Raw genomic sequence first — 144179 nt, 5'->3', positions numbered from 1 at the left:
TGTTTGTTTTACACTGGGCCCTTCTGGGGGCTCGCTGGATGGGGGAAACCCTCCTGTAGCAGTTCTGTGCCAGGAAAAAGGAGATACATGAGACTTTTTCAGTCTTTATCTTCTTGTTTACTGTTATCTTATCTAAAGTTTTGCACACTGTCCACACCAGGCTCAGCGTGCTGGAAAAGCACTGCAAAATGGCCCCAAAATGTACAGTTTCAAGGTATTTTAAAGTTGTTTCATCCAATTAACTCTTAAAATGTACATTATTTCTACTTATCTACCCATAACTCATCCCTTGACTGTACACATAACCTCTGCACTGTGCTTTCCTTGACCGATCACCCTGCGCCACCAACACTGCAGAAAATGGAACAGATGAAGAAGAAGAAGAAGAAGAAGACAGGGACTACACCCAAATTCCTCCATCTTGCTTATCTGCACCATACTAAAAATCCAAAACCTAAATTTCTCACCCAAGTGACATACTACACTACTCTCTATTACCTATTTCACACGTTGGTAGACTCCAGTCAATCTCAAAGCCTTAGAAGCCCTCTCCATGGGCAAAGGTTAAAGGCAGTGTTTCTCTGGGAGTCAGAACACCCCAGAGCAGACAGAGAAATATTCCTTGGGCCCCAGATTCCTACAAAAGTCTGCTTTTTTTCTTGTTGCTTTTTTATTATTATTTGAAGCTTGATTTTTTTCTTTGTTTTTCTTTGTTGTGTTTTTTTTTATTAAAGGCATATTCTATCATATTACTTTTTTACAGGAAAGAAGTTAGTACTTCTCTGTATTTGAGACTGGAGAAAATGTTAAATTATTTTCTTGTTATTATGAACAAAACATGCATGAAGAAAATTATTTAAAAATTAATAACCTAAAATATCTTGTAGTACAAATATTCAACAACTATAAGAAGGCTGTATGGCTCTCATGTATTATACATAATCACTAACATCTCTATGTTGTGCTATACAGTGTCCATTGTAACAGCCTATTATGTAGTCAGAAAAGTTTATAATACCTTTCCATGATTAATACATTTTTTATATTGTCTTGGTCACCCGAGGACATATATATCTTATTTAAATGCAGTAACCATTACAGAAATGTTGTACATATGTTATTAATATTGAGATAATAATTAGAAAGATTATTTCTATTATAGATATAAAATTAATATGTCCATAATAATTAAAATATTTTAATATTAAGAAAAGTGAACAAAGATGCCATTGTTATATACAGTCCTAGCATCTAGTCCTTATATACATATAGTATAATTACTACAATGTACAAATAAAAACAAAATGTTCCATAAATGCAGTAGACACATTTTTATGTAAAGTGAAGAACATTTTGAAATAATTCCTACCATCCAACAAAATTTAAAATCTCTGTGTATAAAGATCCATGCTATATTTAGGTACATATTCTTCACATCTAGATTTCATCAGTGAGAACATATCCTAATTAATAGATTTGTTTAGGTTGGAAAAGACCTTTAAGATCATCATATTAAACAGTTAAGCCAGCACTGATATGTCCACCACTAAACCATATCCCTGGGTGTCACATCTGTATGTCTTTTAAATGCCTTAGCTTCTTTAGTCCCTGCCTTGAGGTCCATCGGCTCATTAGATGTGGGAAGAGAGGCTGCCAATGAAGACTGAGGCAAAAATGTTGTTAAGAACCTCACCCTTCTCCTTGTCAATTTTCTTTGACCTTCATTTTCTGGCTGACATATCTGTAGAATCCTTTGTCATTGTTGTTATTATTATTATTATTATTATTATTATTATTATTATTATTATTATTATTATTATTATTGGTGTCCTTTCCTGAGCTCTAGCTGTGCCTCGGACTTCCTGGCTTTACTCAGCCATGCCAGTGTCTTACCTTTCTTTTCTGATTTTCTGCACCAGAGCATCGAGTGCTCTTGCACACTATGAAAAGGATCTTTAAATATCTGTCTTCTCCTGCTCTTGTCCCTAATCTCTCAGGGCAGTTTCCCTGGGAGTCCTATTGACAAACTCTATGACCTCTTTGAACAGCTGGAAGTTTGCTTTCCTAAAATTCAGGGTCCTGACTTTACCCTTTGCCCACCCTCTAACCCACAGGTCTGTGAACTCCACCAGTGCATGATCACTCCAGTTAAAGTTCCCTCAAATCTTGATGTGATTTATCAACTCACTTGCATTGGTAGCCATCAGGTCCAGTATTGCATCCACTCTTGTAGGGTTTTCTACTACCTGGCATAAGAAGTTATCTTCAGTTCACTTCAGGAATCTCTTGCATTGCCTACAGCTTATTGTGCTATTTCCCAAGCAGATGTCAGAATGGTTGAAGATCCTCACCAGGACAAGAGGCTGCGAATGTGGTGCCTCCCACAGCTGGAGCAAAAAGGCCTTGTTAATAGGCTTTTCTTGACCAGGCAGACTTTAGTAGACACAAACAACATTCCATTTCTTGCCTCAGTCTCTAGTTATTTCTCATAATCTTTCAACTTGCTCATGGCTGTTCTTCAGAGACAGCTTTATGTATTTCTGTTCATTTTTTGATGTAGAGGACAACCCCTCCACCTTTCCTCCCTCTCCTGTCCCTGCTGAACAGCCTGAAGCCACTGATAGCCAGACTGTCAGCTTTGTATTCATATCATCAAGTCACAATTATGGTAACTAGGTTGCATCTTTTCAGCAGCACGGTGGCTTCCAACTCCCATTTGCTCACAATGCTCCATGCGTAACTCGGGAAGCACTTCAGCTATCACCTTCTTAGAGGAATGCACCTTAATTCCTTTGAGGTATTTCAGCAGTATTTCCCTGTTGGTTCTTATTACTCCATGAGCCCCTTGCCCATCTATGTAAGATGCCAAGTATGCTCCAGCATGACTCAGAGCAGTAGAGGCTAAGAGCCCTCTCAAGCAGCATGTCCCTCTACCCTTTGAGGAAAGTGATTCTCAAAACTGGACATCCAATACCCAAAAATATTTCACAGACATAAAGGAACTTGTAATATCTAGACTTTAGATAGTGTAAAGACCTACTTTTAGAATCTTTCTAGATTTTAACAATAAAAGAAAACATGAAAGGAACTATGGAATGCGAAAACCGGAATACTGGAATAGAATGGATTATCCCAATGGGAAGGAACCTAAAATATCAAAGTGCCTGACCATTTCAGAGTTGACCATAAACTAAAGCATGTTATTAAGGACAGTGTCCACATTCCTCTTAGACATTGACAGGCTTGGTGCATCAACCACATCTCTAAAAAGTATTTAAGTGTTTGACCACCCTCATGGTTAATAAATGCTTTATGATATCCAGTCTAAATATCCCCTAGTGTATTTTTTTTCCTCTACACCCTATCACTGGATCAGGGAGAAGAAATCAGTTCCTTCCTTCCTGTCCACTTCCCTTTCTCAGGAAAATGTAGAGCTTTGACGTCAGCCATCAGCCTCCTTTTCTCCAAGCTAGGCAAGTCCAAAATATCCAGCAGAAAGAAGCACTTTAACTAGCCAAATTTTGTTGATTGGTGGCAATTTTTATGGATAACATGCCATATTTTACCAGTTTGGGTAGCCCTCCAGTGATCCTTATCCAGAAGCCAAAGTAATGGATAACCTTCCTGAAGCAGCACCTTTGGCCATGGATAATCTTTCCCTTAGAAGATGGCTGCTAAGAAGACTTTGGCACCTGTCCAGGTGTCATGAAATTAGCATAACTTTAGTAGCTGTTACACATCCAACACCTTTTTTACAGGCAATTTTGCACATGGACTGTCAATTCAAAGATTTCCTTGATGTAAAGTTTTTGAAGGTGCACTGAAGAGGTGATAAGTGGAAACGTATATCCCACACAGTGGAAGAATAAGTAATATTTTGTCTTGACTTCACATTTCATACTTCTACAGGTTGACAGAATATAAAGATGTATTGAAAAGCGCCTGCAGGTAATTGAGAAATACTGGAAAGTACTGAGGAGATTAGGTCAGTGAATATTTGATTTTTAATCTAAAATATGAATTTTTGTAATAATACTAAGGAAACTGTAATCTTTCCACTCATATATACTAATATTCTGATGCTGGCAAACTGTGTGAAATATATTTTTGTCAGACAAGGTATAGTGGAGATCTTATGAATGGATAGTTGCAGAAACTTCCTTAGAAGATAATAAATGAATCTAATTTTAAAGAGATGCTGAGATGATCCTAAGTAAGGTACAAGCTTAGCCTACTTTTTCTCTCACATTTTACTTAGAATCTTTTGTGCTAGCTAATCAACTGATATTAATCATTCAGGTACCATGAAATACGTACAAGCCCTAGGGGCAGTACTGTTACATTTATCTTATTGTGACAGAACTGGTGCAGAACTGCCTTAAGATATCTGTATTCCTACAGTGTGTGTAATGTCACCTGGAGCTACCCCATGAACATGTGGCAGAGTAATCAATTCTGTGAGCTTGCTCCTTCTCTCCTCACTGGTTCAGGGAGTGTAGGATGGAGGCAGAAAGAGAGGAAAAATTATGACTTTAAAGTAAATGTCTCTGGAAGGGTGAAAAAACCTGAAAAACTCTCATTTGTGCAGGAACTGTCATATTTCTATCCTATGCCATAAATGAAAAGCTAGAGGCCTTTCTTTATCTTTCTTTCTTTCTTTCTTTCTTTCTTTCTTTCTTTCTTTCTTTCTTTCTTTCTTTCTTTCTTTCTTTCTTTCTCTTCTATTGATCATCAAGCATTCCTAAAAGAATTGCTCTTTTTTGTTTTCCACTTGATGTTTTTTTTGTGAAGAACAGGCACATGAGAGGGGTTATATTTAGTGAGTAAGGCTGACAACAAAAGCTTTTCACTACCTGGATAATCCATTTAGTATTTTAATGCATTTTTTTTACAATCTCTTCCTCCATATATATCAAATGGGCCAAAGTACATGGAAACAAATCCTTAATTGTGGTGTGTCAAAATGAAAAACATAGCTTGAAATAAGGCACATGAAAATGCAAATGTTAGGGGTGTTTTGATATTTGGCTTCTTGACTGTTTGCTCCATTTAATTATTATTCACGAAAAAAAATGTAAGTATGTGGTATTTCCCAGGCTTTTGCCTGATGAAAAGGTGTGGACTTGTTCATATCAATTCTAGGTCAATATTATTCTGCTTACAGCCTGGCAAAATATTATTTGATGTGATTTGATCTTCATGGGTTAGAACAGTGTTCTGACCCCTTGTGAAGGCTGTATATTAATTTTGTTCTTCTAGTACAATTTCTTGTTTCTACATGTGTTTGTTCATAGACACACAACTTAATAAATTTGGCAACTTTTTAAATTCTCAACAATATTGGAAAACTGAAGATGGATTAATGTAGTGTCTTGGGGCCTCTCGCTGGTCTGAGTGACCCCAAGAAATGTTAGAAAGTCTCTTTTCTCAGCCCAGTGGTCGAAGAAGGAGTCAGAGCTCTTCAGTTCTCGGTCTCAAGGTTGTTTATTGTTCTTTATCTATAAAATTCTTTCTCCTGTCTAGCTGAGGTCCACTCAGCAAGACAGTCAGAGGCATTCTGCCTGCCCCCGGGGGCAGTGTTATGTCTTTATACTAAAAACTACATATACAATGTTTACAATTACTTTCTAATACTTATTATGTTAGACAGTGAGCTTCTACTCTAAACCAATCTAAAAGTGCCAACATCACAGCAGAAGATGGAGGCCAAGAAGAAGAAGGAGAAAGGCTGGACACACCCAGATCCCTCCATCTTGCCCCCTGAACCCCCATTCTAAAAACCCCCAAATCTACTTTTTCATCCCATGATAAATTCACTATCATTCTACTTAATCTGTCATGGCCTGCAGATCTTCATCTAAGGTTGGTAACTTGCTCCACGGGTCATAATCAAAACCACAGGCATTTTGGGCTCTGTGCCAGGGTCTCTGAGCCCCCTGGCAGGGGTCTTGGCCATCCTGGACAGCCAGAGGGATGTCCTGGGTTCCGACAATCTAGGGTCTGATTTTAACATTCCTTAAATGGGACTTGAAAATAAAATGACAAGTTCTGCAACCCTCCTTCTCTTATTTATTTGTTTGGCCATAATAATATGCACTTATTGCAGAAAATTATAAGTCAAGAGAAATCTTCAGATTTGTAGCTCTAGAATTTGCTTTGTACAATGATAGAAAAATCTTGGTGAAGAAAAATTTCAGGACTTAGTTCACAAGAATGAAGCATAGAAAAAACTAAAAAAAACCCAAGAAACTGATTTTTCTTGCAACAGGCTTATACTACTCTTTTGATCCTTTTTTAAGATTTAGCAGAATTAATCCTGATATGTAGTAATTAAAGGGTAATAAAAAATCACATCCTAAGATATAATTTCAAAGTATAGCCTGAAATAGGTATACTCTGGCAGTCTTAGCTTCAAGCAAGTAAAGATTGGAAACAAAAGTATAACATTCCTCAAAAAATTACATCTATTTCATAGGGAAACTAGAATTCCTTCTTATTCAAATAATGTGTATCAATCACATGAAAATTCAAACTCTTTTTACTGTTCTAATTACATATACCATTCCTATTCAGATTAATGCTTCAAGGAAATATTTAGATGCTTCTAATTTTAAACTACAGGATTTAAGTGAAAAATTGAAGGTTCTTTGCCATATAACAATCTCATTGCTATTCCTGGATCTATACTGCATAGGAAGGAGTGGTATGGTTTAGTAAAGACCTGCAGTCAGTGGAGTGGAAAAGAAAGTGCATTAGACCAGAAATAGTAACCTCTAAAGGAATTGTGCCATCAACACAAAAAGTATAAATGTTATATACAGCAGAGTATTTGAATTTCTCTTGTACATTTTGTATATACAAACATACAAAACCCAAAATACCATGAATGCACACATATAAAAACAGACTTTAAAATAGAATATAGCTGTTCATTAAGAGATATTTAAAATAAATTACATACAAATAGCCAATATGTGCTACTTTTCCACATAGCAAAATGAGTTTTCCCTGCCAGACTTAAAATGGGTAATGACTTGTTTTCTAATGCAGATAGATTAACCATCCAAAAATTTCTCTTAATTCTTGTGATGGGCCTTAGTTTAAGTCAGAGCATCCTAATCCTGTCTGTCACCTTTTCTTTTGTAATTTCAATTCACCTAGTTTCTTCATGCTTAAATATTTCTGCAAAGTTTTGCTTTGCCAACACTTGGAGAGAAAAATTAAATACTCAAAAACATACATCAAGCTCAAGACTAATTTTGAGCTTTTTCTTGAAAAGTCACCTTCTCCTCCAAGTGTCTCTTTCTATTACACATATCTCAAACATGAAGTGGGTATTTTTGCATTGCATTACATCTTATGTGAGCCACCAGATCAGGTCCTGAGTTCATCTTAATCTTCATATAAGTGTTCTCAGATACAAGCTTGCAGCCATTAAAGTTCCCTTCCAACAAAAGCAAAGCACGTTTGCTTCTGCTTGCTAACTTTCCAATTGTTCTATTGATCCTATGATTTTTTTCTGACCCAAACAGGAAAAAAAAAAGGTTCTGCAGGATTGCAGTGATTAATTTACTCTCTGTTTGTTCCATTCCTCAACAGTCAGGTTTAAGTGTCAGAGTTAGCATGTAGGAGGTGTCAAGAATGTTGCAGAATTTCAGGAAATGCACAAGAGAACCTTGTGAAGAATAAAACCTCTGTTTCTGGTGTCAGGAAGCTACTAAATGGACTCACCTGTATTTTTCAGCCATGATCCATTTCCCTGTTTGCTAGGCAATGATTTCAATAGTTTTACATAAATAAACATTTGTGGTGTGTTCAGACTTCCTGTTTGTTCTACCTGTGAGTTTGAAAGGCTCTCATAAATACATCTGTGATTTCATCAGACAGAAGAAAACCAGACACCAAACAATTCAGTACCAATAAGGATATTTATATTGACACATTTCCTATGTTCATTATCACTGTCATTCTCCTGAAAGGTTAATGTCTTCACAAACTCATTTGGACTCACTTAACACATAAAAAAAACATTTTTCACTTCCATCTGCACAATGAAATTAAATCATAATATTCTCAAATGACGAGGTCATGTAAAAAAACCATGTTAAAAAATAAAGCCAACAAACCAAAACTCAAAAAAACTACCAAAAAAACAAAACTAATTTCCATTGTTTTTCAGAGTTCTGATTTCCATTTGTGTCTGGCCATCTTATCCAGAGTAAGAATAAAAGCTGACATGTTAAGGGGAGAAAGAGGAGTAGAAGCTATTCCTGTCCAAAATACAAACAAGAATATGCTCACAGGGTTCCAGATCTTGAGTAAAAGTATTGTTTAAGTAAAAGCTGTAGCAAAGTATTTAAGCGAATACTCTTATTGTGGTATCTGGATATCTGGAGCTGTGTGCTTTCACCACCTTAAGGACTCTTCTGGTCCAGTTATTAATTTGTCAATGAGATACAACAAAGAATGTACCAAAAAAATGTGTTCATCACCCATCATGTAAAGCTGCCTGATGTTTTAGTTGTTGTCTAGTGAAAAAAAAATTATATATATATATATATATATATATATATATATATACACACACATGCATTTTTATACAGAGGTGCCTGTATATAGGGAGAAAGTGGAAAAGCAGTCAATAAAATTTTAGGCAGTCCCAGTAGTCAAGGTAATAATGCCTATTGTCCATCCACAAGGCTTTAGATTGACACATTATTTCTAAGTTTGAGACATCTAATAATGCTTTAGTTCACATTTTCAAGGGTGTTAAGTTGGCATTTGGACAATTTTGAGGATACTTCTTGTATGTCTCTCATTAAGAGGGTAGGTACTTTCCAAGGGTAAACACAAAAGCTGATAAAATTGACAACAGAAGCAATGTATAATGAGCTAAGAAAATTCATAAGGAATGTCAGGATTGTCTCTAGGACCCTTGAGTAAGATGTTGTCAGCTGAAAATGAGCTAAGACAATTCTTCTAATTGCTGAAGAGATACTTGGCAGATTTGCAAGTTATCACCATAATTTGTTTTTCAATCTATGCAAAATGCATGTGTGAAGCAGCACATGCACATTAACTTGCTATATCTAATGGGAATACCATCACCATATGGCAGTTTTCCATTACTTCTAGCCCTATATAGGTAAGTACAATTCTACCCCTCGCTGCTGAAAGACTGCTCACAGTTGGAAAAGCATAATGATGTGAAAAGAATGACTGGAGAGACAGGACTCACAGCTGGAACCTGAAGGGTTTGAAGAAAACCAGGTTGGACCCAGCCAGTTTAATTACTGAATTACCTATGTTTCTTATTTCTAGAAGGTATCTTTGTATCAAAAGTGATCAATGACTTTTTATTCAATAACAAAACCCAGAAGAAATCAAGAAAGATGCTGCATTCTTTCTTATGAATAAAACCAAATCATAGATTCCCAGAACCCTTAGGTTTAAAAAAGACCTCCATGATCACTGAGTTTGACCTATGACTGAACACCATAATGTCAACTGAATCACAGGGAATGTCTTGAACACCTCCAGTGATGGTGGCTCTACCACTTCCCTGGGGAGACTGTTTCAATGCTTAACCACCCTTTCAGTGAAGAAATTCTTCCTGATGACCAATCTGAACCTCCCCCTGGCATATCTTGGGACCATTTACTCTTGCCCTATTGCTAGCTGCAACCTGGCTATGGCCTCCTTTCAGGTAGTTGTAGAGAGTGGCAGGGTCTTTCCTGAGCCTCTCACAAGACTTCCTCTCCAGATCCTTCATCGCCTCCATTGCCCTTCTCTGGACATGGTCCAGCACCTCAATGTCTTTCTTTTGGTGAAGGACCCAGAACTGGACATAGGACTTGAGGTGCAGCTTCAGCAGCACTGAGTACATGGGGACAATCACTGCCTTGGTGCTGCTGGCCACGCTGCTGCTGACATAGGCCAGGATACTATTGACCTTCCTGGCCACCTGGGAGCTTGCTGGATTATTTTCAGCTGCTGCTGACCAGCACCCCCAGATTCTCTTCTGCTGGGCCACTTTCCAGAGCAGACACTCTGCTCCCACTACAGGGAGTGTAGTGTTGTAGTAGTAGTGTTGCATGGAGTCATTGTGACTCAAGTGTTGGACCTGGCACTTTACTTATTGAGCTACATACAATTGGCCTTGGCCCACGAATCCAGCGTGTCCATATCCCTCTGCAGAGCCCTCCTACTTACAGCAGATTAACACTCCCACCAATTTAGTGCCATCCTGCATGGATGTGCTCAATCCATCAGACAGACCATTGACTGGCCCCAATCCTGAGCCCTGGGGAACGCCACTCTTGACTGGTAGCCAGCTGCATGTAACTCCATTCACCAGGTAGACTAAATCCACAACTTTTCCTTTATCTACTAGGCAAGTCATGAGGTTTTGTTTACTTAAAATTTTCCAAATATCTATTCCTAACTTTTTCAGTTGCAAACAATATGTTGCAACATATACTCGTTTTGTTACTTTAGTTTGCATTAAAAATCCCAAAAACAAACAAACAAACAAACGCAACCCCACCCCCCTCCCACCAAACCTGTCTACAGTTTAGTGTCTCAGAACATATTTTATGCATAAATAATAATGACTCAATTTTCACATTCCTATCTGGAAAGGTTTTTCCACCCTCACCCTGGCAAAAGATCAAAAAAGTTAATGTGAATCCCACAGAGTAACAGATAGGCTTATGAGACCTCTGGTCACCAACATTCCTTGTCCATACATTTAGGAGACATTGTGTTTAATCACAAGTTAAACAAAACCTCTCACAGGAGTATTGCGGTCTGGTAAAAACAAGTTTCAAGGAAACATTTTACATCTGCATTTTATTTTTTTCTCTGTGCTAGCACTGTGTGTTGGTAGATTCCACATGCAGTTGATCACAGCTGTCTAATTCTTAGCCAAAATCTCAGAAATTATCTAGAGAAAAGAAAACAGCATGCAGACAGTCAAACCCTGCATGACATCATGTACAGCAGTGGGTGTTTCAGAGTCAGAATTCAGGTTTTGACTTTCAAAGAGAAGAAGTTCTACCTCACAAGATTATGCCATTCAGTTTATAGTGCAAACCCTCTCACAGTCCCTGACAATTAAAGACCTGTGAAAAATGTGTGAAATAACTAATTAGCATGAAAGTAAGGAGCAGTTCAGAAGGTATAACATCTGCAGAAGTGAGGTGTGAAACACTTTTTCAGAAGGGTTAAATGAAATAACAATCAGTGGTTTTCAAAGAAAATTCCTGGCTATTTTCCCCCTATCCTGAATTTGGCCAACAAAGGATATTTTAAGGGAAAAAAAAAAAAAGCACTCAATGTTTATCTGAAAAAAGTATGCCAAAATTTGATTATTTCCTGTTAAAAACCCAAAGAAATTAATTGAAATGTGTTTGCTTTCCTTCAAAATTTGCATGGGAGCAAATTAGATCAGTTTCACTGCTGTAAATGTTATGAAGACAGAAGCTGAATTGGCGAAATCAGGTGTTTTATTGCCATGTTTTAGAAAGCATTTCGGAAAAGATGAGATGCTATACAAAATTATATTTTTTCTCAGCCTGAAAAATATGTGTTCCATAGCCTGCAACAGCTGACGTAGCTTTCTTAGAGAAATAATATATCCTGCCTTTAATACTGCAAGTGTCATAGTAAAGAATGCTTCACATTTAATGAGAAAGGAATAAGATTTCAGAAAAGCTGTGAACACCATTGCATCTTCATACTTTGTTGTTTAAAAAAAACCAGTACAGATCCTTTACACATGAAATGAACCTTCCCAAAGGTTTTACATGGAAAGGATGAATAGTTACAGCCTCTGACATCAGACATTGGATTTGGCTGACCAAGAATAGCAGCCAAGTCTTGAGCAGGATAACATGGCTGGCTGAAGAAGAACTAAAACTGTTCTGAGACTTCAGAACTCTTCAGAACCCAGAAGAGATGCTATCGAGCCACAATTTTTTTGCCATATTTACAATTTATGTAAAATATACTGAGAGGGTCCTAATAGAACATCACTCAAAGTTGTAGCATGGGACTGGGACATGAGAGATCTTTTCTATGGAGATAGAATTAGGTAATATGAACAACAACAAAAAGAAAAAATGAAGAGCATTCTAACAGATATTTCTAACAGATAGCATGTAAAACCACTAAACAAACACCTGGATTCACCTTTTTCTAATTCTTTCTAATGTTTTAGGTTTTGCATTGATAACATTACTACAGGACATCTAGTCATGAGTATAATTTATATAAAAGTCTTAAAATAATAGAGTTGAAAAAACAATTATTACAGCAATATAATCTTCCATGCAGGGTCAGTTTAGGTCATCATTATGTGACTGAGTCCAAAACAGTAAGGTGAAAGCAGTTTGGTAGCATTTTTGCAAAATATGCCTCTGCTTGAAGCATCAGTCCAGTTGAAAAAAGATAATGTCTGAACGGGGGTGGGGGCAAATGGGGAAAGGCAGATGAAAGACACATAAATCAGAATAGGAGGATTTGAAGCCCATTAAAAAAAAATAAAAAGCTTTTCATTTCCAAATATAGAGTATCAGATTTGGTTGTGATTTTACTTCTTTTCAGTTGGCACATCAGTTATACTGAAAAGCAATAGAAATGTTTCACCATGTACTGATGCATTTTCCTAAAGCAAAGCCTCACTAAATTAATAAAACGTACAATAACAGTTTTGAATATGCTAACACAAACATATTTTAATTCTCAATGTAACTCACTTTTTTCTAACACAAAACAGTGTTGAAGTAAAATATTATATATGGGATGTTGTTCACTTGGTCATGAGGATTAATTGTCATTAATTCAAATAATGGTTAATTTTGTATTTGTAAAATAAGTTTTTCTAGAGAAGAAATTTCCAATGCTCTAATTTATAGTTTGTGAGCCATTTCCTATATATCTCTTAGTGAGATAATAATATGCATGTCCTGTGTAGTCAGAAATCTACATGACATGTTTCTTGAGCTATTCCATCTTTGTGAAATTGATACTTCTAATGATGTGCTGAAATGTGTCAGATATGTTTCAACAGAGCGACATAATCAGAGCTCTCTTACAAAGAGGGATGATACACCGTTACTGTGAAAATGTTATGAAATATACTAATATTTGTGAAAAATAATTTCTTTTATTCCTGTACACTTTTAAAATGTGTCTTCCTAAAATAAAATGCGCAGTTAACACCGGAGTTAGGAGTTCAGTTTATACAAGGCAATATCGTAAGACCTAATTTTAAGTAACTTTATTTTTTTTTCATGCTGTAAAAATATCATTGTTGCTTGCTGAATATTTGGTTTTCTATTTAAGTATACTCAAGATGATATAACTGAAATATGCTGATATTTGCATATCATCAAGAAAACAGATGATAACTTGCAGAGGCATTAGAAATACAGAGCTTCTCACTGAAAGTCAGAAATATTTGTTTGCAGAGAATGTGTTTTAGACAGCTGTATCTTGAATGCCTCCTGAATGGCTTGGGTGATATTTTTGAAAAGTATACAGTTCAGGTTTGTTGTTCTTGTAAGTCTTCTGGTTGTTCTTCGTAAGTCTTCTGGTTCAAGAACAAGCTGTAACCACATATGTTAGAATTAAGTAATAGCTGTGCTCTGCTATTAACATATATATATATCTGATTCTCAAAGTAATTGTGAAATATTAACAATGGAATTTCCCTGAAATATAGTAATAACAGGAAGGGATATGGGTCATCTGCAGTCACAGTAATGCCAGGCAGAGATACAGATAATTTTAGGTCTTGGTTTTCTGAAAGTAATAAGTAAAAAAAAAAAAAAAAAAACAAAAACAACTTTATATTGCTTCTAGTTGTTTTTATGAATCAGGGAAGTCATAGACTTTGGACTTGAAATTTTCTTTTTCCTAGTCTCATTTTGCTCCTTAACCATCTAGAACTGATGCCTTTAAAGGAAATGAATGGTGCTTCTCTCCAGAACTGCACCAGGATTTATGGTAGTAGGATCTACTACAGCTTCTTTTCAAATGTAATCCCCCTCATGCTCAGTACACAATTTATGCCAATATCTAATGAAGAAGAGAGTTAAAAAATCCACGGCCCATTGTTTTTCTTTTTAAAACTCTGTGACTGCTCTTCTTTACTGAAGGACTAATGAGAAAAAAAGTAGACTATCAGAATGAATAAACAAGCTGATTTTACTAGTACATACTGGTTTCTCAAAACAAATTTATTTTAATCATATGTTTTTATCTTTGCAAGTTTGACTTCCTTGATTGTGCATGAAAAATCCCACTATAGTTATGAAAGAGAAGAAACACCCGGACTTCATAAAGTAAATGGTCCTGACTAGCTCAAACTGCATCCTGCTGAAATTACATTAAAGTTGTCTTATCACTTTAGGGTTCTACTTTCTTTAATATCAGCAGAGGAATATCAAGGTGCCTAAAAATAATCAGTTAGGCTGTGAATGGCTCGTTTGTGCTTAACTGAACTGAATCTATTTGAGGTATCCACTGGAAGAAATAAAGCTGAACTAATGATAGAAGGAAATATTGGCCATTTCTTCAGGTTATACAACAATATTTTATTGCTACATTATTTCAATACTTTTTCCTGTAATAACAGTGCAAAAAAACCACCAAGCCCAAAACATTTTTCAGCTTTCACTATTTTGTAAATAAAAAATAATTTATATTCAACCTCTAGTGGCAGCATGAATTGCTGTTAATTCATTTCACAGCATTTGGGTGCTAGAAAAAAACTAGACCACTCCCCTCTCCTGACATTTTACTTTTAAACATAAAATGTTTTTCCTTTAATATCTTATGTAAGATAATTGTGCATTAAATGGCTTAGATATATATAAATAGCTGACAGTGGCCAGGAGTAGTTATTTTCAGTGGGCTTAAAGAGATTTTATCTGCACATATGAATGTTGATTGCTACTGCTTTTACTTATATTAATTAAATTAAGGGATGTAATCACAGAAATATTTTGTTTTCATTGAAATGGAGAGACAAATAGCTACAAAGCTGAATCTCAACTGTGCAGATTCTTGTAAGCTCTGTAGGTTGATTTGTTTTTCCTTACATAAAAAAAAACTTTGAGAAAGGTTTCCTCTGTTTTTCAGTTGCAGGTCTTCAAAATTACTCCTAATTCTGGTTTTAGGCACCTTCAATGAAGCTTACTGGCATTCATTTTAACAGAGTTAAAGCATTCTTTGTGTGGTTTGCAACATGATGCACTTGATGCTGAAAGAAATAACATCCTTCTGTAACGAGCATAATCAGGCAGGTTGGTAGCTCTGGAACTACAAAGATTTGAATTTAGAAATCAGATACACAGGACTGTTTGCACACTGTCTCAGTCAAAAACCAGTTCCGGTTTGCAGGCATGTTTTACATTGGCAAAAATGGGTACTGAACCAAAGGTAGAAGATTAGAGCACTTTATAAGAGCAATTTTACAGTAGATATTTGATTTTATTCTGACAGTTCTTACGAGTAGGGGTAAGGCATATGGTATTAGTCAGAACATGCCTGTGAATAAATATGACAGCAATAAGTCATATTCTTATTTGAGGGTTTCTTAATGTGTTATCCGAAAGGAATAAATACTGAAAAGATTGCTACATTTACTTTTAAGAATATTTACAATTTATTATTCAATCATGTTTTTACCCTATGAACTGGAATTTTAGGGAAATAGAATTTTCTTTTATGTGTCTGCTGATAAAAAGGCCTTTTTAAAATGTTTTATAGTTGAAGGTTTGGGGTATATTTTTTTCTATTTTCCTATACAACAGAGAAGAACTCTGAAGTTTTACTAATATTAATATTAATAGAAGATTCTATTTTTTTCAGGGAACAATAATCTGGCAGGCCCTTATTTACAGTAAACAAACAAAACCCCAAATTTTCCTTACATTTTAAATTAGCTAAATCTACAAGGGAATCTTAGACCAGTCAGATTTTCAAATTTTATGTATGAAATGGTTCCTTACATGTTACAATATAGGTACAACTGAATCAGGAAAAATCTGATTGACTTTATCACATACTAATGGGAATAACAAGTAAACTTATTATTATTTATCAAAATTAAGGCTGTAAAGGCAACTCAGAAAATTCTGTTATTGAGGCTGTGCTTATTTCTTTAGTTTATATGTGTGTTATAGGCGAGTTTTAATCATGTGGTGTTTTCTTCAGGTGTCTTTTTCTCTGCTGAAAAAGAGACTGCACTTCATAAGCAACTATTGACTTTGTCCAATGAGTACCCAAATATTTAATTCACCTTATTCTCTATAGAAGGGGCTATCAAGTATTTTTCTGTGGTTTGTTTGCTTGTTTGTTTTGGCACTCCTATTGTACTTTCCACTATAGAAGACCAGTGTTTGACAATTAATTGAACAATAAAAATCCTCATGGTCTAAAAGCCTTATTTATATATCTTTTAAAAATAAGATCTGTGGAATAACTACTAAAGAAAATACCTCCCAGCTGAGATAGGTAGCTGTGAATTCTTGGTTTGAAGGACTGATGGTTTTGCCACAAGCTTGGAGCTCAGAAATTCAAAACTATATAGGTTATGGTTCTCAATATTTATTTTATTTTAAGACTCTCCAGTAGGAATAAAAATAGAAGACTGCTTCCTTGGGAAGTGGTATTTTGTTGGAATATTTTTACTACAAATGACAATCTCTGTATGAAATGAGGCAAATCTCTACAGAAAATAGTCATTTTACAGTAGCCTCTAACTATTCCCAAAACAAGTTTACCCAATGTGGAACTGAGGAAAATAGAGAAAGCAAAAATAAAATATGGGAGCATAAGAGCTACCATAATACTTGGAGTACATGGAAATTTGCATTAAGGAAGAAGATTTTTCTCTCTCTCTAGTTCACTAATATGGAAGAAGGCCAGAGTGAGGCCTTAACTACAAAGGAACACTTTTTTACAAGAACGGTTTTTTGGATTACATAATTAAAGGTCAGAAGACAACCTTCATGATTTTTTTTTTTCTGTCATCCAGCCTCATTTGTGCCAAGGCTGCTCAGGTCACTGTTTTGAGCTGGTGATGCAGGAAGGTTTCTATGTCTTTGGTATAATTGTGCATAGCAGTTTCCCAAAGTTTCTCTGCTGGGAGTGTCGTTCAGAAAGGTTACTGTGACATTTTGAAAACTGTGTCTTATTAACAGGAATGAAACATGTTTGTTTCCCTTTTCATCCATCAATATTGTACACATATTTACATATGTTGTGATATGTTTATATAGAACATTAATACATACTTGTGTATATATATATATGGAATATTGATGTTAGAAATAGTATTTTCTTTGGGTCATATTTTGCTTTGAATGTAACATAAAGAGTAGTAAGCAAAACTACTTCTCAAACATGAATTATTTGGAGGAGAGAAAGAAGTTGAGCCACAATTTCCTTCCAATAATAATTTTCAGCAGTCTCTCAGTTATGAACAAGTTTACTAAATAAAGTGATACTTATGGCAGCTAAATTAACTATAAAATCCTTGACTATGTCTGATGGAATTTCATGTAGAGGGAAATATTTTAAATTTCAATTTATATATCATCTCATTAAACCTAGTGTTTGCTAGCTATTATGTCAGCCATGTCTTAGAAAAGTATCCACTTGTATCCACAAAGTATAAATTTGAATTAATTTATATTTTGGCCCCACTTATATTAAAGTGTAACTGTAATGAAGGGAAGGTGAGTTTAGCTGAGTAAAGGTAAAATAGAGCTTTTCTGTAATTGATGTTTAACATTTTCCTGGTCTACTTCTCTTCTGCATACTGCTAAAACACTTTCTGGCATGACAATTTAGCAGCACTTAGAGATGTATTGAAAGAATGTCAAGGATTTTTGATCCACTTGATCCATTGAGAATTATATGGTGGGATTTTTTGCTGGGGACAGAGGGAAGGTCATAAAAATGAGAATGTATTAATCATTGTAACAGGAATCCGAATGTCTAGGTCATCAAAGCCAGCTGTGGGTGGTTAGGAAGACTGAAAGCATAAAGTAAGCATGTAGTGATAATTACATATAGAAGTTTCTTCTATGATCACTGGCAGTGTAAAATTGTTGGGCTTCTTGATTGATTATAACTTACATGGAGGGGCTTTTGAAACATTTCCTTCAATGATTTTGTAATCTATTTAAGCAGCTGGCATCTAAAAATCTTGCAGCAAGGAAATCCACAGTCTAAAGTGTGTTTTGTATCTGAAAATAACCTCCTTTTCTTTTTTAACCTGGTAAATTTTTTTTGCTTTTATTATAAGATTCCTGATTCTGTTATTGAGAAAAACAGTGAATATTGGATCCTGCATATAATTCATGTTTTCATAGACATCTATTTCCTATCAGCTGGAAAATCCCAGCCTGCATTGTTCTTTATAGAGAAACCATTTTCTGACTTTGATCATCGCTCGCTTGCCCTCTTCTTTATTTTTTGCTAGATAGAGAACACCCTGTCTGAAGGAGGACATGCTAATGACAACAACAAAACCTTCACTATAAGGACATGCCAGTTAGTAGCATAACATTTATTCTTCTTTTCCTAATAATTCTTAATATATTATTTCCTTTATTTACTTAGCACTGAGGTAAAACTTTCCCACAATGAGCTATAACTACAAGATCTCATTTGTGAATAACCATGTTGTACCACTTCATCACTTCTCATTCTTTTGAATGGCCTTTTTATTTACTGGTCTTAATAACAATCTCAAATAAGCTCTCATACCAATTATTAATTTCCTTTGCCAGATCAAAAGATCAGATCTAAAAGAATTCCACTTTTTTCCATCCTCTATTAGGATTATTTAATGTTTACTTTAATTAATTTTTCTGTATTTTGTTGAGAAGATTTTCTAGCTTAATTTCTTTTGAAATGCTGATGATAGACCTTGTCAAATACCTTCTGGAAAGCCCAGCAGATTATGAAATCTAAAGCTCCCTCTTCTATATGTAAGAAGTGTAACTCCCTTGATTCATAGCATTCAAATGAAATTCCTGCGAGTGGCCAAATCTTAATTTCTGTCCTTGTGAACAAGCAGGGTACCACACTATCTGGAAACCAGCCAAAATTAAGAAAGTCCATTGATTATGTAATGTTTTACAATTCTGAAATGAGTAGGATGAGACAAACAATTGCAACATGAATATGATGGAGATATTTCTTATGCACCTATGTTAAATACACTGAAGTTCCTTAGTAAATTAAAGTTTTTTAAACAGTGTCATGACTTTCAAATCTTTTCAGGTGTTACCGATTATTTAATTTGTATTTTCTATACTTTCTGTGACTGCAAAGCTGCAAGTTGTGCTACCTGTTTAGAACATAAAAGATACTTTCTAGATTCAGCTACTGACTTTTCTCAGACCTTTTAGTGACTATAATAAATTAGAATTTGTTCTGCTTCCCTCGAAAAGTTTTGATAGAAGTTTCCACACAGAGTAGCTAGACATGGGTGCAAAAATATTTATAAAAGGCTTACCTTCCAAAACTTAATAATCAAACAAGATACCATTTAGCAAACATTAATGGAAATGTACAAAATTTGTTTGCCAAATATAAGTTCAAAATTTATATGATTTCTGGTTTGCAGACAAAAAAAAAGGAATATTTCATATTAATTTTCAGATATATTTTTAGTTTGTCCTTGTTGACTAGGGTTTACATCAATTTAAAGACAATGAATTTTCTCAAAATTTAAATGATTGTTTTGATTTTTTTTTTTGAGAGGAAAAATTCAGGAGAAACTGACATTCTGAAAAAATATTGGTTTAAAAACTGTCATTTTGATTTAATAGTTGATTACATTCTTTTAAAATGGAAAGAAAAATAGCTATGAAGAAGGGAAAACAAAAGAATTTAAAAAATTTTCTCTGGCTTATTGTATTTGTGAATTCCCATGTTATTAGCTCTATCTTCTGGCATGTAGAAAGTGACTTTTCATACAGCTTAACCATATTAGAATAGAGTTTATATAAGCCTCTAAAAAACTGGAGAGACAATAGAGAAGCCCAGAATACTTTGTTGGAAAAATAAAAGTTGCATTCACATGTCTCCTTGTGTTTCCAATTATTTCCTTATGTTTACTATTTATAGGATGGCTTTGAACATAACAGATAACACTGTTACGACTAAGTGAAATTGTTTTAGACTGAACATCTATTTGTGCATCTTGCTATAAACAGATTACAGCTGAGTGATTTCTGTGCTGTTCAAGCCTGATAATGATAACACAGTGTTTGAAGGCTTCTGGTAACTTTTATTTCCTGGTCTCTAGTTCAACTTACTTGACACAAAGTAAGGAAACCTCAACTCTTTATATTTTTATATAACATGTATGCTACTAACTAGCTTCCTGAAAGGTTCATTGTGGTTTTTTTTAAATTTATTTTGAATAGTTAGTGATGGGCCAAAAGAGTGTTTGCTTTTTATTCAATATTGGATAAACTTAGAGAAACACTGTCAAAAATTTTAATTCTGATAGAATAAGGGCAAACCAGTCTGAAGCAACCTGGAAAAATGATTGCATGTAATTTTCTCCATCATTCATGATGATTCTTCTGGGTCCCTTCCAACACAGAATATTCTGTTATTAGCATAATAAGCAGCTCTGTAGCCATTAACAAGTATTTATGTAGTTTACCCAGTAGGAGCAAATTATAATAACAGGTTTGAAGAGAAATAATGTAGAAAAATTGGTCCTCTTTCTTCCAACTTTGTGTGATAGGTAGAACAGGAAGAATTTAAGAAGTAATAGGAACATGTAATTCAAAGGCAACTGAGTCACACTGGACAATGAGTGGGAGGAATGAAGGGTAAACTCTTGACAGACAGTAATGCAATTGATAAATAGTTTGGCCTGGGAATATTATTACATATGATTGAAGGAGAAATGATGGAAATATGATAAGCTGTAAGAGCGAATGAGTTAAAAACATCTGCATATACAGAGATGGAAGTGGTGGATATTACCTGATCTTTGCAACATGAGGATTTTGATGGTTTAAGTGCTTGTTTTATACTCTGGAGTTTTTTTACTCTCCTTAGACTGTTCTTCCCATCAACCACTTTCCTGAAGGCCCTATGAAATATTACTCTTTACATTGTTGTCACTAACATAAGATCTTGTGCACATCTGCTTCCATAAAATCCCTTTAAATATACTTTTTTTTTTCAACACACTCTAAGAACTCACTGTCAATTGCATGTCCAGTGGCTACAATTGTTTTTATATACTTCTGGCTTTTTAAACATTCATAAGGTGTCTTGTTATAAATAACTTGTAAGTTCCAATGCAATATTAATGTATTTTCTTTGTTTCTGTGGTTGTGTGGCAATTTTGTCTTAAGAAAATATAGAAAATTAATTCAGTCTTAACAATACCATGATTTTGTTTACTACATGTTGGTATATTTTGTTAATTTTCATCTGATTTCATGTGGCTAAGCTTAGCAGATACTACTTGGGAAGCAGGTATCCTGTTTTACAACTTTTCCACTTTGAGTTGTCCAGGAGTTTCGCTTTCCAATTCCTCACTATCTTAAGGGTACAAGAAGACATTTGTAATAGTACCTTTGATTCCTAAACTTTCCTAAAAGGTACTGAGAAATAAATGTCCAAGGATATGGCAGCAAATAAAAAAAATTATACTATTTATATGATAATGTTAGTAGGATTTTTATATATGGTCATATACTTTCACAATATATACTAATATTTTATTTAATAGAACACACATGATTAAATTTTAAACATCAGATTCAGATTCTGCTGAATAGTTATAAAATAACTTCCTCTAACACAGTGACTGAAAAATATTTCCTTATGTTTATTACTTGGAAATCAGTACTGTAATGCAAATCAAAGTCATAGAGTCTTATTTGATGTTTGCTGATATAGATGAATAGTGAGGGAGATGTGTATTTGTTTTTTCTTTCTGGAAACAAACCAGAAATTTTATATGTAGAAGTGTTGTATGGACCTGTTTAACTTTTTTTTGTTGTTGTTGTTGTTGGTTTTTTTTTTTTTTTTTTTTTTTGTTTTTTGTTTTTTGTTTTGTTTTTTAGCAAAGAGGTAAAAACCCCAGATGTTTTACAGCCTATTTAACCTTCTGTCCTAGTATGTACTCAGTTAAATACATAGCAGGCCACTGATCTCAGTGTGGCTGTAGACTAAATTAGTTTTGGAAGAGTGTCTTTTGTCCATTTATATATTTAATGGCTGGATATTATTTGTTTGTTTCTTCTTATTGCATGCTTTTGAAGGACTAATGGGGATTTGGAAGAAATAAATTAGGTCCTGTTCACTAAGTGATCATAAAGAAGATCAACTGTTTGCATCACCTGTAAGACTTTTAAAAAACTTTGTAATGCTGATTATGTAAGACATGTCTTAATATTCTTAGATTCATATTCTAGTAAAGAATTTAAAAAAATCATTAGTTAATAAAAGTACTACTGATTGAAATTAAGAAAAATCCATAATATTCACAGTTTGTTAATAGATCAAATAGTTAGCCTGATATCAGGTCAATAAAAATTTTGTCTCCATTGCACCAAAATAGATTGCTAAATGATGGTGTATTCAGCTTTCAGCTTCACTAGGTTTTATCAGCCCATTAAGGAGAAGAAATATCCAACTAAAAGAGAATGCAACATTTCACTTTTCAAAGGACTAATGTATTTCCAATATCTCTTGGTGTTATGCCAATAATTAGCTAAGAGAAAGTGAGGAGGAATAAACCTTCAGGTGTTTTTCTCCCACAGTAGCTAATACAGACCTTTTAACATACTGCTTTGGCTCTGAAATGATTTAATCTCAGCAGCATTTCAAAATGGTCTTCAGTGCTTGTCTAGTACAAAACTTGCATAACCTAAAAATTATGGGAAAGGAAGAAGCATTTCAAAATGTTTTCGGATACCTACTCTGTTTTGTGATAGCTAAAGTATATTTTTGGTTACTGTTGACTAGTTGCTCAGGTTGCTTTTTACCAGACTTGAGAAAACTCAGTAAATTGAGGGAAGGGGATGCTGGTTTTCGTGACACTTTCTCAGTCTTCACATTGACAGCTTTAAAAGTGGTTGAAAAAGAACACATAGTGCTTGTCAGTAAATGTCTTTGGAAAAATAGAGCTTAAAAAGGATTGAGCATCTTTTTATGCTTTATCTGTTGCACTTACAGATCACTTCTGATGATGATGTAAGTATGATTCAAAATGGAGAACTATAGAACAAATAAACTGAGATTTTGAAACTAATGTTATGTGTTTGGATACATAAATTGTGCCAGCATGTTTTTAGAATAAGGCTATTTGAGGCGACACAAGATAGTAATTCATCTTTCCAGACTAGAATATGATTAGTTTAGTTAAAAAATAAAACCAAAAAAAAATTCTCACAAACATTGAACTGTAGAAAGTAGCTCTTCTGAGCAAGCAAGTAATTGTATAACTTGCTCCTGTCTCAGTGAGCTTAAGCACTTCAGACTATGTTGTATGTATGGAGAATACTTCAGCACAGAAGTATTAGCACTTGGTTGTGATCTCACTGGAAAAATTCCATGTTCTCTTCAAGCTTGAAACTCATGGTGAGAACAGGCAGGCAAACGTTAGCATAGTTGTAAAAACTGGTTTATTTTTTAAAAATAAATACAAAAATATAAATATAAAACATTGGCAGATAGAATTTGATGAAATGAAGTTGCACAAACTTTTTTTTAAACCAGCTGCATATTACACTTATTAACACCACGTGTACATTTTGTTTTATTTTAATGTACAGAACAGGACATATTGGATTTTTTTCTTCTTCGCCATCTTAAAAGCTGCACTTGCAGGAATAGGACATGTACCTAACAGAAGCGGCTTGTACATGAGGTTGCTTAAGGGATTATCACCCTGTTCAAATTTCTGAAGGTAAGATATTTTTTATTTTACTTACTAAATGTACAACACTGAATTTCCATAGCTTTGGCTCTTGGAAGTTTGATTAAATAAAATGTTGTATATATTCCAAGTGGCATCCTACTAGAAAGAATGAATGACATGAATGGACAAGTTTAAAACAAATTTTAAAAGGAAACCATTGTGCTGAGTGGCAGGAAAATTTTCCCGAATGTTAAATACTGTTGAGTGCAGAAGGTGTCTGTAAAATTACTTCCGCTCAAAGGAAAAGAAAAAAGTAGCCTACTGTAGGTTAAGAAGTGTCTTTGTCACTTTCTCCTCCACCGTACATCTCAGCTAGCTTATTAAACCGAGGGCCCCACTCTCGGAGGTAATCATAGTTTTGGTCTCCTTCGGTAGTACCTGACTCCAAGGAGCTCAAGGATTCAGCTATGGAATCATTTCCTTCGTAGGCATAGGTTGCAAGTGAGTCATACGGCGGCGCGGAGGGATCAGTGTCGTGCTCTTTTAGCCTTTGGTTAATGAAATCTCGGACATCCGTGTTGTCTGGTGCCGAAGGAGTCCTCCGTGGCACAAATAACGTTTCAGGGATAATGTCTCGCCGAAGCTTCTTATCTTCGATAGCTGCAGGATTCCTCAGTGTGCCGATATCAAAGGCTTGGGTGTCTTCCTCTCCACCGCCTTCGTCATTGTAACTCACAATGTTGTCTCTGATGTCCTCTTTAGAGAGGATCAAAGGCTCCTTCTTTCGTTGCCTCTTCAGAGCAGCAAATAGCACCACTATAACTTAAAGAGGGAAACAAAGAATGGGTAAAGATCTCTATTTAACAATTTCTTAGCAGCAAATCCACTGGGTGCAAGAACGACATTTCAGCTACATTTCACCAACCCATTTTTTTCTGATAACTGGATAAACACCTCTATCTGTATAATGGTAGCACAATAAAGTCTATATCAAAAACCTATTTTGCACACATTGTGTGCTCTGCTGTACTGGACCATGAGCTTGTCTGCATGCTCCTTCTGTAGCTGTAATGAGCTTTAAAATAGCCAGGTCTATTCTGAAGATATTTTTCCTTTTTCAAGCTCAAAGGATATTGTTAAAAAGTGGGTTTGAGTTGAATTATAGGTCATTAAGTGTTATTCTGCAAACCACAAAATGGAGGTTTTACAAAATTTTTCTTTTTTTTTTTATTACAGCACTGAAACCACTGGATAGACAGGGCTTTGATGTAGTAAAATTGCTGCTTACTGTTATATTATATGTGAAATATATACTGCATATTGATTTTTAGTAGTTATTTAAATGAAAAAGAGACTTTTCCTCAAAAAAATTAAAATGAGAGACATGAAAGCAATTTTTGATTATACTTTTCATCCTCTCTGATCTTTCTTTTTTTGGGCAACTTAACGAAAGAACGTAAATGAGCTTCTGGTTTCACAGTGATAGTTTAACAGTCTGGGACTCGAATTCTTATTTACGGTGTTAAATTAGGAGATAACAACGATAACGAGGGTTTGGCCTTGCTTTTTCCTTTTTATTTTAAGCTGCAGTTATATTCTTCTCGCAAAATCCAGGACCATTAACTCTATCCACCTGCATAATTTTGTGAAATGAGTCAGGCCTTTAATATTTGTTCCTGGGTAGGGGACGACGCATTTCTCCCCTTACCTAGCAGGATAATGATGCAGAGGAGAATGGCCACCAGCGCTCCCGTGCTGAGGCCGGCAGGGAGCAGCAAGGCCTCGGCGCTGCAGGACTGCATGTTCCCCCGGCTGTCACAGGCGCACACCCGGATGGTCAGCGTGCCCGTGCTGCTCTGGATCGGGTAGTCATTGTCTGAGATCACCACTGGGAGAAGGTAAGTGCTTATTTCATGCCGACTAAAGCCATTCCTCCTCGTCAAAATCCTGGCAGTGTTATCTAGATCGATTAAAAGATACTGTTGTAGGCTATACAAACAGAAACCATATCACTTATAGTAGATGCAAATAATCGTGTTTTATATGACTTCAAAACAGATCCTGATATCATAGTGATATCTCTGTTTTTCTAACAACATTCTCATTTGATCAGAAAGCTATTTATAAGTTTTTAGGTACATCTGGCCTGCTTCTCTGTGCCTCTGCACCACTTTGGCGTGTGATTTGAAAAGAGGATTTCTCAAAGCTTAAAATGTTTTATAGATTAATGCATGCAGTTCATGACACAGTTACAGTTCAGGGCTGAAATCCTGAGATGCAGCAACCAACCGAGGAAAAAGAACCTTCCACTTTGTGCAGTTCAACAAGTACTCTGTTCTAGAAGATTCTTTCTATGGATCATCTGTGACAACACCCACAGGAATGCTGTCAACTCAGTATGAGATTTGTTAAACCAAACCGCTTTCAACACACTATAGAACAATGAATTATGTACCTTAGCACATGAAGTAGGGCTTTTGGATAGAAATTGTCTAAGGAATTCAGAAAATGTGAAAGATGTTAGGTATCCTGCACATTTTTGAGAAGTGAACTTGCTAAACTGTATCTGTAGCAGACAAATCTTAGTTGTGTACAGGATACTTCAGCACCGAAAGGTGTCCGCAGAGTGGCCATAGGGAAGGGAAGGAAGAGAAGGAATGAATAACAGGGAGAGGCTATTTCTTCTACTGTTAGAACCACAATGCTAGAGTGGCAGCCAACACCAGAGCTGATAACTGTTTCATCCAAAAGACAGAAAATACAGGTTTAATGTGCACTAAAAAGAAAATTTAATTTTCATCATATTTGTGGGTTGCCTGAGCTATGTGGTTAACTATTTTGATAGATAACTTCAGGCACAACTAAAATAACCCATGTGCAAAAATAACTACAGATAATAAGGAAATATCAAGATCTATACCTCTCTGTACTCAGGGCCTAGTCACCAAGATAGAACATTTGTTTAAAATATTAAATCATGTATTTTTTCATAGACCTCAAGATGTGAAACATAAAGTTTTTCTTTCTTGCTTCCCTTCACTGGTTTTAGGTATTTCAACGTTATTTGTTTTCACTCAACATCAAAAAGTCTCTTATGGATCTTTAAACACCTCTTCTGCAAAGGATTTTACAAGGTATGCAAAATATTTTATTTAATTACTTAAATTTCCCTACCATTAGAAGTTTTTTTTTCTGCTGTTTTTTGTAGTCTACTACATCCTGAAATATTCACCAGGAACAGAGGATTATTCCCTTTGCCTTTATGCCTTTGACACATTTGAAGGCTGATACCATGTCCTCTCTCATTTATGTCTTCTGTAATCTAGAGTCCTCTCGATTAATCATACTAATAATGAAAGCCAAAATTCATAGTCTCACTTCCCCAACAGAAGCTTCTGAAAATTTTCTCTGATAAAGACAGATTGAGCAAGGATCAAAAGAAAAGCCAAAGTGGCTCTCAGAACCATTATTTTCATCAATGGTCAGAAAGAAGCAAAACAGAAGGCCAGGGAAATCAGAACAATGTCACAAAAGGCTAAAGTGAAAAATCTCAACTTGCAGCTGAAGACATTTTTGAAAGCTTTTTTCTTTTGTAGTCAAGTATTTAGTCTGTCTCTTACCCCAAACCAACACTTTTCTGATTTTCTTCATAACTTTTTTTAAATCACATTTTTGCTTTACACAAATACAAGTGTAGACGTCCTAAACCTCATTCAGGTAAAGTATTCTTGGTAGCAGCAACCTTCACAACTTCTCTACATATTGATAGACATCAAAAGCAAATATATTTCAGGAATGTAGCCAGACAGAAAAGATAAAACTCCTTCCTTGGAACAGGCATGAATTTTACCTTCATTGTCCTGAACAGTGAAGTTAGGGTTAACGGCAGCTAAACTGAAGAAAAATTTTTGTCCACCAAGAGGGTCATCTTTGTCTACTGCACTTATGGTTTGAATAAGCTGCAGGAAAAAAAGCAAGCAAACAAACAACAACAACAACAAAAAGACCAAATACACCTAGGTTTTTGATAGAGCTGTCTGATCAAAGAAGATGAAAAGAATTGGAATAACTTAGCATTCATACATATTGACTTAATATTTATTCTGTAAAATAAAAAACCAAACAAATGTTCAACAAGTGTCTTATATAAGTTTTTTTGAAAAAGAACATCTGTATTTTTCATGTGATAGAATATGTGCACCTATATTATTGGAGCTACATAGTGGACAAAAATTGCCAAAAATAGTTTTAGCTGTAGCTGGTAGTTGTTATACTCCATCTTTGATTCATCATTTTAAATTCAAATCAACACCTAAGACTGTAATTCATGTGAAGTTTTCTATTTTTGTGATAAAAATGGCACTTTATCAAAGCGTTTTTTTTGAAAGGGAAGTTAATGCTTCAAATTACATTTCTACATTCAAACATTTTTTCTTAAACATGATTTTTCTATTTATTAGTATAGGAGAACACACCAACATGATTCCTGAGATTAAAAATTCCAGTTATATTTTATACATATTTCTACTCTTGTAAAACATTGTAGCACACCCTAGAGTTGCACAAGTTTGGAGTGGGATGAGAATCAGGTGTCATAATTCAGAGAGTAAGCTGCACCAGGTCAGTTCCATCCTCAGACTCACAGCTTTCTGCAATGCCTACAACAAATTTGGGCTATTTTTGGGGAGAGTAATGGCAACCCCTTTATCAGTACTTCTTCACATGTCAGGCAAGTGAATATGTGGCTTTTTCAGTGAAATTTCTATACCTAAGAGTGGCTAAATATTGTTTCCCAAGAAAAATGATTTTTTTTACTATTATTTTTTAGTTTATTGCCTATTTTCAGTCTGGGGCTTTTTTTATACTATGGCATATAAAGTTAATTTAAGTCTGGACTTTTGTGCATGCATGCTTGAAGGTTCAGTTATGTTCTTAAGTTTAACTTCCAAATATAGATTATCTTTAGTCTAGATCATTTTTATTCTTCATTTCTTATCCATCATTTTAAATTGCACTGCTCTTTCAACCATGGAATTACATCTAATTTTTAACACTATTCCTTCCCTGTGGTGTACTTGTTAAACCCTGTTTGTTTTTCCTCTTCCAGTTCTTCCAAATACAGCCATTTCTCTTCATATCACAGCTTTTGTCAGGTCTGATCATCTTTCACATCAACAACTGCAGTGCACTCCTGTTTGCCTTAAAAAACGCATGACTAACTCCCAATTTCTCTCTTGTCCATCCAGAAAATAACAGTAAATATCTTGAGGAGGCAAGGATGGGATTTCTTTTAATAGAGCAGCTTCCTTGCTTTTTCAACAGGAGTTTTGTCTGTCTCTAAATCTGTTTTCTTACATAATCCTCCAATAACTTTCTATATGAATAAAACTGATAATGCAAGCATAGAATATTATTTGTTTTTGAAGAATGAATATTTTAATTATTTAGTGAGCAATTACCATATGAATTTTAATAGATATTTACAAAATGAAATAAAAAACCCCCACTAGTTTATTTTACTTAACAACTAGAGACCATGAATATGGTCAGTTGCAGGTGTTAGACTATTGAAAATCAACTGATTTGCTGAGTGTTCATTATCGTAGTTTTTTTTTAAAAGAGCATGTAGAATTGAAAGCATTATATTGCAGCTTGAAAACAGCTTCCTGATAATATTGATTACTATTTTAATGTGATAAATCCTGTTTTACATGTGGTTTCCAAAAGGTCTTTTCTCTTAGACCTGCCAGCCATGGGAAACCCCAATTACCTTGTAAATAAGGGTATAAGACTCTTAAATTGTTTCTTTCTAGAAATGGCACTAAGCAGTAACTGCAGGGAAGCCAAGGATGTTACTCTGTATGGCACAGTAGCAGTCATGAGGGTCATTAGCCACTAAAAAACTGATATACCACTAGAAACAAGTTTGCTATATGGTCTGCTTATTCCAACAAAATTCATCTTTCTGCTTGGTAGGACTTCGGCAAGCCTCAGTTCCATCAACTGTTTAGGTAGATGTTTTCTTCTAAAATATACTATATTTTTGCTTTTAACTTTAGGACAAAGAAAATATAATGTGCTATTGAGAAAAAGAAAGCAGGACGCTTTAGAAATTCTACATCAATTTGCAGTTCAGAAACTTTTCCAAGTGAAAAAAAGTAAACCTTTGAGAGTTTTTGAAAAAGGTAAGGCAAAGACAAAATTCTGACACTCATAAAACCACTGGAAAGTATAACATCTATGGCTATATAGTAAAGAAACTAAAGAATGAATCAGGGGAATTGGGAAAGCAAGTGAACAAAATTTCAAGTAAATTGATCACAAATTGTGATTTGTCAAAAAAATGAAAGATGCAATAAACAGAGATAAAATAATATTTCAGCATTAAAGGATTTAAGAAATTTTTACAGAAATATCTGAAATATAGGAAGGGAAAATTGAAAGATAGAAAAAAACTTCAGGGATTTTAGTTTTTCAATAGATATGAATTTTAGCTATTTTTAGAAAGACACTTGGTGAATATAACAAGGAAATTTCTGGAAATATGAAGATCCCAAAAGCCGTGTTTAAGCAAGATTATGATGAGAAAAGGATATCCTTTTCCTGATATGGATTGTTATATGGCTCAAATGAGCTGATAACATGAAAAGCAGCATAAAAACAATTGGTTCAAGAAACCTGGTGTGTTTATATAATCTATACTGAACTAAGTTATCAGAAAAAGGAAAATAGACCCCATGATTCATATTTTAAAATGTCTTTGAAAGAGAATCCATCATGAGCTAGACCTATTTACATAACATTTGACCATGTGAAAAGGTATGTATGGATTAGGTAAAAATGAAGGCTAGTAACAGCAAGACAATAACAAGCCTTTATCACACTGGACTTGAAAAAGGTGAGGCTGTCCTAGTGCTGGCTGTGCCGAGACTGTGCCAGGGCTGCCAGACCGGCCCCAGGTGGTGCCAGAGGCTGCAACAGCCCCAAATTGAGTCTGTTTTGCCAGTGATGGTAATTTGTAAGTTTGTCTCAAGCCATTTATTTTTCATCTTTTCTCCCCCTGTACTGCTGAGGGGGAAGGAAGTGGCTTGTTGGGCACTTGGCTGCTGACCAAGGGCAACAGCTGCCTTCCTTTTTTTGGCAGATCATTTACAGATAAAGAAGAAGGGCCTCTCTTCTGACATCTACTATAGGGAAAATGAATATCTAGAAAAGTTTTGCTTAGCTTCCATGCAAGATCTCTCTAAAGCAAGACTGACTTCTGCTTTCTAAACTGATTCTTATCTTCTACATTAGAGGATCTTTGGAGGCTGGCAGCTGAGCTGCCAGACATGTGACAGCTGGGAGCTGACAAAACCAGTGGGATTCCATCTGTCCAGATGCCCAGCTCCTGGCTCTTCTCACCTGGGGGCAGAGGACAGCTGAACTTCCTTGGTTGCAGGGCTGCAGCAGTCTGAGCATTTTGCAGCTTTATTTCCCTGAACTCCTTTTGAGTCAGCCTTGTGTAGGTCACATGAATGCCTGTGTCCTCTTTATGCCATCACACCAAGACTGTCCTCATTTTTAGGGGGGTCAAAAGAACAGCAACCACCAAAATAGCATTCTGCCAGAGGTGCTGCTTGTGTATAGCTTGAGCTTTTTGAGATAGGATATTTGCATTTGTAAGTTCATGGTAGGATCTGACATCAGCAGTAATAGCAAGCAGGAAAATAATCACAGGCCCTTTGAGTCATTCAGACTACAAAAGTCACATTTTTCTCTTGCTATATATTTGCATATATATGTAGGTTTGTAGACATGGATTTATGTGCACCTCCCTAGGTATCACATATAGTATGTGTATGTTTTTATATATATATGTATAAAATTTAGGTTGCTGTACAAATTAAGCAAATGGAAAAGTATAATATTCATTATAATATCTGTCTTTAGTAGATGGGAAATGCTGAAATGAATACAACAGAATCTGTGATTGATGAAGCATCATCAGTTTCAGTTACCTAATAGATATAAATTTCATGGATCAAATGTAATTATGAAAACGTGAAAGGGAAGAAAAATAGCAGAACTGTGGGAGGAATCAAGCTCAGGGAACCATGTTCAGTTTGAATTGATTACATTCTCTCAGGACAGATTGAATTCGAAAACTAAAAAGTCTTATTTATGAGCTGCCAGTAAACAAGAAGAATATAATTACATTCAAATAGATTATTCGTGTTATCCTGCATTACATTTTTTCTCTTCCTGAGAATTGTTTTCTTTAAGCAATCATTTGCAATTCAGATTTCGTAAAAAATGTTTATATTTATGGTCCTCTCAATAACCTTGGCAGGTTTTTTCTGATAAAGACACTATTGAGCCCTATAACAATTCAAATAAGCATTTGTGGATGTGTAAACTTATTTAGCATCTCATTTATTAGTTATAAGTGATTAGTGCTATTTTATTCAACTTTTTAACTGACAGCCTATTCTGATTGTAAACAGTACAACAATGCAATGTTGAAATACTTTTATATTTACTTTTAAATTATACTAACTTTTATAGTCTAGATAGCACAGAAAAAAACCTGTTCCTTTAAATACATTTAATATATTTACATGGAAATTTAACTGCTCTCTTAACATTTCCTGTGCGCTCTAGAACTAGTAACCTGCTGCACAGAAAAAATTCTGAAAACTCAGATGGGTAAAATTTGTGGATTCATGTGGTTTTTTTGGTTTTTTCTTTTGTACCATTTGATGGTTTTTTTGTTAAACTGGAAGAGGAAAATTCAAAGTTCTTCTTTTACAAGTCTTAATACTTATGTCATATTGAAAATTATTAAAACATTATTTTAGCATTTATAGTTGACACTTCAGCTGTCCAAAATTCTACATTTTTGGCCAGTGATTTCTCTTTATCTAACACATTGAATTCTCTTGTAACTGCCACAGCAGACAAATGCACTTGCTCAGTACCTTTATATATTTTGTGCATTATAAATTTGGGCCTCAAGTTCTTTCTTATAAGTTCAAACTGAAGTCTCTTTGGAAGGAAGAATGGCAACCTGAATGCAAAATTTGCAATACAACCTGAATGTTATACCTGTGGGACTCCAACAGTTAAGACAAGCTGGCACTTGTACCACATTCTATTCATATGTACTGAGAGGGTTGCACTGAGGTACTACTGCTACCATTTTAAAGGTTTTATTATTGGCTGATTATGCTCTGGGACATGTAATAGGAAAAAAAATTTAGAAGTTCTAGTAAGTCACTGCCTATTGGACATTAGGTATTAAGCAGTACAGTCATTTCACTTAAATTGAAGTACACATTGTGTAGCCTCGAAGAAGAAGAAGAAAAAGAAAATATTATGTTACCATTTTAAAAATGCATGTTTTCTTTACAGAAATTTTTGGTGTGATAATGAAAGATGAATCTAATAATTGAAAAAAGAAAATTGTGACAGATTTTTGGTTTGTTTTCACTGTCAGCATGGATTGAAATATATCTGAATTTTGCTATTGGAGAATTATAAAAAAAATATAGATCAAAGTTTTTAGTTACATATAATGTTTACTTTGTGAAATTAAGGACAAAGTGAATCATGACCATGTCATGGACATATCTCATCAGGATTTAAAAGCAGTACAAGGTTAGGTAAGAAAAAGTGGTGATTGAAACACTGATGTTCTTGTAACATATTGACATTTCACCTAAACCTCACTTACAGAGCTTCTTTGCTTTCATTTTGAACACATCAAAAGCTAATTTATATATGATTTTTCTTAAGCAATAGGCAGGAATGATCTACAATTGAGTTCTGTAGCAAAACTGGATGGTGGGAAGTGTTTATCAAAGGCATACCTGTCCAGCTCTTGCATTTTCACAGACAAAAGTGTCGTAGAATACAGCAAACTGTGGGGCATTGTCATTAACATCCAAAATTCTTACATAGACAGGAACACGAGTAGTATCTTTGGGGTTGTCTGACAGTAGAAGAGAGAAGAAACATGAGAGTATTTTCTTATTAGGAGTTTTCTGTTTTCTTCCAAATTTCATGAGCAATACACATGCAAGACGAAGTTTGAATCTGGTCAATATTTAGTGTACAAACCAGTAACAAGGCAGAATCAGGCCTTCTGAAAAACAAAGGAATTATTTGTGTAGAGTAAAAAAAAGAAGTATTGGGATCTAGTGAGCAATTAAGTTTTACATGAAGATAGGGGGCCGCAAATGTTAATAATATATTCAAATATTGTATATGAAAAGTATGCCCACTACTACAGTAACAAATTTGATCACTTGGTGGGCTTAAGGTTTTGTATGGTTTTGATCTTTAATTTTAAAATTCTTTGTTTATTGGGTTTGTTTTACAGAGAAATGATACCAAGGACATCATTTGTGCATTGTGTTGGTTTTGGCTGGGTTAGAGTTAATTTAGTCTATGACATGCATACATATTTTGAAAAAATTTTAAGTCTGACTTTCCTCTCTTACCCCTCAAAGAAATTCCAACAAAACAAATGAAAGTTCTCCTCCAAAAATTTGGTAAAGAATTTATTAGAATAAGATTTTTTAATGCTTAAATTGCCTTAAAAAATATGAATGTAAATTTTCAGACCCTAGGTTCAGAAACAAGAATAACGTCCCCCTTGCCAAATGCCAAGATACTATTATTATTATTTAGAGTGCTCTTTTGTTAGTATAGGTTAATTCAGGAATATAACAGTCCCTGTTCTCACTTGCTGATCTTGTTGCCATACCAAAAATAATAATTCCTGGGTGTAAAAAGTGCAGATGTTTCTTGGAATTCTGCTGTGTGGTAACTAAGCAGCATATGATTTTTAAACATTAATGGAACTGGATAAGTAACAAAAGTAACAGACTGCCCCCTCTTCTTCTGCTTTAAATAAAACAACAGATATTTAGGAGCAGCTGGAATTACATTGGCTTGTTATCAGTAACAACTTTGCTAAAGAGTATGAAGTGGATCTTTTTTGACATCCTGAATTATTTAAATTTCCACGTTTAGGATGCAGTTTTTCATAGCCTTCTGTATGTTCATGCTAACTTTCCAAATCAGTTCTAACACTGCTTTCATTCTGTCATGCTTCACAGGTAGCATTTTAAAATATTTAAAGATCTCTCCCTTTTCACTTCTTTCTCCAAAATTAACATATCTCTGTGGAGAATGCTAGCTACTCCAGATATGTCCATAATGTAAATTTGCTCTAAGTTTACTGACAAGGAGATAAGTTTAGCACTAAGATCTAGTCATGCAAGGATGCTAAGTTTCATCATTATATAAATCTGAAAATAATTTGTACAACATTAGACAGTACTCTAAATGCTTGCAAGCTCAGGACAAAGCATCAAAGCATCATTTTTTTTTTAAAAAAAGCATCATTTTTTTTTTAAAAAAAAACCCCAAAATACTGTGGTTTTTTTTTTGTTTGTTTGTTTTTTTAAACACAGAATGTATAATTGGTAGGACACAATGCTCCATTTAGTCCTCTGCAGTGTAACTCTTGCCAGACACATTTCACTGCTGACCAGTACTTTTTCCTTTTTTTTTTTTTAACTGATACAGAATTAGCCCTAAAAAAATTAGTGACTTTGAGAGGAAGTGATTCTTAGATGCTGATTTCAAAGATCGGACCTTTGTCCCTTAGAAAATTTTCTGTCCATTGGTTAAAGCTATTCTCAATAATGTAGTCGGTTTAGGAGGATATCTGTTCTTCTCTTTATACTCTTAACATGAAACTATCTACAGACAGGTGTTTGAAATGGTCCAAGAAATGCTACAGCTTTGGGATGAAACTGAATGGAACTTGTAAGATATATTGATTCTAAGAGCTGTAGGTGTAGATACCATAGGAAGAGGTAATGAAAGTACTTCTAAGGAAATGAAGAAAATAATAGAGACAAAAACATAGGTTACTATGCTAAACTCAACTATTTTAACAGCAAAATCATGTTATTGTCTTCCAAGAAAAGGAATAAAAATAATTACTCCAGTCTTATAATTTAATTGGCCAACATTTCAGAAGTAATTTGGATATTAAAGGTCAGTGATGGAGGTAGCTGAGGAAAAGAGCAATGAGGAGACAGCTGCTGTTAGCTACCCCACAGTTCACTTTTCCAGAACATCTAGTATAATGGGAGAGGGAGAAAATAAAGGAGGGGTTTTCATCACAAAGATGCAGCTGTAACTTTACAGGCTAAGGAAAACTGAAAGGAAAAAGAAAAACCAAATTAGCTTACTAATCTCAGCTGCTATTACACTAAGATTGTGCCATTGGGATATCTCACGGTCAAGTGGCTTAGAAGTATAGATGGACCCGTTTCCAGAATGAATGTTAAATATTCTGTCAAGGTCAGTGTGACGATCCAGAGAAAACCTAAATATGACAGTAAAATAGAAAGCACCATCAAAATTATAAAAAGTCAAAGAAAACATATATTTCACAAGTCACTACAGGTTTTATGTTCTATATGACAAAGGTTAGTTTTGAAAATATATATATTTAGTTTTTATAAATACTTCTCAAAATTCTGAATGCTAGCTCCATAGAACAAGGAATTAAAATTTGGATTTTAAGAATGTGATGCAATAGTGTAATGTGTGATAACTGGAGCTTTTACAAGATTATAGGAGAATTATTTTAAAAAATCAGAATTTCAATGTATAATTAAAGAATTAATTTAATCCTGAAAGGAAAATGGTCTTTGATATACTGTTTCTTCAGACTGAGATGGACAGCTAATTTACAAGCTGTTCAAAATTATTGCTATAAGCTCAGCTTCTGCTATTTAGGATGTATTAATTCACTAGAGATCAAGATTAAAAAAACATGTATAAAAATAAGTCCACATGCAGAACTTTCATGCATAGATCTTAAAGGACCTTCTATATTTCTATAGTTGCTGTACTTCTGGCAGGCATGATGTCCACCAACATGCTATGGTAGTGTCAAACAGTATCAGAAAATTTCTCTTTCCTCGTTTTTGTCTTTTTTTTTTTTTTAATATTTAACATTGCCTTCAAATTAGAATTGGAATGGAATAAATTGCAGGATTTTGTCAAATACAGAATGATTTTTAGAATACGTGTCAGAATTTGGCCAAATTTTTTTAAAAGTTAAATAGTACACTTGTACAGTACAATAGAAACAAATGCTTATGTTTCTATGAAAATTCATGAGTGATCTAAACTGTTAATCAAGTGCATCTGGTTTCATTTATAGTACTTAACTAAATTGAGCCAAATAAAAAAGTGCTGTTATATGAAAACAACATCTATACAGTTTTGGTGGCTGTTGTTTGCTCACTCCACTACACACAATTGCAGTAAATATAAAAGACGAACAAATAAAACCCCAATGAATAAGTCAATGCCAAAATGAATATGAAAACAACAAAAAAAGGAAATTAGAACAGCCAATGAAAACTTCTGATAGTGCAATAAAGACTTACTCAAATGTTTTTGGTTTTTTTACTACTAGCTTACTTTAATAACTCTTAACTAGAATAAAAAAAAAAGTACTATTTTCTAGAGAAATTATAAAGAAGAGAATTATAAAGAGAAATTATTAAGACTATTTGGCTTATATGGTAAGCATTTCATTTTACTTCATACATGATGTTAGTTTTATTGAAGACTAGAACTTGTTTCATCAGCACTCTAAAAGCTTTTCACAGTGCGAAGTAAAAAGCAATCCTGATGGGCCTACTTGAAATCAAGTTTTTATGAATTGTGACACTGGAAAATATTTTGTGTGTCTCTTGAGTGCAAGTAAATTGCTGTTGCCTGACATATTTGTAGGTTTACAGATAGCACCATTCTCAATTCTGTCTATCTCTGGGACACTAATAAATAATAGAAAAAACCTCTATCTGAAATTAATGTTGAATTACTATTTATCTTAATTTCTTTAGCAAAAAATATGTTTAGACACTGAAGTATTACCTTATTGGACTTGAGGCAGAATCAGGATCCCGTGCCATTACTGTTCCTATTATTGTCCCCAACTCAATGTCTTCATGCACCTCAAAAAGGTAAGAAGACCTGCTGAAAACAGGAGGCTCATCTACATCTTCTACAGAAATTTTCACAATAATTGTGTCTTTGAAAGGCCCAAGGTAATAGAAACGGGGATCCACATGGGTATTTTCAGCTTCTACTTTCAAAGTATAAAGTCGTCTTGTCTCATAGTCCAGTGGCTAAAAATGAAAATTGCGATAAATTTTATTAAATAAGATTTACATATTGGCAGATGTTGACCTATGTACATAATGGAAACTGAAGAGGGCTCAAGCCTTATGAGATCCTACCCCTGCATTCTGGGAGCACCAACACAGTTAATATTTTCCCCACCACAGGAGTCACTTTGTCAAATAAGAAATTACATTGTTTTTAGAAGAAGTATCTTTTCCTGTATATTAGTTAAATTATCGCAGCATGAATGATAAAAAGATTTTCAGTGCAAATTAACCAATTATTCAGGGAATTCTGCAGCTGTTTCATAAGAATATGGATTTGAAACAATCATATAACCATTTAAAAAGCTTGAGATACTGACTGGAAATACAAACATTCCAGAACAAGGTATTTAACACTAATGTTTCATAGGAAATTCTGTAAACTCCTGAATAATCAAAATGACCAGAGTATTGGTATCGTCAAGCCCATATGGTGGGCCTTAAATATCAGGAATATTTTAGGTGTCTTTTGAGGAAGGTATGTATGTCAAAGCTCTCTATATTTAGAGAAAAAGTGGGGTTTAATCTTGTTCCTTTTCATTTAATTTAATGAATCCGACATCAGAAGGGGTTTTTTTTTGAAAATATATTTGACATTTTTGTCAGCAGTTCCTTTTAAAATGGGAGGAGGAGCAGTTCACGGTTATAATTAGAAATCATTTTGGATAGAAAATAATTCTATTCCTTCAAATTTTTCTAGCTGTCATAGATGAAAAGTGTTAGCTAATTAATGATTCTAAGGAAATGAGCAAGCTGAAAATCTACCTTTCTGACACAAAGAAGACTTTATTAACTCCCACAGATTCTCAAAGAGATATAGAACTGGTGGTTTTCATTCATCAAAATGGGTGGTTGATAGCTTATTTTTTTCTGCCTAGCTGCTTTTAAATATTAATTAATGCTCACTAAAGATGCCAAAGTGACAGGTTATATATTTAAGTACACTATTCAAAAGCAGAAAGATGCAGTCCAGCGCATGAGAAAGAATGAGTTTCCCCACTGCCTCAGACTTGTTTTAAACAAGTAGTCAGAGCAGATGGGAGTGTATCTATGAATACAAATGAGGAAAACAACTATTTAACCTAGATCTGAGGCTATTGCTGTGTCTGTAAAGTGTATCATTCAGCTGTTAAGGGACACTGGCTTCAATCCTAAAAGCAAAGAAGACATGCTAGTCCTAATTTATTCTAATTAGTTTAATCTGGCAGAATGTGCACCATGAATATGTAAACTTGCTACTACAACATTCACATCCGATTTGGATATATCTACCTACAGTGCAAAACATGGGTATGAAACCTATGGATTATACAGGCATTCCAGCACATCCACAGTAATGAAGAAAAGTCTTGGCCAAATATATGAAATTGTGGAAAATCAATTATTTGGTCTGTGAGAAATTGTATAGAAAAATTTGTATAGAAAAAGTTCTTTTATAGCACATAATAAATTCAGACTTAATAACTTGGAAACTTTGTAAAGGAACACAAGCTATTTGTAGTTATTCACACTGAAAACAGAAATTACAATCAAAGTGGATAAATAACAACAAAAAGAAAAGGGACTATTTTAATTAATCAATGAACTCAGCATTCTCATCTCCTTCCTTGCTTGTTAGTGCTGTTGTCTGTGGTATTGAATAAACTACTTATTCATGACTGAGAGAGCATCCTGAAAAATGCAAATTCTGTCAGACTGTTAATAACAAAATCAGAAGATCTTGTTCATTAGTATTTATTGACATTTTTGGAACTGCTGTATTATAATTTAGGAAATTTCTTGTGCTTGATTCAGCGACTAGATTTTTTTCAAGATGCTATTGATTTAATGTAATTGTGTGAAAATCTGAAGCAAGCAAGAAAAGAACATCTCAAGAGAAGCCTTCACAAACTAGGAAAAGAAAAACTATTAGACCTCAAACTTTTCTTTTTTTAGTTTTTTTTTTCCCAGATAAACAACTACACTGACTATGAACAAAATAAAACACAGAAATTAAAAAGGAACATTCTTTGCAGAACTTCTCTCTTGGTTGCCATTATCAAGAATGGGAAGGTATCTTTTATATCACTGTTTATTTCATTATTCTATGCTTAAGAACATTTGTTTGGAAAGCTAATATAAACAATGTTTTATCTTAAAAATGGTGCCTGAACTCTTTGAAGTTCATCTCAAAGTCCCAAGGACAAGGACCAAGGGACTTCTGGAAGGGAAATTTTTGAGGAGTAGGAGAGTAGCATTTCTACTTGTGAGATAGACTTAGAAAACAAGCATCTGGAAGTGCTCTGACAGTGCAAAACAGAGGGCAGAACTAAAGCTAGCTCTGGATCAGGAACAATACCTTCATTACATACACATTGCTCATGTGGCAGCCCTCTCACACATTGGAAACAGGAACAAAACCATGTCCTTTGTAACTCATGTCTGTGTTCTGGAGCACAGATCTCATCTCACCCAAGCAGATGAGGATCTCACAGAGAAGGAATCTGTGTCTCTCATTAGTGAGTGAGCTGCTGATTGCTTGCTGAAGAAAACAGGTAATAGAAATACTTAAGAAGTCTGCATTTGAAATCACAGATAATTAGTGCTAAAACATTGGGGCTGGTCCACTTTTTCATACTTTGTTTACAACAATGCTTTGAACCTATGCATACCTTAGATATGGTCACCACCTTTTATTTCCAGTTCACCTTAAAGGGAAATAGTACCTTTCAGTCACTGATGGGGGATGCTTGCAAATGTTAAGCAATTAGCATGTGTTATCACATTATGTAAGCAATGAACACTTGTGACATAACATTGACATAAAAATCATTTAGTGAATGCTGTTAACAGACACCTTTCGCACAGTGATGATGCCTTCCTGTGTGTCCTTCTGTGTCACAATATCAAACATATCAGTCCCATCACCATCTATAATTCTGTACTCTACTTCTGCATTCTTTCCAGTGTCTGCATCTGTGGCTTTAACGCTGCCAATGGCTGTCCCAACTGGGGAGGACTCAGGAATGCGGAGATGGATGGTACCTGTCAAAGAGACAAAGAGCCATTCAGGACCCCCACAAGCTGGTACACATGCATGAAGTAACACTGTGTGACACAATGGCTGGTAACATAATTGTTTGTGTATTTTTTTGTTCTAGAGAACTTGCCATTTAATACTGAGGCAATGGAGAAAATACGAGGCAGAGAACTATCCAGAGACAAGTTTTATACAGAAGACTGAAAACAAAATTGTTGAAAAAACATTCATAGAAAATAGGGTTGAGAAAGACCTTTATTCAATCTCAGAGAAGAATCAACTATATCTGCACTCTTCTTGCCTTTCTTTTCCTTCTAAGTTTCTTGTTCTCATTTTTCTTTCATTCCTGAAAATCATCTGGAAAGACTGCTGTGTGTTCTTTCTCAGTTTCACTCTTCTTTTTTACCCCTTAATATCTAAGGGCAATCTTTGAGATATATATTACATGTATTTTATCACGGAAACAATAACAAGAATAGAATTCCTTGATTTTACTGGCCAATTCGATGCAACAGATGGACATTTCAGCTTTCAAAATTAGATAGCAAGATATCATATTAAATAAATTTGAATAACACATTAATGCAGGGGGAGGTATTTTAAAAATCTGCGAGCAGAAATTGTGCCTATACTTGTTAAAGCAGTTAATTCATACTAAAATAGGCTTATGAATATTGCAATTCTTGGTTCGTGCTACTTTTCTTATCTCAGTTATATCCCTTTATGGTAGTGTCATACAGCTGATAAAATACATAGGAATAAAACTGTCATCATTCAGACATGCTGCAGTAAATTGAAATAAGTATCTTACCATATATTTTAGCATTCTATGTCCTAGCCTTAGTGTGAAAACTGTAAATAAGCATTGAGATATTTGATCCCATCTGTTGGAACATATGCTACAAAAACACGTGGGGGACATAATACGGTATGAAGAATTCTCAGAAAAAATATTTTAAAATTAATGCATCTCCAGTTGTCATTCCAAAGATGAAAGTGAATGCATCAAATCTCTCTTGGAAAGCATTTTCTTCTATGGTCTTTGTTAAGTTTACCAAGATTGTCTGTTCTACTTAGACACTACCTAAGTTAAAGGAGCTAGAAGTATGCTTGAAATAACACAAAAATGGAAATTGTAAAGGGCAGCAACCACAACAGTAAAAAGCTGGACAGGCTACACAAAAAGCAACACATAAATACATTGCCCAAATAAGTAGTACAGAAAAGTCCATCAAGGGCATATTAGTTTTGTGCAATCAAGAAGAGTCATGGGGAGAGATTGGCATGGCTGTATGGGAAGGTCACTGGCAATGTGATTTTTACCATAATTCAGGAAAGCATGGTCATTTGAGGATTATTGGTGTATTACAAGCCATCTACAGAGTGACACTTAGTACAAAAAACCCTATTATTTATTGGGTCATTAGAGATTTTTTTTCTGCTTCTACAGAGTTATTTTTTTCTGTTCTATTATGGTATTATGTTCCCCTTTGACAGACCTAAAAAAGCAAAAATGCAAAAATTGAAAAATAAATGCATTCACATTTAGTTTGCAATTAAACACTGAATGAAAAATATTGAAATATTTAAATTTAATTTCTTCATATAATTTTACTTAAGCATATTTTAATATGAAAGGGACATATAGCAGCAGAATGAATTCTTTATGGCCATGTACACCCCATTCTATTTGTATGTGTTTATTTTGGCTCAGTCACAGTTTGATGTTCAGTTGAGTATTTTATCCTGCATTTTCTCTAATATTTTCATTACCTTTCTCTAATATCTAAACCTGTAATACTTCACTAGTAGAGGATCTCTCTCTAATCACCTAATGGTAAAAAAAAAGCAAAAGTAAAATTATCCCTAGTTTAGTACTTAAGCAGTACTGTAGGAGACTATGGTGAAAGACTGTTGGTTTTTTTAATCCCCAATTAATATGTTATAATTATTTTTATGAGGTGTCAACTACCCTCCACTTTTCTTTTTTCAGGACTTAAAACTATCTCCCTATACCTTGTGGACACTACTTTGACTCCCAGAGCAATACCCAAGTCATTATTTAGTCTACAAAGTTGTAAGAGCTCATACCATGAATTGCTAATAAGGTAGTGGAAACAGAGAGGGAACATAACCAGAAACTTATCCTCTAAAAGATAATTTTTAATCTAGCCTATCTATTTCTGGAAATCTCCACCATAGTATGAGACGCTTCATTTTATTCCTTTTGTCACTGAATACATTTAATTGACTAAGTATGGGATGCAGTGCAGCTTTGGACACGGTATCAGAATACAAAGTACACCAAAGTAGACTCATCCTTGCAAAACTCTGCTGTCAATCTTATTTCTTCCTTCTCAAGGAAAGCAGTTTACTCTTTGCATTTACTCCAGTGAATGATGTCCTTTCATTTGTCTGTCAGGAAAAGAAATGGGAGGATCAAGGAAAGGAATACTTTTCCATAGACTATGGAGAGCAGAAATCAGCTTGAGGATTACAGTCTACACACTTGGGATTGAAAATACTTCAGTCAGTCATAAAGAATGAAAAACCAGTCTCATTTTTCCATTTACCCTTCTTCCCATTCACTCTTGAATAGGCATATAATGTAAGGGCAGAAATTATAAATTACCACAGGCTATAGTCTCACAGGATACATGGGCTGCCATAATTCAGGTGCACTGAGTTTCACTGAGTTTCAGACTTCTAAGTCCATAAATCACATTTTCTGTTTATCACTGGTCAACAGTATCTCCTTACTTCTGAGAACACCTGGAAGTATTATAGTTGAAACAAAGATTCATTGTTTGAGGTGTTTGAAGACCTTTCTGTAGCACCTTGAAAAAGTTTTAAATCTCATCACCACTGTTATCTATTTGGGTTTTAGTATATTTTTAAGAAGAGAAAAATATTCTGAAGAATCCTTGTTTCATAATGCAAACAACAGAGGAATTAGGGGTTCTTCTATATTTATTTTTTTTAGAATGTATGATACAATACATTATGTCAAATTTTCCCCAATATTAATATGAGTTTCTTGTGGGAGACATATAAGCTGATATTAAACATTTTATTGAAACATATAGCTGTAATATGCTGTGGAAACATAATGGGAATTCTAATACTTAGCCTGATAATTTATAAATCTGATATGAATATTATTGTTTCATTAACCTAATACATCTGGGGTTTTTTATTATTGGAATAGAATAAGAATAATTTAACTTAATCAGTTTCAATTCCAGCAGTGTCACTGAACTCTGTTAAAATCACAAATCGTTATAATGTCTACTTCCATTTTGAGGCTAAATATATATATTTTTAAAGTCAATAGCTATTTTTACTTTCATATATTTAGTAAAATATGTCATCCTTATAAATGTTTTAGTTTTCATCTCCAATGAAACATGCATTTATATCTAACAAAGAAATTGGAAGAGAGAAAGTAGAGAGAAAAATCAAACAAAAACAACAAAAGCCCATGAAAGCAAAATTAAGTTTCTTTAAAGGAAATGACACGTCTGATTTAAACTGACATTAAAGAAAAATGCAGAGATGCTACATCAAATCCTTCTCTATCTCAAATATTATGTTGGAATCCCAGATAAGTCATGTTAAAATGGTCTGGAAAGTTGATTCCATCATTCTAACTTCTAATTTACCACACTGTTTAAGAAACAAGAAAAAAGAGAAAAGTATAAATATGCACTCTTGAAGATTCTATGCTGTCTTAAGTTTAACTTATTTTTTTTTTTTCCTGCAAGGCTCTGAACATGGCACCTCTTTGAATGGCCTTCTTCAGTGTGTCTCCAGAGAAGAGTAATACAGCATTCCTGTCCTACACAACAATGGAAATACCATAATCTTCTATATACATATTGAAACAATAAAAATAATTTTTAAAAATTGTGGAAAAATGAAAAAAATAAAATTATAAATTAACAATAAATTCTGTTCAGAATATGACCTTTGTAGAAATGCACAAGTTCTACTTATTTAATGGTGTATGACTTTTTTTTGTTAAAGTGTGAATATGAAATTACATGCTGATAAACATCTTGGCTGAACGCATATATATTAACTTCAATATTAAATTGAACATAATTATGTACTCCAGTTCTGCCATAAGGAGCATAATTTGAAGCTGATTCTGTTATTTTGATCAAGAAGAGTGCATGAGTAACTACTGGATTGAGTAGAATAATACAGAGTGTATAAAATTTGTGGTGAGGATAATCTAAATCCTTTACATACTAAGTAAATCTAAATCATCGCACAAATACTGCAACTTCAATTTATGCAAAAGGCTTCAAATGTATTTAAAATGCTTAACTGTCACAAGTTCAATGCTACATAGTTTAATATTTTCATATCAGATAGAGACCGAAAATATTTTTACATTTTGGTTTGAGGATACAAAGTCTTGACAGTGGTAGTATCAAGCAGCAAAAAGCATTATAAAAACCTTCACTAAAGCTGTAAAAAACAAACAAACAAAAAGTTTAATGTAATTTGCTTTAATTTGGGAAATTTTGTATATTGTTTTGTAGCTCTATAGCTGAAAAGTACAAATCTGTCTGATTCCCTTTGAGTAATTTCTTTTCCACATTCTTCATGATTAAATATTTAAGCAGATACCTCAATTCAAACATTTCTGCATATCTAGAATTACAACATGTCTTATTCTCCAGTGGGAGAGAATGTAGGATTTAAGCAATAGGTAAGGAAAGAGCAAAAAACATTGCTTTAATGCTCTTACGATTCCACCTACTATTGCTCCCCATATTCCTGGGAGGAATTCCAGGTTTACTGCAGTTATGTTTCATCATGTAACTGTTTCTTAACAAAAAAAAAAAAAAAAGCTTTAACATTTAATATACTGCTTTAATAATAATAATAATCAGCACATAAGCCTTTTGTTTATATGTGCCCCATAATCTAGATTTACTCTAAATTAAACCAGATGGTGACTGCTTAACTGCTCCAGCACAAGTCAACTATTAAATGCAGCTTACTCTGGGGGAAGCGAGGTGGATTGTCGTTGACATCAGTCAGTGTGATGTTCACCGTGGTGGTCCCTGATAATCCACCCATCTGGCCTCCCATGTCCTTTGCCTGGATAACTACTTGGTATTGCTCCCTGTTTTCTCTGTTCATGTTCGGCAATGCTGTCCTGATGATGCCTAAAAGAAATAAATTGGAAAACAGAGTCGCTAATAATGTATTTGTTGCTTATCTTTTTTATATTAGTCTTGAAATAAATCTCTAAAATATTCATTTAATGTTTTGAAGAACAAATTTCTGTCCATAAGTTTTATAGTAGTCTTATAATTATAGTAGTCTTTAGTACAGGCTATGTCTTGGTTGAGTACTTGTTCTACATCACAGGTACTTTTCCAGTTTCATGCTAAAAATGCTTCAAGATATTTGTGTCAAAGGTTTAGGAGAAAGAACATATTTTATTAATCTAAGTAGAATCATTAGGGAAAAAAAGAACAATATTTTCTAAGGAAAAAAACCTTTATGCCTGCCTTTATCAGAAATGTTGTTATTTAAATCTTAAGCAATAAATAGTCCCACTGTGAAATTACTTATACTTCATAATTTCAGATGTCTTGAGTTTTTATATGTATTATAAAAGTTATAAATAATGAGAAAAAGCAAGAAATGCTCTTTCATTTCAGTTAGTTTTTAATTACATTTTTTATGTGATCCAAGGTCTTTTAAATGAAAGAAAAAGTTTAAAGTTTATGGTAAATGAAAATAATGAAAATATTTATTACCTGTTTCTGGTTCCACAGAGAAATATGGCTGCCCTTGAAGTATGCTGTAAATTATTCTGGCACTGTTTCCATATGAAGGGTCATCAGCATCAGTAGCTGTAACTTGGACCACAGAAGTACCTGGAACATCCAAAGCCAACTTAGTTGCATATGACACTACACGGAGGTGTCAGAGCATCAATTTCCATTCCAACAGACACCAAAGAAAATGTCAGCTAATACTAATTGGATTTTCCAAATATATTTGTGATCTTCTAGTCAACATTAGGAACATTCTTCCTTATTCCGGGTCTCCTTCTACATAAATTGAAAATAAACTTCCGTAATCCCAAGTGTGATTAAGATTTAATTAGAAAATATAAACAATAGCTATGTCTGAGCTGAAATCTTATCCTTACCTAGCTACAACAATTTCATGTATTCACATCCTCTTTGCAGAAGACACTTTTTTACTTGGAATAAATGCCTTCATTCCATTGCCTAGAATGGGTTTGGGGTGTTTTGTGGTTTGTTTTCTTTTTATTTTCTTTTGTTCAATGATATGAGTATGATATGAAATTACACATGCAGGAGCATGACAGAAAAAGATGATTAAACAGGTCATTGGAACTTGTGAAAAACAAGGCATCGGTTCTCCCTGTTTCTAAGTGTTTCTACAGATAGATATTACCAGAAGAAACACTGTCATATGAACTTTAAAATCTGCTGATTATTTAGATTACAGAAAATTTCCTAACCTTAAAGACCTTTTCTAAATTTTAGTAGAACATACCAATCCTTTAAAACATGAAATGTTTGCCGTTACCAATGACAGTTTTTCCACAATCAAAATATATTCTACATCATGTTCAACTCTTCCATCACAGAAACAAAGTATAAACAAGGATCCCCCTAACTATGCATCCATAAAGTGGAGACACTATTTTAAGTATATAGGAAAGAATTAGAAAAAAAAAAAAAGGAAAAACAATCATCGTAAGCACGTGACTGGCTAGCCATGGGCTAATCTGAGGATCATCTAGAAGACTTCAAAAGTTGTTTCTCCCAATTCTTTCAAAATTCTTTTCCCCACCAAATATGAAAAAGGGCACCTGAAATCCAGGACCCTTGGCACAACTATTTAATCCCTCTCATTATCTGCACTGTCTGTCCAGATTACATACTTATTCTAACATGCACAGAAAAACATAAAAAAGTAAAAGTAAATGCTATTTCTCCATTTATTTGGGATTTTATGACATGACAACAAACCCACTTTTTACAAGTAAATTGTTCAATCATAGCACCAATATCAAGGGAATAAGCATGTGCCTAACTGTTGAAACAGAGATGAGTTCTCCGAAATGTTCAGTTTTCAACTGCTAGAGAATCAAAATACTTGGTTCAGTGAGTCCTTAAAAGTACTGGCTTCTCATAAAGAAGGCAGAATGGGCTGGTTATAATCATGAATTTAGCAGAGAAAAGACCCAAACATAAAATAAAATTTTAAAATGTAAAAACTGCTACACAAGTGTAAAGAAATTAAGAGAAAATAACTTTCTATTGTATTACAGATTGCATCTAAAAAATGGCTGAATCCAAAAATCTGATTTTTTTTTTTTAAAAATAAGAATGTGGGGATGACAGGTCTGTTCTAAAAGCTTTGTCTCTATGATTCTCTATGTCTCATGTCTTCAGCCTTATTGAACTCCATGTGTAGATAATATGTCTATATAACTATTCTGCTAAAAGGGGAATAGGCCTTTTGCTTAATATATTTAAGTTCTGAAGAGTGTTGTCTTGATTCTGAAATGCACTTTCGCACCATCCTACTACTATAGAGAAACTGCAGTGCTAGAATGCATACCTGTTCCTAAAGAATACCTTCTCTGAAATAGCAGTTGTGTAAAAGAAGGATAAGACAAACCATCTTCAGTAACTGAAGTGCTGCAAGTTAAAAAAAGGGCAAAAAACCCCCAAGCCACTGAGTATGCTGACCAACACGTGTGCAAGTAAAGTTTACAACTCCTCCATTTCATATCCATACCAACAGAGAACAGTCATAATCAACACATATGTCACAACAGCCTGATGTGTTAATCAGAAACTTCTACATTGTAAATACATGAAAATAAATACTATATTACATGTAACTGAATAATTTATTTTTTCTAGTTTTCACATTTCCTTCACTTGTCAAACTAAACGTATCTATTAATAGGTCAATTGTATGAGACTTTTGTTTCATTTTAGTTTAAAAATATAAGGAAAACCAATTTTGAAGAATAATTTGGAAGGAAACTGAAGAAAATGTTTAATAAATTTAAAATATATTTTAAACAAATCAATTTTAAATGCAATAATATGTGTCTAACAGTTACTGCTGTCTTATTTGGGTGTCATAATGAATATATTAATTAATACTCTCAGCGCACATGCACATGAAACAGCAAATTACATCATCTATACTTCTCCCCAGCTGGAATTAACATGGCTGCATATATACACCCCCAAAAAAACCTGTCAGAAACTTCTGAAAACTGTAGATTTGTACCTATTCCCTTTAAAGTCTGTGGAAAGAGACTTGGGCTCCTTAATTTCATTGCTATCACACCATGCAATTGGTGGGTTATGTTCAGGACAATGTATACACTTTATTACCCAAATGCAGTAAGGATGAACTTTACTTTTTAATGTTACCTCAGCACTTTGGTTTTTATGGGTCTGGTACCTGGGAGGAGAAGTGCAAGGGCACTACTACACTTCCAAGTGCCATTTAGGATGCAGAACTCCCCTTGCTATGAGAGGAAAATAGATGTGCTCCTCAGGCTTCCACAGGGGATCAGCAAGTCCTGTAAAAACCTGACAGAAACCACATCAAGAAGTAAACAGGAGTAGTGCCATCAGTGTATCAATTACATTCTGCACATCATCTGTCAAAGCACCAGCTGGTTTTGCTTTGCTTCAGTACACTGAAGACCACTGATGCTCAATAAAACAAATGTATTGTTTGTTCTGGTAGGAAACCTGGACCAGAAATCCAAAGGCATTGAAGATGATCAGTTATGCCAGGGCTTAAAAACTACAGTGTAGGGATCACTTAATAATCATCACTTAGTCTAGATCATGCTCTGTCTTTTACATAGTCACAGGTTGCTTCTGATGAAGCTGGTCTTTGACTTTCAGAATTTAAAGCCTAATCTGACCTCTATAGCAGTGCATAAAGGAGACAGTGATTACATACAGGAGAGATGGAGATGGACATTTTACAAGGGCATGTAGTGATAGGACACGGGCGAATGGCTTCAAACTGAAAGACACCAGGTTTAGATAAGATATAAAGAACAAATTCTTTACTGTGAGGGTGGTGAGGCACTGGAACAGGTTTTCCAGAGAAGCTTTAGCTGCCCCATCCTTGGCAGTGCTCAGTGCCTGGTTGGATGGGGTTCTGAGCAATGAGGTCAGCAGGTGACATCCCTGCCATGGCAGGGGAACTGGAACTAGAAGATCTTTAAGGTCCCTTCCAACTCAAACCATTCTATGAATCTATGAATAAGGCACCATCTACATTATTAATAACACACCAGTGAATTCTGTTATTTTCTTCTGGCATAATTGCCTATTTTACATACCATGAAGTAGAATTTAGCAGTGGTAAACTTGGCCCAGACACAAACAGTCTCTTGGCAGATTATTGTAGTTCTCAGAAGGCATATTTTAACATATCTTTAATTGTAGTGTTTGACTCTCCCTTGAGTCTAGGACTATAAAAGTAATTAATATATTTGGCCCTTGCTGCTGTTTTCTGCAAGCATCTTCAAACACAATACAAGTATTAATGACTTTGACCTCACAATTCATTTATGATGCATACATATTAGATAAAAATCACTGGAAATAATTATCTAGGAAAAGGAATCCACAAAATATCCACTGTGGAGCTGGATTGTAAGCTTAGGTTTTGTTTTCTTTACTCCCAGCTGAGTTATGTGATACTTGACTAGAGTAAGTACCCTCTATAGTAAATTATCCATACAAAAAACAAGCCAAATTAATAGAAATTTTCTGCTGTTTTTAGTGGAAAAGACAGGAAATAATGACACCTATTTTCCCCAGAAATAATGACAAATGTTTTCCACTGAAATAATCTATTTTAAGCTGCAGAATACAGAAAAGAACTGAAAAGGGCTGCATGTTCAGAGAACTCAGTGTCAGAAAGATCTTTGACCACAAGATAGTCTTGTAACTTAGAAAAAAATAAGTTGCAAACAAGCACAGGAGTGGATAATTTCAATTATTTTAAGATATCCTTTTTAAGGAAAAATGTTTTAGCTTGGTGGGTTTTTGTTTTGTTTTGGGGTTTTTTTTAAACTTTTTGTTTCATCTCCTAATGGCAGGATTTGTGTGCAGAGTGAAATTAAACTCTGTAAAAAAATAAAAAAAAATCCTGATTTGGGTTTTTGAAATGTCCTAAGTCAGAAGATGCAAAAGGGTTTGTTGAGAGAACTTTGTATGAAAAAAAAAAAAGATTTTGAAATATCTTTCTAAGTAGGAAACCAGAAGGAGGTGTTGTAAGATGAATTCCATGGCAGAGAGGACTAAGCATTGGGAACTGGTGAATAGCACTAATAAGGGAGTATAGAAGAAGCTAGGGTAAAAAGTTAAGCAGCTCTAACTGCTGTCTCAAGAGAAAGAAAATATATAACAAGAGGTAGAGATGACAGACCAACAGGGCACCCTGTACATCGCATGTAAACCCAGAAGGAGGTTACATCTTCTGAATATCATATATTGATATCCCTAATTTAGAAGCAGAAAAGTTACAAGATGCAATAAGGATAGGAAATGATTATAGAATATATAGGCTGTGAAGATATATAAATATATAAAAAGAGGTCTAAAGAGAAAGTTCTGAAAACTTTTCTAAAATACACTAATAGGCAAATTCTACAGGAAAATCCATCTAGACGAAAATAGACTATTTGCAGTTCTGAAAAGAAACCTCCAAATGAGCAGAAAGAGATAGGTAAAAAATATGATGGACAGAGCAGAAGACTGTCGTCAAAACTGTAAGAATATTCTGGGTCACAAACTCTGAAAGTAAGGAAAGGAAAAAGTGAAAGAAGATAAAAATCCAGTAATCAGTACAAAGACTTCAGGAGAATAAGTTGTCTTCTCAAATATCGACCCAGCTGTGAGATCCTGAAGCTGGCCCATTTATGTCTGCCTTTTCAATGTTTAATAAGCAACAAAAGAAAGATGAACAAGACAACAAAGAATTTATGGGCCTTTGTAAAACACTCTATTTGATAATAGAAATAGCCATATCCTCCGGTGTCTGTCTGGTTAGTACCACAGCCGGAGGAAGAAATCAAAACTGCTCTTGTGGTCTGAAAGAGGCTGGTGTATGGCTGCATCATGACTTGATAAGGTTTATGGATGGAGGCATATGGAGTAGATAAAGACTAAATAGTGCTTTTCTGACTTCCCAATCACCTTATCATTCCTTCTAGTACAGGAAACTTCAGGATGGAGCAACCCCTGTTCTCCAAGGGTGCACCGATTACAATCACTTCAAGGTTTTTTTATATAAGCATTTCATTCTTTTCTTTGCATGATGTGATACCATGTTTCTCTTCTTTCTGGTATCCTGATAAGTGTATACAAGGTTCATATGAACACCTCACCATTGTAGCTGCTTTACAGATGTGTAGAAATAGACAACACAGTGGCAAAATTGCAGAATAGCGGACTTTTTGGGGTTTTTTGACACTTCTTAAAGTAGAGATAAGATTAAGCCTATTTGAAACATTGATAATCAGTACCAGGACAGAGAATGCAGTCACCAGGCAATGGCCATGGTTTTCAGAACACAGACAAAGCACAACATAAATACAAGGCACAGTTACAAGTTCTAAGTTAGTAGTCATATTAAAGACTGATACGGATTTTATGTATAACAAAGGAAAAAAAGAGTAAATATTTATTATCTATGAAACATTGCTTGTGTGATGAATATACATATAAAAGATTATGACTACTTCCACAGGAATTGGAAACAATGAACAAAGAGAATTGTTCCAGTGTTCTGTCCTCCAATAGGAGGCATGATCTCTATCTGCACCATCTATGTGCACAGGTCCTCTTTCACCTTTGATAGTGAAAGTGCCATGTATTTTATTTTCCTTTTCACCCCATTTTATTATACTATACAATCCTACATTTATATATAAGGATCTTTCTCTGTGCAGTTGGTTTGAATAAACTAGTATCTTAAAAAACATTGTTTGGATATGTTTATGTGTCTGCCTATGCTCCAGCCTTCAGACCTGATTGATAGTAAACTATTGAACTTAATAGTAGCAGGAGCGCAAGTCATCCTATAAGAATATAGATGTATTTTTGGTGGATAATGCTATCATGGAATCATATAATATACTGGGTTGAAAAGGACCTATAAGGATCACAAGTCCAACTTCCTGCTTCTCATAGGACTACCTAGAACTAAACCATATGACTAAGAGAAGCATTCAAGACACTCTGACACTTTTCTGGAGAGCCTGTTCCAGTGACTGACCAATCTGTTGATGAAGAACTTTTTCCTAATGTCTAATTAGAGCTTCCCTTGACACAGTTCCATTCCATTTTATTGTGCCTTATTGCAAATCAGCAGAGAGGGGAGATCAGCACCACCCCTGCAAGGGCACCTGTGACAGCGAGGTAGTTGCGGAACAGATGCACCTGCAGGACTGAGCAGGAACTTGCCACCATTCTCCCCTATCCCTGAAGTCATGGCATTCAGCAAAGTGGAACAGAGCGAGGACAGGGAATCCTTCACATGGGATTCTGTCTGCTTGGCAGGTCTGACACAGGAAAGGCAGGGTGTGGTTCCAGCAATATCTCTCTTTCTCAGAGCCCCAATATGTAGCATAGTGCCACACCATGTTGACTATCCTGGGTTAGATAATGAAAATATTACAGTCCTGATAGTAGCACACTTTTTTTAGAACCATATAACTCATCTCTATTCAGGTAAGGGCCAGAGTAATTTAGCTTTGTAATTTCTCTTTCTGGTACCTATCACTGTGAAAATATTAATATCATAAACTCCTCTTAATGTTTGCAGACATTTATAGAAAAATTAACTGTTTCTACTTTCTCACAGAAGTGACTACTACAGGGGATATTCAACGGAACGTGCAATTACAGCCAAGACTGCAATTTCTATCTGCATTCCTTACATCAAGCCTGACAGTCTCTTAGCCCATGGCCAACAGTACTGGGCAAGTAATGGGCTGCTCACAATACCATAACAAAAAAAAAAGAAAAGTCCAGAGAGAAAGAAAATAGAGAAATGTAGGAATTTCTTCCTATTTTCCTTTGAATGAGGAAGTGAAATTGTAATAAAAAATGTAATTGCTCCTTTTTTCATAAATTTCTCATGTAAGTTGCTGTACTAAAAATTCTTGAATTGTATGATGCCAGAAAAAATACAAATTTAAAAATATTTTGTAATAATGATGTGATAATATATTATTGTTGTACCAAAATGTGAGGAATTTTGACATAATGACTTCACAATTTCTGATTAGTTCTATTTTTCTCAAAAGTGTTATGCAGCTTATTCTTTTAGAAGATTTCTCCCCTTCTTCCCTTAGCCTTTAGTTTTCAGATTACTGAGTAGATTTTTTTTTAAGTTGGAGAATTAAATTAGTGTTATGAAGAAATGAATCAACTTTGATGAATACTTTATAAAATCACGTCATTCTCTTATGGACTACAGATGAATATAAACCTCTAGGGAGCAGAAATAAAGCTAAAAGTAATAAAGCTCAAAGAAATGCTGCCCATCAGGTAGACAGTCACTCTAACAGCTGAATGACTGCATTTATAAAACCCAGGAACATGACAGATTTGAACTGAGTTACAATTCTCCTAATTATTATCATTTTATTGACAAAATGAAGTCCATTTGTTTCAGCACAGCTATTTATGTAAGATATAAGGTTAACACACTAAGTACACCCAAGTTGGTGTGTTTGTTGCTCTTTGTTTCTCTATAAATTATTATTTTGTAAATATTTTTCTTATCATATTATCTTATTTTTTGTTGTTTTAATGCTGACATTTTGCAGTTTCAGAATTTTATGATCTATGTACAGCTGTACAGATACACTGGAACCTTGCAATCTGAATACTTCAGAAGCATTGAAATAATGCTGTGAATGTTTGAGAATACTTATAGAAAAATGTTATTTATGGAATTGAGACTGATGAAATGAAGAAACAATAGGTTAAAACTTAGTATTATATAATAGCACAATATTTAATGAAAACACTGATTAATTTTATTATATCTTTCCAATCATGTTTTAAACAATTCATTTTGGAATTTACAGAAAGACCATAAGAAATGAAGTTGAAACTCTGAGACATACTTTTTCAACCCTCCTGTAATCTAGCCAAATGCTTCTGTAGAAAATGCTCCAGAAATGTTCTTTCAGGATGCACTTTCAAGATGCTCTGCCTAAAGCTGTATATGTTTATGAAAATTTGGAAAACTGACCAGTATGTTAGTAAATTGGTATTACACTTTGTTAGATTTTGGAACAGTAAAGGTGGAAGATTTTTCAGCTCTTCTCTTTATGTGGGCTTATTTGATGAGATTTCAGTACAGGCCTACACAATCATCTGTCAGTTTTCTCTAACTTTCTTTATAAATTTTATTTTCCTTTACAATAAAAAACACTTGCTGAATGCTGGAATCGTAAAAACTGATTCAATCACAAACTGAAAGTAGATTGAAATATTAAGAACAAAAAGATTTTAGTATTATGCTTCCATACAATGCTGCACAGATTTGCTGAGGGCATTCTCCTTCAATAATTATGTTTTTTTTTTTCTTTTAGCATTTTCCAAGGTCCTGGAAGTTAAATACTCAATTATCAATATGTATATATTTAAAACATCTTTAAATCTTATCATCTCAACAGGTTAATTTAGTAATCTAAAATACCTGTTTGACCTATTCAGGCAGTGGAGGTGATTAAAATGGTAATAATAGCCTAAAATTACATTGAATGCATTGTTTGTTTTCTGAATTTTTAGAATTTAATATTATAGTAGCTACATTTATGCAATTAATTAATTAATATTATATTTTAAAAGAAACATAATATATTTTTAAGTTTTTAAAAATTATCCTTAATGAATTGTATGCACTAATATCAATAATAGGTCATATTTCAAAATGTTATTGGTTATAAAATTCACCAGCTGGCATGATCCAGGCCACAACTTTGTAGTTAAGATAGGAACTGAAAATACATTGCAAAGAGAAGAAAGATCAAGTCAAACAGCTGTTTAACATTCATGAAGGTGTCATTCGTGGATGGAGTTAAGAAAGTGAAAGCACAAGTGAATTTGTCTATACAGTAAAAAAGTGAAAGAAAAAAAAATTAAGAGGGTGTCTACCTTCAGACAGTGCATCGACAGTGCATGAGTCAATATGTAATTCTCCTCACCCACAGAGGGAGTGGAGATAGCTCTCCATTCAGTGCTTATCACCACTGGGAACTTACAGTGAAAATGAAAGAAAAAAAAATATTGAGCTTTCAACAGGCTAATTTAGTCATCTTATTCTAACAGTTCCTAAGGAGGAGGATGATTCACCATTCACCTACTATCTATAATATTTATATTCCAAAGAACTGTAAAGCCAATAATTTGGATATTCCAAGTAGAAACAGATCTTAGATCATAAAAATCTGGTTCTGAATGCCATTTCAGTATTTGAACAAATATGTCAAAATGAAAAAAAACTTATCAGGTAGAATTCTGCACATGACTGACTTTTGAAAAGATGGGGAAATAATTTGTCAAGTAATGGAGAAAAGGCATTTGTACCTCAGTACAGAGAACTCACCTACTACTGACATCTCAGGGACACTAGCAGTGTAAACTTCTTCTGGAAATGTTGGTTCATTGTCATTGATGTCATGGATCTTGATGACAAACTCAGACTCAGGTTCCACTGGTCTCAAAGTTCTTCTATTGATAGCTTGGGCACGCAGGGTGTAAAAGGCTTTCTCTTCCCTGTCAATTCTCCGAGTTGCATGAATATCTCCTGTTTTCTCATCAATTATAAAAAGAGTACCAGCCCCATCTCCTGACAAAATGTATTTGAGAGATCCATCTCCTTTATCCTGGTCAGAATGAAGCTGAAATGGAAGAAGACAGTACTTCGTTTAGAAGCAATGAAAAGAATGGTTGTTTTTAAATATCATTATTATATTTTAAGTTATTCTGTATGCCACATATGTGGTTGATACCATTAAGAAAGTATTTTTTATTCACCACTGACTGACAGCCAGTTTCCTAACTTAGTTCCAAGAATCTTTCAACTTGGCTGTTCTGGAAGATTTTACTTTTGCAGCAACACCTGTTCTCTGCTAAGAAACCTCTGCACCACATTCTTAAAGAAGATTTTTATGTTAATACTGACCTTTTCTTTCCTTGAAGAGATCCTATTAAAAATTCACAACTGCTGTGCTAGTTGTAAATTCACTAAGCAGATAAAGAACATGGCTAAATACAAGACAATTAAGGAAAACAGAACCACTGGTTTCATGAAATAATATATTTTTTAAAATTTCATTTCATATTATTTATACTCCTCCCAAATCAGGGAATATTTAATTTTAAATCATTTTCACTTGCACTTTATCAACTAATGTAAATAGACTAAAGGAAAAACACCCAAATTTATTAAGCATTCAGTATTGATTTAACACCCATTATTTAAGTTGTATAAAGCTTAACTTAACATATATAACTTGCAGTCCTTTATATGGAAAATTATTCAATTATGCTTTGTTGCTCAGCACACCTGTGTGGATGATGGCTCATTTGATCTTTTGGATACATTTAGCATAATTTCTCTAAACACCTTGTTGGAAAGGTCCTTCCAATCTCATTGATTCCATAATTAACTGAAAGAATCTGGCACTCAGATTTATTTTCACCATGAAATATATTCTTTTTAGTACACTTAGTTTTGAGTTCAGCAGAAGGATCAAATAAAGTAGAAGGTCTTATTACAAAACTGAAGTGCAAATACATGTCTTTTAAATCACACTCAAAAAATTGCAGAATATTCCAGTTTAAGAACAGGTGCATTTTTTCCCTTCTAAAACTAGTTATTTGCACACATAATTGCAGCACTGATTAAATCCATGGGAAGATTATATTTAGTCATGTGAAGAGTTTTTTTTAATTTAAGCCTCCATTTCAGATAATGAAAAATGTTATACATGTAGCATAGCATAAATACCCCCCCTTGCTTTGCAGCCATGAAAATATTTCTCTTTTTCATCTGTGATGCCCTCATGTTGTCTTCCATAGCAACTGTTTCAAGTATAAGAATAGAAATAGTTAATTATTCTGGTTTCGAATTTGTCTTTCCTTGTCTTTTGTGCTGAAACCAAGCATACAGAGTGGACTGGTGGGATAAGCCAAAGTCAAACAGTAGACTTTCAGGTTGTGCAAAATTTTCAAACACTGAATATTTCCCACAGACTTGATGTTGTGAAAAATTCTCAAACACTGAATATTTCCCACAGACTTGATATATGTGGAACAGACAGAACTCACCAGGCATCTTGGATCAAAGCCTTCATGGTAGAAATTTGAATACTATCATGTTCTGAACTTTGATTTTCTACATGAAAGTATTTACAGCCATTAAACTTTGCTTACACTACACACGTGCATGTTTACTTTACAAAGTGTTTTCTTACTGTTTCTTTTCATTCTACAACAAATAAAAAATATGAAACTCCACCAAACACAAAAGAGTAGGAAAGTAGATGTTAAGAAAAATCCTTTGCAAATAAATATTTTTCTTTCTTTTCCTTCTGTTTCTCTTAATGACTTCAAACTGAAGGTTGCAAGCCATTCTCACACCTCTTTTGAAGAATTAATTTTTAAAGTGAGCTTTAATCTCTCCCCTGATGGCTCACAAAAATTGTGACCTTTCATGCCTCCAATTAACCCTTTCACCCTTCTTTAAGGGACTTGACAGCATCTTCCAAGCTGTGTTCCATTTTAAAATGTCATCTAGTGTAAGTAGTTCTTGAGTGTTTTCTTCTCCATGTCTTCCTAGAATATAATTTCACTCCAAAAACATTTTGGTCCTAGGAACTCACTGCTGAAATATTTGACCACTCTATGAAACATGACCACTCTATGAAATATTTTCATACCAGAATGATGAAGAGTACGGTAAGAGCATGCTCTTCCTTAGACCTGTGACAGAAATATAAAATAAGGTTCTGTTTGAGTGGAATCCTTAAATGGGCACATTGCAGTTTTCCCAGATGCTTTCCAAGCCCAGGTCTGGTATTACTAATTCTTGCAAAAGTTTACAATAGTGTATTGGTGCTGCAGTGCCTGTCCTTTCACTCAGAAACCATTAGGCAGCCTGGCAAAACCCATTCTAATAAATTATCTCCAGAACAGAATAACTCCATGCAAACAATTCCCAGCAAGAGTGTCTGGCCAAACGGATGATGCATGTAAATTGTTTTGGAGAGTGATATTTAGCAAAACCATGCCAGGAACTTGTAAAATAATTTAGCAATCCAATAATTATATTCTGGTGCCTTAAAATATTGCCTGGCACTTGAAGCCTGAACAGTATGGTGAAGAAAACTAAATCAGAAAACTAAGAAAATCCCTGCACTACAAAATATGGAGTTTTTGAACAACTATATTTAAATCCAATTTAGCGTGTAAAGATCTTTTAACACAGTTATTTGTCTAATATGTAAGTACCATCATTGTTGATTTTCCATTGCCTCTCCTGTAGCCATGTTTAAGCCTTAGTGAGGTGATTTAAAAATGTTTTTTTTTTTGCCCACAAAATCATTAACCTATTACCTCTGCCAAATTCCAAGTTCCTACTTGTGTGTGGTTTTTTTTGTTTGTGTGGTTTTGGGACTTTTTGTTTGTCTGTTTTTCCCCACACATATATTAGCCAACAGTCTGGAAACAGAGCTGAATATAGGACTTTGAGACAACCACATAAAGACTTCTAGGGAGCCCAGAGTTGCACCTCACAGTAACATAAAAGGAATACAAACATACATAGTTAGAAGAACACTTTAAGCTGTAACACTATGCTCACTAAAAAAATATTAATAATGCCTTTAGTTTGGTAATCCAATTTAAATTATATGTATATACATAGGAGTCCAGAGTTATGGTAGAAAAAACTTCAAATTCAGAATAACCTTTCAGGTCTTTTTGAGTGATCAGGAAACACAAAGCTATAGATAAAATGAACAAGTCTTCCAGACTTAATTCAAGGGGTGAAAATGTGTAGTATAGTTAAACAACAAAAGAGAATACTTCTGATTTTGTTTTTTTCAGTTCTTAATTCAATCCAGATGTTAATAGAGGATTCAAGGTGACTAAAGTCTGCCCAAGGTGTTTCACAACCCTGTATGGTGAATCATTATCCAACTCTGAAATGCCTAAACACTTTGTTAATCAGTGCTGCAGAGTTTTTTTCATTTTACTCAAGTACTAAAAAAATATTCTGTGAAATATTTTTCTGCTACTTTTAGCATAAAGTGTTTCCTATAGTTATTTTAGCTAATGGGCATCTGTGATTCATGTCAGCCAAGCTGAGAAATGGAAAGACATCTGTTTCATTTAGCAATTTCATTGCACAAAATGATCAGCTGTGAAGATGTGGTTTTGTTTTCATATCTGTCACTGATATTTTGCAAACTCCTGAATTTCTTGCAGTTCTTCTACAGAAATGTTTCCCTTTTCAGCTCCACTGGTATATGTATTTTATGTGTATTTTTTCTCACTTCACAGGAAATCAGAACATCAGTTGGTATTATTTTATATAGCCCTGTTTCATTATACAGTAATTGCAATTACTATGATATTTTTGCATCTCTTCTATCTAAATCAGTTGAATAACCTTTTTAATCCAGAAGGATTTCATATAAATAAAAAAGGAAGATCTTGTTAAATGGAAGATAATATTTACAGAGGGCCACAAAATGGATTGTTATGTGAATACTTAAAAGTGAAACTGAATTAGCAATCCAAGGCAGACACAAAAACCGGTTTTACGAGAAGTTTACTTTTTATTCATTTGTGGGAAAAACACAGGGTTAATGAACATATTACATCCTTCTTTAGGGTAAATGCAACCATAAATAAAATGAGCTTATGAAAAGATGCCCCAATCAAATTCAGCTCAATAACTTTTTAGATCTGCATAAGATCTTTGTAAAAATACAAAGATTTGTATTTGTATTTCTAAAAATACTTTCAGAAGACTTTAGTTGAACAACATAATAATTTTGCTTCAAAAATTACAACAGAGGAAATCCATGTTAATTAGCATACAATGATTCAAATCAAACCTGTCCACTCAGGATTTTGGGATTTCTCCCCATCTTCCCCTATGAAATCCACGCAATTCTGAAATCTCCCAAAATGAGTATAAAGTAGGTGGACTTTTTTTGTAATAGCATACAAATTGTTATTCCTATTTTCACCAAAAAGCAAAAAGATGCTACTGTAAAAATCAGAGAGAAGATTGGGCTAGTCAGATCTATTTTATCATACAAGCTACTTCTGGAATTCAAAATGATTTATGACAATGAGAGATAGACTTCAGGATTTGTCACACATATTTCTATTTGAATTTCTGATTCAGAACTCTCTCTATGATTTTTCAGTGATTGGTATTCAAATAACTAGACACCAGATATGAGTGCATTAAGAAACCTCCCTCTAGTTAGAAAATTTACTGTAGGCATTAATGCAGTTCAAGTTATTTTTAATCTTAATTTAATATACTATAATGTATAGGACACCTTCCAAAACAGTTTAAAGTTTTTGTAGTCTTTGCAAACTGACAGACTATTTTATTATTAACTTACTAAATGGACTCTTAATCTCTTACTTCATAGCAGTCATTTTTAATTATATAATGCAACTTTTTTTTTCTACTTTCTTCGGCAATGTGTCAATATTTCAATTTAATTCTAGCATCACAGGAACAATGAGACCTCAGTACACTCTTGAATTAGTCTGTCTTTTAGATTTTATACAAATAAGTCCAGAGCATCTCCTAATTCTAAGTTTCAGGGCAAATTGTAACCTATTAGCTTTTTTGTAAGTAATTATATTAGCAATGTGAAGCCAGAATACACCATAGAAGCATCTGCCATTTCATTCATTGTTCTAGTGCACACTTAATATTAGCAACTTGACTGGATACTTAGTTGAATAAGAATGATTGTGTCTCTAAACATAATCACAACAGTGGGAAGATTTGACATGAAGTCAGCAGAAAATAATTGATACAAAATTCCCACAATGGAGATATTTATTTTAATCATCATGAACTGAACTATTAAATGATGCAGTTGTTTAACAGTAGCTGCATTTACTGTCCAAGATTTTCAGACCAGCTCATATCCCGTGTGGTATTCTCACAGTTGACAGATGTAACAGTCAATGGCTTTCAGACACATTTACTCACCCAAGACGTTCACTTATTTAAATGTATCCAAAAGGTAACATTTTAAGCAACTCTTTTCAGCGATTCTGTAATTTTCACTTAGTTTTATTCAGACATGTCACGCATTAAATTTTCTCACTCAGTTATACTGTCAGTTTGCCAGGACTGTGCTATTGTATGTTATTTAAGAGGAGACAGGCAGAAAGGAAAAAGATTTTAAAAAAAAATGCTTTGTGAGACTGGGAAAGATAAGGGATGAGCAAACTAAACTGGAAGTGCAACAAGTAATGTAAGATGACAAGTACTCTGAAATTCTTTTGCAAGAAACAGAAATTAAAAACTCCAGTCTGCAATGCAGACTATTTTCAGACTGTATTTGCTTAACTTGATTCATTATCAAAAGGAAAGAGAAAAATATTTTCCACTATTTTTTATTGATAAATTGCACAATAGTTCCTTGACGTTCAAAATATTTGTTTGTTCTTAACAATGTTTTAAAATGGTAAGACATAAATTAAAATTATTATACTTTTTTAGCATTTCTTTCCACATCCCTGAGTGAAATACCATCACATAGATAGAATATAATTTTCACATCTCCCTACAATTTTCATTACTTATAGAATCTTGAAGATTCTCACTTCCCAGAAAATAACCATACACCAAACACATTTTTTCATCACTACATTTGTATCTTTTTCCTCTTACTGTAGATTATTTTAAAGGGAAGAGTCAAGCCCGGAGAAGGTAAATAGTCTTGTCACTGACAAAATATTCTAGGATTGCAGGTGAGAAATGCTGGATTTTTTTTTTTTAAGACACATCATATGAGCAGCAGCAAAAGGTCTTTCATAGATGCACTAAGTCAATATGCCAATACCCAATCTCCCTCCTCAAGGAGGAGAGATCTTTATCTGATGTTCAGAGAGTTAGAACAAGAAAGTTTCAGCTTCATTAGGTTGTCGTAGCTTCCACTCCAGAAGACACACAATCATTGAGCTAAGATGAAAGACTAATTGAATTTCATACACCAAAAAGTTCTTACATAAGCCAATATGCATATTGTCTTCCAATTTTCATGTAATAAATAAAATCTGTACATTAGGTAAAGACAGAAAGAATTGCCAGTAGACCTGAAGTGCCCTTATTTCCTGGCTCCTCCAATACATGGGTATGAGTAAGCAGAAAGTAATTCTTGTGTTAAAGAGAAGAAAAAAGTCCTGACCCGTGGCAGTTGTCCAGGTCCCCATTCATTAAAACACTGGACTGAAAAAAGAAACATGGTTTGGCTCTCCTCCTACTGAAATCAATACGGCACAAGCCTACATTCCTACTTCTACGAGTAGTCTCTGTCCTGTGGTCTCAGAATAAAAAAATATCTGAGATTTGGTTGAAGGGTCTTTTTAACATCCATGGGTTTTATGTGCTATGTTTTTTGCCTAAAAAAAATTTGGTACTAAATATTGTATAAAGGAATAATCAGCTTCCAGAACAATCTCTCTATTCCACCAAGGAACAGTCTAGGAAGGCAAATACACTAAGTCAGCACATATTTTTATTTGACTGAATTCACAATAGCTTCATGTATTTTAAAACGTAGGGGTTTGTCTGTTTAGGTTGAGGGTTTTTTAAAGGAAAAGTTGCCACTTATTCCTATGCTCTCTGCATTAATCACAAAAGAGTGGTTGTAAGAACCAATTGTAGGTTTGGGGTTATTTGTAAACAAGAATTATTTTATTATATATATATGTTCATATATGTTTTCCTAAAGTAGCCTAGTTATTAACAAAATAACCATTGAAACAGTTAGTTTTTTGTATCCTAATGTATAATTTGCACTATACATATAAAGTATTGTATTTTTAAAAATAAAATAAAATTTAAAATATTGATGCTTGGTTTATTTTTCCTACTGCTGGAGGCCATTTAAAAACACATTACACAATATTGTCTTTGGAAATATTGTCTTTGTTTCCATCTGAAATCATTGTAACATGTCAATTGGTAAGAGCTTTGAAGTTTTTCTACCATTATATGTTTTTTCTTTTCATGTATACTCTGTATTTATCACACAGAAATGAATAACAATGTCTGTCAACCCAGGAAGTGGAAAATGTCAACTTAAGAGGAGACTGTATATCAAAATTATGGAATAAAAGCTATTTTAATAGTCTCCAAAACAGTGTTGTCCACAGTAATTGAGTATTATTGTTAAATTCAATCCCAAGGAAGGGAAGAGAAAGAAGGAAAGAGCTGACATATGTTTTTATACATTTCAGGAGACTTCTGATGAGTCTGAATTGATACTATTTTTAATCACAGAAACTAAAAAATGAGAGATGAAGATGTCCTGTATCAATCCTGACCTCATATATATCATAGTGAAATCAGTGTGACTATATATCCAGGAAAGAAATCTTATAACCCTAAACAGGTAGGTAAGGCATTAAATGAGGATCAGTGATATAAAAGAGGTGGAATATGTATAAACTCTTAAATGCAACTCATATTTTTATTTTTCCATCAAGTTTGTCTCTTCTTTTAGTAAATTATGAAATCTGTTATTCTAGGGAACACTATTCTCAAGAAAAATCCTGTGTACATACCAGCTAAATACTAAATAAAGAAGTTGTAATTTAAATCATTACATAAAATTACATTCTGGCATGGTTTTTCCAGTGCTATCACCTTCACAGGACAAAAGTGTTTCCTGATAAAAGTGTTTCCTGATGTTCAGAGGAACCTCTTGCTTTCTGGTTTGTGCCCATTGCCTCTGGTCCTGTCAGTGGGCATCTCAGGAAAGAGCCTGGCTCTGTTCTCTTTGTCCCCTCCCCTCAGGTGTTTGTGTACATTGGTAAGATCTCCCTGGGCCTTCTCTCCTCTGGTACAAACAGCTGCTCTCTCTCAGCCTTCCTCATATGTAAGATGCTCCAGTGCCTTAAGCATCCTTTGCTGTACTCTCTCCAGGGTGTCCATCTCTCGTTCTGGGATGCCTAGAACTGGACACAGCACTCCAGGCATGGCCTTCCCAGAGTTGAGCAGAGAGGAAGGATCTTCCCTCTTGGCCTGCTGTGAAGGCTGAGGCCACTTCTATTGATTTCTAGAGAGCCTCATCTACTTGTTCTTCTTGGTCAAGTGGCCTAGAGCAAGCACCCATTATAACGTCACCTTTTCCTGTCCTGCCTTTAAACCTAATCCATAAACTCCCCATTGGCTCCTCTCCCATCCCCAAGCAGAGCTTCATGTGCTCTAGCTGCTCTGTCACATACAGGGCAACTCCCTCTCTTTGTGTTCCCTTCCCATCCTTCCTAAAGAGTCTGTATCTGTCCATTTCAACGCTTCAGTCAAGCAAGTCATTCCACTAAATATCCATATTCCCAACAAAATCAGGGTACAGCAGCTGTATGCAGGCCTCTAACTCATTGTGTTTATTACCCACACCTCATGCTTTATCATACAGGCATTTAAGAGTGCAATCCTAGCATGCTAAGTTCCTGGAGACAGTTTGGGGACTTATCCAAAATGGTTCCTTGTAGACACCTTGTAGGCACCCCAATTATGTGGGGAATTACAATCACATAATTAAATTTAATTGAATTTAATCACATTTCTATTAATACTAGCCGTACTAGCTGTGTACGTAGCTATAATTACAGTTAATTACAATTTTTCTACCAAAGCAGCATATTTTATTCCACTATCAGAGTGCAAAGTACCAAAATAACCAGATTCGGGTGTAAATCTTGGCACAAATCATAACAGAGAATTGCATGTTATGGTGTATACAAAAGGACAGCACCATCAGCCCCAGTGAACTCTATTCCTGAAATACTTTTACTGGGGACAAAAAGCCCATCGTGATCTTGAGTGATAGAAATTAAAAACTGTATTCTATAGTAATTATTCTTCCTTGCAATGTTAATTGCTGGTTTCAAAAATGTGTTCTGTGGACTACATCACTGATGAAAAATTTTTTCTAACTTATGTGAAGTCCGGTAATCAGCTGATAGGCCTAGCCAGTATTTCCATAAAGCTTCTGTGACATTTGCTGACATTTGTAAGACATCAAAAGCACCCTTTACTTAATCTCCCTTTTCCTAATTACAAATAAAGTACACTATATTAGTTATGCTGCTGGTCTTTCATTCTCTTTATGTGGGGTTTTATGTTTTGTCTATAGAATAAAAGAAATCCTTTACATTCTCTTTTTTTTCCTCAGAATTAGTTCATTTCCATGAAGCTTTAGCTCTTGCCTTGTGTATTATTTTCTCCTACTTTCTTCTTTCGATAGTAAAAGGAATTCTAAACTATCCCTAGAAAACTTAATTCTCTTTTATGATACAGAGACTTTTACATGGCACTTGAAATAGTATTCCTTATTCCTTTAATGACTTTGTTTTCTATAGCATGTCATTATCCTTTCCTAGGAAATACATCAATATTACTGAAATCTCTTCCATTATTCTTAAATGACAAGCCTTGATTAATCCTGTGCAGCTCTTTCCAGTGTCACAGCCATCAGCAGTCCTCTAGCTATTCCATTTATTTTACTTGGCTTTTCGTAGACAACATGCCACTCCTGACACATAGAGAATGGTCTGTCACATAACCTGACCTAACTAAATAGGTAATTAAGCAGTTTCCTCATTTTCCAACTGTATTATTTATATAGCAGTCTCATTATCCTTTTTGAATGACCTAAGACATTCTGCTGATTGCTAGAGGTATTTCTAAGTCCTCTATGACATCTTCAGTAGCAAAAATGTGTAAAATTGTGTCTATATTTCTGCATAGTAGTTCTCACAAGGGACAGGTATTTTAAAAGTACAAGAGCGTTCTGTAAAAGATTTAAATTTTAAAAACTTAAATAAATTAACAGAAGTTATGTTTTTTTCTGTCTCCTCATATATGTATTTATTTGCTGTATGGCTGCACCCAAGTGGCCTCTCCTGAAGCTCACATATTCTACTTGCCTCATTAATTTTACTTTTTACAAGTACTTTCACATCATTAAAACTTTTCTTAAATTTTAGTAACATGGCTTGGAACACTGCCTTACTCTCTTTCCAGTTTCCTGCCTCAAAATGGATTTTCATGGCATTTCTTTAAATTCCTACTCGTTAAAACAAAATTTAAAAAATAGAACCCTCTTTTTCTCCCCCCATTTACTTCACCTCTCACTGTTGCAACAGAGTTGCATTAATCAATCTTCTCACTGCCAAAACTTAAAATATCAATGTCATTTTAATAATTTGGTATTAAGATAGATAATTTCTATCCAAGATTGCCTAGGTACTAATAGTTTTTAATTATTACATTCACTCTAAGATAATATTTCTTAAATATTTCAAATTCCTAAAGATATCATTTCTAATGGAATTTACAATCATCAGCATGGAGACTCAGAAATTTGAATTTATGCATACTTCACAGCAAATGTCATACATCAAAATGGATATGCAAATGCTGTCATTAGAAGATGGAGTTCTTAATATAGAAAGAAGAAATCTGTACTACTACTTCATGTTTCTGCATATTAAGTGTAATTTATTCTATTAATTCCTATATTGTAACATATGTACTTCTAAATTGCATATAATTACCAAGAAAACTATTAAAACATTTTAGGAATAAAACCAAGAAAAGCACTTTTGTAACATAAACGAGCTTCTAAACCAAATGGACAGAAAGACTAGTTGCATCTTTTCTCAGCTGTTCCTGAGTGTGGAAGAGAAAAAGTATCCCATACTATCATCTCTAATGCATCATGCAGTCTTCCAAACTTTTCTACAAAGTAGGTTTTTTTGTGGGTTTCTGTTTGTCTTTGTGCTTCTTTTTGCCACCAGTTTCACCCAGAAATATTCCAAATCATCATATCAATCTCTGTTTCCTGTTGTGTTAATAAGTGTCATTTGCTTGAGAATTATTAAGAAAGTACAAACATTCTCAACCAAAAAAAAAAACCCACAAAAAAACCAAACCAACAATCCAACGGGAACCTGAAAAAAACCTCAGATTACCAAAACACTGGCAGTGAAAGACAGTATGATTACTCCTAACTTTACACCAAGAGTAAGCCTAATTTGCTTATGTCTTCCCCCACAACTGCTTTGATCCACATATTTAGGCAAGTTGAAAGGAAAGGCAGGACTGAAGGAATACAATTTCAGAGGCAGGGAGAGCATCTACACTACTGCCTAAATAAAAATATCACCAAAAAAGTTAATTTGGTATAGGTTTGCATTGTGTGTAAGACAATAATTTTAAATCCAGGTAGCATAACTGGACTTTGGACCAGAGATCTATGAAAAAGAAGAAAGGCATAGCCAATATGAAGAAGCAAGGCTTTTCTACATGGTTGATAAGGGAACAGGAGAGATGATCAGAATTGCTGCTGAGCACCTAGGTTTTCTTCAGCTGTTCCATGTTCTTGCAAGTATGCACTCTTTTCCCACTCAAATTTTAATTCCCAGTCCTCTAAGTATACAGTGAAGGCAGCAATCTTTGTAACTTCTTACTTTTAAAAACTACAATACCATGAGTATCCCAGAACATTATCTTTCGTTGTTCAGCACATATTTTCCACCTAGCTCTTTGCATAAATCTGTTTATGAATGCCTTTTATGATACCAAGCCTCCTAACTATTCACTAATAATTTTCTAAGTTCTGACATGTGTTCAGATGTGTAAGGTACCTTTGTACCTGCCTGTCAAGAATTTGGGTGGTCTGTGAATTCAATCTTTGAAACAAAAACAAGACAGCTTCTGTTCTCAGGCTTGAAAAGATTAGGAACTCATCTAGGGTTATATATTTAAAATTACTACAGACCAAAATATTGTAAAATTAAAGGGTAATTTTTTCCCTCACTGGTCCTGTCCTCCTTTAACGCTCTGAAGTAAATAGCTATTGAAAAAACTCAGGAATCAGAAATAACTCTTTGAGAAAGTAACGCTGGTGAGTTGGACAATGATATTTGTTTACTCCTGCAAGCAAATCCTACTCTATCTTCTGGGACTTCAGATACTTCCTGCCTCAAAACAAAAGGTATTAGAAACTTTGGAAGAACCTACCATTACAGTCTTTTTGCTTCAGCTTATTTTAATTATCTTCAAAGACAAAACCACTCATAGATATAAGGAAAACCTTCTAGCAGGAAGACATTTTAAAAGGGTAAACATCAACTTTTAACTTCTTAGAACTCTCTCCCTCATGGGTATTTTGTTGCAAGTCACCAATTTTTCCACAGTATTACTCCCAGATCTTCCTTGCTATCTGTGTATACAGGATATTTAAAAGGTCATCTGCATCTGATTTAACAAAAAAAAAAGCAAGAGAAGGAAAAAAAAAAGCCCCTAAGGAGAATCAGCCTTTAAACTGCTGCTGTAACTATTGGCTATTTACACATTTATAATTTCAAATAAGGTATAGGTCAAAAATTTGTAATGCTCTCTTTTATATTATGGTTTTTAATTCCTTGAGTGAATGAATGTACTGTGATGAAGCAGACTCTGCTTTTCCTGAGTTGTGGCTTTGAATATAAATCATTTCAGATTTATCAGTTCTTTCCCTTTTGGACTATCTTTTTTTGTGACAAGCAGATAAAATTCTAAAACTGAAAGATAAATTGAACTGAAAGGAACTGGAGAGTTCAGATTAAACTATTTCTCAGTTTCTTATACTATTTTGAAGTATGATGTTAAGTACAATGCATAATCAGATACAAACTCTAAATGAAAACCACCCAAGAGAGCTATAGGTGTTCTTCATAAAGGCAGTGAAATGTATCCTATTGGTGATTTTACACCTGCTGGAAGTATGCCCGTAATTTAAGACTATCTTCCTTCTAAATATTCCTGACCACTGCTAGATGTTATTTCACTTTGTGCTCACACAGATGAGAATTATTTATTTTATAAATTATTTTCAAAGTGGCAGATTACTGCTACTGGGATTACTAGAATAAATTTAAAATCTACCATTTAAAAATACTTTTCTCAGATACTGAGAAAAGCAGTTTCAGGAAACCTACCTCCATGACTAGCAGAACTGTATTGACTCCTCAGGCTCATTTACCAGTTCTCATCAGATTGATAAATGGTTTGGACTCAAGTATCAATGTGCAAAAGAAAAATGGAGAAGTCAAATAATATTATTCACTCTTGTATCAAACTAGATAGTTTTCATTAAATCATTTAGGTAAAGCTAGCCTGCCAGAATTCAAGAAACACTGGACAATGCTCTCAGGCACATGGTGTGATTCTTGGGGTTCTGTGCAGGGCCAGGAGTTGAACTCAATGCTTGTGGGCCCTTTCCAGCTCAGGAGATTCTGTGGTTCTATGATTCATACATTCCCAGTGTTTTGCATTTATCATGCCACCTCTAAGCACTCAATAACATTAGACAAGTAGCTTCCATTTACTTGACAGAAGAGGAGGAAAAAATATTCAGCTACTTGTCCCTACTCATATTTGCATTAGTTTATAAGTAGACTTGCAAAGTATTTACATAAGGGTAAAACACTTGAAAGCAATTAGATGGATGGACTTGGAAATACATGAAGTGAAATACCCACACTGTTTGGAAAGTGGTATTTGTGAAGCACTCATGGCAGATTAAGTATGAACAAAGCATGTAATTCTGCAATACTGAGGACTATTGACAGATGGACAAGGAAATAATAAAAAGCTGCGTTAATATACGTGAGCTAGGCGTGTTATCATGTATAGGGCAGGTGCCCGCTCAGTGGCAGGAGCAGCACTGGGGGCCCTGCCCTGCATTCCCTGCACGGAGCCGGGGCTGTGCCGGAGCTGCCCCGCCCGGCGCCAGGCTGTGCCAGCGGCTGCAGCGCAGGGCAGGCTGAGCCCCTCAGGGAACGGTAAAACACTGCTCCAGACATATGACAGCAAACAAGAAATACCTTTTAGTGCTTTACCTCGAAAGTTCAACATACCAGTTTTAGCATGCAAAAGCTGTGCTTGAAACAGAAAGCTTTAAATTGCCTGCAAAGGGTCATTTTGGTCAGGAAGAACAATTAAGTTCATTTTATTTTCAATTGATTCATAACTTTGTTCAGTAGAACTTGAAATTTCCATTAGTATCTTCCTCTACTTTGCACCTCCTACATTCAGTTTTAGTTAGTTTTCCTTAAGAGGGGAAAAAAATAAAACCACCTTGTTTTTTGTAAAGATCTATTCAGATTCCAAGACCATTGAAATTGTTAAACTTGGTAAGTAAAATACTTAGGGTCCTATAGAGGCCAAAGAGATATAAGAACAGATTATAAAATTAGTATTTGCTTGAAAGTTGAGCAAATATAATTTTACAGATGATATCCCACTTCTTTGACTGTAACTCCTTCAGTTATCATGACCTTTAAAACTATGCAAAGTATGCCTCAAAACAACCCACGGAAGTGAAAGAGGTCCTCTACTATGCTTCATGTTTAACTTCAAGCCATTGAATAAAAGCACATAAACACGTGTCTACCTGAGATATAGATATGTCTACCTGAGCAATTTAGTGTCTTACTGTTCTTTTTCTATGTATTTTGCTTTGTTTCTCTTTTTGGAATTGCAAGGAGTTGAAGAGCACAGTTGCCTGTCTTGAACACTGCTCATCCCACAGAAGGACTGTGCCATGAGATAAGAACAGAATGGAGCAGCAGAATGGCATGAATCCCAGGCCTCACAGAGGTGAGGTCTGGTTAGCTCATCCTGGTTAATGCATCCGGGCAAAAATTCGTCCTATGGCAAACTGTGTAAGGAAGCAACTGCTTGTACATATATCACTGGTCAAACAAAGACCACCCCAAGTTATGGGACAGATGGCATCTGCGACCACTAATGAACACCTAGGCCCACCCAAACATCCTTCCATGGATACCCAGAACTTGAACTATAAGAGAAGGCCCCATAGCAGGAACTTGGGATAAGATAAAGGTCATACTATTTTCTGGGTGTTTCCCCAGATGCAGGGGGAGGTTAAAAAAAAACTGCAGGAGAAGAACACATCACTGATATTGGACACAAAGAATACAGAATTTATGGACTACAAGGAAAGCCAAAGAAGCAACTGTGCTGAATCAGCTCTCATTAGGTAAAAGGTCATTCTGGCCAGGGGGACATCATGACCCATCAACTTAAAAAACTCACTGGCTCAAAAGAAAGGAACTGGGAGTGCCCACTTAGGTCTTTCATTTAAAGTGTGGGACACATCTGAGCAAAAATATAATCAGATAATTTGGACACTGGGAATCGTCTCCTTAAGCAGTGGGTAAGGAAGTATGCCCTCAGTATGCCCTACTCAGGTGACTTAACCTCTCTTTTCTTCTAAGCAGACAACACTTTAAAGAAAGTTACACACACAGACATCTGTCCAAGGCTGTGAAGCCACAGTCTTTGAACAAATATATCTGGCTTCAAATTCAGGCGCACAAAAACTGTGGCTCTTTTGGTCATCACTAAAAGACTTGTAAACAATACAAAGCCTTCGCATTCTTCAACAGTTGCCCATTGCATTCTGTATCATCCAACAAAACCCACTGTATTGTAGGGGTACATCCAGAACAGTAGCTAACAAACAATTCATTATTTATGAAAATAAAACCTTAGTATTCAGCCTGGATAGCTCTTTGCCACCAGCACCTTTTGCTGCTGTTTCCTGAAGCAAGAAATCAGAGCCTCCAGCATACACTGAGGTTTCCAATGGAATAATCCTTCTGCAAACAGAAAATATCAACCCTCTACACACTAAACGATTTAGAGTAAGTGATGAATCTAAGCAGTTATAGTCATAACTCCCACTAAACTAAGACTCAACAGACTTTGAGAATGAACCTTTCCCAGACTCACTGAGAATCAATCAGCCTTCAGGACAATCCTACAGGAAGCTTTTGATGTCTCTGATATTATGGGAAAACAATATCACACTCTGACACTGTTGACCTGTTCATAAATTTCTAGGCCACACATGTACCCCCAAAAGCAATCTTTCATAGACTTGAGATGAATTGGTGCCTTAAATAACCCTCTTCACATTCTGTATTTTAAGTCTTGCTGAGAAAGAAATAAATTTATAAATGTTCTTGTGTCTCAAATATCAATTCCATCACAGTGCAGTATCTTTAATAAGATAAGGGTTTTGAAGATACACAGCTGTGAATAACTTGGGCTTTGCTTCATGTGGAATTGTACCAAAACCACCTCACGTGGAAACTGTTAAAGGACTAGCTGCCCTCTTTCACCTTGACAGATCACTATTCATTTATTCAGTTTGTAGAATATCTTCCAACCCTTTCCATTCTTTTTTATTGATCTCTGTCATGAGAATCTGCTCTAGCTGAAAATTCAGCCTCTACAGAACTTCAGTGCCACAGAGCTGATTACCATCACCTGAAAGAAAAGGCATTTTATATTTCTCAGTCAGAGCTTCACACCAAATATTAAGCCTGCACATTAGCACTTGGAATTCAAAACCCTTCTCTTCAGTCTCTCATAGCAGCAAAGGTCTTCAAAAAAGAAAGAACTATGGTAGAAACCCTCTTCAGAAATCAAAATGCAGAGATTTTTAAAAGGGCTTGGTAAGTCTTCACCTTACCACTACAATAACATCACTTCATTGGGACCATTTATTATATGTGTCACACCTGATGATGAATTCTTTGAAATCAAAACATGATATTTTATGCTACCCTCTTCAAACCAGTACTTTTGATAGCTACTTCATCAGAAACAAAAATACAAGCAACATCTGAGGCTTCACTGCCTTATGTCTCCCTGACTGTTATGTGGCACATCATCCACAGTGTCAATGGATAGTTACTGAAACTATAACTGCTGCTCCTGAAAATGTGTCATGCACACACAGCTTACTAAGTCTTTCCCTCAGAAACATGTCTGGGTTGGGATTCTCTAAGTGAAAGGAACTAAGTGAGGCTGACATGTTCTGCTCTTTACACCATCAAAGATAATGACTACATTACAAGCATGTGAAAGTGAATACTGCCAGGATAATCCTTTCTGGTAACAGTTCTAATATGACACACACAAATGTTATATACATTTATGTGCAAATATATGATAAATTATCCCTTGAGATACTAAAAGGCACTGCAGTGTTACTAAGAACTTCAGTCTCTCAAAGTGCTGAAATATTTGTGTCAGTGGATTGTTTATGCAATAAAACAACTCTAATGGAAATTGCCAGAAAAAGTCAATATTTATCTCAGAAATCTAAATTGGGAGAATATCTGCAAAAATAAACAATTGACAAGATCTGTTGAGATAATAAGAGGGGAAATGAACTTTAATATGGATAAAGAATTTACTTGTAAATTTATTTTTGAGTGATCCTGTACTAAGATATTGCTGGTACATAGTGCTTCCTTTAGATGACAACTACTAGAAAATAAAAGTTTTGTTTTAAAAGCTTTTTTTTTCTGGATATACTCAAAGTAAACTGAAGTTTTTCAGAACAGGTTTGAAAATGCATAATATTTTATAATTTCAGCACTTAATTTGAAAAACAATAAATGGGCCTTGAAACTGTATACTAAGAAAAGAAATAAAAATTATGAATCAACTTTCCATAATATTAATGAAGGGGTTTTCTGACATGAGGTTTACACTTCTTTTAGAACATTCCTGCATTGTTTAATTAAAATGGGAGGATGACTTTTACTCAGATTTTCTTCTAGTAAGAAATTTCTTCTAAATTTCTTCAGATTTTCTTCTTTTTTTTTTTAAAGATACCTCAAAGACAAATTATATTATATATATATATATGTAGAGAGAGAGAGAGAGGGAGAGGTTTGTTTTTCCACATGGCTCTTCTTTGTGACTTCAACCTTTAGTAGAAATACAGCTGGAATCATTATTTGAGGTTCTGCATATACAAAAATCACTTACATAATTTTGATTTCTGTTCTAAGGATGCTCTGTGTTACACGAAGGAAAGGATGACCATCCTCTTACTTGTGATAATAATAAATCCTAATCTAAAGAAACCTGGGAATGTCCATAACCAGCCAATATGTACTCTGCCACCATTCCACACAGATTAATGAAGGCATGCTTCAGTAGTTATGGGATTTTGTATCCCCTTAATTCAGTGAACCCCATTTCCATCATATTATTGTAGTTGAACATTCTCAAGATGACCCAAACAGTGAATAAATGAGTGCATAAATTGCATTGTGAATTGCAGACAATTGTTTCATATTCACCAGTTATGAAGTTTCCCTGACAGATATTTAGATGCAGGTTATGAAACAAGAAAAAATATATCAGTCACGAGATCAGAAAGCAAAAGATGTAAACCATAAACCCAGATGAATCAGCTTTGGAAGTTCTGCTGATTTGTCCACTGGCATTGTACAAAAATTCTCTCATAGTCCTTGACCATGAATCATTGAGTTCTCTTATTATCTCCCAAAACTTCCAAACACCATCTCTAAACATGCTGCAGAGAAATTAACAGGAAAGTGGCATTTCTTGTCACCTACCTATCAAAATAGTTGTAAGCAATATACTTTCAATACAATAGTAAACGTTTTGATACAGTGACCCTTCTTATTTTGTGGGTAAGGTCAATTTTCATAAACTATCTACCTGACCCAGACTGAGGAACTGGCCTACTTGCTTAAGAAAACTTGGTAGTCATGACTTTAAACTTGAGAACTGGATGAAATAAATATAGGGACTATTTACAAGACTCAACATGCTTTGGAAATGGCTGCAGTATTTAAATGCTAGTGCTAATTTTACAGACTCAAGGCAACAAATAAAAAATTACTTACATTCATAAGCCTGAACTCTTAAATTTTTACTTAGTGTTTAAACTTCATAAGTTTTAATAAGCATTTCTTTTCATAAATCCTCCAGTATCCTTAATTCTTCCAAGAAATATTTTATAATATAATGCTCCCATACACCAGTACATGCTGGGGCCCAGCTGGCTGGATAGGAGTTTTGCAGAGTGACCTTGAACAGCAAGCTGACCAGGAGCCAGAAATGTGCCCTTGCAGCAAAGGTCATCAGCACCCTGGGCTCCATTTGGAAGAGATCACTTGGAGATCAAGAGAGATGATTGTTACTCTCTCCTCTGCCTTGGTGAGATAAATCTGTACTTCTGTGTCAAGGTCTGGGTTCCCCATGTGAAGAGAGGTACAGAACCACTGGAATGGAGTCCAAGAAGTAGCCAGAAAGTTGAGTAGGGGATTAGGGCATTTTTCATACGAGAAGAGCTGAGATTGCTCAGCCTGGAGAAGAGAAGGCTCAGCACAGACTTTATTAATGTATATAAATACTTGTGGGGAAGAAGTGAGGGAGACAGGCCCTGCTCTTTTCAGTGGTGCTCAGTGACATGACAAGAGACAATAGGCACAATGTGATATACAAGAAATTCCCTTTAAATATAGGAACATATCTTTTACTGAGTGGATGGTCAAACACTTGAATAGTTTGTCTGGTGAGACTGTGAACTCTCTACCTTTGCAGCTATTTAAAATCTGACAGGACAAAGCCATGAGAAAAATCAAGCTTACTCTGCTTTGAGCATGGGGTTTGAACTAGTTGATTTCCAAACATGCCTTAAAATCTTAGCTGCTCTGTGATTCAATGATTTTCAAAAAGTCAGTATATCACTGTGGTATTTTTCAAGTTCAAAACCATGTAAATACTCAAAATCTGCTTTATAGAAAATTGAATTTCTTTGTTTAGAACAAATCATTGGTGTTAACTTCTACCCATTACTGGTGACACTAAATTTCATTTTCAAGAAACTTACCACTTTGAATTATCATCTTGTACCTGACTGAATGTTATTGTAGCATTATACATTATATATATTTTCAATAAATTACTTGGGAAAACCTAAGCATCAACAGAAAATGATTTAAAGGACACTTCCAGTGTCATTTATGTATACCTCTAGTAAGCTATACAGTCACATGTACCAGTCTGCTGTCTTCTATTGCAGTTCACCTCCTAACCATGTCATTTCTATCACATGGTTTGCAAGTAAACTTTACTCCTTGCAGTTAATTGATTTTCAGGGAGAGGTAAAGAGGAAGAATATTTTTTTCTTCAAGATAGGCTGCATTCCTCAAACATGAGCATAGAAAAAGAATTAAATATCTTGTATGAAACATGAAATATTCAGAGACAGAGTTAAAAAATTATTTAATAATGATTTATATAATATTATGCTTTGATAATGAAGACATACTGAGTGGGTTGCTGGTAGTTATGATGTCCTTAACAAAAAAATCTGTGAAAAATATTTTTATTTTTTTCCTTCAGGTATTTCTCAGTAGCTCTAACTAGCAACATTAAGTTAGTGGTTCTAATAGGAGAAACAGTTTATCTGTTTCTTGGAAATCTGCTTCTTACACATTAGCATAAGACATAGAAAATAAGACTGTGGAAAGATAAGAACACTTGAAAATTATACAGAAAACCTTATGAGGAACTTACCTTGCCTACATACTGATAATCAGATCCTGTGTATTCCTCTAAAAGAAAAAACTGATTCCACATCCAGCCTCGCTTCTGGCGGTGAATTGCTTTCCCATCATTCCCTAAAGCACGTCCTCCAAAGCTTCTGGGTCTGAGATCAGGAGTCCTTCTGAAGAGCATTTCTGTATGGCAGGGATGTGGCAGCCACATCCAGAGCAGCAGAAGTAATAGGACTTGCTGTATTGTCATAGTTCTCCACTGCTGATGCTCTTCAAGCCAGGCAGCAGTGGAGCGTAAAGTCCTGTTTTTTCTTGGCTTGTTTTTTTATGTATCTAGTTTCTGATGCAGCCAAGCAGTTTCCAGCAGCTCATCTCTGAACTGTATACAGTAGCCAAATCCTGAAAGTAAACAGAGAAGAGACAATGTAAGTTGAAATGCATTCACTCCTTAGCATCCAACATCACTGCTGCTGTACCCTTCACATACAAAACATGATGACATAGAAAGCAATCTGGTCAGAAATATAAAGGTTAGCCATGTAGGGGGAACACTGAATATATCAGGAAGCTGCTGTAAGAATACTTCCTTAAAAAAAGTAAGAGTGCCATTTTAAAAAAATTCAAAACTTCTAAGAGTGTTCCTTATTTAGACTGGTGGATAAATATTGCTGAAACTTACACATTAAATACTGCTGCCTTTGTTTCAGATGTTTTCCACCCAATTTCATTTACAAGAATTTCAGTGTTTTATTAATCTTAGTATCAAGAGACATGAAACTCTAACACAAAGTAGTTTTAGAAATTACAAATGGTAAAACACCAGTTCTCCAGGGCATTTTAAATGGTAAAAGGAAATATCATATGCATCAGAAGAACTACAACATGATACGAAGCAAACTTTTAAACAGAAAAAGTTCTTGAGATGGTCTTGCAATATAGAGTGATGCGAGCTTAGCCTTAAAATGTAGGAGACATTTTAAAAAATATGACAGCCTGTTTTCCAACTATCCTGAAATACTGAATTTAATCTCATTGTGGGAAGTGATATTGCAGGGAGAAGGCAAGCCTCTCCCAACTGACCCTTTTTTTGTATCCACTTTTGTTTTTTCACTCTGCTTTATTTTATTTCTTCCATCATCTAACAGAATCATGAGATGTTATTTCAGCAAGAGAAATTCAGTCAAGTTCTCTTCACTTTACTTCTATACCAGCATTTAAAGAATAGCAGTTTTTGTTAGTGAGACCATTTGGTAATTGTTTGCTCCAGTAAACAATAATAATCTTTGACTTCTCATCTTAATAGGGTGTAGTTTCTGCAAACTTTAATTGAGGTGGTTTTGCTATTCTTCCTAGCATATTCCATAAAAAACAAGGACGGGTTGAATATTCTTCCACATGTGGCAAGAAAATCAAGTAGTAATAAGCTTGGGTTCTTTTTTTCTCCTCTTTGCTGATTTTAATAGGTAAGTAACGTGCTCTTCTCTCAATAACTTTACACTATATTTCACTATCATCTTAAATATTTTTATTTTTCAATGAAGAGCTATGTAAACATTTCAGAAATTCTTCCTGTATTTCAATTTGATATTGATGTGTTACTTAAGCTATTTCCGGTAAGCCTGTGTTGATTAAAAGAGCTTATAATAAAATGTCAGGAATTTTAAATTGGGTACACTGAAATACAGTGACATAGTTTAAAAACTGTGTGCCTGTGGGCAGGCATGTTAACAACTGAACAGATACTTTTCAGGAACCAGTTGTTGTCTTCAAGTCATATTCACTCAGGAGAACATTCTCCCCTCTCTCTCAGCATTTGGAAGTCCAAACAACTTCTCAAAGCCACTGCTATTAAGGATTTTGGCCCCAGCCTTGTTCTCAGTAACTCACAGATACACATTTCCATAGGTCAAAACAAACACCAAGTTATATATAATTTCGTTTACCCCTTTTCCCTTTCTCCTAAAATTTTGACGTTTACCTCATTTGTGAACTTTGATTAATACACAGAAAAATCGGTTCTAATATAAGCTGCTAATGATGAATATGTTGCATATGCTGAATTATATCAGCATGTACAAACTGGAGGTCCTCCACCTTGGAAAGAATTTATCACAACTCATACTTGCGTTCTTTTAAGACAAAGGTATTCTAAGTGAGAGAAGAGGGCAATGATTTATTCCATGATAATTATAAATATTTCTCAAAGACCTTAAGAAATTGAAAGTTGAAATTCTCTCTCAATTTCCCTAAAATTTTGAAAACTGTTTCCCTAAAATTTTGAAAACTAGTGGGTTTTTGAAAAGGGTATATAGAATTTTCTTCTCTCACTCTCTCTTTTTGTGTGGGTGTGGGTGTGGGTGTGTGTGTGTGTGTGTATGGGGGGAAGTGTTTCCTTTCTTTTTTTCCCTTTTTTCACTTTCTTGTTGCCCTCAGTATATATATTCCATTATCCACACATTATTATTTGATGTAGAAGTGTTGTTAAATGCCTCTTGGGAAATAATGCTTCAATATTAGGGGTTGTTATTGAATTTCCTTCTTGTTAAATTAGGTCAGCAGAATGAAAGCTCAGATGAAATTTGTTAAACTCACAAAAGTAGCTAATGTACTTGGCAAGCACAGCTGCTTAATGGATGTACATACCAGCAAGGACTTTTCTCTCCTTTGAGAGTCCTGTTGGAGTTCAGTTTCCTGCTTTAAATGTGATGAGTTTGATAGTAGTCTACTCTAAAGTAATAACATTTACCTTTAAAAATGAGCTAGCAAAAAAGAAAAAAACAGACTAAACTAATAAAAAGCATTGTATAAAGGTAAAATTTGAAGACAATTAGATGAAGGAAACCTTTTAATCCATAGCTACAGAAAGTAAACAGAAATCTGAGCTCTGTATTAGATTGCATATCTGGATTCTGTGCTGGAAGAGTGGATGGAGGAAGAAACATTTTTCATCTCTTTGCTTTTTTGGTGTTTAGGGTTATTGGTGGTTTGGTTCGTTGTTTGTTGTTTGCGTGGTTGTTTTTTGTTTCTTTTTAATTCCCTGGAAAACAAGATGGAAAACCATCAAACTTGTGAAAAAAAATTTAACTTAGGGGAGGGTTTGAGAACTCAGAAGAGTTTAAATAGCTTTGTTGGCTCAAGTATTTATTTTAAAAAGAATTTAAAGAGTTTAAAATAGCTTTAAATAGTTTTAAATTAAACTTTTTCACCAATCTTTCTCATCAAATCTCTCTCTACCTCTTTTCCCAGAAGATCACTTCTTGAATTTTTGTCACAATAGAAAAGAAACAAAGGGAAAAAAATTACAGCTTTTTAAAATCTATCAGATATGTCCAATTTCTGTGTAATATCCTCCTGTGTAATTCCCATATTTTTGTGTTATACCCTTCTAAATTACAGTAAAATTACTACAGAAGAACATTGTGCCCAACTGTGCTCTTGTTTATACAGGTTTGTGGATTTGTATTATTTCTAATGAGTTTTCTTGGAACAATTTCTATCATCATTAGCTTTCAGGTAACAGTTTTAAAACCATTACGCAGTACTTTCCACAGGTTGATCACTTCTATATTTCTCAGAACTTAGAAGAAAATGTTTTAATGCTGCTCAAATGTATTCATGTGATTTTCAACTTCTACGAAATTCAAAAAATACTATATATTGCTTCTCATTAATTCAACCCCTCTCTCCAATACTAAAACATAATTCATGCCATTTGAAACTCATCAGATTTAACATCTGTAGAAGATGGGCCATGAATGCTTTTGACTGATGCATGAGTCCAAGTTCCACTTACTGGTTCAGGAGACAGAACTTTTACACTAGGAATTTTATTTCTATATTAAGTTATGTCCTCTTCTTCTCTGTTTTTGGGTATTCATATATAGTTCCTTGTGGAATTCAGCAGAACCAAATTTAAAATAGAAAATTTAATACAGATCAAAACACTGTGTTTATTTTTTTAATAAAGAAATTTTAGTAAATTTCTCTTCTGAGGAGCAAATTTGAACAATAAAAATTTTACTTGGGATACCTACCATTTAAGAATTTTGTTCTGTATTTGACCTTGGTCAAACTTGAACTGAATTTTAATTATGTGACATTTCAAAAAGCTTGTTTAAGGAAAGATATTTATGCAATGCTGGTCCTGTTTTCTCCATTTCTCTTTCAGCTGGGAGCCATTCACAGCTCTAATCTTGTCTTTCAATCCTTTTTGCTATGTTTGTACAAAAGAAAGAAATTTTTGGAACTGAAGATGCTTTCTGAAAAATTAGATTAAATTGTGTTGGAATCTCATGAGGAGAATAATATTTAATTTTATTATACTGGAAGCAAGCAGAGCATATTTTGTTCTTGTTTTGCTCTTGCCCTGCAGAGCTGATGCCAACAGTGCTATTCTTATACATAGTCACAGTGAGACTGTCTTACTTCACCAAATTTTTGGACCCTCTCCAGCCACTGGTAGAGAGTTACCAACATGGTTTCCAGACCTTCTGTCATAGTTCCTCCGGCCTTCAGCCTACTGCCAAAGTTCCTATGGCCATCAGCCATGAGCCATAATTCCTACCATTTTGGTTCTTCCTTGAATTAGGCAACTTGCTAAGGTGCCTCTATTTCATTAGAACTATGGTTCCTGGCTTATGGTGTCAGAAATGAAATTCAAACCTCTGGCTAAGATTTGAAGTAATAGGGACTATTTAACAAGCTACTAAAAATAGAAGTAACAGGACAGCTAAGTGCAGAAAAAGCTGTATTTTCACTGAGCCTCACAAAGAGCCTTCAGCTCAAGTAGTTTAGTTGTGTTCGTTTATTTGCCATCTCTATCAAAATCAGAAATTCTAATGCTTTAGAGCATAGTGTGATGAAGCAAGTACTTTGAAAAGACAGCTTTGCAACAGCCTGTAACTCAAAACACAGCAAATCTCTCTCTCTGTATGTGTAACCCATTGGTGTTAGATATCCCTTAAGGGAAAAGAAGACTATACATTTTTATAAAGAATTTTAAGAGTATTTGAAACAGACAAATTAGGTCTGTCAAATGATCAATTCATAATGGATTCTAATCTCATCATTCCTTGTATTATAGATTTATGTTCATTACTTTATGTATTATATCCTAATGAAGTCAACTGAAGTAATTCATAATGTAATTGCTTGATTCTGAACTAAGAAGATAATTGGTAAATTGTCAATAAGCTGCTTATTTCATAGCTTGTAGCAGAACTCTTGCACACCACAGTGACCACACTTCAAATTATTGAATTATAACAGGAATTTGCAAAGTAGCAGTTATACCTTTGAACCTTATAATTCAGTCCTCTTTATGAAGTCCTGCAACCATTAATCTGCTTAGGAATTTGAGTTGAATATACATAGTCCAATGCTACACTAAAAAAAACCCAACAACTACCATTTCAGAAATAAGTTATTATAATTTTTAATACTAATAATATTTACTAATCCTCAAAACTACTTCATTCAAAGGAGTGTTTTGGGGAGAAACGTACTGAAAAATGAGCAGAGAAAACAAAGGAAAAGGAAATATTGAACTTTACAACTTTTGCTACAGAGGTTGATTTTTTTGGCTACAGGAGATTATATATAGACATACCTTATGTCTTTTTTTAAAGTATATTTATGTACTAAAAATTCTGTTAAAAAAACCCAAAACAAGTAAACATGCACTATACTAAATTCAAAGTGGAAGATTAAGGATGCAATCTATGTTCCACTGGTAGTTCAGTAATTGGATATCCACAACTATAGTTAAGTGAAGAGAAATCCAAAACATGGAAAAGATAACTCCAAGCTGATGTTAAACTGAAGAGGAAAAAGGTATTGAAACCCACTCCTCCCAGTTCCCCTCCTGTGAAGAATATAGTCCTCCACTCTCTAAAAATCTTTGGATGCCTCATCAAATCTTCTCCCATGTCTTCTTACAGAAGAGTGAGACCCTTAGGCTTAAGACAGAGTGGGACATTGAAAGAGTGAGCAGAAGACCAGAGAAAAGGCAGAAGGTATTAGTAAGTTATTTTGCATAACAATTTTGACTGTTTATTAATGAGGATTTTTTTTGTTAATTTGGTTATCTGGATAACAATAGCTAACAAAAATTCTTAGCTCTCTACATACACTGAATATACCTTTTCTGACAGTAAGACATTGAGAATGCCACACTATTATAGCAGTTTTCTACATAGATAGATAAATTTACCACTGTCACTAAAGTTTTGTGGGAGAAGTTATACATGCAGCAGTGACTAAATAGTGGGTGACTTGTGAACATGCAAACAATATTTGAATCTTTATAATTGCCATAAATTGTGAGGTATCCACAGCATTTTATTATATGTGGCACTCTGCTCTCCCCTCTAGATGACTCTTTCCTATCTGATTGCATATAATGAGTTAAAGTTCCACAGGGCAGCTACTCAGTACTCTTCTGCATGATAAGGATGAAGAAGTATAGAGTTAATTTAGTAAATTTATAGAGTATATAAGCCCTTCCTGCTGAATTAAAGAAAGAAAATCAAAGTATTTAAAAAAAAATAAAGACATTATCTGAAATTTGCAGAATGTAGCAAAAAAGTGAAAGATTGCACAGCATAACAATAAACTACTGTGTTGACTTGACACAGGCAGGCAGCCAGAACACCTACAAACTCATGTCTGAAATGAAAAGAGTAAAATCATTTCGTTACTCACTAATCAGAGGATCCTGAAGCAACACTGGGCAGAGACAGCCAGGAGGGAATGCAGGCACCATCAGGCTCAGTCCACCCTGATGGACAGCAGCCCTGCTGTTTACACACATTTCTCAAGGCCCTGTGTACATGTAGTTTACCACCATGCTCTGATCTCATCTGTGGCTTTTATGATCCTTGCTTTGATTTCTCCCAAAGCAGGGAGCTCAAGCATGTCTGTGAGACTGCCTCCAAATCTCTCAAAACACTGACAGACATCATCAGCAGTAGGTGTAACATGTGAGGTTTCCTGCACTGTTATTCTCCAGACCTTGGCATTCTCAGCTGTAAGTTTACCTGAGAGATTCTACTATCCCCCCTTGCCATTCTTCTGCTTTTAACCCTGTCCTCCCAACAAATACCTAGGCACAGTTCTGGAGAATATAATGCAGAAGTAGTATAATAGTTTTGAACAATCTCAATATAGTGGATTTTTTATCACTTATCTTCAAAAAGAAGGAAAAGAAAATGGGAAACAAGATATGTGGACAGGAATATTATTTTTAAGAAGTATGAAATAGTCCTTCCTCTCCACTCAGCCTCATTGTAAATTCAGCATTCAGTTTTGAGCACACATCTAATTATTTATAACATACAAAATATTGGACATCAGGCTAGCAACAAAATATTAAGGAAAAAAAATATTTTTAAGGAAAGAACAACTACACCTAGCTACCCAGTCTACAGAAAGAAAACAAAAGGAATAAAGGGATATGGTTGTAGTTTTTAGAACTACTTCTTGAAATTAAGAAATTATTTTCAATGCATACCACTGATAGTTTAAGCAATTTACTTCATTAACAGCCACAGTGATTTAGGTTAAGTGTTAACTGAAGCTTCCTATATATTTGCAGGGATAGTTGGCAGCTGAAGGATTTGAAGGACAGTCTGAGCAAACTGCTTTCTGAAATGGGCTGCCTGTAGCTGGTATGACCAGAGTATTTCTCAAGATATTTTCAAGTTTCATCCCATTGAATTCTATCCTTTCTTTTTCCATGCCATTATTCCTTTTCATTATGTCTTTCTATGTCTGGTGCCACTGCTACCAGTGACCACTGGAACCACTGGTCACCCTATTCTCCTGTATGAGTATGGATCGCTCATTCCAGATCAACTACATCCTTTTCCATTTATCTGATTTAATCTCTAAAGTGGCTTTAGATTTGCTTTTGTGGGTTGAAAGCAACTGAAATTCTCTTGCTTGCCAGCCAGCATAACATGCTTTTCCACATCAAATGATGCAGTCCAAGACACATGGTTTAGAGAAGGTCTTGCTAGACCTCTGAATTTCCCTCCATAAGATTTTGTAGTTGTATTTATCCCATAAATTGCCTCCTATACTCTCCCTGATAGTGAATTTAGCTCTTTCTTCCTCTAATTCATCCCATGTAAATCTTCCTAAATAATTATCTTCTTTGTGTTTAGCCTATAGCCATGCTGTCTTCTAAAACATCCATATTTACTATTAGTAGAGATTTTTCTTTTACAAAGAGGGTAGTCCTCTGCTTCATGTATTATAAAACCTAACTGAAATCCCAAAGCAGTTATAGCTTTTTAGTATTTGATCCTTCCTTCCTTCCTTCCTTCCTTCCTTCCTTCCTTCCTTCCTTCCTTCCTTCCTTCCTTCCTTCCTTCCTTCCTTCCTTCCTTCCTTCCTTCCTTCCTTCCTTCCTTCCTTCCTTCCTTCCTTCCCCTATCCCTATTTTCTTTTTTTTCCTTACATTTCATCTTTGACAGACCATGGCTTTTCAGGAAATAAAAATATCAGAAAATTCCATATTAATTTTGCCAAGAATGAAACCTGGGAGATCACTGAATATCTAGACCTGGTGACTATTCCTTCTTCCTGTAATGAAATTTGCCTGAGCAGGGTGAATTATAATGAATAATGCTGAACAGTTAAGAGAAAGACATTCTTTTCCTCCAGGGCAGGTGGAATTTTAAATCTCCTAGCCTTTGCTATCCAATACTTTCACCTGCCAGCAAACTCTAAGCCTTATTAGGGAAATAGAATAAGCACAGAAGCGTGCCAAATATCTAAAAACTCACTCTAATCTCATCAGGAGTTTATATCTTCAGCTCAGGCTGAAACCTTACAGCTTTAGAGAGCAGAGGCAGTTCACTAAAGCGTAAAGAATTGGGGCATTGAGAGACTGTGCCTGCTTAGAAAACTGTGTAATTTAATAAAGTGTTCATTGATGTCTACACAGTGGCTCCTCAAACTTGTGTTAGTGCCTGTGCCTGCAGCATGGATAGTCACATTCCTGCTAATTAGATGATAGCAGAAGGATTACATTCTTTCTTAGCAGTCAGGAAGAAATGGAAGCAACCATTTCTCACGAAAAATCACAGCTGAAATTAACAAGAGGATCAAATTTTAAGAAAGTTTCAAAAATACATTATTTTATTTCCCAAGTTTATTTGAATAAAAGTGTAAGTATTGCAAAATTCATTCAGTTACTGACAAATTTCATAAAACTCATATTTGGAAGAAAAATAAAATCTTGAATGACAAGAAGGTATGTTTGCAATGCATTTGGATTTTTTTCCTATAAATGTTTCTTAAAGTGCCGAAGTTTCACCTTGTGCTCAATTACTTTATAATTATTTTAGCATGCTAAAATTCTGCTATGGCTTTTTGTACTGTTCTCAGTTAATCTAGGAAAGCAAAAGTGTCCTCATGGGGTAATTGCAGTTTGTTGGACCATGATGATCTTATATTATGGAAGAAAAAATTGTAAGGAGTGTTAATATTCATTATACTAGTTTGCTGTGGCTGGATGAAATTATCAAAATTTCTTCACTTTCAGTGAGTCAGAATTATAGATCCTCTTTTATAACCTCATTCATAAGCTGCTACAAATGTCAAACCATGACAAGAAATCTTTTAAGAATATAACAGATACATGCATAGTTTATAACAGTCTGTAGCCTTTTGTGCCTTACATTAGACAATCTGCAGTACATTGCAGCATCATGAAGTGTTTTCAATTTAGGCAATATAATATTTGCTGTTGCCTATGCAATGTGAAACTATCTGTTGTATGAGGCATGCAAGAAGAGCTCCTTCTTCCCAAATGGTTCTTGCTTTAAACCACTACACAGCAGGCTGCATCTGAGATTTTTCAAAATTAGTTTTTCAGAGGGATTAAATGCAAAAATCTGTAAACCATATAATAAAATTTACCTTTTTTTTGCATATATCAGTAATGAAAAGGAAGTGTCTTGACTGGTATTGTGAAAGGATATCTGCTTTTAAGTAGAACATAAGCATGGCCATGATAAACTGATGATGTACATGGGTCAATTAGAAACTTTGGAGGGAAGAAAATTTTCACTTAAGAATATTTCTGTGTACTGTACAACTGAACTATAGTTACACTGGCATTCAAGAGTACTTTTCATGCTCAGAAAACATAATTTATACATATACTAGCACTGCTGTATAAAAAAGGGAGGTAGACATTGATAAAATAAATTAAATTATGCATAGTCTGACCCAGGGCTCCACACTTGGATCAAGTGTGTTCTGAATGCCTTCTGTAGTATCTGTATAGTTCTATGCTTTATACAATCTCTGTGTCTCAACTTTCAAGGTACAAGAGGTCAGGCCAATGCAATAGATTCTGTTGGACTCCCAAGCTGAGCTGAAAAAGTCAGTTAAACCTGTGGATTTCAGAAACATTCACTGGACAAATCTTTTGACATTTAAGAACATATTTGTATTGTACAACTTTTTTTTATACATCTGTCATGTTTGATGGTTATACAGAGATATATATGTTAGTTTGCTGGCCTTCTATATGTTGTCATTTTTTGGTGTTGACCATAGCATCTGAGGAGATAGTAATAAAATTGGACTATTGCAGAGAAAGCCTGAAGAGAGCCACTAAATTTGTGATAAAAGCCAAATAAGGACATGCCTACTTTTTCCTGTCCAAGTGTCATCAACATAGTACACTTGAAAAAAACAAATACTTGAAAATTATTTCAGGAAAAAAATCAATGTGCTGAAAAACACTTGTAAGGCCTGCATCAATAATGTGATAATGTCAGGAGAAACTTTTCCCAAGAAGAACACTTCTCTGGAGAACTAAATCACTGAATTCTACTTTTTTTTTTTTCCCCCGACATAATGTTACACATTTCACACTCTTTGCTGTGTGTTTTCTGAGAAATACATGAGTGGAAATCAGCAATCACTTGGACTGGAAATGACCTTGCATGGGTAATTGGTAAGGGCTATATCTAGCTGCCGCTAAAAAGATTTTATTCAAAATAGTTATTTCATCTCTGATCTTTCTCTCTTGATTTTCAAGGGTAACCAATGAAACACCTTTCAAAGATAAACGTGGAACAGAACTTCAAAACTCATCTAGGAGAAAAAACCGATGAACTCAAGTGAGTTTATCTTTTTACTGTGCATCCGATTCTCTCTCCCTCCCCTTTTAACCTCTGTATGTCTGAAGGTTATAAACTAACTAAATCTCTCTTTCCCTTGAGAGCTAAATATCTCTTGTTATTCTCCACAACACTATTTTCATACCAGTCTATTTCATTGGTGGCAAATATATATGTATATATATATATTTTCTTTGCAGAATTAATACAATTGATAGCTATCCAATTTAAATTAGAGAAATTTCTTCAGCTTCTGTATAAACTCCATTTTTTCTATTTCAGATAGAAAGTGTTTCTATGCCTGTAAGAATATTTTGGATTATGGTTTTCATTTTGGTCAAATACATCCAGATAGGCTAGCAAATTATTTTGACATTATTAAAATAGTTATACCTCATCTGTAACATCTCAGATCATTAGTTACAGCAACACTAGCAATCTTTATGGTGTTCACTGCTGCTTCATCTATGATACAGAAAAGGAATATACTCTCTTCTATTGACTCTACAGAACACAATAATAAAATATTTTTCTGTCATTCTAGATCACCTGAGATTGCAGAGAAATTATGTGATAGGCAAAAAGGCAAATTGCACCTTTTTAAGTCTCAGCATACAATACTGAGTGGTCTTTCATTTAACTTCTTCTGAGAGGCTTTTATTCTGTATCCTGTACTTGTGTGCCCCGTTCCAAGCCTGCTTGGCGAGGTCATTAATATATGACTAGCAATACATTTACTATTAGTCAAGTGAAATCATTTGCCTTCTCAGTAAGGAGGATGTGTGGTAAACAAGGAAACAATAGTAAGCTCCTACCTGTAGGATAAAGCAATGCTCTGGCGAGTTATAAATACACTGAAGTTATTTTAGTTGCATAACTCAAGTAATAGAATATTAGGTTTAAAATTCACATTTTGTGGGGTCAGTGGTTGGAGGGAGGGACAACACACCAAAGCTCCATGTGAACAACAGCCTCCAGTTTATTCCTCCAGCTCCTTTTATAGGAGCTCCAATTACACATGTGATTGGTTGAGGCCTCAGCCCATCCAGCTCTCTGGCCAGTGACAGATCTGCATTTAGAACTGCATGACAGTGGCTGAGAGTCCCTGCATAGACTGAATCCAACCTATCCTTGCTCACCCAGGGACTCCAATGCCACAACAGAACATTGACATAATTGAGTGTGAACTAATGAGCGACTACAAAATAGAATAAGAAGGAAAATCTCCTTAGTCCATAGGGAAAATATCTGCTTTGTGGCACCAAACGAAGAAACAAACCTGTGTGTCAAATAGAGTATTAAGTGAAGCTATGTGGGTAAGCATAAGCAGCCCTTTTCTTCAAAACATCCAAGAAATAAGGCAAACTCAGGAGGACATTTGTAACTTCTGCATGAGGGGTTGCAACTCAAAGGTTTGTTTCACAGTTTCAGGGTCTGGAGAATAAGTAGTTTAACAGCTCTCATACTGACAAACAGGACAAAGTGGAGAGTGAGAAGAAAAATAAAGACTGAAGGGAATCAGCACCCTGCATCTCCTTTCCTACACCTAAATCTTGCTTAGCAGCAAGTTATGAAGTAGCAACATCCACAGTGTAAGGCATAAAATCATTCCAAAGTAATGACTTTTGCAAGGAGAGGGACTAAGCAGCAACCAAAAAAGTCTGACTCATGGTGTAAATTAAAAGGAATGATTAGCCCATAGTGGTGTGTCTGCAGATATATTTGCTTGAACTCGGAAAGTAGAGATCTTCCAGAACAAGTGAAAATAAATGGAGACAGTGATTTGATTTAAGAAAGCCTGGAATAATCCCATGTAATTACAGATTACCTTGTTCTTAAAAGAGCTATAAAGAGAAGAAAACTGAAAAATGCCTGCGAAACTACCCAGACCTTGGCATTCATCCAAGATGTTTTCTTGTGATGAGCAGAGATTGCCTGAAGGAGTATAGAAGCCAGACCAACAATAAAAGTAACTTTCTGCTATTTTTGGTTTTAACCAAAAATAGCAGAAAGTTACTTTTATTGTTGGTTTGGCTTCTATACTCCTGTTTGGTTTTGGTTGTTTGTTTTTTTTGTTTTAGTTTAGTTTGGTTTGTTACTGTTTTTGGTTGGTTGATTTTGGTTTTGGTATTCATAAAGCAATGATTTGGAGGTGAGAACTTATGTAAGGTTTACTTTGACAACATGTTACTTTTTTGAAACATAACAGTTTTTGCCAATCAGTCTTCTAAATTGGAACACTGGAATAGAGTCAATTGGCAATTGGCAGGTAATACACAGCACCTACAGTGTTTATTGGCATATATTTTAAAATGAGCATTGGATGGAGAGTTTTCATCCTTTTCAGTCAAGAGAAATGAGAAACTTTGCTTTTGGATAAAATTGAAATCTAGATGAATGAAGTAAAGAGTCATACAAGCAAATAAATGGTCTGTAATTATTTGTTAAAATAATCAGGAACTAGGAGTAACAGAATATCAAGATAAAAAATAATTTGAGGCATATGGAGAGAATTAGACTTTTGGATAGATTTTTAGTGTTAGCTGGTTTCTTTTTCATCTGAATTCTGTCAGGTAATTCCATGGATGGCTTTGGAATTGGGATTACAATACTGGAGCTTTTTAGATAGTAAAGGCTTTATTGTAAGTGCCATCTGAGAGGTGGTTGGATAGCTGATAAAGGTTTTAGTTCTGGATACAGTCTTATTTGTTTTGTTTCTGTGTATGTAAGTATGTGTGCATGTATAAATTTTGCAGGTGTAGGGATGCTTATTGAGCAAAGTATATATTAGCAGGAATATTATATGAAGATAAAAAATATATTCTGAAGAGAAAACAAGCGAAAACCTAACAAGACTTTGTTTTGCTATTAATTTCTATTTTATTGCTCATTCTTTTCAATATTGTGTTTCAAGAAAACTCACTTTTGTTTTTCTGATAAGTACCCTCCAATAACCTCTGCTAATTTTTTCTGTGTATTTTTCCTTTCTTCCTTTATTATTTTTTTTCTCTATCACTACCAATTCCTTTTACATGGCTGCTGGACACTCATAAAACAGCAACCAATATTAGCTGTTCAACCAGTACTGGCCAGCCCTGCACATCCCATGTAACATCAAGCCAGACTTTTTTTTACCAAACCAGCTCTTTTTAGTCCAAACTGAAAATACAAACCTGCAAGAGGCTCTGCTAGGCAGAGTCTTGGCCTGTCCACACCATATCCAAGGTGACAATGAGTCTTGATGTTTTGATCCAGTAATTCTCCAACTGCACCCACAACAAAACCAAAAATCCAGAAAACAAAATCCAAACAATGCATATGATGTCACATTTAGCTAGCAAGCTCACAAGAAGCTGTCTGACAGTTTAGGAATACTGTATTAAAATAGCAAAGTAGCTGTCATGGTCAAAGGGAAGATGGATTCATACCTGATAGGTTTATGCAATTACTTCCTTTGTTAAACAACAAACAGTCCTAATTAAAAAGATACATTCCCACAAATAGCTAGAAAATCAATATTTTTCCTGACATATTCCTGTAGGATTACAATTATCCCAGTAAAACTCAATGATTTATAGCAATATACCTGATGTATTGTGAATTCTCTGGTTTTAAATAAGTAATTGATGCATGCAGTATTTACAACAGTTTATAATTACCTCTCTTTTTTTTTCCTTTTTTGGATCTAAGATGAATAAAATACTCTTATAATTGTAAAACAAATGTTTATAGTTTAATTACAATTGGAAGTCAATTAGAATTAAAACATATTTCTATGCGAAAAAAAATCTTGTTTATTTGTATTTAATGTGACTGAATAAAAATTGTACAAGAGAAATACAATTAGTATATAGGAATAACTTATGCCTGTCAATTACCATCCGGTCTCTGAGTTTTGGGTTTTTGAGATTGTTGTTTTAGAACAAGGGACTGTTTCACTGAAATATGGACAGCTAATAATTTAACTATGTTTTTTTAAACAACAGTCTTTTTTAAAAATTGAAAGATATTAGAAGTGATTCATGATATATTGATCTTTGCAGTTAAAGACTTCGTAAAATGTTACAGAGAATTATTCCTACCTTATCCTATATTATATACCATATTTTGATATCATTCCTGAATAAGTCATGCTGTACTAGGCAGTATCTACACATTTTTCTCTATATAATATTCTTCTGTAAATTTACCAAATCTCAAGAACAGCAAGTGAATTCTCTCTTATAGAGATCACAAATGAGTAACCACAAGAGGACTGCAAAAAAAAAAAAAAAAGAAATTCTCTAATTCCAATTCTTAGAATTAGAAATGTTCTCAAAGTGTCTGTTCAGTTATAAATATATTTCCATCCGAGCCTCATAACTGAAATGATAATGATGTATATACCACCCAGACACCTAAGAAAACTGTCTGGAAAAAAAAAAGCTTTTCTTCTTAGGACAACAGAAATTTGATAATTCTGTGTATTTGAAGGCAAACCCTTTCAAAATGTGAAATATATAGAGATATATGCAGCATATACCTGAGATATTTTACATATAGTTTCTTGTCATTAGAAAGTAATAGTTTGGACAAATACAAAGTATTTCTGTAAAATACTTAATACTTAAAAATGTTATTCAACTAAGGCAAAAAGAAATCTCACCACTTAATCCCACTAGGTGCAGAACATACTAGAATCCCTCAATTCATTTCCTCATTGTACAGATTTTGTCTATGGTAGAATTAATTTTCTTTGCAGTATCTTTTATTGTGCTGTGTTTGGGATTTTTGTTGGGAACAGTGTGGATACCACAGGGATGTTTTCCTTCTTGTTAAGCAGCACTTGCCTCGTGTTGAGGCCTTTTTCTGCTCCTTACCCCATCCCTCCAGTGAGTAGACTGGGGGTGCACAAGAAGATGGGAGGACACACTTCCAGGACAGGCCACCCTGACTAATCAGAGGGATGTCCCTTGTCATCGGACATCATGCTCAGCAATAAATCTGGGGGAAAAAAATGGAAGTGGATGACATCAGGAAAACTGTAGTTTGTCTTCCCACATCACCTTTGCCACATGTGATGGATCCCTGCTTTCCTGGCAATGGCTGAACACCTGCCTGCCCATGGGAAATGGTGAATTAATTTCCTTCCTTTCCTTTGCTTGTGTGAGCAGCTTTTGCTTTTTCTATTAAAGTGTCTTTATGAGTTTTCTCACTTTTACCCTTCCCTTTCTCACCCTAATCCCACAGGAGGGGGAGTGACAGAGCAGCTGTGTGGTGCTTACTCCCTGCCAGGTTTAAGCCAGAAAATCCATGCTTTTTTTCCTCTTCCCTCACAGAAAGTTATTTTCAATAAAGTTACTCTTTTTGGATATCAAGAACCAGATGATCTGTGCATTCTTATCAGCAGATTTCTTCAAATCACTTACAGGGAGGAGAACACCATAAAAGATCAAAAAATGTGATAGATACATCTATATGTGATAGACTCTCCTTATAATTCTTGGGTTACAAAGTCATGACAAAAATCTGAATGTCCCATCTTCTGTTAACACCAATGTCTAAAAGCTGGCTAAGAAATAAATCCATAAAGATACAGCTTTTTTTATGTGTAGAAGAGTAAACATAAAACAATATATTCAGACACTTTCTGCACAACAAAATTCTAGGATTTGTCAATATAGGAAATGTTGACCATCTCTTATCAAAATCACTCCAGGGGAAGCAAATCCATGTCCATCCAATGCATACCATGACTTAACTAGTAGATAAAAAATTACTATTTTATCCAAACTGCCTTGATATTTTTACAGGGTGTCATCCAGCTTCTCACTTCTGAGAAGTTTATGTCAGACTGGATCTGTGTCATATTGCTACAAACATCATTTGCTGCACCTGGCAAGAAAAAAACATATTGACCCAATGCTACTGTCAGCATGGAAGAAGCAATGCTGAACATTTTAAATGTCCTATTTTCATTTATATCTTGCTTTACAGTAAGGCAAGCAATTACAAGAAGGTTAGGATTTTAGACAAACAGGAGGAAGATTACTTGAGGTCCCACATCAATTTATTAGGATCCAATGGATTAATGGCTCCAAATAGAAAGTAAAGGTGATTCTTAGGAGGCTATAAAGGTCACAAAAATTAAATGGTAATACATTCCATTGAATGTTTTTATTCTTATGAATCATTGTGTTCACTTTTCCAATTTCCATCCAGTGTCACGCACAAGTTACTTGCTCTAGCCTATATTTTGAAAATAGATTTTCATTGGCATGTTGACAACTATCCTTCCTTTTCTCCACAGCTTCTTTTTTATCTCTGGTGGTTTTTTTTTTACTCCTCTTCCAAAGACCTATTTGAGAAAGGCAGACTAGCATAAGAATCTAATGTTGGTGACAGTGTTATCCTTGTGCTACTACAAGAATGTCAAGGATTTGTTTCAGCAACAAAAAGCCATCTACTTCAGTGACTGAAGTGTACTTGCTAAAGATATTCACTGATGCTACTCAAAGGAAAATGTGATATGTAATTAAAGTGTATATTATGATTTTTAAAGAAACTACAGGGATTTTTTTCCTCAGTGCTGAGAAGCACAGAACTACAATATTATGAAATATCTATACATACACATTAGCAAAGCTTAGTGAAAATGTCAAGCAATGTCTTCCTCCCTCTTCTCAAAACATTATTTTAGAGTAAAACAGATATTTCATCTCTAATAACTGTTATATGAGTGAGGATTGAAGAACTCAAGTGTAATTTCTTCCAATGCCTATAAACAAGCATTCTAATTTGCAATCACTCCTTCATGTTACTCAGTGCAACTCTTTAAGACAGACAGCTCTATGACTGAAGAAAATAAATACCGAACCTACAAAAAGTACACCAGTTTTGAGAGAGAAAGGTGTTTAAAAAATGTCCATACACTGAATGTGATAGAAAGTCACTCTCACACTGTTGTAAATTTTGGGCCTTTCTGGAAACTGGTGAGGTAAGATGTTAAACATCATTGACAGACTATGAGGTCAGCAAGAAGTCATGTCACAGAGCAGCCAGATCAGCAGCAGCACTGCTGCTGTCATTTCTATCCCCAGTCCTGACAGGTGCTGCATGTGAGTCCCTTCTGCTCTGCAACTGGACAGAAGCTTCTTCAATGTCTCTGTGCCTTGAGGTTTTTCCAAATCCTGTTCCATAACCTTTTCCAATTTAATTTCCCCTCCAAAAGCTTTATTTATGCAAATTGCAAATTATACAAATTATACAAATGCTCATCCATGCCAAGGTTTGCAAGCTTTTTCCACAGTATCAACATTTGTAAAAACACCTTACTCTTTTCATTAACAAACTCTTTTTATTCATTACCTTATAGAGAACCTTCTCATAAGAAAAAACCTCCACTTCTATAGAACAAATTCTGTAAATAAATCTGTGACTGATTGTGTCATCTGGACTTCTTTGCCTTCCTCACTTAGGGGACATTTTTCACTGAGTTATTACATAAAGATTATTTTTTTTCCTTAGGGGACCTGAAGGGGAATAAGGAAGGAAAAATTATGTACTAGCTTAGTAAAAGGATTCTAGAGATGAAATGTGCTAACACAAACATGTTAGTGAGGTATGGATAGGAAAAAGAATATAGGACAGAATAAATAAGAGTTGAGGGACAAGAAGGATAAAAAAACCAAGTCAGGTTGAGATACTGCATTAGGCATCTAATCAGATGTCTTTGGCATCTGTACATTAATACAAAAAAGAGCAAACCTAGAAAATCACACCATTTTTTGTTTTCAAAGTTCAAAACCATATAATAAGCATCTTAGCGAGCTGGTGCAGTATGCCAAAGGACTGGAAGATTATGATAATATTATGTGTAGGAAAGACAAGAAGACCAAAGGAGGAGTAACTTTTGAAAGAAACTATATGGCACAAACAAAAGCTTTTGTACTGCAAAACTGGAAAAGAAAATGCAGTAAAGAATAGACTTTGGCTAAGACACTGTAATTTCATTCAAAACATAGTGAAACAAACCTCAAAAATATAAAATACATTGTGCTTTTAAATATGAATATAGAGCAATAACAGGGAAAGAAGAAGGTAAAATAGACAAAGTCAAGGCACCAAAAAAAAAGTCAGAGATGTCTAGGATGAAACAATTCTGTAAGAGAATTAGGAACAGAAGCAAGATTGAAAATTTTGATTCAATACTCACTGGAGGAGCAGTGTTTGACAGATAAATTGAAGGAAGTTGGAGAATGCTGTCTTAGCACAGCAGCATTCTTTTACAAATAAATTTAGTACAGGTAGCTAATACAATTTATATTGGTAGCAAGATATTATGATCTCTGCATATTAAACAGGAAAGAGTAATTAAAGAATTTAGATGTGAATGGCCACCTTTTGCAATCCTATTAGCTGAGTTACAATATGTTTTACAACCAAGAGACATAATATACTGAAGAAATCCACAAACACTTTGTAGGTGAGAAGTGATGTAAAGTCCCCCTGATGGGGATGGAACAACCCTGGACAAGGTGTGCAGCTGTAAGCAAGGCAACTGCTAAGCTATGGGATGCCTCAGTTATAAGACATTTGGAAAACCCAGCAACCCAGCAGCAGCACATTCGCATGTTGATAAAATAAAACCAGCTCAGCAGGAGAATCAGGGATTCTCAAGGACCACACACTGTTCACTGCAATTTGCAGGTTTTCAAAGCATGGGCTTAATGAATTTACTATGAGTATAGAACATGAATTGGCTGAAACAGCTTCAGAATAATTAGTCATTCCCTGATTAAAAGTATACATTTTCCACTCCAGTTCCTCTCTTAATTCTTCCTATGATTGAATAATTATCATGCCTGGTGGACAGAGAAAAATTACTAAATGTCAACCATCTTAATGCTTGTGAGGCAAAGATCACTGAATATGATTTAACGGCAGGCATCATCAGGATTCAAAAAAACCCAAAACTGATATATAAGGAGGACTATTACCTATAAGAAAAATAAAGTATATCTTCTCTACTCAAGCAACTATGGGAAGGGTTCAGCTAAAATAATAAATTCATTTTGAACACCACATTTTAAGAGGTGTGGAGGAGAGGAAATCTCATGACTGTCATGGCACATGGAACAAACTGGTGCTGCTACATTATAGAAAAAAAAAGCATGTGAGAGGGAAGAACAAGTTACAACTTAGAAATATGAATGACTTGGAAAGAGGTTAATCTGTTAGCATTATTTACTGAATGTGCAAGAAGTAATGTTTAAAATTATTTGGAGCTGAGAAGAACAACTGAAAAAAAACCAAACCACAAGCCCCAGCCCAGTGAATTTCTTTTTTAAATTTTTTTTAAATGATAATCACATCTACAGACAGAACTAGCACACATTAACATAGTACAATTAATCTCTTAAGACTGTCTTGGAGATTAACTTCCTTCTCCTCCTCTATCCATCCTTAACCTTGTAACTGCTATACCCAAAAGACCAACCCTGAACTTCATTTTATCTAGACTGAAAAAAGTATTAAAATGCTATTATATAATGTATAATTTGAGATATATTTCACATCCACACAATAACTGAACAAAGGAGAACCAAGGTTTTTGAGCCAATCTTAATCATACTGGCCCTATTTTATTAAATCAAAAATAATGAAGTGTTCCATTAATGTAGATTCCACATAAAATGGGTAATATTTGCAGGCTGGACTTCACAGCTGTTTAGGGATTAAATGCTTACTCATATTTTGTTGACTATATCTCACCTTATGTTTTTTGGGTTTTTTTTTTTGCAGTTGGTCCTTTAGACTGCTGGATTTTCAGCAGTACTTCATAACCTCACTGGAAACAGGAAACAGCCCAAGGGCCTGAACACAAAATGGTTAATGCTTATGTACCCACTGTGTCTTCAAGGAAAGAAAGATGGAATGATTCTAAGCAGGCAGAAGAAATGCTGTCTGAAAGAGGAAAAATCCTATGAAAACTGTAATTACATTGCTATTATGAACGACCTGTCTCCAATGTAACATTTGATTCTTTTAGCTGTTTCATTTGTTTCAAATCACACTAAGCTCTAATGTGACACGTCATTCAGCATTAAACATAAAATCTTATGTTTCCAAAGAGACTGTGGAAAGAAGCAGAGGAAATAAATCAATATTGTTTACAGAAAACTTCTTAAAAAAAATAAAATCAACATTTCATTAAATTGGGGAATGATTTAATCAGACTTAAAAGTTCCCAGATTTATTTTATTATATATTACCATGTTATTTTACTTAAGTATACAAATACAATCCATATCCAGTGGACAGGGATGAACCTGACTTAGGCCAAGTTATTCCCAAACTCTGTGAGCTATTCCCCAGTCTTAGTTTTACAAATGTCTTTGTGACAGTCTCTGACAGGCCACAATATTCCCATATGCAGGATTCCATAGAAGGACTTCCAAAAAGTACAAGAAAATACAAGCATCTTGTCCTGGATTGCCAAGCAAATTGTTTTCTGTTTGCCATCTGTATGGCAGTTGTCTTCTGTTAAGTGGGCAGTTTTCCTTATCTCTATTGAATATCACTGCATGACTGATAAGGACTATAGCACCCCATTGTGAGATGCTCCGCCCAGAGGGAGGAGCCAAGCATTCCTATGCAGATATAAGCTTGAGTTTCTGGAACACCAGCACAGGTTTCTTCACTAGATTTCCCAGAGGAACAGCTGCCTCTTCCACTGGATCTTCAGAAGAATACACCCTTTTCTACAGGATCACTGCTCCAACAGAACCCCACCTGACACTCCAGGAGAACTGCAGCCACAATTCCAATTGGACTGCTACCAACACCCGGACCAACAGGGTGTCAGGTCATGTTCTGACTCTGTCAGTGTTATTTTAGTTTACTGCATTGTTTATTTTATCTTTTTATTTTCTTCCCTAATAAAGAACTATTATTCCTGCTCCCATATTTTTGCCTGAGAGCCCCTTAATTTAAAATTTATAGCAAATCAGAGGGAGGGGTTAACATTTTGCATTTCAGGGGAGGCTCCTGCCTTCCTTAGCAGACACCTGTCTCTCCAAACTAAGACACACCTAAACATGGCAGTTTACATAGGTCTGTCTTTATGCTGGAAACCCAATACTCACACACTGTAGAAAGATTTTGTTTGCTTTTCACTCCTGTGTAGTGAAAAATGGGTAAAGCTGCATACATTCAAGCAACTGTACATCATATGTACCCTGGGTTATGTTTCCCCTCCCAAAACACAGCTCAGACATCCTAGTTCTTCTGTTCCCCATGAACATTTTTTCTCAATGCTTACACAAGCATTGTGGCACAGGACCTCAAGGAAATGGAAGGCTTTTGAAGAGAATGAGCAAATCCCACCAGAATCTGTTTACAAAGAAGGAGCCCCAGAGATTATATGCAAAGCAGCCCAATCATTAGTAAAAATTCCCAAGATGAAACTGATATTAGAATGCTGTTTTCAACACCTATATACTCATAACTGTATTCCATAATTTTTGATAATCTCAAATGATCAAGAAGATTTATTTTATTTGCTATACAGTGGTAATTGCAATGCTCCCTCTCTAGGCTAAATACTGATTGTTAGTTTTGTTTGAGTTCAAAAGAAAAAAAGCCGCACCAGTTATGGAAGTATAATTTAATTCAAATTTCACTAAATATTGTGCTGCCCAAGCATCCATATAAGATTTCTAGGAGGTAACAGAACTACAGACTAAGCAGAGTGGATATGGTCTGGGGGTGGAGGTGGCTGTATTCTTTCATTCTAATATATTGAATGGACAAAAAACAGCCTAAAGCTCTTCAGCAGTTCTGAAGCCTTTGCTGTTTTGCAAACAACCAGGCAGTGCACAAATAGATAAGAGGTCTATGCCTATGCACAAACACTGTTGTAGCCCAATAACCCCCATTACTTCACACACCTATTAGGAGCTAATAACTAAGACATGATAAAACCAGACTTTTCTTTATTGTTAATTAAATCTTTATAAATAATAGCCTTTATATACTGAAAATTATCTAGGAATTCTAGCTATACATCATAAATACCCTTGAGAGCATTGAATATTTTTAAAAGCACTGAATACACCATAAAATCAATGTTTAAAAACTAGCAGAAGGCTGAAGAAACATTAGAAAAAATATATTTGTAAGCATATGCAAAGTATTACAGCATCTCCAAGAATAATCTGTGTGTGTGTTGATACCTAGAGATAGTCTTTTCTTATGGATAGATGTAAAGGGACTTATCACATGATTGCTGATGTCTGAACAATTTCTTAATTTTTCTCCTTGCTTCTGTGCCATATGGTCTCTTACATGGTTTCAGGGCATTGCTGCACCAATTAGGTCTCCTCAAGTTTAACCAATTTTTGTGGATCCTGGTGATACAGCCCAGGAAGGGCATATCTGGAAGAAGTATGACATTACTTAGAAGCCCACTACAACAGAAGTTTGAATGCCTGAATTAATATATTTTGATGCTAAAAAAAGAAGTGTTCTATGTTTTAGCTACATAATAAAGTTTCCCACACAGGACTTCAGACTCCTTTCAGCTTGCCACAGTAAACCTTTTGTTCACAAGCACCAATTGTTTTGAAGCACTCAATTGTTGATTGCATTTCAAAGCATTCAGTTGTTAATTTGCTATATTACAGCACACAGATGGAGATAAACATCTGTGATTGACAGGAAATGTGAAGTGAGAAGCAACGAACATAAGAAGTATGTCCTAGGCAAAGAACATGACACATAAAAGAAACTTTAAAATACCAATACCCACACAGCACAGAAAGAAAGCCAGTGATCAAGAACTGAATAAGAGCTGGGCCACATTGGAATAAAAGTAACATTACAAAAACATTGCTTATAATTTTGGAAATTGTATGAACAGAAACACATAAAGGAAAATGCAACAATCATTAAAATTCTAGAAGTAAAATATTTGTATTAAAAAGGCTTGTAATTTGATTTCCCTAATAATTTTATATTAAAGTCTTATGTGGAAGATTTAATAATTCTAAAATAGTTGGCAGTGTTTAACTTACCACACTGTAGTATTTCAGTGAGGTAACTTATTAGTATTCTATTAAATATATAATTCCCTATATTGCTTTGGATGTGAAAATTTCTGCTCAATGTACCCTGAAGCAAAAGTGCAATTGAGCTCTTCCTAGGCAATAAGAATGTTCAGCTCAGTGAAAGTTCTCATTTTGCACTTCTCTTCCACGACAAGCTCTAATCATATGAGTTCTCTATAAAATTTAATCATTCCAACTGTCCTCTTCATTTCAATACTAAAGCAGGCTGCTCACTGTGGTCCTTAAATCAATTAAATCAACTTCCTGACAAATACTTATTGGACATCATTGAAAGGCTATGAAAAAAGTCACTGCCTCCTAAGAATTATGTGAGCAATTAAAATTACCCTTTTATTAAAATGAAGGTGGAAACCAATGAAGAGTCAGAAAAATTTTAAGTTCTGAACATAATACTACTAAGCACTAGCTGAGACAAATATGTAAGGTTGGTGGTTAACAGGGAGTTAGAAGAAGTTAAGTTCAGAAATACAGAGCTGTTTTATTCTTATTTTCTGTTAGAAAATTCATCTCAGAACAAGGCACAGCTGTGTTTAAGGACGAAATTGTCCACAAGTGTGTACATATCTGGATAGATTAAAAAAAAAAAAAAAATGTGCTGAACTTTGTATATCTGATCAAATCCTGTCAACAGTATTGGAAATTAAACATAAGCTTAAATAATTTTTGAACTGCTGGGGTGTCCCCTGCACAGAAGTGTTTATCAACATAACCTGGCCTCAAAATTCTGTGGTTTTCTTCATACAATCTCCAGGTTTGAAATACATAGTAGGAGGTGGCTTTCAGTCCTTCCTGGAGGCAAACTCCTTCCCTGTTATTGCAAAGAGGGCATCAGAAATCCACTGACAATGAGGAGCTTCTGCAGTGCTGTCCAGCCCTGAGTCTCCTGGTTCCTCACATGCACGACTCTTCCGCCTGAACAAGCCCCAGTACTTCAAGCGTGGCCTAATTGACACCTGACTGTTGCTGTTAACCAAAATGCCTTTCAGAGAAGTACCAAAACACACAGAAAGAGGAAGATTAATTCTTAATCTCCTGCAGGATTTTTTTTTAATGAGTGGCAAGACAGACTAGTATGGTCTTTTCAAAGGGTAAAATCTGTGAAGTCCTTGTGGACAGCAATGTGGACTAACAAAAAAGAAGCAGGAGAGCTGATCATTGCCACCATTCCTTTCCCATGGAAATCAGTCGTCACAAACACCTAAGGAGCTAGAAAAGAGCTGTAGGCTGGTCTAAAACTATCATAAAGACTTCTGGAATATCTGGACATAAAGGTGTTTTTTTTCCTTAGCTTGAGGAGAACGTAATTGAATGCTGTTAGAGAGACACTTCTAGAGAAAAAAGGGTTTCGTTTCTCTGAAAGTGTTTCTATCCTGCACAAGACATTGTGAGGCTATTAAAAATTATGGTAAAATCAGGGAAAAATAAGTTCTAAAATTTCTTAAGGCTGGAAATTTTTGTCACATTTTTAAGGAACTACAATTCCTTTTGCCTTTTGCTTCCTGAACTCTCTTAACAATACTAAAAAGTGACAGCTATCCCCATGACAGTCTGTCATAGTGCTTTACATCAGAGTGTATGGCTATAAATCCATTGCAGGAAAACACATTTTTATTTCTGAAGCATGTTGATTTCAACCCATCAGTCCAATAAGAGATAATTTTATTTTTTTTCTTATTTCTATATTCATACATAATACAAATTTTTTATTATTAGTAGTAATAAAAATAAAAATTAAAAAATAATAATAACAATAATTTAAAATATTTCTACACTGTAAAATGTAGGGAAGGAAAAAAGTGCATCATTTGCAGATAATACATACCCAGGCTTCTCTGGTTATCTTCACAAGAAAACAACCAAGTTTGCTTTGACAAAGGTAAGTTTAACCAAATGCCAAAAATTACATATCAGTGTCACTACTTCTAATTTTGCAGTTCTCTTTTCTATTGAAAAAGCCCTTCCCAGTTTGTCCTAAGAAGCGCAATCTCCAAAGGATGAAGTCATAGAAACTCATTCAGACTGTTTCTGCAGGAGTCTGAAAAGATGGCACAGCTACATTGTGCATGTAATAACAGCACCCATGATTGTCAGGAGTCTGTGCTTTTGTGACCTTTATGTCTTGTTTAAAATTTCTGAAGGCTTGTGGGCCCTGAAACATGTCAGTTATTTACTACTGCGGTTGTACAGCAGGATGATTTCTTTTCTTTCACTGCCACAGCTTAGGTATGTGTTGCTTAGACTAACTGGTCGTCACTCTAGATATAAATAATTTTGACAGTCAGGAGAACACACTAAATACACAAGTTCCACAGCTCAGTGATCAACCTTATCTGACAGACTAACCCCAGAAACAGTTTTAAAAAGCATTTTTTCCCTTTGATCATCTAGACAAGTTCAGTGACAGACGCTTTTCAGTCTCCCCTTTATATATAGGATCCAACAGTTTCCATCATAAATAATGTATTTACTTACCTAAAATTCTAACTAAATTATGCACACTGGGATTGAAAGAACAAAATCTACTGTTCAACAGGTGTCATTTGAAGAAAGGGAATACAAGGAATTTTACAGCAAAAAATGAGGAGATTCTAGCATTTTTCCAAAAACGTATTCTGAAATTGTGCTATACATATTTCTAAGCTTTTCTGAAGATAATCACAAAATCATTAACTTTTCACCTCCAGAAGCTCTAAAAATAGGAAGAATCACTTAAATTGACCATGTTTCCTCTTCCCTCCCTAACTTCAAAGAAGACATTCATAGATTGAATTATTTCATCTTTCTAATGCATTTTCCTATCTACATATTCTTTTTATCCCTTAAACTGATTTTACTTCCCTCTCATCCACATAACACTGTCTGCAAATTTTCTTAATCTCATCTCTTTGGAGACTTTCTCTTCGGTGACTTTTGGCATGCTGCATCATCTTTCTGTACCTGTGCTTGCTCTTTTGCCCATCTCATTCCATGTTTCAGGTGAAGCATACTGCCTGCCTTTGCTGAAGCTTTTAGAAGAAAGTACATATTAAAAATGCCTTAAACTAAAAGTAAAAAATACCTGTCCAAAACATATAACAGAATTCTACTTTCCTCCTCTTTAATAATCTTTAAAATATTCTGTAATGTTTGTATTAAAAGTAACAGAAAGACATTTACACTGACATGCATAAACAAATGTGTATTAATCCAGAATAAGAAGTTAGGAAGATAATATATTGGTAAATATCTTTCTATAAACCTTTTTAGGATTTAGTTTGTACCTTTTTAAGATTTAGTTTTTGAGGCCTTAAGCTTCACACTTTTCTGTCTGTGTTTCCATCAAAACTATGACATTTAGATTCGTTGTTCTTGTAAGGGAATATACATCTCATCAACTCACTGGAATCAGCAATTGCAATTCTCTCTTAAAGTCACCTTTTTAATTTTGTAGTCTATTACAGGAGGCAGATATAGAAAGAGAGAGAATATTCAATACTTAACTGTTAAGGGAATTTTACTGGGATGAGGAGGAAATAATCACATTATCACATACCTGTAAAAACTGTTGAGATATAGAGATATGTTGAAATTCTGTAGCTTATTACATTAATATTATGATTCTTGTCTTCATTCTAGCTGATAGGCAAGGGAATTTTATACCTAGCTAACCCTATTCAGAGAAATCACACAAACTCTAACCAACAAAAATGAATGCTTCCTCACCTGTTGACTGACTTATCGTAGTACACTGAACTTATCACAGTGGTACCTCAGCTAGTGACTGATTATTAAAAATCATATTCTAGTGACTAACATTTTAATATTTACCATATAATTGCTAGAAAATCTTGAATTTTTATCCTTCTAATATTATTTTCTGTAAAAATACAGGAAGTATACAGTACATAGACAGTAATGCCAATGTTTACAGAAAGTAATGGAATCATCTGACACGAAAAGAACAGGTGGGATCTTAAAACAGTGTTCTCATTTGGTACTAATTTTGATTGATAGTATTTTCTTCTTCAGCTGGGAGGATATTATAATAACTCACAAAGTAATAATCTGACATCTATTTTCAATAACTACAGCATATTTGGATGTTACTTGAACAAGGTATAATTTATTTTCTTTTTTTTAAGAATAAAAACATCATTACTTTTGAAAGAATGAGAACTCCCCACCATAAGTAAAAGCAGGACAGACATCTTGATTCTCTTTCCAGTTCTTTAAAGAGAATAGTATATTTGCATCGAAACTTTCATCAGACTGGAAGTTAGAGATATGTAAGCAAATATGAACTATTGTATAGAAAATTCCTTCAGAAACTGAGCAAGAATATGATCTTTCCTGATTGCAGATACCTACAAGCATTATCTTTAAAGCCTCTCTGTATTAAGCTAGTATTTATTTAGGACAGAACCAAAACTACTGATTTTTCTGAATCCAGAAAAATATATAGCATTCCTGTGCTGTTCTTGCTCCTTTTTTTGGATGCAGGTTGAATGAATTCTCCCAAGCCAAAACCAGAAAATAAAATGAAACACAAGAATGCTATCACAGACCCTGGCTTTCTGTTAAACATTACAGGATGCTGAAGTGAATATTGCCTTGAGCTAGCTAAGTATTAAAGTGTTCTACAGAGATGTAATGCACTGCTAGAATAAAAATATATTGACAATTGCCTTGAACCAGTTAAGTATGCTACAGAGATCTAATGCAGCAGACTAAAAATCTATTTCTATGTGCTAATGACAGTCAATTTTTGTGAGATTTCTCAAATCGATACTTATAGGCTCTTAAAAAGGAAGAAAACGGAAAACCAAAGATAGCTTTGTCCTATGCATGAATTAGTTTGTTATTTTACAGTCACTATTAAAACTCATACATAAATATATATCACCAAAGCAAGGTACGTTTTTCCCAAGCTTAGAAAATACGTGCTGAAAAGACTACCTCTTTGTTACATATAATTATGTTCTTGCCACGAGATGGCACCAAAAGATTAAAAATATCTGCATTCCTAATGCTCCCATCTGAAAAAAGGAACACTTTTCAGGGAATTGCACAAGAAATGTCTTCAATATTTGACTTTCAATTTGGTTAGCAAGTTACGAATATCATTCTGCTTACTTTGACAAATTACCAAAATGTAGAGACTTACCAAAGAGTTAAAGGAGAAAAAAATTGTTATACTAAAGCTTAAGTTTCCTACAAATTGCAAAGAACTAGCTTTGGACATTTAGAATTATATATTTCCCATATAGGACAGGGAAGTAAAACCATATCTAATATATTAATAAAAACTGAACAGACACAAAAAACTTAACTCCAAACCCATCAACAATGTATAATTTCCCTTAAAGAAAATTTATGAAACTTCATTTATGCATTATGAATTGTTCCTTTACTCTGCTCAATTATACCTCCCAAATGCAATTAAAAAAAAAGCTTATCTCAAATTTTTTGAGCTCTTTAAAAAGTTGTGTGATATATAACATGAAAAGTGAAGAAACTGTTTCTAACTTGTAGGATACCATATTGTCAAATGAATGCTTTTTGTATTCCCACAGCGAAACCTCATCCTGTATGAAGGGCATTACTATGTGACATGAACAGCTTGGAGAGGGCTAACTGCATAAAACCAAACCAAAACCAGACCCCATAGTCCCATGTAGGACAAAAAATTCAAGCCATAATCATTTCACTGGCAATTATTTCATGTAACACATGTGTCTATTAAAATTCCAGCAAAACTACTATTAAAAAGCAGTTCGTAACCTCCAACGAGAAAGAAAGCAAGCATCTCAGAAAAAAAGAACTACAAATTCCACAGCTAATTTCAAGTCACTATAGCTTTTTTCCTTTAAAGAAAAGTTTTAATATTGTAAAAGAAATATGTTTGTGTCAGTATTGTCCTGATCTTCATCACCAGTATTTCTGATTTTACAGAAACATATTAAGCTACCTTCAAACATTTTTTTCTGCACATCACTTCATTTTAGTTCATATAGTTTAAAGAACTAATGGATTACCCTTGAGAAGTCAGCACTTGATTAAACATTAGAATCATTGAGATGATTTCTGTTTACTTAGAATTAGAAAGAATACTTTAAAGTATACTTTTTTTTGCTGTCATCATGCCATTATGACTTCATATTTTTTTTTCATTTTATCTTTCTCATAACTAATATCCCAGTTTGAGTCCACTGTTATGATAACTAAATAGCTTCTAAACTTGTCCAGGAATGAATCTTTTAGTACCAGGGCATCAAGATTTTTTTTCTAGTGTTCTTTTATTTTTTTTTTTTCAGAGAAAAGAAGGATTTTAATATACTAGGAGTAGAAATGGACTCCAACCAGCATACTCAGAGTAACAAGGAACCAGTCACATCACTAAAGTGACCCAATAGTCATGGATACCTCTAAGGCAAAACCACCTGGGTGCTTTTCCAGAGATTCAGCAGGAACCATGTAACTGGCAGCTGTGGGACTGATCCACCTAGGCTGCTTTTATCCCATTAGCCTTGACTTCCACAGCCTGTCCAAGTGGCAAAACAACCTCAGACCCACACGCATGAGCACTTTCTGGCTGGATCTTGACGGCTGCAGCCATGGAGAAGGGAAATGGCAGGTATTTTCTCTCCTGCATGTACATAACCTGAAATTTAACAAGAACTCACTGCTCTGTTAACACAGGGCGTCTGGTCCTGTAATTTAGAAGGCTGAACTACTTTGAGCTTTACCACTGGTTTGTAACTCCAGCTAAGTGGTTGTTGCTAGAAGTAAAACCTTAAAAGCTCATTTGTAAGTTCTGTTCTAAAGCACTATATATAGCAAATACCATTTAAATCCCTGAAAGTAGTGAAATGTATTTATACTGGTATTTAAGAAAAAAAAAGCAACTTCTGATTTCATAGCTCAAATAATTGGTTTCTCCTTCGTCACAATATTTTAGGCATCCAGTTTAGAATATCTCAAGCCAAGTGACCTTTTTTTAGTCACATTATAAATTCTCTAGAAGACTTATGTTCAACAAAACTTTAATGGGATTAATAATATAATGCACTATGTCTTAGTTATTTTCTTTCCTTTCCTACTTCTCATTATTTTGGTTTCAAATAAAAAACTGGAGAAAACCAACCACAGTCAGGATATATTCACTAATAGCATGTGTTTCAGAGTGATTCAGATGCTTTGTTAATCAAGGATGGAAAGAATAAAGGTATGATTTTGTCCTAATTTTCCATCCTGTACAAGTATTCCACATATGTGCTTAAATTTAAGAGAAAAGATCAGTTTATTCTGATGATCAGAATGATTAAAGACTCTAAATAGTATAAACTAATAAACAAACAAAAAAATAATACATTTCTTCCTTAAGAGATTAATTAGACTAATCAGGATACTATTTGGTTTGAAACCACTGAAGAAGGGAAATTTGAAGGAATAGTATCAGCAATTTTATCAAACAGTGCTATTAGAGAGGAAAATCCATCTATCTCTATCTGTTCACATTCCATTCTGTTGTGACTACTACAAAACAAAGTAGTTCCAGTAACACATAGCACAATTGCTTTTAACTTCCTAATCAGAAACTTAATAAAATGCCCCTAGGTCATGAAGAAAACCAAATGTACCTAACATGCCTGGGACTCTGTTCACCCATTTTAATCAAGATTCCAGCTTTAGTGCTATCTTCACCATGAGGACCACAGTCTCACTCAAGGGAAAGAGCACATCTTAGCATGCTAATATCAGAAAATAATCTTTGTCCAACAGAGGGGGAAAAAATCACACTTCCTAAAATGGTTCTCACGATAGTGAGATCCCACTCTTTTATTGACACTAGAAATTTCTGCCAAAAGACTGTGGAAACCATCCCTAAGAGAAGATTTAGAAGACTATTTTTTTTATGACTATAATATTTAAAACTTGGCCAAGAGAAGTGGAAAGCAGAAGTATATTTAGGGAACTTAGATGTAATATGCTTAAGTAGATATTAAAATATATTTCATGCCATAATGAAATGTCTAACTTCTGTAGTCTCAGAAGCAAGGAAATTTTTTGATTTGGCTACAAAGTAATTATGTGTGCCCCATTAACACATTCATGAATTGAGGTCTACACCATTACTTACTGCTTAATACAAGACTATTCTTTTTAACAGTGCTTTTATTTTTTAGCAGAAAGTCAGGAGAGCAGGGTAGCAGCTCTGCATAGCTTATGCCACAGAATCAAACCTCTAATGCATGAAAAAATAATATAGCATGAAGTGGTATCAACATGCAAAAACCGTGTCCCATATTAAATAAAAAACCCCAAAAATTAGAAGGTATCTGTACTCTTAATGAAAATATGATTTATATCATGAGGTAAACTTTTTGTAAAAGATTATTTGCATAATTTGTTACTAAAATTTATTTTTACAGATGGAAAGGAAGTAAGAACTGAAATATTGTCATTCTCTTGCTTCAATTCGTCATGTTTGGTGATTTTTTGTGTTAAACTTATTCAGCTGGGTCTTTTTTCTTTCTGTGCTTTCTGTTTTTCTTGGGTTTCGTTTTGCAATTATTTCTAAAAATGGAAAGTCCAGATCATCTTCTGAATAATCTCAACATTTAAAAAACAAACAAGCAAATATACACCCAACGTAAGTTTAAGAACGAAATTTATCAATCTAATTAGCCCATGTAAACTTTTAGTAGATGTATTACCTATAATTTTAATGGTTTATAGAATCAATGACATTTTATCATAGTGTCATAGGAAGGGTGGGGTTAGAAGGGACCTGAAAGATCTCCAACATCACGTAGTTCCAAGGCCCTCCTACCATGAGTTATGATGCCACCCACTAGTGTGGATAGGATATCTACAGCTTCCCTGGACATCCTGTTCCAGCGCCCCACTACTCTACGAGTAAAGAATTTATTCCTAATATCTAATCTAAATGTCTACTTTTAACTAATTTTCTGGTGACACAGGTAAAATGGATGTTCATTTATGGTTCCCAGTTCCATACACCATGGAAAAGGCATCAGGGAAATGACAACTCACTACTTCAAAGAGAAAATAATTGATACATTTATGGGATAATTTTTCTTGGAATACTTAGAATCAGAATAAACCTAATCAACTTCCCTCTATTGTCAATATTAACTCCAAATAATTACACATACTTTGGCTTCTTGTGTATTTTCTCACTCTCATTTAAAATCATAGATTTACTCCATGTATTTTGTCTTTTGTGTAAGATATGAAATGTTTGAAACTCTCCTGATTAAGGCTGTGATACTTAGTGGAACTAATGACAAAATGCACAGCTTCTAAGTTTTCTAGACACAGGTATATCTCTGTTTTATTTGTGCTTACTATTAGGAGAGTATGGCAATTGGTAAGATAATTTTTGCATGTATTAAACAGATGGCATTTTGAGTCTTGCCAATAATGCTGCAAATTACATTGGTATACATTCTTCATGTTCATAAAATCTGGGTATTGCTGCACTGCAGAGTTCATGAGGATTGCAGCCATCTTTAAGGATCATGTTCTGGTCAGGATAAGTGGTGGCATATCATGTTCTTTATGTTGTAATGCAAAATATTGCACTAGGGTGATACAATAAATGCAACCTGTAATGTGGTAGGTGATGGAATATTAACAGTAAATACATGTACATACATTCATATATATCATACCATATACAGTTCTTCATGAGAAAATATTTGAAGAGGGGTTTTTGTTTTCTAAGAAAATAGAAGAATACAGTGGTAGCTTTTTTTTTTGAAGCAACAGAATTCTGGAAACGTCTATTTCAAGTCATTTTTTGAATCATTACCTTTACATAAACACACACACATGAACTTTTCATTACATGATTCCCTACTGTTTTAAATATAGTTCAACATTCACTTTAGTTAAAATTAAGAGATGCCATAATAAGTTACAAATAAAAACATCATATGAAGAATGACATACATAATATTAAAAAGGACACCTCCCATGTTGCTTTTCATTATATCCAATTAACTTCCTAAATCTTTGTATTTCCCTGATGCGGCCTGTTGGTACAAGGTACACACTTCCAGATAGCAGACTTGAGTTTGTATCCCAGAGCAGATGCCCTGTGACAAGCTAGGAGGTACCTCTGAGATTCTACTAGAGCTTTATGCCTCCTGATGGACACACTCCTTTAACAAAAACATGATAAACATGATCTATTTTATCGAAGTTAATAAAAACAAGAAACAGCAGTGGGACTTGCAGAAAAAGTCAAGTAATAAAAGGCTGAATTAAATTAAGAAAGAAATTTTACAGTATTCTGCTTCAGAATGCAAGCCCTGTTTAAGATAAAGGTTGTCCTTGTTTTACCTCTACTGTAATCACAGATACACATCTGAGGTAATTGTCTCTGACATTAAATAATTAGGAAGACTGCATGTAAAAAGAAATGTGTATAAGACTTCAACTGGCTTTTTTTTTGCCAGATCGCCCACATATGAAAAAATAGACTGATAGGCCAGTAGAGAGAATATATGAGCTCAATAGCCTTTGGTTGGGTGGTACTCTGGCCTCCCTCCAGATGAAAAGAAAAAAAGTGTTCAGGTTCAGCTGATACCTTTTTGGGGTTTTTTTGGGTTTTTTCTGTGTTCAGTAATGCAGTCTGGTCACTACAATATACACAGTTCCCAGAGATGACAATTTTTTTTCTATTGCTCTCTTGTAGAGTCATAAACCCAGAGAAATAGGCATGTTAGGGAAGTCACCATGCCAATGATTCAAAGCTGAAGACATGTAAATCCAGGGACCAAAACACAAGCAATTTTAGATATAGGAGTTCCTCTTGGCCTAAAGAGAGATTTGGAGAACATTTAGAGCTCAGAATACCCTTGCTGCTTCTTTTATTTCTTTTTGCTTTTAAAGTTTTCCAGGAGTTAGACAATAGAGGAATTATGGTTTTTTTCTCAAAAGGCAGGTGTTCACATTAGCAGGTATGAAAGTGCAGGATGTGCAGCATGTGTGCTTTTTAATCACCTAATGTTTCAGTGAACTGCACCTTTAGTTTCTATGAGCTTTCATTGATAGTTACATACTATTATTACATACTATTGCTCATATAGAGCAAATGAAAGTGTGCTATGATGTGGCATCCTTATGGGCAGTGAAGTCACCCCTCATAATGTTTTACTCAGGCATATTTAAACTTCTCATGAGAAGATGGCTTTTACTTTTCTAATTTCAGTTTTTTCCTCCTTTACAAAAACCAATGTATCAAATAGAATGCTAGTAAAAAGCCCATAGTAAACTCAGTGGTAATATTCATGTGGTTCACTGAAGTCACTCACAAAATGTTCCTTAGACCCTTATATTCTGCCCAAATAATCAGTGGTTTTCTTCTGTTTCTGTCAGTCACAAAATTAATAATAATGTCAAAGAAATAGCAGTACAGCAGGTTTTTTTCAAATCTATGAAGGACATTTTATGAAGTCCAGTTAAAACACCTTGGTGTTCACAAACATGATTTCAGGTGATAATAACGAATAAATTAAAAATAATATTACCATAACCCCATATTCACCCCATTACTACTATTCAACAATAGTTCAATCTTACTTTGACCCCCTGTACCAGTGCTGCAACCTAGTGGTACAAAATTATACTCCTTTTCAATCAGACTGTAAGTATGGTTAGCAGACCTAAAAAAAAATAAAAAATTCACTTGCAGAATTATCCAGATGAGACAGGCTCTATTGCATTCATTTCTTTCCTTGGGAAATCACGTTGAGATGAGGAAATTACTCTCTCAGAATCAGAGGCAGATATTATCTTCAAATTAACCTTTTCTGACTTTTACATTTAATTATTCAGCAAGGAAAAAAACTTACATCACTTAGCTGAAATTTGTATACTGCTTTGTATGTCTAGATGTGTATTTTTTTTAATCTCTCTCTACATTTAATTAATTCTATGCTCATTTTCCCTCATCTATAACATTATTTTTCTGCATTTTTAACTACTGCTAAGCACAGAAAAGAACAGTAGACACAGTGTCTACTGTGAGCACATTTCAGTATTTCATCATTCTTCACAGACCCTTTGTCTATTGAGAACATGCAAGTGTGAAGTTTTAGTGTATCTATACTCATTTATTCTAATGCAAAGCCAAAAAGATAATCTAGGAATATATAAGATTCTATATACAGTCTTTTTAAGTTGTATTTTGCTATTTTCTTTCCCACAAACTGCTCAAGTATTATAAATGGTTGGCAAGGCAAGTAGCCAAGACATATTTTCGAATGCTACTCAAAGTAACAAGAAAATCAAATAATCAGGATCAATTTTCAGTTTAAATACATGCATTATAATCATTACTCTTCAGGCATTTCAGTGTTCCTCTTTAAGTGCACATCATTGTCTTGACATCACAAAAAAACATCTTAAAAAACCCACAGACTTAAATCTAAATTAAAATTAAAACAAACTGCTGCAAAAATTATTAGCTATTTATTCAAACTTTTATATAACAAAGTATATAAAAATATGAGCCCTCAGGCCCAAACTAGATTAAGAGTTGATAATCCAAGAAGTATTCTTCTCTTGCCATAAACCCATATTGACTCTAAATAGCTGGTTTTCAACTCTTGAGGAAGATAACCTGTTTCCTTCTTGCTTTCCTTAGTTCTCTAAGTTCCTTCTTTCTTTTTATCCTCTAAAAGAGCATAGACTGCTATTTCATTCAGAAGGTAAGCAATTAATATCAAAGTTTGTGTAGCTGTGAAAATCTCAATAAATCTTAGTACCAGACTCGTAATATTCCTAGTAAATGCCATATGTGAAAAGGAATTAGAGATTCAGAAGTGTGTTCCAGTCTCCCACTCTCTGCCTTTCCCCTCCAGTAACATCACCATGTAAATTTAAAGCCTACTACCTTTAAAAGAAGAAGAAAAAAAAAGAAAAGAAAATAAGCCCCACACTATTTTTTACAGACCTGCTTCCTCACACTGCACACATACTCACATATGCATCCACACATACATGCACAACAAGTTGTATAATTAAAAAATACCTTCAAAGCAGCAGGAGTGCTGTTGGGGTAATACAGAGGCTTTTACTGAAATGAAAGACGAAGATTATAGGCAACAGCTCCATTTGTGTGGAAGCAACAGAGATGATAGGTCCGTTTCAAAATGCTGGCTGCTATTTGTCACTGATTGCACGTGTAGATGCATTCTCCTAAGCTGAAGGGCTGTTAGATTTTTACAGCTGCAACTAGTATCATGTACAGTATGAGCCTATTGAAAATTTCTTGTGCAGCTGACAATGCCATCAATAGTTAGTAGTGCATGGATTTAGATTTGTATTGTGCTGAATTAATTTAACACCACATCAAATATGGATTTTATTGCAGCATTGACAATAAATGCTCACACAGGTGCAGACTGAATTTTTCCTCCCTCCACCTTTTCCCTTCTAACCCCTGTTTTTTCCTTCTCCCTCCACTTCCCCTTTACTGAAATGTCAAACCAGGCAATTTTATCCCTATCTGTGTGCATATAGCTCTGTACAGATATTTGAAATATTGCTTGTATCCACTTTGCTATCCTTCTCCACAGGGATTTCCTTCATAAGAAGCATTTTCTGTGAGTGTAGGTAATTATTCTGAAATTCAATCCAGGGCAGAATGATTAACAATGAAAGCTGCAACAGACTTGCACAGGTATACAGAAAGTGAGGGCACATATGTGTATGTTTCAGGCTATGTTCATAACTGTTACACTAGGAAACATTGTGCTTTTTTCAATTCAATTAGACTTGCTCCCCCCATTCTGAATTTTCAAGAACTGACTATAGATGGAAACTGCTGCTCCAAAGACAGCCTGCTTACTAGGAGAAGAAAAAATATAAAATGCTTAGTGTTTCAATCCTGAATACATATGATGAAATCAGTATACTTTGAGGAGAGAATGCACAGCAGTTATTTCCTATCCCTTGTCTCATTACTCCTGACGCATATTTATAAAATGCAAAAAGTTGCATACAGTAGAAGAAATATAGGAATCGCATTAAACAACATACTGCTCTAATATAATAACTGTAATAATATCAACAGAAAGAAAATGAGAAAGGTTCCTACCTTTTAATCTGCTGAGAAAGTGGTGTCCACCCCAACCAAACTGAAAAACGAGCTATTAGAGTCCTTTTCTTGGTCAGTTTTCTCCTGTTATTTTTTAAGACTGATTCTACTTGGATCTAACTCAGGCTTTTTCTCCCAGCATCACTTAACTCTGGACAGTCCGGAACCAAAGCTAAGGGGGGAGCTCTCCCTCCGACTGGCTTTCATTCAGAGCTTCTGATTTACGACCAAAAAAAAAAAAAAAAAAGACAAAAAAAAAAAAAAGAAAAAAAAAAAAACACACAAAAAAACCCAAAAGCGAAGACGCACCACCGCAGACACACACAGGCGCAGCGTGCACGGACACACAGACACACAGACACACACACAGCTCTCACTCCCTCCTCGGAGGGGAGCGGGAGAGAGGCGCTGCTGCTGCTGCTGGAGCCGCAGCACTTACCCTGGGAAGGTTGGAGCCCGGGGAAGTGCAGGCTTTCCGAGCACACAGTGATTTGCAAGTGAATGCGGTGGGAGGGTACAGCAAGCGGAAAGCTTTTTTTGTGAAAGCCTGTCGCCCTCCCTTCGCTGCCAGAATGGTTCTCTGGTTTTGAAGCCTAAGCCTCATCTGCTTAGCTCGTCGTAATAATGAATACTGAAAACACCTCCACTTTTTGTGGCGTGTTTTTCTTCATTAAATGGAACCGCTTCATTATATCAACAGTGGTCTCACAGCAGTGTTTATAAAAGATATATCTATTTTAAAAAACAGCATGCCACCAAGTTAAAGGAAAACCTTTGAGGGCTGAGATGAAACCAGAGAGTAATTATTTTCTTCACTGAACTGCTTTTTTCTATTAGATTAGTAATTTTTCCTCACACCTCGTTATTTTGCCTTATGATTAATACAAAACAAGACAGGTTCATATAAAACTAGGGTTTTTTCACATTTCTAGAGGTTCTAAAAAAAAAAAATCAGCATCACTACTAATTCCCCATTAATATTTTTTCCCCAGTTGGTACTTGTGATGCCTGCTTTTATTTTAGTCGTCGTATTTGGACTTCACATTTTGGAATGTGTTTCTTTGCATCGAGTAATCTGTGTTGGTTTCATGTTTCTAATACAGCAAATTGGACTTAGCACAATCCTCCTTGGATCATATCAAATTCAATCCTTTCATTGTGATACTGTAGAGAGTTATGTGTACATTAGTTAGAAGAGATTTAACAAATAGTCACATAAGATTAAACCAATGGATGTCAGTATTGCTCTATTTAAGAAGTGTCATAAGAGGCTTTCTCTGGTTGCAAAAAAAGTCTTCAAAAAAAAAAAAAGGAAAAGCCAAATTCTCTTAAAACAGTTTAAAAATGAGTTAAAAATGTGTTTGGGAGTGAGGAAGAAAGTAACAATGAAAACTATTTCACTATTAGGAGATCTAATACAGAAATTTGTAGCTCACTGGGTGTTGTTAGGCCACTCAGTTTTAACGGTTCCGCTTGTCTTTAGCTGCTTTCAGGAGAAATGTCAGTGAAAAAAAAGAATAAAAGGCAAGATCCTTACCACAACTTACCATCATTTCCTGATGTAACCACCTGCTGTTGCTTTCCCTTATTTGTAATCATCACTAGGAACAGAAATGACCCATCACCTAAGCACAACCTTTTGGCAGATGAGCAAGTCAGCATTTCAGTAACATACTATACTAGCATGTGAAGATATCGTCTGGAGACAGAAACAAGTAAAGCAGCAAAATGCCAAGTTGTGGGGGCAGAGGGAATCTCTTTTTACTGCCATATATGAAATTATTTTGTTTTGAAAAATTCATCTACCCTGACAGATTTTTAATCTTTCAAGGAAAGCAATTAAATTTATTGGCTTTCGTTATACTTGGGCTCATAAATACACAGTGCCATGTATAAAACCTCTGTAGGAAAAAAAATATTCTTTTTATCTCCCTTTCCCATGCTTTAATCAATATAAAAATCAGAACTGCCATGTGCCTCTCCTGGTTTCCAGAGACTTTCATTCTTAGATCTTCATCTTCTCCTTTCCTGTCAAAGGACTAACTCAAGTTTCCTAGTCTCTACCACACTATGTAAAGATACATTCACTGTTCCCATTAATCCATGTGGAACTGGCAATATTATTGAGGCACCTGTGCTGTTTTCCAAGTTTACATATTTATTTGTGCTGAACTGGAAGCACAAGATTCTTTTATTTTAAGCAAATCCTCTCATATCAATCTGAAGGTAAAGTTCATGGAACTTCCTTTTCGGACTGTACCAACTGCGCTTCTGTCTCCTAACATATTAGATTTAGGCTTTGATCCCACAGCAGAATGCTAAGGATTATGTTAGAATAAAAGTCGCACTTCCAATTTAGTAATGCTAACAAATTAAATTATGATGAAGGGAGACACAAATATGAGCAAATGTATATACATGGATACAAAATAGCTTTTTAAAGCTGGACTGCTTTTTGGATGATGAACGGAATATTAAGTGTCGAATAGTAAGGTAAAAACTTCATCTCTATTTATCATTTTTCTCATTTGCAACCATGAAGTTGGTAATAAATGAAAATTTGTGTAAATGCACAAAAATCTATTCTACACATGCACACACACATACACACAGAGATCTATGCCAAATTTTGAAATCAAGAAAATAAATGGAATAATTCAGGAAAAAGAAGGTCAGGGACCCTGACTGTGTGCTTATTCCCTTTTCTGAGAAGTATTTTTGAACATTTCTTCTAGGGTTTTATTCAGCTGAAGTGAACCTGTCTTGTCCTAGAGAGATATTAATTTATTCAGGCGTAGTTACTGCAAGTCACACTTGTACCCTTAAACTGGACTGACTTTTGAGAGTTGAGGTTTAACTCTGGAAAAGCCATACTTTTTCACAAACTACTGTTTCTGTTGGTATGGTCAGCTGCTTAAAATTCAGTGTCTATGAATACTGATGGCATATGGTCATCTAAGGAAAAACATTTATTCAACCATATACTTATTCATACACATGACAGTAATTTTAAAACAAGGTGGCATCATAACCTATTTTTAACACTGCCTAATACCTCCCATTAGAAAAGTCCATTTTTAGTTACTTATAAATTTACCAAACAAATTATTTAGGATTAAATTTTCTACGCTGATGGTCTGCCTTGGGCAGAAATCATATAAAAACATTTCGGCCAAAATGACACTGAAATTTCAGAGAATCAGAAAAAAATTATACAGCTGAAATTTTCTCACAGAAGTGAAACAACCTTCATGTTTTGAAGGCAGAATGTGAAACTCCACAGGGTACAGCTGGCCTTTGAATCACAGAAGCTTAACAATGGGGACAGATTAGGTCAAGGAGCATGAATATAAAGGGTGGTAGAAGCAGGAGTGGAGGCTGGAGGACTCATTCTTCTTGGACAGCAAAGGGAAAGAAAAACAACGTATATCTGATAAAGAAGCAAGAAGGAAGAAGTAGTGGCAGAATAGGGGCAAAGAAATAAATTCATGGAAACTGAGCAAGGAAACCTGAGGTGGAAAAAAAAAGAAGAAGCACGCAAATGAAAAGCCAGACAGATAAAGATCTTACCAGAGACTGTGGGGTTGCTTTTTGCCATCTTCAAGGTACACAGTTTTATCATCTGAAATTATGTATCTACTACCACACTACCGTGGAGATGCTTTCCTTTATTTTCATTTCTGGTTACAATAGTGGCAGAGATACCATAGGCCAACATTTTTTGCATTTTTAGGAAGATGAAAAGGTATAAGAAAAATGAGAAAGAAATATCTGGAATTGGACCCCATTCTCCTAAGCATTGCTACTGGCAAATGTCTGTCCTACCCACTGGAATTCTCTCCATTCAGTGTTGGCCCACATGGAGCATGACAGTACATTAGTAGCCTCATGAGCCCTTGAAGTATTGATCACTGTGGTGCTTGTAAAGACTCCAAACCTAGCAGTGACCTGTATGGAACTTAATGATCCTATTTCTCCATGGTTTTATTCCACATTTGAAACATTTTTTATCTCTGTAATATTTTATACAGAAACCTAACAATAAAAGTCAAGTGCCCCAAAGTTAACAAAAGCCAGAATTGATTGTTATAAATACAGAAAACTAAACTAAAATATTGTAGTACATATATGAAAAGAAATCAATTTATTACACATATATCCTAGTTATTTTCCATCTCTCTTCACACAATCCAGAAAGTACACTTCCTTGCTGCACAAGATGGACTGGTTTATGGGTAAGTTACAGTCTGGCAACAGTTATCTAGAAAAAATTGTCTTTTATGGTAGACAGAAATTTTTTAGGGAATGGAACTGAATGGAGGGGAAAATAGAAGTTTTCACAATAAAAACATTCTTCTTTGAATGAGACCATATCTAATCCTCTGCCACTTACACCTGTGTGATGCTGAACACATTACTTGAACCAGATCTCTTTAATGGTTGCTTTCCTGTTATATCTGATTCTTTCCAAGTTTCTGACTGAAGTGCTAGGTGTGATATAAAGAAGGGCTGAACACTCAGTTTCATGTGCTGAAGTAACAGCAAAAATTGTGAGAGTGAAGTCTGTGTGTTTTCACTGAGTCTGCCAGTACTTCTGATCATGGTCTCTCTCTATGTCTTAAATTCTATTGTTTTGGAAAAGGTTAAATATCATGGCCCCTAGTCAGACACTTAATAAGAGGACAAGCTAATGTTTGGAAAATATTAATGTTAGGAACTACAGAAGTCCTTAAGAATTATGTAAAAAAGCAGGATTTGAAAAGTGTCCCTCAAACAAAGTCATACACTACATTAAATAATCACAATGAAGCAGAATTTTTTTAAAAAGTGAATATGTGCCTTTAAGACAATAATCTAGGAAAATGCAATGATCATTATGCACCACATCGTAGCTTCAGGATAAGCAAATAATATTAATATTTCTCGAATTTCTGTAAGTTTGAGTCTAAAGTCTTATCTGTTTTCTTCTACAATGACTACATGCACATCTATAATGTGGATTATTTATTTATGAAATGCACATGAATGTACCAGGTACTTAGGTATGGAGTCTAGTTGGAGGCCACTTGTTAGCAGTATATCCCAAGGATGGGTATCAGGGACAATACTGTTTTACATTTTCATTAATTATCTGGATGATAGGGCAGAGTATGTCCTCAGACAGTTTGCTGCTGACACCAAACTGGGAAGAGTGGCTGATGGGCCATGCTGCCATCCAGAGGCACCTCAACAGGCTGGAGAAACAGCTGATGGGAACCTCATGACGTTCAACAAGGTGAAGCGCAAAGTCCTGCATCTGGGGAGGAACAACCCCACACACCAGTATATTCCAGAAACTGACCTATTGGACAGCAGCTTGGCAGAAAAGGACCTGGTTCTCTGGGCACCAGGCTGAACAAGAGCCAGCAATGTGCTCTTTCTGCAAAGCAGGCTGATGGCTGCATTAGGCAAAGTACTACCAGCAGGTCAAAGGAGGGGATCCTTCTCCCTGCTCAGCACTGGCAGCGCCATGCCTTGGTGTCCTTTGTCCAGTTGTGGACATCTCAGTTCAAGAGAGACATGGACACACTGGAGATAATCCAGCAAAGATCATCTCACCTATGAGGAAAGGCCAAGAGAGCTGCAACTCTTTGCACCAGAAGAGAGAAGGCTCGGGGAGATCTTGTCAGTGTACATAAACACCTGAGGGGAGGTGGCAAAGAGAACAGAGCCAGGCTCTTTCCTGAGTTGCCCCATGATAGGACCAGGGGCAATGGGCACAAGCCAAAAAGCAAGAGGTTCCTCTGAACATCAGGAAACACTCTTGTCCTGTGGGGGTGACTGAGCATAGGCACAGGTTGTCCAGATGATTGTGGAGTCTCCATCCTTGGAGATATTCAAAAAGCTGTCTAGGCATGGTCCTGGGCAACCAGCTCTAGATGGCCTTTTGTCAGAAGGACTGGATTGGACAAGACAACCTCCAGAGGTCTCTTTGAACCATAAAAGTATAACAATAAATAGTAGAGAGAGGTGACAGAAATAAAGGAGCAGAGGATACAATATCAAACAATCTAAGTACTCTGGAAGAACATATTGGTAGTACTAGGAACAAAAAGAAGGAGGAGCAAAATATCTCACAGTGCATGCATTAAGAAAAGAAATCCAACACAGCAGTACCCTATTACCTTTCTAAAAGTAGCATCGCCTCTCCATTCCATCCAGTAGTGTTGATACCAGCTGCTGCTCTGACAATACCACCATTTCCTTTAACTCTCCATGCAGTCTCAGCAATGTCTTACAATGCCCTGACTTCTGTTATAAATTCCCCTTGATCTATTGTTACAGTAAAAAACCAAAACAACAAAAAAGTTATTTGACTTCTTTGGGTTTCTGGCATCTCATTTTAACCAAAACAACAGGGGGTTTTTTGCAATTTTTGAAAGCTAAAGTAACTGGCTCCAAAGAATCAGTCCAACATCCAGTCTTTCATTATTTTAGTTATTTCAGAATCTGCACATCCTGATATCTGCTAAAACTCTTTTGCTTTTATAAATCTGCATTCCTACTCCTCTATCTTAGAGTGCAGATGTTCTGATGCTACAAGTGAATTTTAGTACAATAAACTAAAAAAGTTTATACTTACATTGAAAACATCTACAAACATGAAATTATGTGCCATTTATAAATGAAACATAATTTGTACAGAAGTCTACACACAGAAAAGATTAAATTACTAAGAAAGGTGTCAAAAAAAATCTATATTGTATAAAAATTTGTCTTTGGTTTACTTAATAATTATGGAAAAAAATTTATAGCAACCAGCAGGACAAATCTTTATGGATTATTGGTAGCAGTCTTCAAATAGCCTTTCATTTCTTTAGCAGTTAGAATAGACAATATAAAATAATGCTTTATCAATACAAGCAAGCAGAAGCCTTTTGATAGAACAGCTATCCTCTGCTTTGGACAAAATTTTTTTCTGTATAATACTATGAAAATAAATTTGAAAAAAGACATCTTTACTTGACTTCACTAAAATTACTCTGTAGATTTCCCTTTTTCAAGTCAGCCAGTTGTTCATTATTTTTTTCGTTAGTGCTAGTTCAAGCCTTGTTAAAGTTAATTTGCAGGTATAAGACATCACACGATGTAAAAGACCCACTGCACACCAAAGTGTTCTTAGTAATAGTTATGTGAAGGTTGACAGGTCTCTCTTTTCCTTGATCTTTCCATTTCTTAGTTTTCATTCAGTGATAACTGCACCAGAAATGTTACACACAATTACAAAAACTTGTTCTTTGATTCCCATTAATATGTCTCTCTGCATTCCTAAGTAAATGGTATTTTTTATACTTCAGGCTTATTGACATGTTTGCTTTAGATGCATGGTTTTGATTTAATATCATATAACAATGCTGTTACACAAAAATCTGTCTCTGCAGGTTTATAAGGCGGTTTAGTGTCATTCCATTCCATTCCGTTTAAATAAGAATGTGCATGCAAATGCAATTGAAAATAAATTAACAAACAGCCAAGAAATCCTACCTCCCTTGACAACATAACATAACGTATCTGGAAGAACACAGATTAAATGTATCAATTTTTCATCTGGCAAGTGTGATGGTGATACATTAAGAACAGCTAAACTGCTAACCATCTTTAGATCAATTGCTCACAATTGAAAGAACCTATATTCCCTCAGAGAACAAAATCAAATTCAGCATACATTTTCAGTCTAAATAATACCAGGAATTATATTTATAGACAAAAGCAGACAGTAAATCATAACCCTGTTCAGTAGAAAAGACAAAAATACTAAAAAAAAAAGCTACATTTCAACATGTGTATAATGTTTTTGCCATATTACATTTGAATTCAAAGACTTAGGGACATTTTAAGCTCTTTAGTCATTGAATGGTTCATATGCAATTAGCAGGATCCACATTGACTCTTCTCAGCTTTATCAGATTATGAAAAGTGCTACTCTTGTGCTATCATCTACTTGTCAAGAGGTACACCTTCTTGTCTAGCATGTAAGAAGTGAAATAAAGAAGGGGCCTGTTATTTCTTATGCTGTCCCTGTTATGGGTCAAGTTGCCAATGTACAAAGCAGTGCACCTGAGGAAATGTTTTTTTCCACAGAACCAATCTCATAGAGAATGACATATAGAGGGCATAAGTCAGACAAAGAGAAAACATTTTAAAAAACAACAACAACAAAAAATTCCCCCAATTCTTTCTTAGCAGGTCTTAGGTGATTTGGAAGTCAAGCTGCAATTAGCAGGTCTGGAAGTCCCATTAGTAGTCTTTCCTATTCCTTCTAAATTCTACCTACAGGTTCTCCTACAGGAATTAATCACATGCTTGTACTCCAGCTTTACTTTGAAACCTCTCCTTAGGAGAGATTTTACTAGGGACTGGATAAGAATTCGTGTTCTGACTGAGAACACAAAACTATATAACAGGAGAGGTTGCAAAATATTTTTTATTTTCTTACTGGAATTGATTCAGATATCTGTTCTTTTACAGGTTCTATTCACAAAAGCACAAGACAAGGGGAAATGACTTCAAACTGAATGAGGGCAGGTTTATATTAGATAGTAGGAAAAGATTCTTTACTGTGAGGATGGTGATGCACTGGAACATGTTTTCCAGAGAGGCTGTGGTACAATACCAGATTGGATGGAGCTCTTTGCAACCTGGCCTAGTGAAAGGTGTCCCTGCCCATAGGAGGGGTTGGAACGAGATGATATTTAAGGTCCCTTCCAACCTAAACTATTCTATGACTCTGTGATTCTTGATTAGCAAGCCTAAGCATATTCAGTCTCTTCTATCTATAATTGGACAAGGATAAACTCATTGGTTAGAGAGGGGGAAGTTGTCTAACTAGCAGAAAAGTGATGTAGCACTGAATGTTTCACATCCTACGAAAACTAACAGTAATGATAAGTCCCCTATTAAATATCAATCTGCTGTCTTCCACATAGTTCAGACAATATTTATTTCTACTCCAGATTGTCCAAGTAATAATGCAGCCTGCCCTTGAGAATAGGTAGAGGGACACTTCTCTATAATTTCTTACTCAGCACCAAAACTCAGATAGAAAACCAGGACTTCATATGCTTAAAATACATGCATTTAAATACTACAGAAATGATAAAACAGAACCTAAGATTTTTACTGAAAAGAAAATCAGATTAAAAACATGCAAATCAAATACTTCCAGATTGTGGTTATAGTTGTTTTATACAAGATTTTTTAGGGGCATCAAATACAAACCAGCAATTTATCTATACATCTAAAATACTTTGTGTATATAAACTGACCAAGACTTAGTCGGATATCCAGATATATGAGGAGAGCTTCAGTGTTACTGACATATTTTTGACTACAAGTAAACGAAAACAAATGGTGAGGAAAAAATTAAGGTGCCTTTGTAAAACAAAAAAAAAAAAAAAAAAAAAAACTTTTATAGGTGTATGCTAAAAGAAGTGTTCCAAGCAGCAGTTAGATTATTCTTGTAACAAAGGAACAAGGCATTGAAATAACAAATGCTAGCACCTTTTCTTAACATCAGAATTTACCCTGAACTTCCAATCTTCATCTGTGCTTAAACAATGTAGCTGTTGCATAATGTTGCACATGGCATATTTTTCTTTTTTTAATCCCTCCCAGTATGCCTAACTTTCTTGCCTTAAACCCTCCTGACTTCTACAGGAATAGCAGTATCTTTCTCTGAGGAAGGAGTAAAAAATACAAGGAGTAGAAGTACAAGGAGTAAAAAATTGACAAAGAGTAAAAACATGAGGTCAAACAACTCATTGTAGTTTGCAAAACCATCATCAATATCTGTGAGCAGAACTGTTTCTTTTCTAACTTCACTTCTGTATTCACGTGTTACAGATTTTTTTTTCATGAACAATTTAGTGAAATCATCATCTTCCCTATTCCAAATACAATACCAGAGAGTTACCAGTCAGGAGACTTGTAGGGATTTAGGTCGTAAGTAGCACCCTTGATTAGAATTCATGCTCTTTATATTTCAGTGGGGTTCCAAACAGACACAGAAAAGGGACTGTCCTCATCTGACAGTGACTTCAGAGTGCAGAGTGCTCAACTCTAACACCAGGGGCAAGTTACATGAAGTCAGCAAGTGCTCCTATCCATATTTGCATGACACAGTTGTTCCTCCTTGAACCTTAATCTGATCTTTCTGTATTGAGAAAAGAATCCTACTGAAGAGTCACCGAAAGAATGTCTCATTTTCAAGTCAGTCTGTCCTTTACCGATTCCTGCAAAAATATCAGCACTTACATTGTGTGCAGAACTATCATCATTAAGGTTTCTAAAAAAGATACATGTTAATTGTCAAAAGGAAAATTTTAGCCATATAGCAACACACTAAATTGCAATACAAAATCATCTGATAGCTACAGGCAAGTCTCTTTTTAGAAGTGGTTGTTTCCATAGTCAACAAATATATACATAACCAAGGACATGGCTATGCACATGCCTTATATTAAAATTCAGTCTGTAGTTAATATAAGAAGTCATCATCATTTAATGTCCAGTTAGTGGTTTAAATAAAATCACTTTGTTGCTTGGACAACCGCCCAAAGAATAAGGACCCAATGAATAAGGATCATAAATATGCACTTGTAAAAATTGCCATCAGTACTCATTAGAGTAGCAATCTTGTTGGCAGACTCAACAAAAATGGAAAGGAGATTTGCTTAGGTGACAGCATAACATCTGATGCCAAAAATAAAACTCGATGAAAAAACACAGAAAGAACAAGTGAAGAAAACTGCCTATGAAGTCAGATGAGCTTAAAATGACTGAATGAATCAATTAATCAATCACATTTGATTGAATCAAAATCAAGTGAAACTAATACATAGAGCGGGTTGCTTTGTTGTTGGTTTTCATGGCTTAGTCAAAATAAGGCAAGGGAAAGTTCTTGCAAATAGTATAACACAACACAGTCAATCCAATACATACAAGACATTATATATTGCTCTTGTGTATAACTTTGTTTCTTTCTATAAAATTACACACTTCCTGGTATAAACAAGAATTAAAGTGTCATTTCTGTGTTTCGCTAGATATTTTAATATCAACAGCTATGATTTTCTTCCCTACTTGAAATTTAGAAATTGTTACATTTATATTACTCTAAATGTAAATGTAAAATTTTTCTGAAGGTTTATACATGTATTTGTTACCACAACAATATTACCAACTGTTTCTTATCTTCTGAAAAATACAGTGATACATAATGGGAATATACTGGATAAAATTTAATAGAAACCATTCTAGAAAAATATTCCTCTGTGACAAGATATTTTTATGCAGGAGTCAGGAAGTGACCTCAAAAATTTACCAAAAAGTAATTTACCTTCAAACTCTGACTCTTCAACATTTTAGCAAAATATGGCCTTTAATAACATAGCAACATAATAATAAAATAAATCTCTAAACAATGATTCACCATTCAGTCATTTAATACTTTCTCTTTTTCAAAAATGTCACGACACAGCAGAAAATTAATTTCCCATACAGCTTTCTAAAAGACCATAATATTTTAGCCTCAGGACAATAGCTTTACAAAAGAAAAAAAAATCAAACAAACTTGAACCAAACAAACCTACAAAACAAGAAACTCAATCAAGAGGACAAAAATGAGCCAACACCATTTTATAGCTTATCTTCAAACTGAACATCAGATTAGAAGCCTGGGTATGCACTCTTGTTAGGACATTTATTGTGCTACATTCTTAATTCTGGTCCCAAAAAAGCAAGTATTCAAGAGTTCCGACTTCTGGCATTTTTTAATTATGCTTCTGTGCAGTATAACATGAAGTTATAAGGTATAATGAAGGCCTACGGGAGACTATTAGCACAGTTTTTTTGGGACCTAGCAAATAATTTTTAATATTTATTTTGTCAGAAATGTCATATGCAGTATTAGTAATTAGGAGATGTAGGCAAAAGTAAAGAACCCTGAAAACCAGACTAACATTGTTTAATATTTTTCACTTAATATTGCCCTTGTTTAGGTTTTGATTTTAAGTAAAACCAGTTAATTTAAAATATCTTTAAAAGGTAACTGGTCTCTTAGGTCTCAAGACAGTTAAATTGTATGGAAAATACAACACACAGTGCATTCAGAGAGAACACCATGACAGCCTCCTAGGTTTCATCATGAAGAAAAGAACATTCCTGAATTTTTGAAAAACTGACATAACTTACATGAATCAAAAAATCTAAAATTTAATACTAAACTGTGAAAGCTGTAAAATGATGCATGGAACATAACTCACTATTAATGGGTACTAGGAATAAGATGATAACTGCAGAAAATCCCTTCTATAAGTATTATAAAATAGCTTATTAACTATAAATGCTGTCTAGTCTAACTGTAACCACACATGTCAAGTTCTAGAGATAATAACCTCTATTATAACTTCTGTCATAAATTCTTTTTTTGAATTTTGGCCAATCCCTCATCTCTGTTCATCACTACAATGGAGATATTAATTAAAGAATTAATATATTTCACCTTCAATTTGCAAATTGCTCAGATAAAGCTTACAGTTTCCTTGCATTTCTTCTGCATAATTAATCATTTAATTCTCAGATGACAATGTTTTTTTTTTTCCACTGAAACTTACAGAATGCTAGCTAATTTTTCTTGAAATATATGTGATACTGTTTTTTTCCCTAATTGTGTAAGTCTAAACTTTAACCAATTAAAATTCTGTTACCAGCCACAAAATATTCGTGACATATATTGGGAAAGAGTGTCTCAGTTGTCATTAAAGAACATGAAATAACTTCAGTAGAAACTACCAAATAATGATTGTATTTATTAATTTTTATCATTGGCTTTCCCCAGAGTTGTAAGACGTATCATACTAATGCTCATACAATGTTAGAAAGCAACTGGATATTAACAATAATGGCAATAAACAATAATTATTTACATGTTTTCTACAAAGGGTATTTTTTTTTAAGACTATTTGAGGATACTTGTTTTATTTTGATCCAGATGAACAATTCTCAGGTTTGCAGTAAATATGACAAATTTTGAAGGTCACCATTCTCACTGAAATGTCAAAAGATTTTCCCCAGAACCCAGGAATGTTTCTGGAATACTCTTTTACTCACAGTGAGAAGCTAAACAAAGAGAGATGGAAATAGTGTGTATGGAGAGGAGCAGTTAATGTTTCACTATGACAAGAAACATTTGGGTAGAAAATACTGGTCAAAAGAAAGGAAATATCAAGCTAAAACATTCTGGCCTACAGAGTTGAGGTCACTGCAAAGTTAGGATTAGACAAACCTTGTATGGATTAGCAGAAGGGCAAAACCAAAACCAAAGTAAGACAGCTATTGCGTTCATTAAAGACATGCTGCTTTTCTCAAAATGACAATCTTTCTGGATTTAGCTAACAGAAAGTCAGTTTTTCTGGTGAACACAATATGCCTTATCATACAGGAAAGACACAATTATGTTATTTCATAACAGCATGCTATATTTCAAAGACATTTGGATTGAAATCTTTTTTCCTCACTTTAAAATGTTGCAGAAATAAGAGAGAGAGATTAATCTTATCAAAATACTCAGAATATAAGAAACAACATCCCTAGGTTACAGTCATATGCTGAAGTTTCAGTCTTATTAGAATACTTTTTTTTTTCAAGATTTAAATTAGAAATGTCCCTTCTGTTGCTGAGAAAATGACAACTGAGAGAAGCAAGAACATTATGCTTTGTTGAGAGATGACGGGTACTGCTACAGTTATCCTTGTAGTAATCTGTCATCTACCTACTGACTTTCCTTCAGACATGCTGTGGACATACACTTAAGTGAATTGCCACATCAAGATCTTCTTTGCTTCATTGTTTAATTTTCTGTGCATCTCTAATGTGGAATATTTTTAAAAATAAACCTCTTTGCTTTGAATTGAAGCATTCAGAAAAGAACCTTGAACATATTGTAATGGAAAGGAAAATCAAACAGTACTTCATTTAACCAGTAATTTATGTACCATGATTTAATTTCAAAATGCCTTCTTTTTGAACTCTGAAACTTGCATTTAACATTATTTTCAAGCTATATATCAGCCTTTAACATTCTTTGTCTTTGAACAGGGGTTCATAAAACCATCTTCAAGCTAATCCTTAAAAAAGGCTATTTCATTATATACTTGACTATGAGCAACTCTATTACATGAATTAGTTAATTTCTGATTAATCATCATCCAGTTTCTACTTCATAATTTCTATTAGATCTTTATTTTCCTGTGGAAAAGAATAGAAAAGAGGGATAAAGAGTGAAACTACATTAAAATAGCAGTATTTGTTAAAAGATGGGAGGGTCAAACTTTAGCTTAAATAAATTACAGAAGGCCTTCATGTGAGTCATATAATGAATTTAAAAAAATAGAACCCTTCTAGTTTAACCAGGTTTTCAGAAATAATTTAGTTTCTCTTGAGCAAAGCAAATCAATCATAAGAAAATTAGTTAGTAACAGGGAATACAAATGTAATTCTTATGTGTGAGTAAAGAAACCATTTAGGACAACAGCATGGAGTTTCTAATTTTAGTTGCATGGGAACCAAAATCAAGAGAGCTTCTGAATAGCAAAAGAAGTTATAAAATTATTCTGGCTAAACTATTATAGTTGTGACATTTTTCTGTAACCTAGTGTGGGTTTTTCTGTCAGCGTTGGAAAAGGAACAAATTGTATGTGAGTGATCATGAAACTTTTTAAACTCTTATTAAGTTTTGTTTTTATCTCCTTTACCAGTGAACTGAAAAGGTGTGGAATTAAAAAAAAAAAAAACAAAAAAACCGAATTGGCTCAGCATGATTATATATGCAGCAATAACTGATTTCTAGAATAAAAAACTGAACCAAGCCAGGATGTATTAAGGAATTGAAGATAAGGACACACTACACTGAACATAGAAATGCACTATCATGTTGAGATGTAAAGACTCACAACTTTTCAAAACCAAAACATCTACTTTTCATTAAAGTAAACTTGTGCGTGAATAACAATGTGGTCAAATAGTAAAATAGTAGGCAGATGGAAAAATAGTTTCTGCATACACTCTAGTTTTTAATCAAAGAAAATATGGCTAACTGCATGTGCAATCTCCTTGCGTTGTTCAGAGGTGATTTGACATTGTTTGGTATATCTCTACAGTTTTTGAGTCATTTAGGTATTTTTGAACTCATCATATTTTGTACTATATATGATGTTGCCAGTTTACAGAATAAATCACAATAATGCATAAGCTCTTTACACATATTCCACTTTATATATTTAAAAAATAAATGTATGAAGTAAGATTATATACACTACATACATACACATACAAGCTATTGTATTTCACGTAGGAAAATACTACTGCACATATAATAAAACCTCCCTATGAATGTCAGGAGATTTTAGAATGGAGGACTAGGAAGCTGTATGATTTGCATGTCAAATAAAAATTAACAATTAACAATAAATCCCTACAGAATTTAGCAATACACAGATTAGGAAAAATGAGATTAATACTAAACATTTTTATACCACAATGAAATATTGGCCTTAATTGCATAAAAAAAAATAAAGGGAGAGTGGGGGACCCCGCAGCCATTGACAGTGGCAATGTGTGCCTGGGATTGTGTCACAAGATGTGCTGACCAAGATTTTTCTAGGCCATATGACATGTGCAACACTTCTCCTGAATGAACGATTTCTGATATCTTATGAAGGATGCGTGCACATTCAAATTTTAGCACAGTTTAGCTCAAAAATTCAGTCAACTACAACAACAAAAAAATGCACTGGAAATCAGCCTCCTACAAACTCATAAGTCTTCCAGTAACTCAGAGAACTATTAATATTTTTTTATTTATTTGAGCTTCATAAATATATTTTCTTTTTTCTATTGTTCTAGAAGATCTCCAGTTTATTGGCTCTCTGTAACCAAGTTCTCCCACTAATATGTCATTCTTAGTCCACGAATATGTCATTTTATTTTAGTTGTTAAGTTAATTTCCAAAGAGAATTAATGAGAAAGAGAAAGAACTATTCTCTTTCTCTTGCCAGATGCTTTACTTACAGAGCATTAGCAAGTTAAGAGATCTTGGTTATTTATCTCAGTCTATGTTAGTAGATTGAGCCATTAGTTATGAAAAGCTTTAATGCTGTTAAAACAACTGAGATGAAATAGGGAGGTGGCACGTATATTGTTTGTAATCTTGGTTCCATAATTTCAAAGAAAACTTATTCCAGAAATAAATACAACATTTTTTCTGGGGGAAAAAAGGAAAGAAATTTACAAACCACAATTGGCAGGAGACAGTGTTAGTGTATCCATTCAGTAATGACCGAAAAATTCTGCTGCCCAGGAGACATCTTCAAACTGATAATACTAGAATGCCAACTTACTTTTCAAGTTGAATTTTTGTTAAATATGCAATAGTAATATAGTAATTAAATAAAAGCCAAAGAGGATAGGACACTGGTATGCATCACCAGCCATTACTTGTCATTAACCATTTCCTGGATTTGTACTGCATAGTGTTCCAAGCCAGACAGGTTGATTTTAAAGTGGCACTAATGGCCATGTGTAAAGAGAGAAAGATGATACTTGAACCTTGGTTACATTTTTTAAAAAGATCAAAAAGTATATTTCACCTCTCCCCCAGGGAAAACTTGTTTTAACTTAGTCAAATGCAGAAGTTTTGAGTGGGATATAATTTATCAAAAGTCATCAATTCCCCATCTATAGAAACGGCAACTTTTTCAATTAGACAGCAAGCATATTTTCATTCTGTCCTGTTGAAGCTCCCCCTGAACATGACGAAGAACTTTTTTATTGTGCAGGACTTGTTACTGAGCTCTGGAGGTGATTGTGCAGAGAGGCTGAGGAGCCTCCCTCACAGGAGATATTCAAGAACCTGCCACTGTGGCAGAATGAAAGGCAGTAAAGGCCGTGGCTCTATGTAAGCCCTGCTCAGGAGCAAAAAAACCATCTCTTTATTATCAACCTTTGTTACCCCAGCCAAAATCAGCACAAATGTTTATTCCATCATCTTTTGGTCCCAGTCTTTCTTCACTTAGTGAAACTACTCTTCCTAGAAATTTTTGATTTCTTCATTTACAAAAAGTTACAATGAATTCCAGTATTAGGTATCATAAAAAATGAGTTCATTAACTTGCTTCTGCCAAAAGTTAGGGGGCTACAGAGAGAAGTTAATAACTTGCCTAACTTATCTTGGATAGGTGTTGTAAAAGTGTTTAATTGTTTTCTACCATGTGTATTTGGAAGGCGCATTAAAAAACACTGTTTAACAAGTACACTTTTGTACAGTGCACTACATAAAAATTGTATATATTACTTTGGAGGAAATTATTTCAAGAAACATTGCAATTATATTGGTGTTTGCCTCTTCTTTTCCAAAGCAACTGTTTGCATGAATGATAGCTCACATTCTATATCTGCAATGATTTACGCAGCTCATCTGAAATGCCTATTTAATATGCCAAACAATATAATCACGTGTCACATATGAACATTTGTTAGAAATTGAAGATACTCCTCTTAGACACAAATTTATCAAATAGTTGCATAAACTTTACATATTCAGTTAATAAGGAAAATGCAAGTTCACAATAATAGTAAAATTACTGCAAAAGTACTGAGTCATCTCCAAAGGCCTAGGAAAAGAACATGTGATGCCAAATACATGACTTTTCAATTTTTCCAAGTTGTTTGATTATATTTTCCTGAATTTCTGAAAAAAAAGCCCCAATTTTTAGTTTTTCAATGTTTTTTGTTCAGTTTGTTTTTAAAATCTTTGTTACTATATCTCCAGTAACTAAGATTCATTCTAATCACAAAAAAAATCTAAAGCAACAAGTACAAATGCAAATTGTCCCATAGACAAGGTTTTTTACTTCATATGAAAGGTTAAGTCAAAAAATATCTAATCAGAAATTAAAATCAGAAGAGTTACCAAAATGAGTAAGAGTACATGAAGGAAATTAAGAAAATAATTCAATTTTCTTGTGACAAGAAGAGAAAATAAATCTGCCTTGTATGAAATTTGCAAGACTTGGAGGATATATACTATGAAAACAGGAAATAAAAAAAATGAACCGCTTGTACTGCATTAAGCAAGTATTCAAGTCCATTCGACCAGGCACTTATTTTCCAAATGATTAATATAGTTCATTGTAAATTCAAACAGAAAACTAAAATTTCTCTTGGAATGCACAGTCCCAAGTGTTACCGCGATACAGCACAATAACCTTCGTGTTGTATAGGCACAGATTAAGAGACCCTCAATGGCATCCCATGCTATGCACGCATCTGAGGCAGACCTCCCTGTATCTCTTTGCAAAATGGAAACACTCAGGAGATATCCAAGAACCTTTGATCCTTTGCACTATTTTACCGAAATATAACCTGGAATAAGGGAACTTTTTAAAGCTAATTTTCAACTTTGTTGAGGCAAATAAAAGGTTCAGAAAACAGACCTTGAGACTCTGGCTCTCATTTCAGCACAATGCCCTGTAGCTGCATGTCCACAGCAACCTATTAAGAAGTAAATGCCCTCCTTCAGAGGAATATACAAGTTGAAAACCACTAGAGAGGAGGAAAAAACCCAGCCTTTTGTTCTGACCCGCTCCTGACAATGGGGTAACTGATGTTCTTAATTAGATTGAAATGACACTATATATGGCAGGTTTATTTTAGAACAATTTGGTTCCAATGGAAGGGAGGTATGCAGCTGTTTTTTTTATTATAAATAGAAATATAACAATATAAAAGTATAAAGAAAATATATATAAGAAAAGGAAAGAGAGAAAGTAAGGATAAGAGTAGATAGTGGACAAGAAAGAAATCACCGCCCATGGATCCAAAAATGACACCTGCTTGTTAAAAATTTGATGTCCATTGGTTGAAGTAACAGTCACAGTCATGATCTATCTGGTATGGAGGAAGCCCAGAGAACACAAAGTTCAATGGGGTAATAAATGTTCAGATTTGGGTGGGGATGCCCAGATATCTCCCTTGGGTGGAGTTAGTTTTACAGTCCCTGATGTAACACTGTGGATCATGTACAGTCCTCTGGTGGAAGACCCCAGAATGACTCAGGGTTCTTTGGGCCTGTTTGATGGTTTCTGGCCCCTTCTAATGGCATGGCCACTATTGTGCCCTGCTTCTTATATTGTTCCTTATCAGAAGGAATTGCCTTAATAGAAGCCATCACATCTCTGCAGGATCTGATTCTTATTGGCCTTTCCCCTTATCTGGCCAGAAAACAGCTTAAGACATCACTCAGAGATGATCAGGGACACAATAAGACACAGAGCTCAACTGGTTTATCTAAACGAAGGTCAGCTTGTTGGGGTCATCTTCCAGAGGTGGGTGCCCACAGCCTCTGTCTTACTTGGGTCAGAGGTTTTGACACCACAAATCCAAAACTCTCCTCCTCACCTTTGCTTGGGGGCTGCAACCCCAGCATCACCAAACCACCCATTGCTTTTGCAAGTAGCCAATTGTGTGAGTCAATAACCCTTAACATTTCAGCCTCCAGCACCTTGGAGAACTATAAACTGCTGAAATTGAAAAGTAATTACTATAACACAGATGAAGGAACATTAATAAGTAGGAGAAATACTGTAATGTTTTTTTCAATATCAAAGCTCCAAAATTAAATACCTAATGTAGTTATCTCAAACTGTTAAATAAAGATATGGTTTCTAATTCAAACTGGGATATTTTATTAGCTAATCAAATGCATTACAGTGTTCAGTATATCTAGCTTCAAATAAATCTAAAGTATGTAAAAATGCAAGCATTTCAAATACTTCTAAGTGTCTGAGGCAAGAGATTGGATTAAAAACATTTAAGCAATGAAATTAATGTGACATTTGTTCATTATTATGATGCAATGGGTTGAAAATCAGAAATATACTGCAAATAACCAGGGAGGGGATATCAGAGAGGAAAAGAAAGAGAAAAAGTTTAAATATTTCTAAGTTTTCATCCACAGCAATAATTTTTAGTATCTTTAAGAAAAATTTCCAGTTATTGACAATACATTTTTCAGAAAACATTTTTGTTTTGGAAAATGGAAAAATTATCTACAAGCATATTTAGTTTCCTAATAAAATCGGGCAACTTCTCTCTTTAAGAAAGATTTCTTCTCCTGTATGGAGTACATTGTAATACTACTGAAACATGCTACTAATAATTCACTGTCCAAAAGGGAAACCTCTCTTTTCTGTTCTTCCTTGTCTGACTTCTACTGTGTATAAGGATCTATAATAAGAATACATCTATATTCCATATACATATTTATAAATATATAAGAAAAGGGTCAAAGGAGAAACTAGTCCAATGTGAGTCTGGAAAGTACTACAAGTAGTTAATAATAAAATCTCTTTGCTCTAAAATCTTTGGAGAGTTTGGGGTTTTTGCGGCTAAGAGATACACATTTGCACTTTGCTGTTATTTTCCCAGCAGATGTAATACTGTTAAGAAATGGAAATGCTTTAACAAAGTAAAAGCATACCAATGTTTTTATCTCACTGGTCACCATTTAGAAATTTTCTTGAAACGAACAAAAATACTATTCTGTCACCTAACCAGCATCCATAAGTTAAAGACTGTAAAACTCCAAAATCCTATGCTGACATTGCCTTAACAATTTGCTGCAAACTTGCTCTAGCACCTTTTTATGAGTGGTCTAAGATTAACTTGTCTACAAAAAGAAAAACAAGACTCAACAGGTAAAGGCAACTCCTGAGGTCTATCTTGCTTAGCTGATTAAGTCCATGGAAAAATCTAATAGCTGTGATTCTTTTGTTTATCTGTTTATTTGTTTGTTTGGGGTTTTTTGTTGGTCAGTTTAATTTGGCAATGTAAAATCTGCCAAGAAATATGTAAGATACCTACAGCTGTTTAATTTTCATGTTTACTTTGGGTCCTTTTATAAAGGCATTTTAAGAGTTTTTATTAAAGCTTAAAGACAGAAGTGAATTTTCCCTATGCTATTATATTAGCTGATTAAAGTGGTCACTTGTGACCTTCATTATTAACTTGGTATTGCATGTCCTTATACTGTTTTCCTTTGTTTTCTGTGACAGAGGACTTTCAGAGGCAAAGGTCTTTCAAATAAATGTTGATGTTAACTTTTAAACTTAGGGATAGAGCATTAACTGGAAATGGAGATCCAAATTCAGGAACAGACACTTACAAGACCACATCTGGAAACCATCCAGTTTTAGACTGCCCTGTACAAGGGAGATAATGCACTGGAGTAATTCCAGCAGAGGGCCACAAGGTTGAGGAAAGGTTTGGCTTTAAGAAGATGAAAGGTAAGGGTGAATTAATTGCTATCTTCATCTACCTTGAAGGATGACATGGTGAGTTTACCTTAAGTAATGGCCAGATGCCCACCCATCTATTGGGTGAGACCCAATAGCCCCCCTTTACAACAGATTGGGAGAAAAAAGAATGAAAAGGCTCATGGATTGAGATAAAGACAGGGACATCTCTTACCATTTACCATCAAATGGAGAAAAGCAAAGTAAATAATCGCCAAATAAAAGAAGATTGGAGGTGTCTGAAACAAAAGCAGAATTCACACATCACCTTAACCCACGCCTATCCCCTTCTTTTTTCTCCAGGTTTACTTTCACTTATTCATCTGTCATTCCCCTACCTCTTCCCCTCTGTTGTGAATGAGTGGCTTAGATTACTTTAGGCACCACCTCAAAGGTATTATCAAAACCATGTTTAATACAAATGCACCAGTACACTCTCCAAACAGAGCAGGGGGATGGGGAATGGGCGCTGTGGTCAGTCCACAACAGCTCCTCTCTGCTGCTCCTCCCTCCTCACACTCTATGCTGTCTCCAGCCTGGGGCATTTCCATGAGCTGAAGACAAGCAGCTTGTACTTCAAGACAAGATTTCTACAGCATGAGCTCTCCATGGGCTGCAGAGTCCCTTGGAGCATGTCCACCTGCTCTGACGGGTCTCTCCTGGGGTCCCAGACATGTCCCTGCTGGGGGCCTGGAGACCCTCCTGACCTCATCCTTCTCTTTCCCCTCACTCAGCTCTGGCTGTCGGGCAGTGTTTTGTCCTCCCTTGCCTGGACTTTCCCCCAGGGCTCTCACCTGCCCACCTGTGGCTGAGGATCTCAGTCCTTCCCTGTGCTGGGGCCAGCAGCAATGCCTCGTGAGCAAACCCTTCTCTGAATTCTTCATCCCTTCAAGCCCCGTCCCTGAGGCGCTGCACAACATGAGGTAGTAGGAGCACAGAAGGGATTGATAGACCCCTGGAAGTCTTGCAAACAAACAAGTTTCTGGTCAATGTATTCATTTAGAAGTTATACAGACCAATTTTGAAATACCTGCTTGGAGCAGTTATTAAGGCTAGAAATTATTATATGACATCAATCACTGGATGGTCAGCACACTTCTGAGCTTTCGCAAACTCACAGTTTGGTAACAAAGTACCACTGAGGTTTCTAAAGAGCCCAAAATTCTTGTTTGTAGATGCAAATCTAATGCTGAAGTATCAGTAGGAAAGACATGTGATGGATTATGCATCAATTAGCTTATTTTTGTGTAAAATGGAATATAGTAAAATAATGCTAAATGGATTACTGGTTTCAAGATCAGTGACATTTCAAGAAACCCAAAAGCTTACCAGCCTTGTAGGAGAGAGCTTTAGCTTCTTTCTAGTCCCAATATATTTGAGATTCCTTCTGAACTTTTGACTCAACTCCAGCACAGTTTTACATTTCCCAGCAGCTGGAGGGTAATGCCCATTAATTTTGCCTTTCACCTCAAACATAGCCTCCCTGTTGACACACATCTTTCTATGTGAATGTTTCACTTAGGCATTTCTTTCTAAACTAAGTGCTGCTGTGTTGATTTCCAGAAAAACTATGGAGAGACCAAATACAGTATCTTTCTCTTTTCAAGGGAAAAAGAAAACCCTTTATAATGAAGAAGTCTTATATTTTACTTATAACTCACAAAAGAAAAATAATTTTTAAAAACCCAAACAAACAAAAAAAAAATTAAAAAAAACATCTCACAAGCACTTCACACCAAAGATTAAATTGAAATTCCAAAAAACACATTTTAAGAGGTTATATGGTTAGATAAGGTAACTGGTAGCTAGGCAAGATAACATGGCAACTGTGAGTATGCCACAGAAAGGAAGCCTTAAAATAAAGCCAAGTTTCTCAAAATTATAGCAAAAAAAAAAACAGACTAAAAATGCTATATCACAATCTAGTCTTCAAGCATTCAAGCCTTAATAGATGTCAGATTTTACATCACACAATGTGTTCCACATGTAAAAGGAAAAGGAAAAAGAAAAAATACCTAGCCCATAAACACATTGTGGAAATAAGAAGACTAAACTGTACAAATCTCAATGGTTCTGATAGAGTAGGCTGTATTTAGCTTCTGACCACTGCTTACAATTAAGATGCAAGTTGAAATTGCAAAGATAATCAAATTAGAAAAATGGGACTTAATTAAGTTCTGGCAATGGGAATCCCAAATTTTCTCATGAAAAGCCAGGCAAGATTTTACTTAATCAAATGTCACAGTGACATTGGTAATATTGATCTCATTTTCCAATTGCCTTATGGAATGTTAGTTGCAAAGGAGAAAAGTTAAATGATCAAACCAGTTAAGAGAGAAAATTACCTGAACATTGAGGGAACTTATGAATGTCAGTTTCTAATAATTAAATATTCTAGTGGCATTTTACTTTTAGAGGATTGCTAAGTCTGATTTCTATCTTTCTAAGTGTTTAAAGTCCTCATCCTCCTCAAAAGGTATTAAATGTCTTTATTGGCAAGTTAGTTTTTCTGATGTCAGCTTAAAGACATTACCTTCCATTGTATCCATCTCAATATTGGCCTCATGACTTCATTCCTATTCTGGCTTTTTCCTTCCCATTTCTTTTAAATCACAGCCCTTCCTCATCTTAATCTGAAAACAGCAAAACTTCTCACTCACTTTACATGATTTTTCTTCCTTATATCTAAATTTCGACAGTTCTGGAGAAAAAAAAACAAACAAAACAAACCCACACCTCTTGGCTCATCTCATAGATACTTTAAACTCTCTCTTATTCCATTTCTGTTCCATCTGATTAGGTTGCTCTTGGTTTCCCCCAGGAACCCAGGAAGTTCTGTTCTCAGTACTCTGACTCCTTCCTCCATACCTCAGGAGCTGAAGTTAAAAACAATTGCAAACTTCAGTTATTTTTTTCTATTTTTATGGTAATGATTTTCCAAGTAAAAAAATTCAGATTTTTTTTCATCGTCTCAAGGTCCTTTAATTAAATTAATTGCATTTTTATGATGAAATCTCTGAAAATGTTAGGTACTTTCTATGTAGCAGGCAATATATGTTCAGACAATTCCCACACTTCTACCTATTTTGCTTAGAATTTTTCATATTTATCCAGTGTTGACTGCCAATATACAATGTACCTACCTGAAATATTTTTCTCTAAAACAAAACAAGAAAGACAAGCCCACTTGTCTTCTGCTTAGACACTACTTGGCTAAAATATTCATAAATGTTTTTCCTTTTTAAGACAGATCAAATGCATCCACATCAGTTAACTAAAAAAAATTAATTTACTTTTTAGTCTCCTTGTATTCAGAGGTCCTGGTTAGGAATAAAAACTTTCCAGTTGAATTTTGAAATTTATTTAAAATGACAAAGAGAAAACTGTTAGGCAGCAGGAAATTTAAAACAGCGGGCTCTTTTACTAATGGCTCAATGCAAGAGACCACTACTGTGTGAATCTCTGTAACTCTTGTGGAGGAGGTGGTTCACAATTGCATTAAATAATCAAGTGCTTTGTAATTAAGTTAATATGAAATATTTTAACAAAACCTAGTATGGCAGCAACCCACTGAGTTAGTAATGGTTTCTAAAAATTCTACTTCAACAACTTCTACTGACAAGATATTTTAGAACTCTTAATGATTCTTAATGAATTAGGTGTGTTTGCCTGCTATTATGAAAAAGTTTTGCAATGATACTTAGGTAAGTTTGGAATAAATAAAAATAAAGAAATTCCTCACATCTTTGAACTTTTTTTTTTTTTCTGCTGTAGACCTAATGCACAGACCAGAAATTTGGAAAAAAATAGAAGTTACAGGTGTAAGGAAAGGCAAACAAAGACTATTTGTTAGGGTTTTTTTTCACATTGGCCATCTTTACTTTGATTAGATATTAGGTATAATTCTTTCCCTTTCCATCATAAATTTAAAAAGAAGAAGCAATTTAGTTTTAAAAAAATAAAGCAATAGCTATTTTATAAGATGCCATAAATGAACAAAATATTTCCATAATCTATCTTACTATATAGTCTTTACATAGTCTTTATGTTTTTCAAAATATATCCTAAGTATATGACAACTGAGCACAAACAGAATACTTGGAACTGGTGCATGGCACTTTGAAAGCATGCTATGACTATGATGCTTTACTGTGATGGCCAAAGTGGATTGTTTCTGAATTGTGAGAAATTGTTATAGTATTATAAAATATAGTTTTAAACCTACTAGCTGAAAAGCCAGATAAGCTAAATATTTCAGCTGTCTGGTAAAATATTTGCTTGTGACCCATGAAGACATATCCACAGATTCAGTTAATGAGTTCATGTGGGTGTTTTTGAAGACTGCTTAAGACCTGAAATAGAAACCTTAACATAAACAATGTAGCCAGTCACCTGGGGGAACAAAATACCCTTACCCAGGTATTTACTTTGCCCAGGCTGTGTCCCTGCAAACCCACAGGGCTTCCAATCTTGTTTGCACTAAGGATAAGCCTCTCTGCTCATGGTCAGTCGTGAGCAGAGGCGATTATTTCTAACATCAGTACTTTGTATGTCCCATCCTACCAGCAACAACAGAAACAGGGATTGCTGTCCCTCTCCATTCTTCTCCATGGTTTTTATGTGAAGAAGATAATAAGACTCTGGTATAGCACCCTTGAGCAATGGTGTTCTGTTTTGGCCACACTGTCAAGCAGTCTTCATTTACCCCATCTCTGCAGCACTCAACTCTTTTTTTTTTTACATTTTTAACTCAAACAGAACATTAAAGCCTTTGCCTCTTAATTCTGCTTTCATTTTTATAATTGCCTGTCATAATCACTACCATAATGGCTACTATTTCTTGCAAGAGTAACAGAGAAAAAAAAAAAAAAAGCAAGAGGAAAATTCCTTCTAAATAAGGTTTCTGAATTTCAATCAAATTATACTAATTTCACATCATGGAGGCAATCCTTTCCAGAGCAAGCCTATGTTCTGATTATAAAAAAGTTTGTGGAACTGCCTTTGATTGAAATATTTCCTATTTATCACTGAAAGTGAATTTACTAATAACAGTGTGACAATGATGTCACATTCTGCATGTGTCTAAGAGAATTCAAGACTAAGAAGTCATAATTTAGCCAGATTGCTAAACTGATTCTTTTTCTTACTATCTGCATTTCTCTGTTCCATATCATTAAAAAAAAGACCAAAAAAAGACAAAAAAAAGAAAACAAAACAACAAAAAATTCATTGAATTATGTTTTGTAATTTCCAGGTAGGGAGCGAAATTCTGCTAAGCAAGAAAAACTTCCCTTTGGAAGAGATGTGAGTGTTTGTAAAGGAGAAGACCTTGAAAACCAAATCAACATAAGCAAAGCTAAATTTTTTAAGAGGTTTTTCAAGTAAAATGCACACTCTTGCATTTATAAGAAAGATAACGATTCTTTTAAGTTAGCCACAATGAATATATAAAAAATATCTTCTGCGATGGATTGTAACAGGTGCAATTCAGAAAATATTTTTTAGGAAACACAGCACTTTCTAGTTTATTTCTGATGCTGCTGTAGTCCTTTTGATTTTTTTTTCCAGTTTATATCTTTAACTTGTGAGTAAGAGATTACTATACAGTTCTCCATTTAATTGTGAAAGCTTTTCAAAGTCACATTTTTTTTTCCTGGTTGTTGCTCCATCACACTAATCCACATTACACATTCTTCTAACAACACCAACTTTACCTTACACTCACCCACTTTTCTGCGAAAGTTTGCAAATATTTTAATCTGCTTTTGACCTCTCCAATTCAAGCAGCCACTGAACTCACTTGCAGTTCTACTCTCCCTGTATTTCATGTGTAGCTAGTCCTCAGCTGTGAATTTTCTTGGGTAAAGCATCTTCACATGCATGTGCAGAGTCTGTGTTGGAAGCAGGCCACAAAGCTACCTCTTAAATTTCCTTTCTAGGTGTACTCAGATGTAAATCATTGGCTAATTCTTATGCACGTAAAGAACATTGTCCTTCCAATTTTTAAATAGGGAGCCCTTAAGTATTGCAATGGATAAAAACCTTGGTGTTTTCTCTAAATAATCTCTAAGTACTTAGCACATATAGGGCACATTTACTTTGTGTAATACATACTGTAGAAAGTTCATATCCAAGTAGTTGTGTCTAACCAGATGGGGATGAAACATGCTCAAGTACACTAGTTACCTGACACTGTTTCCATAGGGAATTAGAGCAAAGAAACACAATCTTTGAAGATTGCAAATAACTAGTCAAGATTTTCTGTGCAAAATCAAGAGGTCAGTACAGCCATGAGTAAATGTCTAATGTCTCCTGCCAAGAAATGAAAAGTGTTCTGAAAAGTGTTTTACAATTTCTTGCTCTTGCAGATTAAAGAAAACCCCACAAATCTCTCCCTGACATTTTCAAGGTATATTGTTTGATTTTAAGTTAACTTCAATGAACTTCAGCCCATCATAACTTTCTT

The 144179-nt window shown here is 34.7% G+C and overlaps 1 protein-coding gene across 3 annotated transcripts; it reads right to left on the bottom strand.

Moving 5' to 3' along the window:
- Nucleotides 1-23670: 23670 nt before the first annotated feature.
- Nucleotides 23671-116914, bottom strand: LOC129121741 (cadherin-10). Of its 3 annotated transcripts, none has more exons than XM_054635208.2 (12): nucleotides 116764-116914; nucleotides 77981-78360; nucleotides 56879-57173; nucleotides 46975-47094; nucleotides 46207-46374; nucleotides 41009-41196; nucleotides 37880-38133; nucleotides 36175-36311; nucleotides 33775-33896; nucleotides 27774-27882; nucleotides 25632-25883; nucleotides 23671-24745 (listed from the first exon to the last, which is right to left on the bottom strand). In XM_054635208.2, exons 2-12 carry the CDS (start codon nucleotides 78209-78211, stop codon nucleotides 24252-24254), a joined length of 2370 nt encoding a protein of 789 aa, XP_054491183.1. In that variant the 5' UTR covers nucleotides 78212-78360; nucleotides 116764-116914; the 3' UTR covers nucleotides 23671-24251. The 3 variants fall into 3 exon arrangements, with proteins under 3 accessions (XP_054491183.1, XP_054491174.1, XP_077038004.1); XM_054635199.2 differs by lacking the exon at nucleotides 116764-116914 and adding an exon at nucleotides 116325-116577; XM_077181889.1 differs by lacking the exon at nucleotides 116764-116914 and adding an exon at nucleotides 115257-115395.
- Between the last annotated feature and the right edge of the window lie 27265 nt (nucleotides 116915-144179).

Source organism: Agelaius phoeniceus, chromosome 1 (assembly GCF_051311805.1).
Source record: "Agelaius phoeniceus isolate bAgePho1 chromosome 1, bAgePho1.hap1, whole genome shotgun sequence".
In the NCBI taxonomy this organism is placed as follows: domain Eukaryota; kingdom Metazoa; phylum Chordata; class Aves; order Passeriformes; family Icteridae; genus Agelaius; species Agelaius phoeniceus.
Note: the sequence above shows the minus strand (reverse complement) of the source record. Positions and strands in the feature narration are given on the sequence as shown.

Coding starts and splice junctions, on each gene's coding strand:
- LOC129121741 (XM_054635208.2), bottom strand. CDS start 78,211: ATGACAATACAGCAAGTCCTATTACTTCTGCTGCTCTGGATGTGGCTG. Junction 57,174..77,980: donor ATTATCAGTATGTAGGCAAG/GTAAGTTCCTCA, acceptor CTTCCATTTCAG/CTTCATTCTGACCAGGATAA. Junction 41,197..46,206: donor TCCACCTCGCTTCCCCCAGA/GTAAGCTGCATT, acceptor TCTCTTTGACAG/GTACCATCCATCTCCGCATT.